General features: G+C 37.9%; 1 protein-coding gene, 1 non-coding gene and 2 pseudogenes across 3 annotated transcripts; 2 read left to right on the plus strand and 2 right to left on the minus strand.

The window, feature by feature from the left end:
- Window positions 1-20494: 20494 nt before the first annotated feature.
- LOC115900170 lies at window positions 20495-20554 on the minus strand. Its single transcript, XR_004059840.1, has one exon. It is a non-coding gene; the product is annotated as a U7 small nuclear RNA (small nuclear RNA).
- Window positions 20555-22285: 1731 nt separating this feature from the next.
- PZP (PZP alpha-2-macroglobulin like) lies at window positions 22286-82723 on the plus strand. 2 transcript variants are annotated; one of them, XM_010376700.1, is made up of 36 exons: window positions 22286-22405; window positions 27066-27249; window positions 28303-28462; window positions 28619-28671; window positions 29631-29651; window positions 29918-30086; window positions 30521-30605; window positions 33831-33942; window positions 34269-34383; window positions 34522-34631; window positions 36918-37079; window positions 38757-38984; window positions 39240-39303; window positions 49256-49398; window positions 50241-50390; window positions 61215-61379; window positions 61831-61936; window positions 65781-65928; window positions 66605-66833; window positions 67715-67841; window positions 68189-68310; window positions 69035-69086; window positions 70562-70645; window positions 70898-71074; window positions 71365-71452; window positions 72800-72956; window positions 73567-73641; window positions 74053-74233; window positions 76738-76961; window positions 78229-78447; window positions 78622-78749; window positions 79271-79361; window positions 79899-79967; window positions 80828-80930; window positions 81966-82007; window positions 82569-82723. In XM_010376700.1, the coding sequence occupies exons 1-36, from the start codon at window positions 22323-22325 to the stop codon at window positions 82589-82591; spliced, it is 4449 nt and encodes a 1482-aa protein (XP_010375002.1). In that variant the 5' UTR covers window positions 22286-22322; the 3' UTR covers window positions 82592-82723. The 2 variants fall into 2 exon arrangements, with proteins under 2 accessions (XP_010375002.1, XP_010375003.1); XM_010376701.2 differs by lacking the exons at window positions 76738-76961; window positions 78622-78749; window positions 79271-79361; ... (2 more) ...; window positions 81966-82007; window positions 82569-82723 and having other exon boundaries at window positions 78229-78378.
- On the plus strand, window positions 75192-75821 carry LOC104672835 (annotated as a pseudogene).
- Window positions 82724-106927: 24204 nt separating the features above from the next.
- Window positions 106928-107745, minus strand: LOC104672865 (annotated as a pseudogene).
- Window positions 107746-118048: the final 10303 nt, after the last annotated feature.

A 118048-nucleotide genomic window follows, 5' to 3' on the forward strand; every position in this document is an offset into this window, starting at 1 on the left:
AATACTGGCAAACCGAATCCAGCAGCACATCAAAAAGCTTATCCACCACAATCAAGTTGGCTTCATTTCTGGAATGCAAGGCTGATTCAACATATGAAAATCAATAAACCTAATCCATCACATAAACAGAACCAAAGACAAAAACCACATGATTATCGCAATAGATGCAGAAAAAACCTTTGACAAAATTCAACTGCCCTTCAGGCTAAGAACTCTCAATAAACTAGATATTGATGGAACGTATCTCAAAATAATAAGAGCTATTTATGACAAACCCACAGCTAGTATCATACTGAATGGGCAAAAACTGGAAGCCTTCCCTTGGAAAACTTGCATAAGACAGGGATGCCCTCTCTCACCACTCCTATTCAACATAGTGTTGGAATTTCTGGCCAGGGCAATCAGGAAAGAGAAAGAAATAAAAAGTATTCAATTAGGACAAAAGGAAGTCAAATTGTCGCTGTTTGCAGATGACATGATCATATATTTAGAAAACCCCACTGTCTCAGCCCAAAATCTCCTTAAGCTGATAAGCAACTTCAGCAAAGTCTCGGGATACAAAATCAATGTGCAAAAATCACAAGCATTCTTATACACCAATAACAGAAAAACAGAGAGCCAAATCATGAGTGAACTCCCATTCACAATTGCTTCAAAGAGAATAAAATACTTGTGAATCCAGCCTCCAAGAGATGTGAAGGATCTCTTCAAGGAGAACTAAAAAACATTGCTTAATGAGATAAAAGAGGACACAAACAGGTGGAAGAACATTCCATGCTCATGGATAGGAAGAATGAATATTGTGAAAATGGTCATACTGCCCAAGGTAATTTATAGATTTAACGCCATCCTCATCAAGCTACCAATGACTTTCTTCATAGAATTGGAAAAAACTACTTTAAAGTTCATATGGAACCAAAAAAGAGCCTGCATTGCCAAGACAATCCTAAGCCAAAAGAACAAAGCTGGAAGCATCACACTACCTGACTTCAAACTATACTACAAGGCTACAGTAACCAAAACATCATGTTACTGGTACCAAAACAGAGATATAGACCAACGGAACAGAACAGAATCCTCAGAAACAACATCACACATCTACAACCATTTGATCTTTGACAAACCTGACAGAAACAAGAAATAGGGAAAGGATTCCCTGCTTAATAAATGGTGCTGGGAAAACTGGCTAGCCATATGTAGAAAGCTGAAACTGGATCCCTTCCTTACACCTTATACAAAAATTAATTCAAGATGGATTAAAGACTTAAATGTTAGACCTAAAACCATAAAAACCCTAAAGAAAACCTAGGCAACACCATTCAGGACAGGCCTGGGCAAGGACTTCACGTCTAAAACACCAAAAGCAATGGCAACAAAAGCCAAAATAGACAAATGGGATCTAATTAAACCAAAGAGCTTCTGCACAGCAAAAGAAACTACCATCAGAGTGAACAGGCAACCTACAGAATGGGAAAAAATTTTTGCAATCTACCCATCTGACAAAGGGCTAATATCCAGAATCTACAAAGAACTTAGACAAATTTAAAAGAAAAAATCAAACAACCCCAGCAAAAAGTGGGCAAAGGATATGAACAGACACTTTTCAAAAGAAGACATTTATGCAGCCAACAGACACATGAAAAAATGCTCATCATCACTGGTCATCAGAGAAATGCAAATCAAAACCACAATGAGATACCATCTCACACCAGTTAGAACAGTGATCCTTAAAAAGTCAGGAAACAACAGGTGCTGGAGAGGATGTGGAGAAATAGGAACACTTTTACACTGTTGGTGGGAGTGTAAACTAGTTCCACCACTGTGGAAGACAGTGTGGCGATTCCTCTAGGATCTAAAACTAGAAATACCATTTGACCCTGTGATCCCATTACTAGGTATATACCCAAAGGATTATAAATCATGCTACTAGAAAGACACATGCAAACATATGTTTATTGTGGCACTATTCGCAATAGCAAAGACTTGGAACAAACCCAAATGTCCATCAATAATAGACTGGATTCAGAAAATGTGGCACATATACACCATGGAATACTGTGCAGCCATAAAAAAGGATGAGTTCGTGTCCTTTGTAGTGACGTGGATGAAGCTGGAAATCATCATTCTGAGCAAACTATAGCAAGGACAGAAAACCAAACACCACATGTTCTCACTCATAGGTGGGAACTCAACAATGAGAACATTTGGACACAGGGCAGGGAACATCACACACTGGGGCCTGTCCTGGGGTCAGGGAATGGGGGAGGGATAGCATTAGGAGATATACCTAATGTAAATGACGAGTTAATGGCTGCAGCACACCAGCACAGCACATGAATACAGATGTGACAAACCTGCATGTTGTGCACATGTACCCTAGAACTTAAAGTATAATAATTTAAAAAAGTCAGGTAGCGTGACGCCTCCAGCTTTGTTCTTTTGACTTAGGATTGTCTTGGCAATGCGGGCTCTTTTTTGGTTCCATATGAACTTTAAAGCAGTTTTTTCCAATTCTGTGAAGAAACTCATTGGTAGCTTGATGGGGATGGCATTGAATCTATAAATAACCTTGGGCAGTATGGCCATTTTCACGATATTGATTCTTCCTATCCATGAGCATGGTATGTTCTTCCATTTGTTTGTGTCCTCTTTGATTTCACTGAGCAGTGGTTTGTAGTTCTCCTTGAAGAGGTCCTTTACATCCCTTGTAAGCTGGATTCCTAGGTATTTTATTCTCTTTGAAGCAATTGTGAATGGAAGTTCATTCCTGATTTGGCTCTCTGCTTGTCTGTTACTGGTGTATAAGAATGCTTGTGATTTTTGCACATTAATTTTGTATCCTGAGACTTTGCTGAAGTTGCTTATCAGCTTAAGGAGATTTTGGGCTGAGACGATGGGGTGGCGTCACGCTACCTGACTTCAAACTATACTACAAGGCTACAGTAACCAAAACAGCATGGTACTGGTACCAAAACAGAGCTATAGACCAATGGAACAGAACAGAGTCCTCAGAAATAATACCGCACATCTACAGCCATCTGATCTTTGACAAACCTGAGAGAAACAAGAAATGGGGAAAGGATTCCCTATTTAATAAATGGTGCTGGGAAAATTGGCTAGCCATAAGTAGAAAGCTGAAACTGGATCCTTTCCTTACCCCTTATACGAAGATTAATTCAAGATGGATTAGAGACTTAAATGTTAGACCTAATACCATAAAAACCCTAGAAGAAAATCTAGGTAGTACCATTCAGGACATAGGCATGGGCAAGGACTTCATGTCTAAAACACCAAAAGCAACGGCAGCAAAAGCAAAAATTGACAAATGGGATCTAATTAAACTAAAGAGCTTTTGCACAGCAAAAGAAACTACCATCAGAGTGAACAGGCAACCTACAGAATGGGAGAAAATTTTTGCAACCTACTCATCTGACAAAGGGCTAATATCCAGAATCTACAAAGAACTCAAACAAATATACGAGAAAAAAACAAACAACCCCATCAAAAAGTGGGGAAAGGATATGAACAGACATTTCTCAAAAGAAGATATTCATACAGCCAACAGACACATGAAAAAATGCTCATCGTCACTTGCCATCAGAGAAATGCAAATCAAAACCACAATGAGATACCATCTCACACCAGTTAGAATGGCAATCATTAAGAAGTCAGGAAACAACAGGTGTTGGAGAGGATGTGGAGAAATAGGAACACTTTTACACTGTTGGTGGGATTGTAAACTAGTTCAACCATTATGGAAAACAGTATGGCAATTCCTCAAGGATCTAGAACTAGATGTACCATATGACCCAGCCATCCCACTACTGGGTATATACCCAAAGGATTATAAATTATTCTACTACAAAGACACATGCACACGTATGTTTATTGCGGCACTATTCACAATAGCAAAGACTTGGAATCAACCCAAATGTCCATCTGTGACAGACTGGATTAAGAAAATGTGACACATATACACCATGGAATACTATGCAGCCATCAAAAAGGATGAGTTTGCGTCCTTTGTAGGGACATGGATGCAGCTGGAAACCATCATTCTTAGCAAACTATCACAAGAACAGAAAACCAAACACCGCATGTTCTCACTCATAGGTGGGAACTGAACAATGAGATCACTTGGACTCGGGAAGGGGAACATCACGCACTGGGGCCTATCATGGGGAGGGGGGAGGGGGGAGGAGGGAGGGATTGCATTGGGGAGTTATACATGATATAAATGATGAATTGATGGGTGCTGACGAGTTGATGGGTGCAGCACACCAACATGGCATAAGTATACATATGTAACAAACCTGCACGTTATGCACATGTACCCTAGAACTTAAAGTATAATTAAAAAAAAAAAATACATACCAGGTAAAATAATAATAATAATAATAATAATAATAATAATTTAAAAAAAAGAAAAAAATGATTTATTTTCCTCTCGTCCATATACTCATACCTTTTTGAAAGCCAAACCTGTATCTTAATTATGTCTGTGCAGCCTGTTCACTCAACACAGTGCTGGGAAGGTTATAGGCACTCATTAAAACAAAGGAGTGATTAAGTGTGTCAGAGCCTGAGTGAGCCTATTCCTGTAGGTAGAGAGTTAGAGGAGAAATGGAGTAACACTAAGGTGTCAGCACACACCAGTAGGAAAAATGAGCTAGAAAAATAATTTTGACTCATACCTGACTTGAGTTGCTTAATGTTTCACAAACACTTTAAGGATGAAGATTTTGATATTTTCCCGAAGTCAAATAAATGAGAAGGAAAAAAAAGTGGTTATTTATTGGGACTTTGAGCAAAACTTGTTTAAAAGTACCTTTTACACATTCAATAAACTCTACATGGGAAATCATGGCCTCTATCTTGCAAAAGGAACTGTTAACAATTATCAGAAAGGTAAATACAAATGACCTTTGTTGTAGTTTGATTTGTGTCCCCAAAAAAGATATGTTGAAGTCCTAACCCCTGGTATCTGTGAATGTGACTTTATTTGGAGATAGGGTCTGTGCAGATGTAATTAAGATGTAAGTGAAGATAAAGTCATACTGGAGTAGTGTAGGTCCTTAATCCAAGACGACTGGTGCCCTATAAGAAGAAATGATACATGTACAGAGGAAAGGTGATGCAGACAGACCACAAGGAAAATTCTGTGTGATGATGGGGGCGGACACAGGAACACCAAGGATTGCTCACAACACCAGAAGCTAAGAGAAAGGCATGGGGCAGATTCTCTCCCAGAGCGTTCTGTGGGATCATGACCTTACCAATACCTTGATTTTGGACTGTGATCCTCCAGAACCAACAAAGAGAAAATGTATGTTGTGTTAAGCCACCCACTTTGCAGTATTTTGTTATGGCAGTCCTAGAAAACTACTATAGTCTCCAATTAAAATAATATCTTTTCATTCATTGGCAAAGTTTACTTAACAAATTTTTAATTGTCTTTTAAGCAGATCCAAATGTTCGGTGGAGGAAGAATACATGTTTTACATATTTCCACAGAGTTTAATTTAACAATGAAAATGTCTTGGCTGGGCGTGGAGGTTTACACCGGTAATCCCAGCACTTTGGGAGGCCGAGGCAGGCAGGTCATGAGGTCAAGAGATCGAGACCATCCTGGACAATGTGGTGAAACCCTGTATCTACTAAAAATACAAAAATTAGCTGGGCAAGGTGGTGCACACCTGTATTCCCAGCTGCTCAGGAGGCTGAGGCAGGAGAATCACTTGAACCCGGGAGGCAGAGGTTGCAGTGAGCCGAGATTGCACCACTGCACTCCAACCCTGCAACAAAGCAAGACTCCATCTCAAAAAAGTAAATTAATTAATAAAGTAAAAATAAATAAATAAATAAATCTCGTATAATTTAAAATAATCAAACAAATATTAAAATCTGGCCCAGTGCAGTGGTCTTACACTTATAGTTCCAGCTACTCAAGAGGCTGAGGGTGGAAGATTGCTCAAGCCCAGGAGTTGGAGACCAACCAGGGCAACATAGTGGGACCTCATCTCTATTAAAAAATAAATAAATAAATAAATAACAAAATCTGAGATATGGGATTCAGTTTTCCATTTCTAGACCTCTGTGATGCTTACAGTTTATCTCAGAAAAGACAAATCCCTTTGTGTTCTTAAAGTTCTCCAGGAAGAATTTTCTTGTTTACTCTTGTGGTAATAAGGAAAAACAAAACATGATTTGTAACAAAAAAGTAAATCTGTGCACAAATGTTTGGGTAAAGGGTTAATTTATTCATTTTAATCTGTATGGCACACCCCCAAGGGGATTTTTATTATTTAATGCAAAGTACAAGTATTGTTAAAAAACCTTTCTTAAGAATTTTTAAAACATGAAGGAGTCACTTAAACAGCAATAATGTGAGAAATATCTTTATGCATTTTACTTAATAGTCTCAGACATCTTGTAAAATTTAGGAATGTGAATTAATGAGATAACAAAGAATATTCAAGGTACTAAAGGTGAGGGTTCTATGTGGATTCAAGTTATTGTCGAGCAAAGTTTTGCCTAAGAAAATCTGTGCCAAGATTTAATGTGTACTTAATCAGACAAGATGAAACTTGTCATTTCCAGTAAATGATCTCTGATTACTCAAGTCTGTTAATATATTAACAAAAGACTTTCATCATCAGTACACTTGAATAACACTTGGCCCAAAAATACTCTTTCCACATCACAGAGCAGCTGAATGAAAAATTAAATTGCTTCTTTGTAGCAGGCATAAAAAAGTAAAATATTGAACATAAAAGAGAATGCCTTTGTTAAACTGTATAAAGAGTACTTTTCTATAAAATATTTTATAATTCATACTGAGGCTTATAGGTAAGTATTATTAACTGTGGTAACTTCCTTTTTTCTTTTTTTTGAGACGTAGTTTTGCCCTTGTTGCCCAGGCTGGAGTGCAATGGCGCCATCTCAGCTCACTGCAACCTCCGCCTCCCGGGTTCAAGAGATTCTCCTGCCTCAGCGCCCGGAATAACTGGAATTACAGGCACACATCATCACCCCCGGCTTGTTTTATATTTTCAGTAGAGACGAGGTTTCACCATGTTGGCCAGGCTGGTCTTGAACTCCTGACCTCAAGCAATCCACCCACCTTGGCCTCCCAAAGTGCTGGGATTACAGGTGTGAGCCATGGCACCTGGCCAACTATGGTAACTGTCTATTTTGACAAATTTTTTGTAAAAACATAATTTTAAAAGGATAAAACCATGATTCTTAGAGAAATATAAAAACAACACACATGTCAAAGAAATAACCAGTAGGATGTTATTACCAATTCAAAGAGCATATAAAAAAAAGTAAGATACTTACATACAATTAAACAAACAAACAAAAAATCTGTGAGGATAAGAATGACATGTTATGTATAAAACTGGTTAATGTTAAAATATGGTAAAAATCTTAGGTTTCTGTCCCATTAGACAGAAATTATTTGTATCAGTGCTTGATAAAAGTAAAAAAGTAACTTTAGCCAGTTTGGAATCTTTGTGATAAAGAATGAGATGAACTAAGGATATTCCCCTAGATAATACTTAAGTGACCCTTACCCCAAAATAGTACTGAAAGAATGTACTACCATCATTTTACCTTATTTTTTAGTTTCTGATAGTTATTTTCAGTCTCCCCTCACCAAAGATTGTTCTTTTTTAACTTGTATTTTAGGTTCAAGGGTACATGTGCAGGTTTGTTACACAGGCAAATTGTGTGTCATAGGGGCCTGGTGTATAATTATTTTATCACCCATGTAAAAAGCATAGTATCCAATAGGTAGTTTTTCAACCCTCACTCTTCCATTCTCCACCCACTAGTAGGCCCTGGTGTCTATTGTTCCCTTCTTTATGTCCACATGTACTCAAGGTTTAGCTACCACTAAAAATGTTTAGCTACCACTACCACTAATGTTTAGCTACCATTCAATGTTTAGCTACCACTCATTACCACCACTAATAAGTGAGAACATACAATATTTGGTTTTCTGTTCCTGCGTTAGTTTGCTTAGGATGATGGTCTCCAGCTCCATCAATTTTACTGCAAAGGACATGATCTCATTATTTCTTATGGCTGTGTAGAATTCCACTGTGTATAGGTGGCATGTTTTCTTTATCCAGTCTAGATTGATGGGCATTTAGATTGATTCCATGTCTTAGCTATCGTGAATAGTGCTGGAATGAACAGTGTGTATATGTCTTTATGGTAGAATGATTTATATTCCTTTGGGTATATACCCAATAACAGAATTTCTGGGTCAGATGGTAATTCCATTTTAAGATCTTTGAGAAATCACCAAATTGCTCTCCACCATAGGTGAACTAAATTACATTATCACCAGCAGTGTATAAGCATTACTTTTTCTCTCCAACATTGCCACCATCACATAGCCATTCTGACTGGTGTGAGATGGTATCTCAACGTGGTTTTGATTTGCATTTCTCCAACGATTAGTGATGTTGAATATTTTTTCATAAGCTTATTGGCCATATGAATGTTTTCTTTTGAGAAGTGTCTGTTCCTGTCCTTTGCCCACATTTTTATGGAGTTCTTTGTTTCTTGCTTGTTAATTTGTTAAGCAAGTTCCTTATAGATGCTGGTTATTAGACCTTTGTCAGATGCATAGTTTGCAAATATTTTCTCCCTTTCTGTAGGTCATCTGTTTCCTCCGTTGATAGTTTCTTTTGCTGTGCAGATGCTCCTTGGTCTAATTAGGTCCCACTTATCAATTTTTTATTTCGTTGCAATTGCTTTTGGCATCTCCATCACAAAATCTTTGCAAGGGCCTACATCCAAAAAGGTATTTTCCAGGGTTTTATAGTTTTAGGTTTTACATTTAGGTCTTTAATCCATCTTGAGTTCACTTTTACATATGGTGCAAGGAGGAGGTCCAGTTTCAATTTTATGCCTATGGCTAGACAGTTATTCCAGCACCATTTATTGAATAGATTCCTTTCCCCATTGCTTGATTTTGTCAACTTTGTCAAAGATTAGATGGTTGTAGGTGTGTGGCATTATTTCTGGGCTCTCCATTTTGTTCCATTGGTCTGTAAGTCTGTTTTTGTACCAGGACCATGCTGTTTTGTTTACTGTAGCCCTGCAGTATAGTTTGAAATTGGGGAATATGATAGGAATGCAACTGATTTTTGTACATTGGTTTTGTAACCTGAAGCTTCACTAAAGTTGTTTGTTAGATCAAGGAGCTTTTGGGCAGAGATGATGGGATTTTCTAGATATAGAATCATATCATTTGCAAACAGGGAGAGTTTAACTTCATCTCTCCCTATTTCACGCCTTTCATTTCTTTATCTTGCCTGAGCGTGCTGGCTAGGAATTCCAGTACTATGTAGAATAGGAGTAGTAAGAGAAGGCATCTTTGTCTCATCCCAGTTTTCAAGAGGAATGCTTCCAGCTTTTGCCCATTCCGTATGATGTTGGCTGTGTGTTTTTTTATACATGGTTTTTATTATTTTGAAGTACGTTCCTTCAATGCCTAGTTTTTTGTGGGTTTTTAAAATGAAATAATTTTGAATTTTATTGAAGGAATTTTCTGCATCTATTGAGGTGATCATGTGGTTTTGTTTTTGGTTTGGAGTTCTGTTTACGTGGTGAATAGCATTTGTTGATTTATGCATGTTGAACCAAGAATAAAGCCCACTTGATAATGGTGGATTAGCTTTTCTTTTTGGCATGGGTTTATTTTTTAAAAATTTTTTTATTTCCATAGGATTTTGGTGAAAAGGTGGTATTTGGTTACATGAATAAGTTCTTTAGTGGTGATTTGTGAGATTTTGGTGCACCCATCATGCACATGTTAACGGTAGAGGGTATTCAAGGTTCTTGGTGTCCTGAACAAAGAATTGGACAAAACACACTAACAAAGCAAGGAAGGAATGAAGGGTTTTATTGAAAATGAAAGTACACTCCACGGTGTAAGAGTGGACCTGAACATAGGGGCTCAAAGGCCCCGTTACAGAATATTTGGGAGTTTAAATACTCTCTACTTGGGGTACACCCTATGTAAATGAAGAGGATGAAGTAAAGTTACAAAGTCGTTTATTTACTTGACCTATGTCCTCATGGAGAAGATATTTCCTGTTATCACTGAAGTGTGAATCGGCCTTATGTTCCCTGCCTCCAGACCCTATTTTCCAGCCTCACAACCAGTATACACTGAACCCAATTTGTAGTCTTTTATCCCTCACGCCTTTCCCACCCTTTCCTCACAAGTCCCCAAAGTCCATTGTATCATTTTTATGCCTTTGCATCCTCATAGCTTAGCTCTCACTTATGAGGGAGAACATATAATGTTTGGTTTTCCATTCCTGAGCTACTTAACTTAGAATAATAGTCTCCAGTCCCAATTATTTCCTTTTTATGGCTGAGTAGCATTCTATCATATATATACCACAGTTTCTTTACCCACTCATTGATTGATGGGCATCTGGCTCCACATTTTTGCAATTGGGAATTGTGCTATTATCAAAATATCATCATAATTCTTCATAGAACTAGAAAAAAAATCCTAAAATTCATATGGAACATAAAAGGATCCTGCATAGCCAAAGAAAGACTAAGCAAAACACACACACACACACACACACACACACACACACACAAATCTGGAGGCATCACATTACTTGATTTCTATACTATACTATAAGGTCGTAGTCACCCAAACAGTATGGTACTGGTATAAAAATAAGCACATAGACTAATGGAACAGAATAGGGAACCCAGAAATAAACCCAAATGTTTACAACCAACTGATCTTTGACAAAGCAAACAAAAACATAAAATCGGGAAAGGACATTTCATTTAACAAATGGTGCTGGGATAATTGGCAAGCCATATGTAGGAAAATGAAACTGGATCCCCATCTTTCACCTTATACAAAAATCAACTCAAGGTGGATCAACGACTTAAGTCTAAGACCTGAAACCATAAAAATTCTAGAAGATAACATCAGAAAAGGCCTTCTAGACATTGGCTTAGGCAAGGATTTCATGACCAAGAACTCAAAAGCAAACGGCAATAAAAACAAAGATAAATAGGTGGGACTTAATTAAACTAAAGGACTTTTACATGGCGAAAGGAACAGCCAGCAGAGTAAACAGACAACCCATAGAGTGGGAGAAAATCTTCACAGTCTATACATCTGACAATGAATTAGTTTTTTGAAGTGCTGCTGAATTCCGTTTGCTTAATATTTTGTTAGGGATTTTTGCATCCATGTACATTGAGTATATTGGCCTAAAATTTTCTTTTTTTTTTGTTCTGTCTCTGTCGGGTTTTGGTATCAAGATAATGCTAGCCTCATAGAATGATTTAGGGAGGAGTCCTTCCTCCTCCATTTTTGGAAGTAATTTCAATAGGAATGGTGCCATCTCTTCTTTATGTATCTGGTAGTATTTGACTGAATCTGTCTGGTCGTGGACTTTTTCTGGTTGGTAGGCATTTTATTACTGATTCAGTATTGGAAATCATTATAGGTCTGTTTAGGGATTCAATCTCTTCTTGATTCAGTCTTGAGAGTTGAATGCTTTCAGGAATTTATCCATTTCTTACAGATTTTCTAGTTCGTTTGCACAGAGGTGTTCTTAGTAGTATCTGAGGTTCTTTTGCAATTCTGTGGAGTTGGTGGTAAATTCTCATTTTCATTTCTGATTGTGGTTATTTGGATCTTCTCTCTTTTTTTTCTTTATTAGTCTATCTAGTGTTCTATCAAACTTATCTATTCTTTCAAAAAACAACTCCTCAATTCATTTATCTTTTGTTTTTTGTTTTTTGTGAGGTTTTTTTGCATCTTAACTTCCTTCAGTTAAACTCTGATTTTGGTTATTTCGTTTCTTCTGCTAGCTTTGTGGTTGGTTTATCCTTATATCTCCTGTTCCTCTAGATATGATGCTAGGTTGTTACTTTGAGATCTTGTAACTTTTTGATATGCATGTTTAGCATTATAAACTTCCCTCTTAACACTGCTTTAGATGTGTCCCAGAAATTCTGGTATTTTCTATCTTTGTTCTCATTCATTTCAAAGAATGTCTTGATTTCTGCTTTAATTTCATTGTTTACCCACAAGCCATTCAGGAGCATGTTATTTAATTCCCATGTAATTGTATGGATTTAAGGGATCTTCATAGTATTGATTTCTATTTTTATTGCACTGTGGTCTGAGACTGTGTTTGGTATGATTTGGGTTTCTCTGAATTTGCTGAGGATTCTTTTATCCAATTATGTGGACAACCATGTGGACAGTTTCAGAGTATTTGCCACGTGGCAATAAGAAGAATATATATTCTGCTGTTTTGGGGTAGGGAGTTCTATAGATGTCTCTTAGGTAAATTTGGTCAAGCGTCGAGTTCAAATCCTGAATATCTCTGTTAGTTTTCTGCTTCAATGATCTAATACTGTCAATGCTCTGTTGAAGTCTACTACTATTATTGTACAGGAATCTATGTCTCCTCATTGGTCTATAAGAACTTGCTTTATGTATTTGGGTGCTCCTGTATTGGGTACATATATATTTAGGATAGCTAGGACTTTCTGAAGTCCTCTCATAATGGGCTTATCATGTCTGATTAAATGAGTATTTTCAAATATTAACATACCAGGTATACTTTAATATAATTGTATCAATGTATCCAATTATATGCAGTTTAAAAGGAAACCAGTTTTTTATTAAATAACATAAATAACTATATGCCATGAAAAGTAAGGAGACTCAGTAAAAGTATTATTTTTTTCTGAATTCTAATGGAGTCCACAAAAATCAGATATCATTTAAAAATGTTTAATTCAATCCACAGAAGTAAAATCTTCTAAATTAAGAGTCAGATATTGTATAAAAAGAAAGAGAAAGGACTTTTTTGGTATTTATTAAAATATAATTAAAATAAAGCCTACCATATTCCAAAAAAGTAATTACAATTTAATTTTTTTCTGAGTTTTATTCAGTCCTATATTTCTTCTTTTGCTTGATCTTATGTCAAGCATTCTTTTTTAAGGAGTATAAGGAAGTATGTTTGCTTCTGAACTAAAAAGAGTCTTGGAAACCCTGCCTCAAGCCACTGGTACAATCTGAAAGTTGACAAAAGAATAACACCTCAGAGGATTGAATTCAAGGGTCCATTCTTTGAAATATCAAAGTTCACAGTGTCCAAAAGTGTTCTTTCCAGATGCCTTCAGCAAGCACAAAGAAGGAGAAATCTGCTTCATAATGAGGTCAATTTATTAATACAACCAATAATGTAAGAATGGAGGAGGGCAAAATTTTCTATTGGAATACCACACATAGCTATTTTGTAAGTGTTGGTGCAATCATTCTCTGAGAGTAAGAACATGTTATGTACAGTGAAGGCACTGACAAATCTCTAGTGCCTTCACATAAAGGCACAATATGAAAGCCTATTTCTTCTGATTTGATCATTCTTCTCAAGTAGCTGTTATAAGGTTAACGAGGTCACATATATGAACATATATTAGCAAATATAGTAAAAGACATCTTGACTTTTAATTTTTTAACACCTTTATTGAGGTATAATGGATATACAAAGAATTGCACATATTTATTATGTATAATTTGATGAGTTTGGACATATGAAAACACTTATGATACTATCACCATAATCAGTGCAACAGACATATCCAACATCTCTCAAAGCTTTCTTGTGTCTGTTTTTGTTTTGGTGAAGAAACAATAACACACATTTTGAAATGCAAAATATTATATTGGTAACTACAAGTACTACATCGCACAGTAGATTTCTAGAATTTATTCAAGTAACATAACTGAAACTTTATAACCATAGGACAACAATTCCTCATCCCCCCAACTTTCTAGGTCCCAAGAGCCACATTGTATTCTCTGTCTCTATGAGTTTGACTATTATAGATATGTCATATAAGTTGAATCTTATTGTATTTGTCCTTCTATGATTGGCTTATTTCACTTAGCATAATGTCCTCCTGGTTCTTGGATGTTGCTCCAAACGGCAGGATTTCCTTATCTTTAAGACTGGATAATATTCTGTTGTATGTATACACCATTTTAAAAATCCATTCACTTGTAGATGGATGCTTGGGTTGTTTATTGGCTAATATGAATAATGTTGCAATCAACATGGATGTGCAGATATCTTCTCAAGATGCTGATTTCAATACTTTTGAATATGTACTCAGTAGTGAGATTGCTGGATTATAAAGTGGTTCTATTTTAAGTTTTTTAGAAACCTCCATACTATTTTTCTTAGCTGCTTTCATGCCACCAACAGTGCACAGGGGTTCTGATTTGTCCATATCTTCACTAACACTTGTTATCTTTGTTTTTTTTAAAATGCATATTATAGCTACCTAACAGGTGTGAGGTGATATATACTTGTAGTTTTGACTTGCATTTCCATGATAATTAACTGTACTGATTATCTTTTAATATACATGTTGGTCATTTGTATGTATTCTTTGGAGAAATGGCATTTTGTGCAGACATAGAAAAAGCAATTCTAAAATGTATACGGAACTATAAAACACTATGACTAGTCAAAGTGATCTTGAGGAAAGAAAACAAAGCTGGAGGCATCACAATTCCTGATTTCAAACTATATTACCAAGCTACCAGAATCAAAACATCATGGTACTGGCATAAAGGCAGACATATAGACAAATGGAATGGAATAAAGGCCCAGAAATAACCCCATGCATATAAGGTCAATTGATCTTTGACAAGAGTCCCAAGAATACACAATGAGAAAAGGATAGTCTCATCAACAAATAGTGTTGAGAAAACTAGATATCTACATGCAAAGAAATAAAATTGGACCCTTACCTTATACCACACACAGATATCAACTCAAAGTGGATGAAAAATTAAACATAGGACCTGCAATTATAAAATTACTAAAAGGAAACATGGGGAAAATTTCTTGATAATGGTTTTGGCAATAATTTCTTTGACATAACGCCAAAAACACAGAAAACAAAAGTAAAAAAAAAGATAAGCAGAATTGCATCAATCTAAAAACCTTTGCACAGCAAAGAAAAAAAACTAACAAAATGAATAGGAAACCTAAGGAATGAGAGGAAAAAAAATTCAAATCACATATCCGAAAATGGGTGACATGGGTTAATTTTCAAAATATACAAGGAACTCCTACAACTCAGCTGGAAAAAGTCAAATAACCTGATTTTTAAAATGACTTAAAAATTTTTTTTAAATTATATTTTTGGAAGGTAAAAGCAAGAGTTGCCACTGGTTACTTCATTAAATAGTGTTATATATCCAAGAAGTAATATTCAGTTATACTTATGTAACCAAATGACAAGGAAATATTTTAAAATTAGCATTAGAAAAGATAACACGACTGTAAAGTCAACACAAAGCAGAGAAAAATATTCTAGTAAGATATCAAATAACTGCTATCTGGATGCATTGCAACAAAAGATAAGTAATAATCTCATAACCTTTGTTAAGCACTTTAAAGCCAATCTATCATTTAACAAAAAGAAAGTCAAATTATTTCTGTATAAATATATTTGGCAATAAATCTTTTATAGACCTTTAAATTAATAAGCCAATTAAAATTGAGCCAAAAGTGACATTAGCACAAAAGGCAGAGTAAGGAACTCTAAAATACCTCCATGCTCATGAATTGGAAAACTTAATTGGATTAAGTTAATGATACTCCCCAAATTGATGTGCAGATTCAATACAATTCCATCAAAATTACAACCATCTTTTAAATGGACAGACTGTTTCTAAAATTCATTTGGATATGATAAAGATTCAGATTAGTCACAACAATTTTGAAGGGAAAAAAGGAACAAAGAGGACTTCTACTTTCCAATTTTGAAACTTACTACAAAAGCTGTTGCAATCTCAAGATAGCACGGTACTAGCACAAGGATAGATATATAGATCAATGGAAGAACATTGACAATCCATAAATGAATCCACACATTTTTGGTTAGTTTATTTTTGAAAAGGGTGCCAAGAACATTTAATGGGGAAAGGATAATATTTTCAACATAAATGATGAAAAAACCAAATACTCATATGCAAAAAAATGATTGGAGTTGGACCCCTAACTCACATTATATCCAAAAAATCAATCCAAATCAATTACAAACCCGAATGTAAGAGCTAAAATAATAAAACTTCTATGAGGAGTCATAGGTATAAGTCCTCGGGACCTTGGATTAGGCAATAATTTATTAAACTTGACATCAGAAGCACAATGAACTAAAAAATGTTTTAAATTGTATTTTATTAAAACTAAAACTTGTATGTGTCTCAGAACACTATCGAATGTGAAGAGACAACTCACAGAACAGGAGTAAATATTTGCAAATTATATATCTGATAAAAAACAAAGATCCAAACTATACAAAGAACTCTTACAATTCAACAATAAAAAGATAAACAATTGAATTAAAAGATGGGCAAAGGAATTGAACAGACATTCCTCTAAAGATGATACATAAATGGTCAGTAAGTACAAGAGAATATGCTCAAAATCATTATTCACTAAGGAACTGCAAATTAGAACCATTATGAGATACCTCTTTATATCCACTATGGTTATCATTCTAAAAATTAAATATAGAAAGAATAGCAAATGTTGCCAAAAATGTGGAGAAAATGGAATGCTCATATATTGCTGGTGGGAATTTAAAATGTTTCAGCCACTGTGAAAAGTAGTCTGGCAGTTCTGCAAAAAGTTGAACACTGAGCTACCGTATGACCCACAGATTCACTCCTGTATATATTCCCAAGAAAATTGAAATCATATGCTCATGCAAACACTTGTCTACAAATATGTATAGCAGAATTTTTCATAATAGCTAATAAATGAGAATAACTCAATTGTCTATCAACTGAGGAATGGATAAACAAAATGTGGTACATCCATACATTGGAATATTGTTCAATATCGTTCACTCATATAAAGGAATGAAGTACTATCTATATGCTACAACATGGATGAACTTCAAAAACAGCATGCTATGTGAAAGAAGCCACACAACATAGGCCACATATATTATGATTCTGTTAATATGAAGTGTACAAAGAGGTAAATTCATAAAAAGATAAAGTAGATTAGCGGTTGCAGAGAATGCACGAATTAGTATTTCCACTTATTGAAAATAGGAAGTGACTGCTAACACGTAAGTGGTTTATATTGGGGGTGATGGAAATGTTCCATAATTTCATAGTGGTAATAATGACATAACACCATGAGCATACTAACAGCCACTGAATTGTACATTGTAATGTAATAAATGTTACATAATGGGAATTTATGTCCATTTAAAAATTGTAAAAAATAGCCAACTATGGGAAAAATTTACCTTATTTTCAGCTTCAATGTTATAAATGAAGGAAATAGTTGCCCTTCCTGCAGACCTTATTGTGCATTCATTCAGATTTTCTCTTTCACTGCCCCATTTCACATTCTGGAAAGATCAGATATTTTAACACAAAATTACTCTCTTTTCCTCATTTGGAAAACATTTGTCCTATTATCTTGCATACACAGTTATGTTTTTTGTCACTACTGTTTCTACCATGGCCTCAACTATACATATTAGTTATAACATTTAATGAAAGAAAATAACTACTTAACATAAAAAAAACTAGAAAAGATCATCTACTACTTTCTTTCCTATACAGTGAATCCTAAAATGGCCCTGAAATCTGGTACCAGCTCCTCTATGCTGCAGTCTAAGAGCAGTCTTGCCCTCACAGGGACCTACTGGGAGAAATGCTCCTAAGTGCCGTGGTAGGCTGACCTTGGTCCCACTGTGGATCTTAAAGCAGCACTGTAAACTGGATCCAGGCCCTCTCATCTGTGATTTGAGAGCAGGCCTGCCCACTCAGGGACCCACTGAGAGACATGTTCATTCATGAACCCAGAGGCGGGCCTGAAGACCTTGGTCTCAGCTTTAGGCCCTGAGGCAGCCCTGTTACTTGGTTCCCTTTTCTCTCAGCTGCAATCTAGACCAGTACTGTCTGCCTAGGAACCTATCCAGTGACCCAACAGGAGCCCTCCTAAGGACCCAGAGGAAGCCACATACATCCACATATCGGTTAACTAGTCCACAGTCTGTGGACTCTGAAGTAGACCCTCATCCCAGTGCCAGACCTACTGACCAAGGTCTGGGAGGCAGTCCAATTTACCCAGGAAACAGACAGAATCTAAGCCAGCATAACCATGTGACCTGTCTCTATCTCCAGTTGACCACAATTCTAGAAGCAATCCTGTCATCCTGGGAACCCAACAGGAGGATCCTGAGGACCTTTACCTGCAAAACCAGTCTATAAAGATGGGGAAAGGTGTTTGCTCCTTCAGATGCATGGAAACCAATGGAAAGTTACACAGATAATGATGAACCAGGCAAACATAATACCACCAAAGGAAACTAATAAAGTTCCAGAAACTAACTTCCACCCCAATGGAGATCTACAAATTGCCCCCCAAAACTCAAAATAATCATCTTAAAGATGCTCAGTGAGATGCAAGAAAACACAGATAGACAACTAAATAAAATTAGAAAAACAATGCATGAACAAAAAGAGAAGTTTAATAAAGAAATAGAAACCATTAAGAAAAAACACAAAAATTATATAAGAATAGAACAGAATATTTTAATGGAGAACTTCAACAGCAGACACAATCATACAAAAGAAAGAATTAGCAACTTGAAGACAAGTCATGTAAATAGTTTATTTAAAGGTGAAAAAGAAGAAAGATTAAAGAAAAGTGAAGAAAGTATAAGGGACCTATGGAATACCATCTAGCATGCAAATACACATATTATGGGAGTCCTAGAAGGAGAAAAGAGGGAAATGAGCAAAAAGCTGGTTTAAAGGAATACTGGAAGAAAAATGTAAAAGCTAGAGTATTGGTGGCAATATGGGGATATGAAAATCCTCATGCACTACTGGTAGAATTGCAGTGTGATGTAACCATTCTGGAGAGTTCTATGTCACAACTTAGTCACTTAAGTACATGCCTCTGATGCAACAATCTCACTCCTGTGTATGCATCTTGCAGGAGGATTTACCTGTTTCAAAGGGTATATGTAAAAAGAAATTTATCAAAGCATTATTTGATCATGGCAGGACAATAGAGACAATCTTGTTTTTATCATTAGGAGAGTGGAAACATTAAACATCGTGGATGATCACCAAAGAGGGCTATACTGTAATAAAATGCAATTAACAAAATACATACATATAAACATGGGAGGATGTTTTAAAACTAGCAATAACTAAAAGTAAGAAACAGGCAAGGTCTTTTTCCAATGCTATTTGTATAAAATAAAAATATACACTCAGGACTTTCCTTTCCAGTAATGGTATACAAGGTAATTGAGACCAAACTTCCCACTTAAAGTACAAATGGTTGGTTTATATATATATATATAAAATATTCATATATAATATTCATTATATATAAATTCATTTTATATATATATATATATTCACTGGAGGTATTGAAAAGCAAAGGCTATGAAGAATTATAAATCCAAAGTTCCGAAGTAACATAGCAACCCAAAGAGGTAATTCTGTGTTAAAGGGCACTTTCCCCTTAGGGTATTTAACAGCTCCAGAATATTTGGCTGAGAGATTTAGAAGCACATTTTAAAGCCTTTAGTAAATAAAATTGCAGCATCTAGAGTCCAAGGTTCACCAAACTGGGGCAAGGAGATGCTCCTGCTAGACCTTTTACATATTGTGTTGAGATATCAAACTGAAGATATAATTCAGATGGCCCATAAACATATGAAAAGATGTGTAAAGTCATTAATAATGAAAATTAGGGCAAGATACTGCTTCACTCATCAGAATGATAAAAAGTAAAATGTCTAGCAGAGTAAAATGATGGTAAAGATACAATAAACTGAAAATATCCTCTGTTGCAGATGGGTATTCAAATCCGTGTAACAATTTGAAGAGCAATTTACCAATATCTGATAGATTTCAAGATGTACATACATCTATAGCCTATAACCCAATCTCTGCAGTATACCCTAGAGAAACTCTTGCAAATATGCTTAAGTAGACACACCATATTTGTAGCAGCATTATTTGTAATGTTGAAAAACTATGAATAATCCAAAATCTAGTACTAGGGAAATAGAGTAACAGGTTTGGTCACATTCATACAATAGAATGTCATATAGATGGTGATTAAAATTAATAAATTATATCCTCATTATCAATGTTAATAAGTCTTAAAACCATAATAGTGACAACAAATTTTACAATATGTGCATATCACTTATATATATAATACAAAACACAAAATTATGCTATATATTATTTACATAAGTATGGATTAAAAACATAAAAACATGTCCTGAAGAATACGTATCAACTTCCTAATCCCACAACATTGGGAAGGAAATGAGATTGGAGAGAATTACAAAGGAAACTCCAACCATATTTGTCCTGCTTTATTTCTTTTTTTGGGTCGGGGGATCTGGTAAAAACTGGAAAACCTGCTAGACAAATTCTAAAAGAGCTCCACCATTGCCATGCTTCATTTCTTAAGAAGAAATGATCATAAATATAACTTGGCAAGTGTTTAATTTTATTAAAGTTGGGTGCATGTGAGGTACGAGTGTTTTTTATCTTGCTCTCTATATTTGTGAGTGTATACAGATATAAAACATTTCATAATTTAAAATAAATTATTTCATTCTGTGATAATGTGACAAAAGAAACCAAGATGTGAAATAAAAACTAATGGGAAGGAATCCACTTTAAGCAGTGTGGCCAGGAATTAGCTCTCCAATGAAGGAATGATTAAGCTGAAATATGGAGGAAGAGAAAGTAAGCTGATAAAAAAAAAAAGTTTCAAGCAATGCAGTATGTAAACAGACACCAATGTCTGCAGTCTAGAGATGGCATTAAATCAGCTGTCGGTTTATCTGTGATCATCATTGTACTGCAAGTTCTATGAGAGATTGGATACCGAATATCCTGTTCAATGTTGTATTTTCATCACCAGAATAGCACTTAGCACACAGTACGGCTCAAAAAAAAAAATCTCAGATAAAGTGAATGACATAGTTTAAGGGACCCACATGTTAGTGTGTTCAGACAGTAGCAAGGACAGATAGGAGCAATTAAGAATCTGATCAGGGATTATAAATCATGCTGCTATAAAGACACATGCACACGTATGTTTATTGCGGCACTATTCACAATAGCAAAGACTTGGAATCAACCCAAATGTCCATCTGTGACAGACTGGATTAAGAAAATGTGGCACATATACACCATGGAATATTATGCAGCCATAAAAAAGGATGAGTTTGCATCCTTTGTAGGGACATGGATGCATGTGGAAACCATCATTCTTAGCAAACTATCACAAGAACAGAAAACCAAACACCGCATGTTCTCACTCATAGGTGGGAACTGAACAATGAGATCACTTGGACTCGGGAAGGGGAACATCACACATCGGGGCCTATCATGGGGAGGGGGGAGGGGGGAGGGATTGCATTGGGAGTTATACCTGATATAAATGACGAATTGATGGGTGCTGACGACTTGATGGGTGCAGCACACCAACATGGCACAAGTATACATATGTAACAAACCTGCACGTTATGCACATGTACCCTAGAACTTAAAGTATAATAAAAAATAAAAAATAAAAAAAAAGAATCTGATCAGATCAATGCTGTGAAATAGGCAAGGGTGATCTTTGATAACTCCTTTCTAAAATCTCTTTTATCTTTTATCTCTTTTATCTTTCATTTATCCTCTACTCTTGAAATCCTTATTTTGCATCACTTTCTTCCAGGACCATGTATTCAATCAACAGCTAAAAAAAAAAAAAAAAAACCCTACAGTCTATAGTTATAACTCACTCAGTCCCAGAAATGAATCTGCAATGCATGAGTTACTGTCATGGTAACGTGTCCCATGATATTCTTTGTCAGCATCCTTTGTCATCTTCTTGTAAGGATTTTGAAGGAGATGGAGAAAGGCAGGTTGAAGGTTCCTTGTCAGGAGGTTTGCTGTCAAAGCTTATTCTAAATGGAATATGAATTTTATCCTCCAGACATGCCTCAGTACCTGTTAGAATTTAGCCTTGAGAAAAATGAGGCAAGCACTGAGAGTAATGACCCTTTTAGGGAATCTGTGCTCAATTCTGAACTCTATTCAGAGGCCTTGGGGTGGGGCTTGTTTGACATAGTGGCCGCATAAAGACTGGTAAACTCTGCTGGTCTCCGGGACGAGGCTGAGGGCAGAGAGTTGAACACAACCCTGAGATTTATCTCTCACAATGGGGAAAGACAGACTTCTTCATTTATGTCTCATGCTACTTCTTATCCTGCTTTCTGCCAATGACTCAAACTCTGCAGAACCGTAAGTCTCACTCAAGACCCTTTCCTCCAGAGTGCATTTCAGGCTCTCCCTTATGTCTTCGCTTTGCCTTCCTTTGTAAATGCGACCTTTCCACCCATTACGATACCTTCCAAACATAAGAAATTATTCCAGTTAATCCCTTCTTTATCTTTCATTTATCCTCTACTCTTGAAATCATTTTTTTCTACATTGGGCCAATCAGAGTCATAAATACAAGTAGTCACTAAGAAGCATGATTAAATAAAACACTAGATCCTACCTTCACAGAACCATTCTTTTGGATGGAAGGCACTGAAAATAAAGATATTCAAAATGTGTAGTGAGGTGCAACTTAACATGTATTGTAGGCTTTATATATATACAGAAAGTATAGCTCCTTTATTTTTCAATCATGTATCAAGTCTTCACCAACAGCCCCAATGGGGAACCAAAGTGGGGGAAATAATTTTAACCCTATCCAGTTGTAAGTTGGTAAAATTCAATAATTGTAAGACTTCTTTTTCACCGCTCCCCAGTTCCTCTCCTCTATAGTGTCTAGAGGATTGTGGTCTCCATTAACTCCTAATAGAGAAAAGTGTTAGAGTCCTTGGTCTCAAAGTTCTCCGTCCTTCTTGGCTACTGTCAGTCTGACTTCTTCTTATCTGCTAGCAAGCACTGTTGAAGTTTAGTCATCTGGTTTCTCTTGTGTGGTCAGGACCCAACAGTCCTCTCTACCTGACTGTCTCACTTCAGCTGTTTCATATCCCATAGAACTCCTACCTTTGCATCCTGCCTCAAATACTATGGCTATTGTTCCAGCCCAGCCTGTGATGCAGGGTCCCTTTGCCCCTTTGCAGACCAGGCCATTTAAGGTCCCTGGCCTTAACCCAGCTGCCTTTACATTTCTTCCAGAGAATGGTGAGAACTCTTGGGTCCAATAATAGCACATAGGCACTGAGGTGTCCTGGAGAGGTTAAATTTCTACCTCTCTCTTGCATACCCATACTGCACTCCTAGATGTCTATCGTGTCTCCTATATTTCAGATTGATACAGGGAAGTCTTCAGAGTCCCAAATGGGGAAAGGAATAAGGGGTCCCTCTGCTCTTTGTGTTACCCTTATTCATCTGACATAATTAGCCCTCTTCAGGCCAAAGCACAGAAAGCAGAAATAAGGACTTCAATCCAGTAAGTCTCCTGCTTTCCTCAGGGATTTTCCTTGCACAGTTTCCTGGCAACCGGTAGGGGTACATTTCTCCCCCTATCTCACTATCCCTCTACCTCATCTACAGCTGTGGGCGCTACTACTTCCGGCTGCACTCCACCCAGAAAGCATTTGGAGTATGTGGAGGCTATTTCGCTTTCTGAGAGGAGACTGAATGGATAAAGCGAGTGGCGTGTATTGGGTCAGAAACATGAAGCAATTTGTGGTTTTGGATGCAGTCCTATACTGCATAGGACCATGCTGCCATTGAAACCATCCTTTTACATTGTGTCCACCATTGAACCAAGAAGAGCAAGCCTCATGCCCTAGTTATCACAAGCAGAAGGGGTGTTTTCTCCCTTTGTAAGGAGAAAACTTAACTTTATCCCTCCAGAATTAACCCTTGATGTGATAAATGAGAGAAAGATTGCCAAAGAGACCCAATAGACATTCTACCTTGCCTTGGGGCAGTAAACTTCAGAGAGATGAAGGCTTCAGGGGAATAAAATGAAAAAGAGAAAATTAAACGTTATCACTTTAATATTTGCTAAATTTAGTCCCTGCTAAAAAAGCAAATATTTAAAATGCAAACATTCATGATTGAGTAATATATTAAAACATTTTAGCAGCTCACTACCAGTGAAATCTTGGGCCAGTTTGTCAACCTGGATTTGTTCCAATTTTAATATCCATTTAAAAATGTTAACTGAACTCATACAAAAATAGCTCTTTAGAATATCAAATATGTGTGCAATTAATTTTTACTCATGATAATTTTTGGCTTATAATTTATAAGAATAAAAATAGTATATTAAATAAATTACAAATATATGTATACACCTTCTTATTAAGATCAAAGAACTAAAGGGAAAATTTTGGGATGGGGAGGTAAAAATGATAAATTTTTATTATCTATTATGTCCTTAAAAGAGTAGTGATCAGGAGATCAGAAGCATCCAGATACCAGAAAAAGATTAGACATAAGGGACAAGCTGAATGACTATCAGCGAGTTACTTAACTGCCCTCAACTTCTCTGCTAGAGAACAAAACCATACCACTCATACAGTAAAATCATCTGAAACCTGGATGATTTAAGAGTGGCCCTAGAGATTCATGGCATATAGTTTTACCCAGGAACACTTTAAAACACATGTAGCAAGACGGTTTTGCTGGAGCAGACTACATGGAGGATGAGGAAACCAAATTTGAGTTCCAGATTCCACAACTCAATTATCCTTGGATCCTCTCCTCCAAGTCTCACACCTATTAATTTTGTAAAGTGATAATATTGGGTTTCTTGTGTCAAATTGCCTGTCCAGAAAACAATTTAAAAGGTAAGAGTTTATGTTGCCAACGGAAAGGTAAGGGTAGTAAAATAATATAAGAAAATAATAGTTTTTACTTGCAAATTTACTCTACAAATGGTTTAACCCTGCAGACATTGAATCGTGAATCGTTGAATCGTTAAAGCTTTGAGGAGTTAGATTTTAGTCATGATTTACTGATTTGGCATGGGGGCAGGGATTTTATTCTTCTGTTATGTATTCAAGTTTTGGGGACTGATGAGGATCTCATGTTTTAGCTTTCATGAACATGGAGAGTATCATGTATGTCCCTTACAGCATTGCTGGGAACATTAAATGGCTTAATACACAGACTGCTTAACAATTCCTGTCGTGTGGCAGATACTCAAAAAAAGCAACAACAGAAGCACATTCTCTTTCAGCCCATAGGAGTTCAGAGTGTGGAGAGATTATACTGAGTTGCAGTTTTCTGGAAAGTGACAGGAAAATATGGCATGGAGGGCATTAGAGACAAAGGATACTCATCAATAAAGCTAAGGCAAGAACGTGAGGTTTACACAAGAAATTGCCTGTGCCTCTGAAAAACTGAAAACATTGAACAATTTAAATAAAAAAGAAAAGACTTTTCAAAATAATATGTACTTTTAGTACTCATATCAACTTTTCTTTTTTTTTTTTTTTTTTTATGCAGAGTCTTACTCTGTCACCCAGGCTGGAAAGCATTGGTGAGATCATACCTCACTGTAGCCTTGACCTCCTGGGCTTAAGTGATCCTTCTTGCCTCAGCCTCCTGAGTAACTGGGACTACAGGCATGCGCCACCACACAACCAAACCTGGCTAAACTTTTTATTTTGATTTTTGTAGAGATGGGCGGGGGGGGGACCTCACAATGTTGCCCCCAGGCTGTTCTCAAACTCCTGGCCTCAAGTGACTCTCCTGCCTCAGCCTCCCAAGATGCTGGGAATCAGGTATAAGCCACTGCTCCCAGCCTGAACCCTTTTTTTTTTTTTTTTTTTTAATAAAAAAGATAACCTATCCACCCACGTGATTCTGAAACAAACATATATTTACAAACATGGGCAGGGCGCGGTGGCTCAGGCCTGTAATCCCAGCACTTTGGGAGGCCGAGACGGGTGGATCACGAGGTCAGGAGATCGAGACCATGCTGGCTAACACGGTGAAACCCCGTCTCTACTAAAAAATACAAAAAACTAGCCGGGCGAGGTGGCGGGCGCCTGTAGTCCCAGCTACTCTGGAGGCTGAGGCAGGAGAATGGCGTAAACCCGGGAGGCGGAGCTTGCAGCCGAGATCCGGCCACTGCACTCCAGCCTGGGCGACAGAGCGAGACTCCGTCTCAAAAAATAAATAAATAAATAAAAATAAACATGGACATACTAATATTAAATTATTAATGTTGTTGCCTCAAGAAATTGAGCATAAAGGGAAATGATAATAAAATACAGGGTACGTTTGTGTAGTGTGTTTGTGGTGGGGAGTTGTGCATGTAAATAATTGACAAAATTTTCAAACTTGTTGATAAAATATTGACTTTGAGCTGTATCTGAGGAGCCTAAGAGAAACAGCAAATACTTTTTTTCAGTGTTGCTGATATTAAGGAAATGATTTCACAATACACACATGTGCTATTTTGTATAGTGATATATGCTTACTGAAGTTCTTTCAGTTGAATTTCTGTAAATCTAGTCATGGTGTTCATTCCAAAGTGATGTTTATCTAGGCAGATTTTAATATAAGTCCTTTTTAAAATGAATAATCACTCCCAATTTATTATATATGTGTGTGTGTTTGTGGGTGTGCACTTTTATGGATATATATTCAAGAATTCAGATACTTTTTGAAGTTCAAAGTTAAAGTTTAAAGAGTTCAGATTGCTCTTTAAAGCCAGGAATGTCTGTGAAATTGTAACATCTTGGAAAGCACTCTCCAGTGTTGTGTGGCTCCAGATTGTGTGGCTGAGGCATGACTGATGAGTAAAAGATAAAATTTTTGTGCTGATCTGTGACAGAACCTCCATTGTGTTGTTCTTAGTCCATTGACTTTTGGAATAAAACTGATTGCACCAATGATTACATATTGTTATGAAAACACATTTATGAATGAAAACGCTTACTATCATCAGTTTTTCTCTAATTTAGACTTCTTCCTTTCCCAGGCAGTATATGGTGCTGGTCCCCTCCCTGCTCCACACTGAGGCCCCTGAGAAGGGCTGTGTCCTTCTGAGCCACCTGAACGAGACAGTGACTGTAAGTGCTTCCCTGGAGTCCGGCCGGGGAAACAGGAGCCTCTTCACTGACCTGGTGGCGGAGAAGGACTTATTCCATTGTGTCTTCTTCACTGTGAGTGCTACGGTGCCAGCTGGCTGTCCATGCTTGATATATTTTATTGAGTTCTATAAGTCACGGTGATGGAGTTCTGGTGTGCAATCCCAAGGAATGACTTTAAGAATGTAGTTAGGACGTCAGGGGCTGGGCGCGGTGCCTCACGCCTGTAATCCCAGCACTTTGGGAAGCAAAGGCGGGCAGATCACGAGGTCAGCAAATCGAGACCCTCCTGGCTAACACGGTGAAACCCCGTCTCTACTAAAAATACAAAAAATTAGCCGGGCGTGGTGGCAGGCGCCTGTAGTCCCAGCTACTCCGGCGGCTGAGGCGGAGGAATGGCGCGAATCCGGGAGGCGGAGCTTGCAGTGAGCCGAGATCGCGCCACTGCACTCCAGCCTGGGTGACAGTGAGAGACTCCGTCTCAAAAAAAAAAAAAAAAAAAAAAAAGTGACTTTTCAACTATTAAGGAACAAAGCATTTTTTTACCAGAGTAAGGGAGAAATACTCTTCTAAATTTCGTTTATAAATAATAATCCTTTTGCCCACAAAAGTTTCATGACTTAGAGGAGTTTTCTAGTTTTGACTGTAACTGTCTCTTTAAGGACGGGGCTGGACATTGCCTAGAGATAGAGCGTATGAAAATTTCATGATAAAAACTTTGCATGCCACATAATTTTTTGCGCATGCAGGGTACTCTAAGCAAACACCTAGTACCTCTTTAAAGTTGCCTAACTTGGGATACTCAGCTCCTATGCTCTCCCACATTTTTTCAGAGATGTTTCTCTCCATTCCTTCTGAATACAGATACTCAGTTAAAAGCCATCTAATTTAATAACTAGAGCTCTAGGTGAATTCCGTGGAGATCTGGGTTCTACTGATGGCCACTCTTACTGATACAGTTCCTCTGTGTCACATTAACATCTTCACTCTTACGTCTGGAGAAACAGTTATATCTTCCTTCTCCTTGGTGAAGCTGAAGGAGAGATAGGAAATAACAATGACAGAAGAATGCAGAGGGAGAAGACTGCACAGTTCCTCAGCAGTAAAAAAAAATCCTTCGCTTTTCAGCTCCCAAGGATCTCAGCCTCTTCAGAGGTGGCATTCCTTAGCATCCGGATAAAGGGGCCTACGCAAGATTTCAGGAAGAGGAACACAGTACTGGTAAAGAACACTCAAAGTCTGGTCTTTGTCCAGACAGACAAACCCGTCTATAAACCAGAACAGACAGGTAAGTAGGGAAATTCCACCGGTTGGGGCAACACTGAGAAGGAAGGGCCACCGGAGCCGCCAAAGTCTCCATTATCCTAGCCCCATAGCCTCCTGTCTTATACCCAAATTACCTGCTTTATCGTGTCTGAATCTTACCAGAGAACTACTTTTCCAGTAAGATTCCGTGTTGTCTCCGTGGATGAAAATTTTCGCCCTCAAAATGAACTGGTAAGCATCCACTATCTGTGGTTTGGGTGAGGGGTAGAGGGGGAATAGGCACCCAGAGTGAGGTAGAAAGGTACAAGAAAAGCGAGAGGATGAAAGACACTTGTTTTTGAACTTGGCTCCAGCCTCAGCACGGATTTGCAGTCTTATACAAGACAAAAATTGAGGGACAAGAGATGAGGAAGTTCTTTCTCTTATAACAGTAGTTAACCATTCTGGTAATAGCTGCATTTGTTGCTCTGAACACACTCCATTAAGAATATTAAAGAAACATAAGAAAAAAGGCACTTTTCATATTCATACTTTCAAGGAATTTATGATTTAAAAAGCAACAAAGAATTATACTTTTATGAATATCTAGGTATATACAATAGACTACATTATAGTTTTATTATATATTCTATATATAGTATAGAAATAGACACAAACACTTTTTTACGCTAATTGAATTTCCCTTTTTTCAACTTACCTTCAATATTAGTGCAAAGGAACAAAGCTGCTTTTAATAGAAAATAGACAATGTTGAAATTAGAAGAGATATTCTTGGTTTACTTTCAACCAAATGATTCTGGGAATTCTCTTTCTGTTAGGTCTAAATCACAATGACATATAACTCTATTAATATCTATTTCCCAATTTATGAAAGTAAGCAGTATAGTCATATTACTCACTAGGAGAAATTTACTTTCCAAATAATATTAATACTTAAAGATTCAATAATATCATTCACCAATAATAATTTTCAGGGAAATGGCAACACATAATAATTATTGAATATATTGTGTGTGCTCATCCTAGAACTATTTAATAATTTCCCTGAGATTTTATCCAGTTCTGTGATGTTTCTTGTTGAATTTAGCTACAGATAGTATTCTTCCTCAGTATGTTGTTGGATCACAAGTCTGAAATTGTAGCCTTTGCTGGAATTCTAATCACATCTCTTCTTTCCTTTTATCATATAGATTCCACTGATATACCTTGAGGTAAGTATCAGAAAAAGTATCTTATAAGGAAATTAGTACTTTTAGAGAGTAGGAGGTTCTGATAATACTTCAGACAGATGAACTACTCTAAAAACTTTCAGATCTGAATTCCTCCTACTCCCAGTTGTCAGGTTGATTGTATTTTCTCTTCCCTCTGTATTTGTCTTTCCAGAGGCAATGCTAATTATCACCTTCAAAATCATTTGAGATGCTCAAGGACTATTGTGACTAAATGATTACTGCCCTTGCTTCTTGTTTCCCTTCAGAACCCAAGAAGAAATCGAATTGCACAATGGCAGAGTCTCAAGCTAGAGGGTGGCCTCAATCAATTGTCCTTTCCCCTTTCATCAGAGCCCATTCAGGGCTCCTACAAGGTGGTGGTACAGACAGAATCAGGTGGAAGGATAGAGCACCCCTTCACCGTGGAGGAATTCGGTATGGATTATGGAAGATGAAAAAGGCACGACATTTTGGTTCCTAGTGTGTGAGCTTACTTAGATCCTTTGAATTTCCCGTAGGTATGTTGAACTTGCAGTACAGTCAGACATACCTGCTTCTAAGACCATTAGGACTGTGTGAACACAGAAGCTCATAAGAGCTTGCTGATCTTCAGTAGCAAATTACGCTTTGCCAAGTATGAAACTTCTTATTTCAGTGAAACCACCATCATTTGTTCGTGTCACTGAGATCTGCTGTGTTCAAGAAGTCAGTTAGATTCTGCAGGAATTGTTAAACCTTACCATCTTAAGGTGGATACATTGGAAACATTCAGGGTATTATTTTGGGAAAAATTATACACATACTGAAATTATTTGTATTTCCAATAAATGTTTACCAACATTCTTTATTCATATTATCTTTATTAACAGTGCTTCCCAAGTTTGAGGTCAAAGTTCAGGTGCCAAAGATAATCAGTATCGTGGATGAAAAAGTGAACATAACAGTATGTGGAAAGTGAGTTATATTGTTTTTATCTAAAATTTTATATTTTGCCTCAATTTTGAGTGATTATGTAGGTACAAAATTATAAATTTATTTCCCGTTAGCACTTTTGTAGTATTACTCCATTGACTTCTCTTTATTTAATGACTTATTATTAAAAATTTCAAATACATCAAAGAATAAAAACACCCTTAATTATGATTTAACAATAAACATCTTTCTGTATTGTTTCATCATATATTTTGCTTTAACATTTTAGGATAAATCGCAAAGATCATGATATTTTTCTGTACATGCAGTAGCATGTACCTCTAAAACACAGAGAAATTTTCCACTTCCATGACACCATGCTCACTTAACAAAATTAAAAGTAATTTTCCAAAACTAATTCCAAGTTTACAGTCAAGTATCTTTAATTGTCCTAAAAACTGTCTCATGAAGCTGGGTGTTCATACATTGGTTTTGATTATTATGACTCCTAAGTACCTTTTGTTTTTTTCCAAACTCTCTACAATGGAAAATTCCAATCACGTGCAAAAGTTAACAGAGTAGTAAAATAAAATTTCATGTACCTATCACCTATTTTTATAAAATTATAAAATTTGCCAGGTTCTTTTTGCCCCATTTCCTCCCCTACAGTGGTTTTTTAGCTCTAATATTTTAAAGCAAGCCATAGGAATCTATAAATATCTTAGAGGTTTAAAAGTCTATAACCTCCTTCTTAATGACATTTCACTGAAGATTCTCAGTTGGCCTCTAGATGTCTTGCTTGCAGGATCTGCCTGTTTGTTTTCTCATGGAACATTGAATTAATTACGCCTAATCTTTCCTCTGGGCAATTTTAAGAGGATGTACTGAATGTTTTACATTGACCTTTTTGATAGAACAATTGTTTAATAACTAGAAATAGTGCAATGGTAGAACAAATTGTTTAATAACCTGAAATAATCTCTCCCCCTGAATTTTCTACTTCAGGCAATTTCACTTTCTCCTTTTCTTCATATATATACCATAAATACTAATCCTGTCATTGAGGAAAGAGGATGAGCTGATACGATGGACTAAATATGTGAAAGAGAAGCCTAAAGGTCACAGGTCGCAATTACTGGGCAAAAGCCAATGATTAGGATTTTATAGAAGTGACTTAAACATGATATAAACGATCCGGTGACTGATGTCATGATTACAAAGGGTACTAGACTCAGAATCGGCAGTGATGAGTGTGCCTCCCCTCCCAGAACTTACTATTTTAACTAGGCATTCTGCTGCTTCTCTGTGCCTCCATCCCTTAAGCAGTAGACAGAGGGCATGAACCTTACCTATGAGGTTCCTTTCCACCGTTGCCCTCTGTGATTACAGATACCTCTTACAGTTCCTTTTAATCTGGAGAAGCAAAACTGATTGCCTACAAACAAACAGTCCCAGAGGGAGCAGGTAGGGTGAAGGAACATGCCAGCCTAAATATTATATACCGGAAACACCAAAATGCCTAGGTCTCTGCCTCATTTCAGCCTCAGAGCAATGGCCAAGGAGTTATGTGTCTAACTTAATAGTGCCGTAGTGCAGATATCTATATCTTGGAGAAGGGTTTCAGAATAAGCTGCTTTGATTCTATCTTTGTATTCGAAGTAATTTCAGAGCCATTTGCAAATAGGAAAGAAAACCAATGTCCAAAACAAAATTTTTGTGTATTATTCTATTACCCATTATCTAATGAGAGAAAGGACTAACAACATGTGCACACACATATAACCCCACAAATTATTTTGTATTTACATGCCTCATGGTGTTCCTAGGCTTCTTTTTCTCCCTCTCTCTTCCTTCTCTTCTCTGTGCATGTGTGTAAGTGCATGTGCGTGTGTGTGTGCCTGTGCATTTTGTGTCAGATTCGCTTAGTTATTATGTACTTATTTTTATTCAATTTGTCATCTACATTTGCTCACTTAGTATACAGAATAAGCTTTGATATTATCAAAACAAAATAAAGAAAGATAGGTAAGAAATAGGTTAAAAGGAAGAAATGTTTTTTAATAGACAGAGTCTGTCACCCAGGCTGGAGTGCAGTGGCGCAAGCTTAGCTCATTGTAGCCTCAAACTCCTAGGCTCATGTGAATCTCCCGCCTAAACCTCCTAAGTAGCTAGGACTACACGTGTATGTCACCATACCTGGCTAATCTTTTTAAAAATTGTGTAGAGACTGGGTCCTGCTATGTTACCCATGCTAGTTGGGGAACTTTTGGCCTCAAGCGATCCTTCTTCTTGGCTTCCCAAAGTGTTGGGGCTGCAGGCATGAGCCACCGCACCTGGCCAAAGGAAAAACATATATATATAGTTTGCATATATATATGACTGCATCATAGCACCACATGGGGAAAAGAGAAAGAGGGAGAGAGGCAAGAGAAGGAAGAGAGGGAAGAGAGGGAGGAAGGGGAGGGAGAGCGAGAGAGGGGAGAGAGAGCGAGGGGGAGAGAGAGAGAGACGAGAGGAGAGAGAAAGAGAGGAAGAGAGAGAGGGAGAGCGGAGAGAAAGGGAGAAAGAGAGAAAGCGGAGAGAAAGAGAGAGGGAGAGAAAGGGGGAGAGAACGAGAGAGGGAGAGAAAGGGAGAGAAAGAGAGAGGGAGAGAAAGGGAGAGAAAGAGAGAGGGAGAGAAAGGGGGAGAGAGGGAGGGAGAAAAGGAGAAGGAGAGAGAAAGGGAGAATAGAAGGGAAGAAAGGAAGAAAGAGGAAAGGAGTAAAAAGAAAGCAAAGGGAAAAAGAGGAAGAAATGAAATAAAGGAAAGAGGGAAAGGGAGAGATAAATATATAAATTTATAAAATTATATATAAACATAAGTTTATATAAGTATATACTTATATAAATATATAAGTTTATATAAATATATACTTATATAAATATATAAATTGTACATAAATATGTAAATCCAAATATGTAAATATATAGATATAAATATATAGATATTTATATAAACATACAGATATCTATACAAATATGTAGATATAAATATATTATATATATTTAATCCCAAAGAGAATGTGGTGCTACAGTGCAGTCCAGTTGCAAAGGTTTTAATGGATAACACTTCCTGAGGGAGACGTTTTCCAGACAGGTTTCTACTCAGTGGGCGGCCAGATGATAAAGATGTGTGGGGAACTCTAAAGAGGAGCAGTTCTGTGGAGGAGTGGTAGTGGAAAATGCAAATAGCCATTCTCAATTCCTGATTTATTTCTCATGTGCCAGATACACCTATGGGAAACCTGTCCCAGGACTTGCAACTGTGAGCCTGTGTAGAAAATTATTTCATGTTCCTAACTGTGATAAGCACGAGGTCTGTGAGGAATTCAGTCAACAGGTTAGTAGGCGGTATTCTCCCTCAGTGCTATCGCTGTTTACAACCAGTGAGACTCCATTTTACTAACTAGAAAGAGGGCATCAGGACAAGCCTGTCCCAAAATATCCCCCGCCAAAAAAGAAATTTCTGTTCTTAGTCAGCAAGATTCTCATTTGGATGACTAACTTTGGAGGTTACAAAGCAGATATGAGTATTAAGTTCTTGAAGGTCAATTAACATGCTTAATGCAAAAAAAAAGTTTTCTTGTCATTAGAGAGAGAAGAATAGATTGAGTGACTATTGATCTTAGTCAGTTTGACATTTATTGCTTTTGGCATTTTTCTCAGCTCAACAGCAATGGCTGCGTCACCCAACAAGTACACACCAAAATGCTCCAGATTAAAAATATGGGCTTTGAAATGAAGCTTAGAGTGGAAGCCAGGATCAGAGAAGAGGGAACAGGTGTGAGTAATGAATGAACATAGGGAATAAAACAATAAACATTAGTTTACTTTCCATAACAAAATAAAGGTCATTTGTAAGAAAGAAATTTTATGACTAAAGTAACTTCTAAAAGTACTAACTCTTTCTATTTTTCAGACCTGGTAGTCACTGCAAACGGGATCAGTGAAATCACAAACATTGCATCCAAACTCATATTTGTGAAAGTGGATTCACACTTTAGACAAGGAATCCCCTTTTTTGGACAGGTAGGATATATCGTAATGCACAGGTAAGCAAAGTGCCCAGTTACACCTAAGCACAGGACACAATGATGTAGCCCACACTTGATTAGTGTTATCAGTTAATTAATATGACTAAAACTATGAAACCAAGTGGAAATATTTTCCTTTCTAAAGATTACTGATGAAACGAACAGGCACATACTAAATGATTATGAGAATCAGAGATACTATTTTAATATGTAGCTAATAAAGATACTTAATGTAATGTGATTTAGTTATTATATCAAATCTCTTCTTTTGGCCGGGCGTGGTGGCTCAAGCCTGTAATCCCAGCACTTTGGGAGGCTGAGACAGGTGGATGACGAGGTCAGGAGATCGAGACCACCCTGGCTAACATGGTGAAACCCCGTCTCTACTAAAAAAATACAAAAAAACTAGCCGGGCGTGGTGGTGGGCGCCTGTAGTCCCAGCTACTCGGGAGGCTGAGGCAGGAGAATGGCATAAACCTGGGAGGCGGAGCTTGCAGTGAACTGAGATCCGGCCACTGCACTCCAGCCTGGGCAACAGAGCAAGACTCCGTCTCAAAAAAAAAAAAAAAAAAAAAAATTCTTCTTTCATCCAGTTTAGAATAAATGATATTTCTGTCATGACCCAGGCAGCATCAGAATTTTCAGAGTTTGTAACATTTATGGCTGTCAGTGTTCTTTTTCTATCTGTTGTTCTCTTTTGACATAAATAAATAAGTCTTTAATTTTAGGCATAGGTATTAAAATAGTGTGCATTTCATGGTTATTATTATTATATTGTTTATATGGTTAACTTATATATTTTAACAACAATAAAACAAATAAAATATTAATTTTATTCATATTAATAATTAATTTTACCAGTTTTATAATTAGTAAATTGAGACATTTGGCCAGGCACAGTGGCTCATGCTTATAATCCCAGCACTTTGGGAGGCCAAGGGGGGAGGATCTCCTGAGGCTGAGAGTTCTAAATCAGTCCTGGCAACATAGTAAGACTCTGCCTCTACAAAAAAATAAAAAATAAAAATTAGCGGTGGGCTGGTGGCATGCACCTGCAGTCCCAGCTACTTGGGAAGCTGAGGTGGGAAGATCCCTTGAGCCCAGAGCTTGGATGTTGTTGTGAGTTATAATGGCACCACTGTACTCCAGCCTGGGCAACAGAGCAAGACCTGTTATGAAAGAAAAGAAAAGAAGGAAAGGGGAAGGAAAAGGTAAAGAAGGAAAAAAGGGAAGGGAAGGGAAGGGAAGGGAAGGGAAGGGAAGGGAAGGGAAGGGAAGGGAAGGGAAGGGGAGGGGAGGGGAGGGGAGGGGAGGGGAGGGGAGGGGAGAGGGGAGGGGAGGCGTAGGGGAATGGAGAGAGGAGGGGAGGGGAAGGGGAGGGGAGGGGAGGGGAAGGGAAGGGGAGGGGAGGGGAGGGGAAGGGAAGGGGAGGGGAGGGGAAGGGAAGGGAAGGGAAGGGAAGAAAACATTCTCATGTGGATTTTCTTAGGTGGTTTGTTGCAGGAGATAATAATAGTGTTATTAACTAACATTTATGGAATAATTATCATACACCAAATATCTTCTGATGTATTTTTATTTTTTTAATTTTTTAAAAAATTGATACATCATAGTATCAATTTTGGAGAGTACATGTGATTATTTAATACATTCAAATAATTTGTGAAGATTCAATCAGCATAATTGAGATATTCATCACCTTAAGTATTTGTCCTTTTTCTGCTAAAAATTCAAGTTATTCTCTTCTGGCTGTTTTTAAATCACAGTGGATTATTGAAAAACTATAACAGCCCTACTCCTCTAATGTATGTTTAGATAATTATTTAATCTTCAACGCTACCATATGAAGGAGGCACGACTATTATCCCCCTTTTAATGAAGGTGGAAAACTGAAGCACAGAGAAGTTAAGTAACTTTTTTAGCTAGTCGAGTTCAGTACACAGCCAATCATTCTAGCCTCCATCTATGTGAAAAGGGAAAAACAGCCAGTTTAAATTCATTTCTGTTATTCTTATTCCAAGTGCATATTAAGTGGCATGTTGTAGTTATTAAAAATCTGCCTGACTTTAATGGAAATACTGCGAACTTTCATAGATAAGCTATGTAGGACATGAGGATCCAAATGGAAGGAAACATTTTGTCATAAATATAAAGGTTTGGTGGGGTTTTTTTTTTAGGGGGAGGTGGTTGTTTTAGTTATAGCAGCAAAAGCATTGTTCACATGAGTTCAGGCCTCTCTGGGTGTTATTCACATCAACTATCAAGTATTTTTCTTTTTTAGGTGCTTCTGGTGGATGGGAAAGGTGTGCCCATCCCCAATAAACTCATCTTCATCTCTGCGAGCGAAGCCAATTATTTCTCCAATGCGACCACCAATGAACAGGGTCTTGCACAGTTTTCAATCAATACTACCCATGTCTTGGCTAATAAACTTTTTGTCCAGGTAAGTACAGAAAGGCAAACCTGTGAGGACAAGAGGAAACGTTAGGAACAGTGATATATTCATAAGAAACATACAGATTGCATTTAAGAGTGAGAAATAAGAAGATATCTAATGTTGAGGTTATAAATTTGAGGATGATAGAATTTCATGAAAAAAATAGACAGGCATTAGAAAAGACACTACAGAAGTGCCTGATAATTTTGCTATCATTATCTGTAACATTTTATATATTATGAAAAACATCTTATTTGATTTGGGTCTTGTACAAGATCAGCTGCTTCACTAATTCATGTAATTGGTTTTATGTTATTTTTCCCACGTCTACTTAGAAATTTTGTAAAGTGATCACACACACACACTTAATATAAATTGTCTAATGATGATGATTAAGAGATTTCTATAGCTAAAAAGTTTTCATGCTTGTCATCTCAAGTGATAAAAGACTAATTTATGGATTTCAGTGTAGATAAATAGCATATAAATTATTTCTGTTTCTCAGTGTTCACATGTTAATTCAGCTCAAAAATATGTAATGATTTTAATGTTTTCTATGTGGTAGACACTTGCTGTCCCTAGGATTTAAAAGGTGACTCAATCATGTCCCTACACTTTAAAAGTTCCTATTTTCATAGAGTTGACAGATCTGTACATTATTAGCATAATGTGTTTAGGCGCAAAAGGTTTTTTTAAGTAGGAACTTTATTAGGAGAGCCAATAGAAGAGTCCATAAAATATGCCTAATAAATTTAGAAAAAAGGCCGGGCGCAGTGGCCCAAGCCTGTAATCCCAGCACTTTGGGAGGCCGAGACGGGCGGATCATGAGGTCAGGAGATCGAGACCATCCTGACTAACCCGGTGAAACCCCGTCTCTACTAAAAAATACAAAAAACTAGCGGGGCAAGGTGGCGGGCGCCTGTAGTTCCAGCTACTCGGGAGGCTGAGGCAGGAGAATGGCGTAAACCCGGGAGGCGGAGCTTGCAGTGAGCTGAGATCCGGCCACTGCACTCCAGCCTGGGCGTCAGAGCGAGACTCTGTCTCAATAAATAAATAAATAAATAAATAAATAAATAAATAAATAAATTTAGAAAAAAATAAGTGCACTCTGAAGAAAAGCTAAGGAGCAGTTACCACAAGGGAAATCAAATTGTGCGCTCAACAATATCTGCCAGGCTTAAAGTTTCAGACATCACATGGGTCTTAAAGGTCGGAAGTCACAATAATGATAAGAGGCATAAATGCTAATTTACTAAGGATTACTCTAATTAATTTTGAAGCTCATAAGATAATAGAATGTTATATTAATACAAAACCTAATTTCAATTAAGTCAATTTGTGAGGCAATTCCAATTCTGAAAAATCCCTTTTCCATTTGTTTGAGTTATTTATCATTCTCATCGGGATGTCATTTTTCCTCTAGTTCTGAGGGGCAGGAGGAAAATGTCAAAGTAGTAACGAGTTAGCAGAATCAGGGCAAAAGAGATAAATTTGTGGATGATTTCCTTTTAATATTTGAATGTTGAGAGGCTGAAAATTCATTTATTTGGCTGTCAACCAGTAGGAGGGAAAGCCATAGTGTATTTTAGAGTGGAAGACACAGTTGTAACTATTCATTTTGGTGAGAAGCTAAGGTGAAGAATTTCAAGACGATATCCTTTCTTTGTTTTTCTGTTTACTCAGGTTTACACTGTGCATCCTAACTTGTGTTTTCACTATTCATGGGTAACAGAAGACCACCAGGGCGCTCAGCACACTGCAAATCATGTTTTCTCCTTAAGTGGGAGTTACATTCACCTGGAGCCTGTGGCTGGTACCCTGCCCTGTGGCCACACACAGCGTATCAGGGCACACTATATACTGAATATTCAGGCTGTGGGAGAGCTATCGGAGCTCAGTTTCCATTACCTGGTAAGAATGAGGCCATGGAATACAATTGCAGCTTATCAGTAGGACAAAAGTGGTCAATAGGTTCAGGACTGTCAGAATAAACTACTTGCACACAACCACTTTGTGTTCTTGTTGTGCGTCCTTCATTCCGTGAGTTTTCTTGAGGTTGATTCTCTCCAGCAGAGATTTGACAACTGAAAGTGGGTCATGTGGGGAACAGAATGCTGAGACTGTGTCCAGCTCAAGAAAAGTTCCTTTACTGTTTTTTCATTTCAGATCATGGCTAAGGGAGGCATCGTCAGATCTGGAACCCACACTCTGCCTGTGGAGTCAGGAGACAGTGAGTATCCTCAGATTCATCTCTCCTTGCTCCGCTAACACATCCTTACCCTTCCCTCAGTGACAGTTCACAAATGGGAAATCACTTCCATCACCCCTTCCCAGTAAGGAGGACATGCAGGAACATACTCGTCTTATGACTCTCTGGCATTTTAAAATTCAACAGTCAACAGATAAATTTGATTGTCTACTCTGTATCAGTCACTCTGCTAAGGCACGCTAGTTTTTCACTTTCGTTTGTTTCTTCTAACAGTAAAATTAAAAAGCTTCCTTCTATTAGTCTCCACCCCCAATAAAGTGTACATTGGTTAAGTTAATATTGCAGAGAAGAAAAGAGTAATTATCATGGGAAATGGGAAGGAAGAAAGGTGATAGATTTTTTTTTTTTCTTGTACCAGGCCATGAGTACTTTATATGTGAAGTTGGATTCACTTCAAGAATAAATTGAGGCCTAGGGAACCAAGATTGTTTACTATTCTAAGTCAAATAATGTAGAGGTTAAACCACTGAAAAGAGAACTTGTGAACATTTTTGTAATTAACCTAAACTAAGGCAAATATTTTACCAGTTTCCACCACATCCGTGAGCTAAACTTAATAACCATTAGGATTTGCTCCATGCCTAATGTTTTCTGTTTTTGTGGTTTCTCTTCCTGCTAAGCTGGAAACATAAAATATCAATTTTTAATATTTATTTTTCAGTTTTGAAAATTGAAACAATTTTGAGAAAGTTAAAATTTACAAATTATTAGTCAGTACTCTAATAATTAATAATTATTTTAATTAAACATTAAAAACTGCTGCCAGTTTTGAATATCAGTTTTTTCCCAATACTAGTGTAGAGATAGATATACAGAGTGGACATTGTATACATTGTTCCTCTTCAATTTTTGTTGAATAATTTTCTTCTAATACTGGTCTATGTATCACATTCGCAGAAATAATTGAAGGTTTTAAAACATTTATTTGATTTTTTCTTTTATAATATTTCAATTTGAATTTTATTCATAACAGGAAGAGTCTATAAAAATCTCTATGTAGTAAAATGAGGAATAGTTATTTAATCATTCACTTTGTGAAGATGCCACAAAATTTTATTGAAAGTAGTTGAGTCAACAATTGGAAACAATTTCTCTATGTAGCTAATTAAATCACAATTGTTTCATCATAAAATGATTTTAACCACATATTTTAATAGTTATTAATTACCGATTTACTCCTCACCAAAGAATTATTGAAAGCCCTTACACCTCTGTGATAGAAGAACAAATTTTATTCACAATTTGTCTAAATTCAACTTTTTAAAACTTTTCAAGTTGTCCAAGTTGAGCTTCCTCATATTGTTCTCTTTTCACACTATTCTTCATACTGTCCAAATTATTATTTCCTAAACTATTTGCCTATTTAATTTTCAGAATTCAGATTTTAAATAATGAAGCCTTCTCAAATTTTATTATTTATTATTTTTATTTTTTAACTTTTATTTTAGGTTTGAAGGGTTCATGTGCAGGTTTGTAATATAGGTAAACTCCTGTCACAGGAGTTTGTTGTACAGATTATTTCATTACCCAGGTTCTAAGCCTACTACCCAATAGTCATTTTTTCTGATCCTCTTTCTCCACCCACCCTCCACCCTCCAATAGACCTCAATGTCTTCTGCTCTCCCTCCTCCTACCCTCCATCCTCAGATAGGCCCCACTGTGTGTTGTCCTCCTCTTTGTATCCATTATGTTCTCATCATTTAGCTCCCACTTATAACCGAGAACATGCAATATTTGGTTTTCTGTTCCTGCATTATTTTGCTAAGAATAATACCCTCTAGCTCCATCTATGCTCCTGCAAAGGACGTGATAGCATTCCTTTTTAGGGCTGCATAGTTCCATGGTGTATATGTACCACATTTTCTTTATCCAGTCTTCCACTGATGGGCATTTAGGTTGATTCCATGTCTTCACTATTGTGAATAGGGTTGCAATGAACATACGTGTGCAAGTGTCTTTATGACAGAACGATTTATATTCCTTTGGATATATACCCAGTACTGGGATTCTTGGGTCAAATGATAGTTCTGTTTTCAGCTCTTTGAGGAATCACCACACTGCTTTCCACAATGGCTGAACTAATTTACATTCCCACCAACAGTGTATAAGCGTTCTGTTTTCTCCACAACCTTGCCAACATCTGTTATTTTTTGACTTTTAATAATAGCCATTCTGACTGATGTGAGATAATAATCTCATTGTGGTTTTGATTTGCATTTCTCTGATATTCAGTGGTATTGAGCTTTTTTTCATTTGTTTGTTGGCCACATGTGTATCTTCTTTTGAAAAGTGTTTATTCGTGTCCTTTGCTCACTTTTTAATGTGGTGGTTTGTTTTCTCCTTGTAAATTTGTTTAAATTCTATATAGATGCTGGATATTAGACCTTTATCGGATGCATAGTTTGCAAAAGTTTTGTCTCATTCTCTAAGCTGTCTGTTTACTCTATTGGTAGTTTCTTTTGCTGTGCAGAAGCTCTTTAGGTTAATTAGATCCCATTTGTCAATGTTTGCATTTGTTGAGATTGTTTTTAGTGTCTTCTTCATGAAACCATTGCAATTCCTGTGTCCAGAATGGTATTGCCTAGGTTGTCTTCCAGAGTTTGTATACTTTTTGGTTTTACATTTAAGTCTTTAACCCATCTTAAGTTGATTTTTGTATATTGTGTAAGGAGGAGATCCAGTTTCAATCTTCTGCCTATGGCTAGCCAGTTATCTCAGCACCATTTATTGAATAGGGAGTTCTCTCCTTGTGTTTGTCAGCTTTGTTGAAGATCAGATGGTTGTGGGTGTGCAGGATTATTTCTGGTCTCTGTATTCTGCCCCATTGATTTGTGTGTGAGTTTTTGTACCAGTACTGTGCTGTTCTGGTAACTGTAGCACTGTAGTATAGTTTCAAGTTGGGTAGTGTGATGCCTCCTCCTTTGTTCTTTTTGCTTAGGATTGCCTTGGCTATTTGGGGCTCTTTTTTTAGTTCCACATAAATTTTAAAATAGTTTTATCTAGGTCTGTGAAGGATGTCATTGGTAATTTTATAGGAAAAGCATTAAATCTATAAATTGCTTTGGGCAATATGACCATTTTCAAGATATTGATTCTTCCTGTCTATGAGCATGGAATATTTTTCCATTTGTTTGTGTCATCTCTGATTTCTTTCAGCAGTGTTTTATAATTCTCATTGCAGAGATCTTTCACCTCCCTGGTTAGCTGTATTTCTCGATATTTTATTCTTTTTGTGACAATTGTGAATGGGATTGCATTCCTGATTTGCCTTTTGGCTTGGCTGTTGTTGGTGTATAGGAATTTTTGTACATTGGTGTAGTTGGTGCTAGTCATTTTTGTACATTGATTTTGTATCCTGAAATTTTGCTAACATCATTTTTCAGCTTAAGGAGCTTTTGGGCCAAGACTATGGGGTTTTCTAGATATTGAATCATGTCGTCTGCAAACAGGAATAGTTTGACTTCCTCTCTTCCTATTTGGATGCCCTTTATTTCTTTGCCTTGCCCAGCTGTTCTGGCTAGGACTTCCAATACTGTGTTGAATAGGAGTGGTGAGAGAGGGCATCCTTGTCTTGTGCCAGTTTTTAAGGAGAATGCTTCCAGCTTTTTCCCAGTCAGTATGATGTTGGCTGTGGGTTTGTCATAGATGGTTCTTATTATTTTGAGGTGTGTTCTTTCAATATCTAGTTTATTGGGAGTTTTTAACACAAAGAGGTGTTGAATTCTACTAAAATCATTTTCCACATCTGATGAGATAATCTTATTTTTGTCATTAGTTCTGCTTATACGATGAATCACATTTATTGATATGTACATGTTGAACCAACCTTGCATCCCAGGGATGAAGTCTACTTGATCACAGTGGCTAAGCTTTTTGATGTGCTGCTGGATTCAGTTTGCCAGTATTTTATTGAGGATTTTCACATCAATGTTCATCAAGAATATTGGTTTGCAAATATTTTATTGAGGATTTTTGCATCAATGTTCACCAAGGACGTTTGATCAGACTATTTTTTATGTGAGTCCCACTTCTCCTCATTGGGGGCAACGCCACAACCTGGGACTGCAGCCACTACCACCTCACCCCGATCAGGGTTTTCAGGCTGGTAGCAACTCTACATTTCCCTGGGACAGAGCTCACAGAGGGAGAGGCTGGCTGCCATTTTTTCTGTCTTGAAGCTTCCATTGCTGTAACTTTCAGGTTCTGAAGGGCGAGTAGTGATTAGGATGTAGCATAGATCCCCTGCACAGCACAGCTGACCCACTAGTTCTTTTAGTTGTGATGTGAGGTTGTCGAGATCTTTCTAACTTTTTGATATGGATGTTTAGTGCTATAAGTTTCCGTCTTAACACTGCCATAGCTCTGTCCCAGAAATTCTGGTATGTTTTATCTTTGTTCTCATTAGCTTCAAAGAACTTCCTGATTTCTGCCTAAATTTCATTATTTGCCCAAAAGTCATGCAGGAGCAGGTTGTTTAATTTCTATGTAATTGTATGGTTTTGAGTGATTTTCTTCTTATCGAACTCTATTTTAATCACATGGTAGTCCGAGAGTGTGGAGTGTAAGATTTTGTTTTTTTAATTTGCTGAGAATTGTTTTATGTCTGAATGTGTGATCGATTTTAGAGTAGTGCCATGTGCGGTTGAGAAGAATGTATGTGTTTTTGTTTTGAGATGGATAGTTTTGTAGATGTCTATCAGATCTATTTTGGTCCAGTGCTGAGTTCAGATCCTAAATGTCTTTGTTAATTTTCTGCCTTGATGATCTGTCTAATACTGTCAGTGGAGTGTTGACTTTTCTCAATATTGCTGTGTGGGAGTCTAAGTCTCTTTGAAGGTCTCTAGGAACTTGTTTTACGAATCTGGGTGCTCCTGTGTTGGGTACATATAGGTTTTGTTTAGTTAGGTCTTCTTGTTGAATTAAACCCTTCACCATTATGTAATTCCCTTCTTTGTCTTTTTTTTTTTTTTTTAACCTTTCTTGGTTTAAAGTCTGTTTTGTCTGAAATTAGTATTGCAACCTCTGCTTTTTTCTTTTTATTATACTTTAAGTTCTGCGGTACATGTGCAGAATGTTCAGGTTTGTTACATAGGTATATGTGCCATGGTGGTTTGCTGCACCCATCAGCCCATCATCTACATTAGGTATTTCTCCTAATGCTATCCCTCCCCTAGTCCCCCACCCTCCAACAGGCCCCAGTGTGTGACGTTCCCCTCCTGTGTCTATGTGTTCTCATTGTTCAGCTCCCACTTGTGAGTGAGATGTGGTGTTTGGTTTTCTGTTCTTGTGTTACTTTGCTGAGAATGATCGTTTCCAGCTTCATCCATGTCCCTGCAAAGGACATGAACTCTTCTTTTTTTATGGCTGTGTAGTATTCCATGGTGTATATGTGCCACATTTTCTTTATACAGTCTATCATTGATGGGCATTTGGCAACCCCTGCTTTTTTGTATTTTCCATTTGCTTGGCAGTTTTTTCTCCTTCCCTTTGTCTTGAGCCTATGGGTGTCATTGCATGTGAGATGGGTCTCTTAAAGACAGCATACCACTAGGTCTTGCTTCTTCATCCAGCTTGCCACTCTGTGCCTCTTAATTGGGGCATTAAGTCTGTTTACATTTGAGGTTAATATTGAGATGTGTGAATTTGAATCTGTCATCATGTTGTTAGCTGTTTGTCAACTTGTTTGTGTAATTGCTTTATAGTGTCACTGGTCTGTGTACTTCAATGTGTTTTTGTACTGGTTGGTAATAGTCTTTCCTTTTTATATTTAGTGCTTTTTTTCTGGAGCTCTTGTAAGATGGGTCTGGTGGTAACAAACTCCCTCAGCATTTCCTTGTCTGAGAAGGATCTTATTTCTCCTTCATTTATGAAGTTTAGTTTGGCCCAACATGAAATTCTTGGTTGGAATTTCTTTTCTTTAAAAATGTTGGCTGGACACGGTAGTTCATGCCTGTAATCCCAGCACTTTGGGAGGCCGAGGCAGGTGGATCATGAGGTCAGGAGATCAAGACCATCCTGGCCAACATGGTGAAATTCCATCTCTACTAAAAATACAAAAATTAGCTGGGTGTGGTGGTGTATGTCTGTAGTCCCAGCTACTTAGGAGGTTGAGGCAGCAGAACTGCTTGAACCTGGGAGGTGGATGTTGCAGTGAGCTGAGATTGCACCACTGCACTCCAGTCTGGTGACAGAGTGAGACTCCATCTAAAAATAAATAAGTAAATAAATAAAAAATATTAATGTTGAATATAGGCCCCCAGTCTCTTATGGCTTGTAGGGTGTCTGCTAAGAGACCCACTGTTAGTCTGATGGGCTTCCCTTTGCAGGTAACTTGTCCTTTCTCTCTAGTTGCCTTAATATTTTTTTCTTTCATTTCAACCTTGGTGAATCTGATGATTATGTGTCTTGGGGACGACCTTCTTGTGAAGTATATTTTGGGGTTCTCTACATTTCCTGAATTTGAATTTGGCCTCTCTAGCTAGGAGGGGAAGTTCACGTGGATGATATCCTAAAATATGTTTTCCAAGTTGCTTTCATTATGCTCATCTCTTTCAGAGACACCAACGAATTGTAGATTCAGTCTTTTTACATACATAATCCCATATTTCTAGGAGGTTTTGTTCATTCTTTTTCATTCTTTTTTCTTTATTCTTATCTGACTATTGTATTTCAGAAAGTTAATCTTGTCGCTCTGAGATTCTTTCCTCAGCTTGGTCTGTTGTGCTGTTAATACTTGTGATTGCATTATGAAATTCTTGTAGACTGTTGTTCAGCTCTATCAGGTTGGTTATGTTCTTTTCTTTACCGGCTATTTTGTTTGTCAGCTCCTGCATCATTTTATTGTGATTCTTAGCTTTCTTAGATTGGATTTCAACATTCTCCTGAATCTCAATGATCTTCATTCCTATCTATATTCTGAATTCTATTTCTGTCATTTCAGCCATTTCAGCCCAGTTAACAACCCTTGCTGGAGAACTGGTGTGATCATTTGGAGGAAAGAAGATGCTCTGGCTTTTCGAGTTATCAGAGTCCTTGTACTGGTTCTTTCTCATCTTTGTGGGCTGATGTTCCTTCAGTCTTAGAAATTGCTGTTGTTTCGATTTTTTTCCTTTTATCCTATTCGATGACCTTGGGAGTTTGATTGTGGTATAAAGTGGGTTCAGTCAACTGACTTTGTTACCAGAAGATTCGGGGGCAGTGGAGGCAGGAAAGGGCAAGGCTTAGCTCAGGACTCCTGGATTGCATGCTGTAACTCTGGGGGACTGGTATCTGACTCCAACTTTGTTCTCTGGCTCCTCGAGGTTGGGAACATGCTGCACTGAAGGGACCAAAGTGCTCCCAAACCATTGGTCACAACACTCCCATGGGTGATGTCAGCCAAAGCACTTTGCAGGATGGTAGCAGTGGGATCCCTCCTCATTCACATGTACCAGCAGCACAGCAGTGGCAGGGTGGTGGGGTACACGCTCATCAGCTATGGCAAGGTGCTAGCAGGTGCCAGGGTCCTGGACTTTGTGCAGGCATTCATAGCAGTGGTCACAGCAGTATGACTCAGGGGATTGGGGGATCCCCACCAGCAACTGTGCATGCATTTGCAGTGACGGTGGTGTTAGCATGGGGGTGGGGCACTAGTGGGTGCAGGACTATATGAACCTTTTGTGTACATTCATGCTGGTGGCAGTGTCTGCACATGGCTAGGGGTGGGTTTGTGTGTTTTGTGCCTAGTTTTGCACTGGCAGCTCCAGTGCGCAGGCAGGGTGCTGGCAGGGCTGAGATTGGTGAGCTTAGTGCCTGCCAATGCTCTGATGTCAGTGGTGGTGTGGTAGGGGTAGGGGGCATGGAGTACACTCACGCTGCCAGCAGTGGCAAGGCAGGGTGCGTGCACACACAGGTGCTGGCAAATTTTATTATTAAAAGCTTTAATTTCCTGCCACTATTCTTTGCCATAAAGTCACTATAATTTTTTTTTCTGTTTTTATGGCATTTCGATCTACCCCACCTTCCTTGTTGAACTCAAGACACAGTGATAGAAGGGCTTCCTTCCTTTTAGAAGGGGAACTTATTTCCTTTCTGAGGTCTGAGCTAAAACTTGATCTGTCCAACTGAAGAGAAATATGAATGGCATGGCACTGCCTTAAGTATATTTTAAACTTCCTTTCTCCCCAAACTTAAGAGCTTTGCAGTATAACACATAGTGATATAAAATAATAAGTACTGTTAAGCTAAAGTAAAATTTGCATAAAGTTGGAAAATTTCCATGTTCTACATAGAGTTAAAACCGTTTTTAATTGAGCACCACCTATCTCAGGGCTTTAATACAATCATTTTTAAAAAGTAAATTTTGGCCAGGCACAGTGGCTGCTGCCTGTAATTGCAGCATTTTGGGAGGATTGCTTGAACCCAGGAGTTTGGGACCAGTCTGGGCTACAGAGCAAGACCCTATCTCTACAAAAATATATAAAAAATTAGCCAAACATGGTGTTGTGCACCTATAGTCCCAGTTACTGGGGAGGCTGAGGCAGTACAATCACTTGAGCCTGGAAATTTGAGGCTGCAGTGAGCTATGATTGCACCACTGCATTCCAGCCTGGGCAACAGAGCAAGATTCTGTCTCAAAAAAAAATTACATTTATTTAAGGTGTACAGCATAATGTTATGGGACACATATAGACAATAAAATGACTACTATAGAGATACAAAGTAACATGGCCATCATCTCACCTACTTACTCATTTGTGTGTGTGTGTGTGTGTGTGTGTGTGTGTGTGTGTGGCAAGAACAGCTAAAATGTACTCATTTGGCAAAAATCTAAAATATAGTGCCATTTTATTAACTATAGTCTTCATGTTGTGTATTAGATAGCTAGCCTTGTTCATCCTGATATTATACTTCATAAAACATTCCTAAGGATATTAGACTTAATTTTTAACACATATGGTTAAGAAAAAAATAAAATCAATTATAGTTCTTCTGCAATTATAATTGTCCTTGTCCTATATTATTTGGAGTTTCAACAATGTCTAGAGACTCTGTTATCCTATGTATTGTCTAATTGCACCAAGAATATGTTACTGGAAAAGAACTTGGAAGCACCGGAATTTAAAGCCATATAGCTGGGAATCTGGAACAGGAGGGATGCAGAGAAAAGGAAGATGTGGAAACAATGCCAGATGGTATCTGTCCTTTCTTTATGTACTGAGGTCTCAGAAACTTTGCTGTCATTAAGTCTCTCATGGTTTTATAATTACTGTTATTCAACTAAATGTGGGCCATCTACTCAAGTCACCAGTGGACCATTCAGAAAATGGAACCTTTGTTGTTGCCCTTTTGTAACTACCTGGTGGCCCTTTACCCTGCTTTAAAATGTAATATATTTTCTGAAGTGTTATCTGGCACCATTTAATACTTCCAGTAGAAATATGCTAATGTACTTATGAGAGTTTAACACTACAATGAAAACTCCAAGCATGAAATACTCTTTTAGGAAATTCAATTAGTAGGAACTTTTTTTTACATACAGAGCTTTTTAAAAGTCATATGTTACAAAATAAAGTCATTATATCTTAAAAATTACAGCTCTATATTTAAATTGAGAATCACCTGTAGTCTGAAATGTAAACAAAATAGTTGTCACATATATATGCAGAAAATCTGGAGCTATTGATATTTAATTGATTTAGGCAACAGTTAAGTGGCATATCAAATAGAAAAGATGTGAGTGAATGGAACTTTGTTACCTTATGCTATAATTAAAGTTCTGAAAGGAGACATTGGCCTACTAATTTCACCAAATAACTAATGGCACGTAGAGAGACTAAGCCATTGAATGAATGGACACAGTTCTAAACTGAATAAGACCAAGCAACAGTGTCCTGACTTAGGACCATTTTGTCTCACTCTCTCCATGTTCCAGTGAAAGGCAGTTTTGCCTTATCCTTCCCTGTGGAATCAGACATTGCCCCCATTGCACGAATGTTCATCTTCACCATTTTACCAGATGGAGAAGTTATTGGAGACTCTGAAAATTTTGAGATTGAAAACTGTCTAGCCAACAAGGTGAGTGATTTAACATAAAATTAAAAGAACACAAATAAATGATACTGTAGGAGCCATCCATTTTACCCCAGAGAAAGCTGAGTCCAGAAAAGTAAAATGAGTTGCCCAACAATTCCCAACAAGTTTATGGCAGACCTGAATTTCTAGGCATCTAGTGCAGCACTTTTTCAATTACACAAAGCTGCTACCAAATAAAATACGATCAGTTTTGTGTTCATGATGCTGTTCTCTGCTGATTCAATTGTGTGAGTATGTAAAATGCTAAGACTCAAAAGTTCCCAAAGCCTGAAGAATAAGTGCAAGCACCTAGGATTACCTTATCATGTGTCAGAGATAAAGATGGCCATCTAAAAATCAAACAAGATATCTATCCTTATTCTGCCTCAGTTGTCTCCTTAGGACAAGACTAAGTTACTGAGAAGCTATATTTTGTTAAGAGTCCCCACCTATGTGCTAGTCATGTTTAAAAGAGTGAATAAATTAATGTGTTGCCAAAGTATTAGATAATTTGGATCCTGTCTAAATAGCATCACTTTTGGTCACTGGAGTAGGTAAGCTTGTTATAAAATTAATACTTACAAACATAAGGGAAGTCATGTACCTTTTAACAGATCTAACTATTTATGTCTCTAGAGTTGTTGGGATCTGTGAATGGGGTAATAAGTGATTTACAAATTATTTTCTATTTTTAAAGTGAAGGGAACATGTAAAAATAGGTTTCTGACTGACATTACCAACATAGTCATATGAATTGTATATAAGGGTGACTTAGGAGATGCAGGTGACTGCAAGATCACAGAAGTAGGGAAAATGCTAGTTGACGTTCCCTTCATTTCCCACAGGTGGATTTGAGCTTCAGCCCAGCACAAAGTCTCCCAGCCTCACATGCCCACCTGCGAGTAGGAGCTGCTCCGCAGTCCCTCTGCGCCCTTCGTGCTGTGGACCAAAGCATGCTGCTCATGAAGCCTGAGGCTGAGCTCTCCGCGTCCTCAGTGAGTTTCCAGCAACCTTGGGGACCAGGAAGGGCCGTTCCAGAGGCTCAGAGCAGGAAGCCTCTGTTGAGAGTAAAATGTAACACTAAAAATACTTCCCACTTGCTAAGTACTTGATAGTTTCTCAAGCCGTCTCATATAGGTTTTCTCACTTAATCTGCCCAACATTCTGGAGAGAAGTAGTCCCTTTTTAAGATGAGAAAACTGGATTCAGAATAGTTGAGAGATTTGTTCAAGATAAGTGGCATAAGCTGAGATGTGATTCTGAAATTCTGAATCTGCCTGCAAGTATAATTCCTTCTACGACACAGCTTCTACTTCTGTGAAGAATCAAGTCTTAACCTCAGTTATTAATGTCTTACAGTGATCTTCATGAAAGCCATATTTTAAGATTCCCCACTTATGTGATAGTCATGTTTAAAAGAGTGTTGCCCAAGTAATAGATAATCTGGATCCTGTCTAAATAGAATCACTTTTGGTCACTGGAGTAGGTAAACTGTTATAAAATTAATACCTGGCCGGGCGCGGTGGCTCAAGCCTGTAATCCCAGCACTTTGGGAGGCCGAGACGGGCGGATCACGAGGTCAGGAGATCGAGACCATCCTGGCTAACATGGTGAAACCCCGTCTCTACTAAAAATACAAAAAAATTGGCCGGGAGAGGTGGCGGCGCCTGTAGTCCCAGCTACTCGGGAGGCTGAGGCAGGAGAATGGCGTAAACCCGGGAGGCGGAGCTTGCAGTGAGCTGAGATCCGGCCACTGCACTCCAGCCTGGGCGGCAGAGTGAGACTCCGTCTCAAAATAAAATAAAATAAAATAAAATTAATACCTGCAAACATAAGGGAAGTCATGTACCTTTTGACAGATCTAACTATTTATGTCTGTAGAGTTGTTGGGATCTGTGAAAGTGGTAATCAGTGATTTACAAATTATTTTCTACTTTTAGAAAATGACCTACTACACCTTTGTTAGCAATGTTGATTCACAGACTAAAATTTTAATTCTCTGCTCTTTACTATAGTTATATTAATTCATGGGGGTAACATTTGGCATGTTGTGATGATTTATTTATTATTATTATTATTATTATTATTATTATTTCAAGCTTACTACATGCTGGATCTGTTGTAGAAGCTGGGAAAACAGAAGGAAACGTATCACAGTCCTTGTCCTTAGAGAGAGGCAATAAAAAAAGGCTATAGGTGGCTCAGCAAAATAAAAGGTGAACATTTGTTAATTATTGCCATTTGGAGAAAATATTGTCTAATATGGGGTTTTTGAAGAACAATTATCAGAAGGAAGGGAAAAGTCCAGAAACTACTTGTCTAACCTATTTAAAACTAGATTACTCATATTTGGAATTTTTAACATAATGCAAGAAAAAATAATATTATGATTTGATCATTGATAAAAAGTTATGAGAAATTTGATAGCTTTAACTGCCTCATGAATCACCATTTAAAAGGGTCAATCAACTTATGTATTTGGGAGGTATTATTACCTTTCAATGTTGCTTGGTAAATTAGTAATATGAAAGTTTCTTTTGTTTGTTCTAGTTTCTACTTCATGTCTATTAAAATGCTAAACTGTGAGATAACTATATCCGAGACCTCTGTCCTACTTTTAGTTATCAAAATTAACATTCTTCAGGTTGGAGCATATCCACTAGTGCCCCCTGATCTGCAGGGGTGTGTCTCAAGACCTCCAGTGGACGTCTGAAACTGTGGGTAGCACTGAACCCAATGGCCATCAGCCGGAACACGTTTCTGTTCCTGTCTTCCACCCACAAATTTAATGCCTTTTCCATCTTAAGGAAGCACCACATACTGTAGCCATAATTTTTGTAGTTTGAGATGTCACAGCAAAACTTCTTCAAGTTTCATGGATAGAAGATTCATTCTTACCGTAGATCTTAGCAACCTCAGCATACATCATTTTTTCTTTCCTTATCAAGTGGAGAACTTTCACCTTTTCACCTAAAGGAAGCACCTTATGGCTTCTCTTTCACCTCCGAATTGCCAGCATCAGTACTCCGGTGCATTGGGGCCATGATAAAGTAAAATAAGGGTGACTTGAACGCAAGCACTGTGATACTGTGACAACCTTGTAACAGGATTCTAGGTGACTAAGGGGCAGGGAGTGGCTACAGTGTGGATCCACTGGAAAAACGGAGGATTCATGTCCCGAGCAGGATGAAGCAGGAAAGTGTGAGATTTCATCATGTTGCTCAGAATGGCAGCAATTTAAAACTTATGAATCGTTTATTTCTGAATTTTCCATTTAATATTTTTGGATCACAGTTGACCACAGATAATGGAAATCTTGGAAACCAAAACCGCAGATCGAGGAGATTGCTGTAATCGAAATTTTTCTTGATCTTGATTTGCATTTGATATATATTTGATATATCTCCTCATAGCATAATAATTATTATACAAGACACAATGACTATATTTCTGTATTTTAGTTAGAGGAAACAGCATCAAGAAGTTAACCTGAAATAAGAAAACTGTCTCTCTGAGTTCTTTCTTTGGAAATATGCCTGTTATTTTTACAGTCTGCATTTATGGCAGTCTATTCTAAGCTATGAATTTCAGCAGGTAGTACAGGAATTTAGTCTACCTCTCAAAAGTTTATGTCTGTCTTATTCTGTTTAGTCATATACATTTAACAGTCACTTCAGTAAGGTTTGGTAAACTCGGAGTGTTGTGGAAGTGAGAAGGAATTATGAACGTAACTGAAGATTTCAGATGATAAATTATAGAAACCTTTAAGCTCAGTTGCTTTGAATAATAATAGAAATCATTAGTTCACCCAATATAAATAATACATGTTCATTTATGTACCTACTTAATTCTACTCAAAAACAAAGGTAAATAGATAAAGAAGTAGAAAGGGTGTTTATGTTAGCTACCTACTGCTGCATAACAATTTTCTTCAAAACCTAGTGGCTTAAAACAATAAACATTTATTATCACATGCGGTTTCTGTGAGTCAGGAATTCAGAGCAGCTTAGCTAGGTGGGTCTAGCTTGTGACCTGTCGTGATTGTGATTAACATGGTGGCCAAAGCTGTAGTCACCTGACAGCTTGACAGAGGTTGGAAGATCTGCTTCCAAGACAGGTTTCTCGAACGCTATCGGCAGGAGGCCTAGGTTCCTCACCACACAGAGGTCCTAGGGCTGCTGGTGTCCCCATAATGTGGCAACAGTTCTCCAGAGCATGTGATCCAAGAGAGCTAATATGTTCCAAAGAGTACTAAAGTCGCAATATCTTTTATGACCTAGGCCTGAAAGTCATGTCCCCTCATTTCCACAATATCCCATTGGCTATAGAGGTCAACCCTATTCATTGTGGGACGAACAATGTTAGGGCATGAATACCAGGAGGCAGAGACTGTTGTGGGCAATTTTGGAAGCTGTCTCCACAGCCTGACCTCTGATCCCCAGAAATACATGAGCTTTCACATGTAAAATATACTCGATCCTCTCTCTGAGGTCCCTAAAATTCTCATCGTAAAATAGGAACAGCTCAAAGGCTAAATATCATTTAAATCAGGTCCAAGTACAGATAATGCCTCTCAGGTATGATTCCTCAGGTACAATACCGCTAGATACAAAGACATTGAACTAAAGCGTACTCAAGTTATTTGGCCCCACACACTCAACATACAATGGTGGAACTGGCATAGAATAATCACTATTGACACTCCTGTTCAAAAAGGGGGAAACGAGGCACTCAGGGGTTACTGGTCCATAATTACTCGAGATTAAGCCAGGCAAATGGAAGTTCTCTGATTAAGACTCAATCTTACATCAGTCCAGGGATAAATATTCAGGCCTCTGGCCCTGCCCTGTGGGTTCTTGATTCTGTTGAGTCATCCATTTTCCATAAAAAGTACCCTGCATAGACATTGGTCTATCCAATATAATGATACAAGTTCATTCATGTGCCTATGTGGTTCTTTTATTTTTATTTTGAACATGGACTGTGTTTTATTTCTTTCTTTCTTCAACTTTTATTTTAACTTCAGAGGTACAAGTGCAGGATGTGAAGGGTGTTTACATAGGTAAACATGTGCCATGGTGATTTGCTGCACAGATCAACCCATCACCTAGATATTAAGCCCAGCATCTATTAGCTATTCTTCTTGATGCTCTCCCTCCCCACACCCTACCCTCTAATAGGTCCCAGTGAGTGTTGTTCTCCCCCATGTGTTCTCATCATTCAGCTCCCACTGATAAGTGAGAACATGTAGTGTTTAGTTTTCTGTTCCTGTGTTAGCTTGCTGAGGATAATGGCTTTCAGGTCTATCCATGTCCCTGCAAAGGACATGAACTCATCCTTTTCATGGCTGCATAGTATTCCATTGTGTATATGTACCACATTTTCTTTGTCCAGTCTATCATGGATGGGCATTTAGATTGCTTCCATGTCTTTGCTATTGTGAATAATGCTGCAGTGAACATATGCATGCGTATGTATCTTTATAACAGAATGATTTATATTCCTTTGGGTATACACCCAGTAATGGGATTGCTGAGTCAAATGGTATTTTTGCCTCTGGGTCTTTGAGGAATCACCACACTTTCTTCCACAATGGTTGAACTAATTTACACTCCCACCAACAGTAAAAAAGCATTCCTTTTTCTCTGCAACCTCACCAGCATCTGTTGTTTTTGACTTGTTAATAGCAGCCATTCTGACTGGTGTGAGATGGTATCTCATTGTGGTTTTGATTTGCATTTCTCTAATGATTAGAGGTGTTGAGCTTTTTTTCATATGTTTGTCGGCTGCATGTATGTTTTCTTTTGAGAATTGTCTGTTCATGTCCTTTGCCCACTTTTTAATGGGTTTTTATTTCCTGTAAGTTTGTTTAAGTTACTTGTAGACTCTGGATATTAGGCCTTTCTCAGGTGGGTAGATTGGGAACATTTTCTCCCATTCTTTAAGTTGTGTGTTCACTCTAATGATAGTTCCTTTTGCTGTGCAGAAGCTCTTTAATTTAATTATATCCCATTTGTCAGTTTTTGCTTTTGTTGCAGTTGCTTTTGGCATTTTCATCGTGAAATCTTTGTCTGTACCTATCTCCTGAATGGTATTGCCTAGATTTTCTTCAAGGGTCTTTATAGTTTTGGGTTTCACATTTAAGTATTTAATTCATCTAGAGTTAATTTTTGTATACAGTGTAAGGAAGGGGTCCAGTTTCCATTTTCTGCATATAACTAACCAGCATTCCCAGCACCATTTATTAAATAGGGAGGACTTTCCCCATTGCTTGTTTTTGTCAAGTTTGTCAAAAATCAGTTGGTTGTAGGTTTGCGGTTTTATTTCGGAGTTCTCTATTCTGTGCCATTGGTCTATGTGTTTGTTCTTATACCATGCTGTTTTGGTTACTGTTTTCTTGTAGTAAAGTTTGAAGTCAGGTAACGTGATGCCTCCAGTTTTGCTCTTCTTGCTTAGAATTGTCTTGGCAATTCAGGCTCTTTTTTGCTTCCATATGAATTTTAAAATAGATTTTTCTAATTCTGTGAAAAATGTCAATGGTAGTTTAATGGGAATAACATTGAATCTATAAGATACTTTGGGCAGTATGGCCATTGTCATTACATTGATTCTTCCTATGCATGAGGATGGAATGTTTCTCCATTTGTTTGTGTCCTCTCTGATATCCCTGAGCAGTGGTTTGTAGTTCTTGAAGAGGTCCTTCACTTCCCTTGTTAACTATATTCCTAGGTATTTTATTCTTTCTGTAGCAATTATGAATGGGAGTTCATTCATGATTTGGATCTCTGCTTGCCTGTTGTTGGTGTATAGAAATGCTTGTGATTTTTGCACATTGATTTTGTATCTTGAGACTTTGCTGAAGTTGCTTATTAGCTTAAGAATCTTTTGGGCTGAGATAATGGGGTTTTCTAGATATAAAATCTTGTCATCTGCAAATAAAGATAACTTGACTTTCTCTCTTCCTATTCAAATACACTTCATTTATTTATCTTGCCTGATTGCCCTGGCCAGAAATTCCAACATTATGTTGAATGGGAGTGGTGAAAAAGGGCATCCCTGTCTTGTGCCAGTTTTCAAGGGGAATGCTCCCAGTTTTTGCCCATTCAGTATGATATTGGGTGTGTGTTTGTCATATATGTCTCTTATGAGGTATGTTCCTTCAATACCTAGTTTATTGAGAGTTTTTAACATAAAGCGATGTTGAATTTTATCAAAGGTTTTTTCTGCATCTATTGAGATAATCATGTGGTTTTTGTCTTCAGTTCTGTTTATGTAATGAATCTCATTTATTGATTTGTGTATGTTGAGCCAAGCTTGCATTCCCTGGGATGAAGCCTACTTGGTTGTGGTGGATAAGCTTTTTGATGTGCTGCTAGATTTGGTTTGCAAGTATTTTGTTGAGGATTTTTGCATCGATGTTCATCAGAGATATTGGCCTGAAGGTTTCTTTTTTTGTTGTAACTCTGCCAGGTTTTGGTATCAAGATGATGGTGGCCTCAAACAATGAGTTAGGGAGGAGTCCTTCGTTTTCAATTTTTGGAATAGTTTTAGTAGAAATGGTACCAGCTCTTCTTTGTACCTGTGGTAGAATTCAGCTGTGAATCCATCTGGTCCTGGGCTTTTTTTGGTTATTAGATTATTTATTACTGCCTCAATTTCAGAACTCGTTATTGGTCTATTCAAATATTTAATTTCTTCCTGGTTCAGTCTTCGGAGTGTGTATGTGTCCAGTAATTTATCCATTTCTTCTAGATTTTCTAGCTTATGTACACAGAGGTGTTTATAGTATTTGCTACTGGTTGTTTGCATTTCTGTGAGGTCAGCGGTGATATCCCCTTGTCATTTCTGATTGTGCCTACTTGATTCTTCTCTTTTTGTCTTCTCTTAGTCTAGTTAGCAGTCTATCTATTTTATTAACTTTTTTTCAAAAAAGCAGCTCCTGGATTCATTGATTTTTTAAGAGGGTTTTTCATGTCTCTCTCTCCTTCAGCTCAGCTCTGATCTTTGCTATTTCTTGTCTTCTGCTAGCTTTGGGGTTTGTATGCTCTTGGTTCTACAGTCCTTTCAGTTGAGATGTTAGGTTGTTGATTCGAGATCTTTCCAGCTTTTGGATGCAGGCATTTAGTGCTGTAAATTTCCCACTTAACACTGTTTTAGCTGCATCCCAGAGATTGCAGTACATTGTCTCTTTGTACTTTGTATTTGTTTCAAATAACTTCTTGATTTCTGCCTTAATTTCATTGTTTACCCAAGAGTCATTCAGGAGCAGTTTATTCAATTTCCATGTAGTTGTGTGGTTTTGAATGAATTTCTCAATCTTGAGTTCTAATTTGATTGCACTGTTGTCTGAAAGACTGTTACGATTTCAGTTCTTGTGCATTTGCTGAGGAGTGTTTTACTTCCAATTGTGTGATCAATTTTAGAGTAAATGCCATGTGGCAATGAGAAGAATGTATATGCTGTTGAACTTTGGTGGAGAGTTCTGTAGATCTCTATCAGGTCCACTTGATCCAGAGCTGAGTTCGGGTCCTAAATATCTTTGTTAATTTTCTGTCTTAATCATCCATCTAATATTGTCAGTGGTGTGTTAAAGTCTCTCGCTATTATTGTGTGGGAGTCTAAGTCTCTTTGTAGGTGTATAAGAACTTTATGAATCTGGGTGCTTCTGTGTTGGGTGCATATATATTTAGGATAGTTAGCTCTTCTTGTTGAATTGAACCCTTTACCATTATATAATACCCTTCTTTGTTTGTTTGTTTGATCTTTGTTGGTTTAAAGTCTGTTTTGTCAGAAACTAGGATTGCTTTTTTCTGTTTTCCATTTGCTTGGTAAATTTTCCTACATCCCTTTATTTTGAGCTTGTGTCTCTCCTTGTATGTGAGATGAGTCTCTTGAAGACAGCATACTGATGATGGGTCTTGGCTCTTTATTCAGCTTGCCATTCTGTGTCTTTTAACTGGGGCATTAGTCCATTTACATTTGAGGTTAGTATTTTTATGTGTGAATTAGATCCTGTCATCATGATGCTTTTTTCCAGACTTGTTTATGTGGTTGCTTCAGTGTTGTGGCCTGTGTACTTCACTGTGTTTTTGTAGTGGCTGGTAATGGTCTTTCTTTTCCAAATGTAGTGCTTTCTTCAGGAGCTCTTGCAAGGCAGGCATTGTGGTGATAAATTTCCTAACCATTCACTTGTTTGAAAAGAATCTTATTTCTCCTTTGCTTATGAAGCTTAGTTTGGCCAGGTATAAAATTCTGGGTTGGAAATTATTTTCTTTTAGAACGTTGAATACTGGCCCCCAATTTCTTCTGGCTTGCATGGTTTTGGCGGAGAGGTCCACTGTTAGTATGATACGTTTCTTTTTGTAGGTGACCTGGTCTTTCTCTCTAGCTGCCCTTAACATGTTTTCTTTCATTTTGACGTTGGAGAATCCGATGATTTTGTCTTTGGGTTGATCTTCTTGTGGAGTATCTTACTGGCCTTCTCTGCGTTTCCTGAATTTGAATGTTGGCCTGTCTTGCTAGGTTGGGGAAATTCTCCTGGATAATATCCTGAAGTATGTTTTCCGACTTGGTTCCATTCTCCCTGTCTCTTTCAAGGATCCCAATTAGTCATAGGTTTGGTCTTTTTACATAATCCCATATTTCTCAGAGGTTTTGTTCACTCCTTTTCACTCTTTCTTCTCTATTCTAGTCTGCCTGTCTTATTTCAGATAGATCATCTTCAGGCTCTGAGATTCTTTCCTCCTCTTGGTCTGTCCTGCTATTGATACTTGCAGTTGCATTGTGAAGTTCTTGTTATATGGTTTTCAGTTCCATCAGTTGGTTATGTTCCTCTCTAAACTAGCTACTCTGGCTACCAGCTCCTGTATTGTTTTATCATGATTCTTAGCTTCTTTTCACTGGGTTACAGCTCAGCAAGTTTATTATTGTCCATTTTCTGAAGCCTACTTCTGTCAATTCAACTATCTTAGCCTCAACCCAGTTCTGTGCCCTTGCTGGTGAGGTGTCACAGTCATTTGGAACAGAAGAGGCACTCTGGCATTTTGAGTTTTCATTGTTTTTGAATTAATCCTTTCTCATCTTTATGAGCTTATCTACCTTTAATCCTTGAGGTTGCTGCCCTTTGAATTACATTTTTGTTGGGTCTTTATGTTGATGCTGTTGTTTTCTGCTTGTTTTTCTTTTAACAGTCAAGCCACTCTATCATGGGGCTGCTGAGGTTTGCTGGGGGTCCACTCCAGACCCCAGTCGCTTTGGTTTCTCCTATACCTGGAGGTATCACCAGTGAAGGCCACAAAAGAGCAGAGATGGCAGCCTGTGCCTTCCTCTAGAAGCTCCATCCTGGGGGGGTACTAACCTGTTGCCAGGTACTAACATGCAACTGTTGGAGGTGGCTGGAGACCCTTATTGGGAGGTCTCGCCCAGTCAGGAGGAATGGGATCAGGGACCTGCTCAAAGAAGCAGACTGGCTGCTTTTTGGTAGAGCAGGTGTGCTGCATTGGGTATTCTCCAAAGCCAGCAGGTTGAAGTGGCAGAGTCAACCAAACCGCAGAGATGGCAGACACCCCTGGCCCCCAGGAGCTCGGTCCCCGGGAGAGATCAAAGCTCTGTCTTTAGAACCCTGCCTGGAGTACCTGAAGCCCCCACAGAAAGGTCCCACTCGGTGAGGAGGAATGGATCAGGGTTCCACTTAAAGAAGCAGTCTGATCACAATCTGGCAAGGTAGCTGTGCTGCATCGTGGGGGACCCTTCCTCATCCAGACCATCTGTATTCCCCAAGCCTGCAGGCTGGAGTGGCTGAGTCCTCAGAACCACAGAGATGGCAGCCACCTCTCCCCCCAGGAACTCAGGTCCATCTCAGGTGGACTCCAACCCACTGCCGTTGGCTGGCTGGGATTCCAAGACAGTGAGTCTTAACCTGTGAGGTACTGTGGAAGTGGGGTCCACAGGACGATGCTCTTTGGCTCTCTGAATTCAGCCCCCTTCCTAGGGATATGTACAAACAGATTTCCTGCCTTTCCAGGGATCCCAGGGTTGGAGTACTTAAAATTCCTGGGTCTCTGTGTGCCTGAGTGGCTGCTCTGCCACGACTCCACATAGCTTTGTGTATCAGACCCAAGGCCCTGATGGCATGGGTTCACTAGGGTATCTCCTGATCCACGGGTTGCAAAGATCCATGGGAGAAGTGTGATTTCCCAGGCGAGGATGCACAATCACTCCTTCCGTTGCCCTCCCCCACTTTCACCCCTGCTGCTTTTCATTGTTCTCTGTGGCTCAAGTTGCTTGCCTAGTCAGTCTCGATGTGAGAACCTGGATATTTCAGTTGAAGGTGCTGAATTTAATATCCCTTTTTCATTCCACTCCGTAAGTGCTGCAGACCGCAGCTGCTTCTAATTGGCCATCTATACGATTTTCTATCTGAGAATAAGCCTGAGTAGACGTAAATGTTTAACAGGTGGCAAAAATAATTTGCAGCTAAATTCCTCCAGGGCATTAAGTATTAATTAAACACAGATGCAAGTTAAGTCTTCTTCCTATAGTCTATTTTTACCTCTAGACTCTACAATGAAGTTTTAATTAATCCTTCATAACTTAAGGTTTTATTAATCTTTGGAAGCATTTTCCCAAGTACGTTTTATTTCTTTATAACAAAACAACACTGTTAAATATAAGGAAAATCTTCAACTTATCTCTAAGGTACCAACTACCTGAACGTACTCAAGAAAAGATTGATGATAATTATTTTATTTCTCTCAGTTCATTCTATTTCAGAAGAAAAGTAAGTAACAGTTCTGCCTTTGATCTCCCCAATGCTACAGGTATATAATCTGCTAACTGTGAAGGATCTCACCAATTTTCCTGACAATGTGGACCAGCAGGAGGAAGAACAAGGACACTGTCCCCATCCTTTCTTCATTCGTAATGGAGCCTTCTATGTTCCCTTATCAAGTAATGATGAAGCAGATACTTATAGCTTCCTCAAGGTAAAATTCTCACTACTTATTAACATGCTGGCTTGTGATTTTTTGAATGTTAATAAAACTCTGTATCTATTCATAATCTTAGTGATTATGTAGACTTGCCTCTCCATTTTTCAGCAGAGAGCAATGAAGCCAATAAAAAGGTTGAAGTCTCTGTCAGGATAACATAGAAGTTCAGTTTGTGAGTCAAGACTAGATCTAACCTCTGCCTATTCATCCAGATACTTTTTAGTTATATTTAGGGTTTTCTTGCAAACTAAAAAATAATAAATAAAGAATAAAACCTTAATAACCCATAAGTTTTGTAATTTAACTACTCTATATTTACTGTCAAGTGTTTTGCCATAGAATTAATATAAGGTTACTGGAATTACGTAGTGCAGTCTCTAAGGATAGTATGTTTTATATATTCTAATCAAGCTTACAAGTTGATTGAATTATTATTTTTTTCCAGGGGATGGGATTGAAGGTGTTCACTAACTCGAAAATCCGAAAACCAAAGTCGTGTTCAGTCATCCCCCCCATGTCTGCAGGAGTAATAGGTCAAGGATACTATAGAGGTAAAATTTGCTTTTAATTTTATTTCATGTCCAACAATATTACTATGCCAAAAATGCTAAAATGAAATAATGTAGCCCTATTTCCATTTTATACACACAAGGAAACCAAGATTCAAATTAATTGTTTCTTGCTGAGGTGACTTAGCTGGTGATAGCCAGAACTGATCAAGGATTATTTTTTAGATACATCAGATACTTCAGGGCACAAAATCAGATAAAATACAAGATTCTGATGTACCATAAGAGAGGGAAAATGCTGACAATGGAAGGAGAGAATAATTCTGATTATGGAAACAGGAAAGACATTAATAGGGATGCTGTATTTTGAAAAACATAAAGAAGGACAAAGGGCTTCCCTGGTGACAAGAAACAATGTGAACATCACCGAAATATCTCCTAATCCATGGCCAAACCCACTACTCAAATACAGCAGCCTTTTTCAAGACCCTTCAACTTATTAAACATCTGTCTCGTCACCAGATCTACTTACACTTGAACACTATCCAGCCATTTCTCATCCCTCTCTCATGAATCCAACTCCCCTTTTCTCCAAAATATTCCTGACGTTCATCTGCTAACAAATATTTATATGCTCGGATTGGAAATTAGAAGTCCTATATGTGAAGTGGGTGTGTCACATCTCCTCTCTAAGCCTCAAATCCTTCGTTAATAAATTGAAGGAATTTGACTAATGGTTCTTCAAGACCTTGCAAAATGCCCAATAAGATAACTAAATATAATGTACCAACACAAATTAAGAACTTTGATTGTTTAGCATTTTCCATGTTCCTTGGCATTTAAGATTAATATCCATGTTTAAATGAGCTTTATTATCAAGAAAATGGCACCTTTTCAAGGGCCATGGACTGTTTATCTCTAAGTATACCTTCAATGATAGCACAAATTTCAAACAATTTCTCAAAAATGGTAAATATGATTTTGTCATGTAACTAAGACGTTATATAAACAATGAGAATACAGAATAAGGGAAAGGAAATTAGCCATGATATTTACATAGAACAAACTTCAAGTTTAAACCATGAAGGTTTAAGGGGAAGGAAATGTTCTTGAATTTATTAAAACTGAAATTGGGGGTATATAATAACACTCAGGAAAAAAAAGAGCTTCTAAAATGTGTGGTGAATACACAACAGGGATTGAAATTAGTAGCTATAAATGAGCCAGGTATATGAGGAAATAAAAGAACTAAGAAAACTGAAATACCTTGTGAAATTTCTGGACAATAAGTTCAACAACATGAAGCCATTTCCATGACTATTTGGGAAGTCATCATGCACCCTGAAAGTGTTTAATGCTATAGAACAGTACATATGAAGAAGATCAATTCAATAGCGTTGGTAGGACCTAAAAGAGAGGACAAGTGAAAGATAATAATTAAACTAAACAAGGAACTAAAATTATACTAGACAATGAAAGACATGGCTAGTACCTGAAACTACAAAAATTAAGAAGTTACAAATTTTAATTCGTGTGTTCAATATTTACTGACATAGTTTCTGGTTATATAACAAACATTAATAACAAAACTATTCAACTATATGAAGGTTATGTTCTAATAGGCACAGAGAGAATATAAACAAAATAAGCAAGTAAATTATATGGCTCACTATAAGTTCATAAATGCTATATGGAAAAATTCAAGTAGGGAAGGGATGTTGAGACTGAATGAAGTTGAAGATTAAACAGGGGGGGTGGTCAGTAAAGATCTTACCAAGAAAGTGAAATTTGAGCAAAAACTTGAAGGAAGACAACAAGCCATGTGACTGGAAGATGAGTGTCATAGTCCTAGGAAACAATATCAATAATAGAAAATACTTATGCAGTGCTTTCTATGCTCCAGGAGATAGATCATAGGGAGATAGGTGATTGATAGATTGGTAGATTTGATAGATCAGTGGATAGTTAATAGATAGATGAGTTTAGATAGATTTCCTTAATTCTTGCAGTAGCCTTATAAGGTAGGTATTTTTAACACCATTTTTCATACGGAAAAACTGAGGCCCAGAAAGGTTAAATAACTCAGCCACTAAGATCTCATAGCCAATAAGATGTAGCATGCGGTAGATTCAAGTCAGGGAGTTTGATTCCAGATCTCATGTTCATAACCTCCTCACTAGTCTATCTCTCAAAGGCTTTGAGGTGAGAGTATGCCTGAAATGCTCTAAGCAGAGAAGGGAAACCAGTGTGGTTGGAACAGAATGAATAAAGTGTGAGCAGTTGGAGAGAGAGATCAGAGCAATACTCGAGGCCACATTGTGTGGGGCTCGTAGGTCATAGTAAGGACTTGACTTTTATACTATGAGTGAAATAAGAAGGTTTTCAGAAGAGGGGTGACATGATCTAATATATGTCTCAATCACACTAGATTCTAAATTAAAAGAAAATATTCAGGGTTTTTTTGTTTTTGTTGTTGTTTGCTTGAAGGTATTAAAAGTCAAAAAGTATTACAAAGGGTTGAGCAGCCCTTTTTAAGCCATGAACAGAAAATTTCATTGAAAGTATTTTGAGATCAGCAACGAAACAGAGTATGAGTGGCTTAGTCCAGAGTTCAACAAAGTTTCATAAAGTCAAATGGGGAAAAGAAGCAAGAAAAAAAACCAAGATTTTTGTCATGGGAAACTGATTCAAAGGCATTTACTGTAGAGATTATTAGTTGTGGCATGCAGAAGAATAAAACTTTGATACAGAGACTAAGACAGGATACATGGAAAGTCAAGTTGACAGTAAGAGTAGGAAGGATATAGCCATCGTCCTCTGAATGGAGTTGAAATAACACATAATGCCATGGTTTGTTAACTGCAATAACTGGAGAGGTTGGAGGGCCCTTGACATATCCAACAGAAAATGGAAAATAGTTCATTTAGGTGTATCATCCTTTTAGATATTTCAATATTTAAGATAAGAGTGAAGACAGAGAGGACAGAACATCAGTGAGAAATCGGTCAGAAATCGTTACCTCTTGGAAGGACATGGGGTAAGAAGGTGTATGATATTCACTAAAGAAATCACTACTGATGCTTTTTTCAGTGGAGTAAACTATTAGGGTGAAATTGCTAGAAATATATTTTTCCTTATAAATATTCTTTCACAAGGTATTTCTGAAATATCAGATGGGATACATGGGAGGGAGATCTTAACTCAAATTCAATTAGTAAGCATGATTTCAGGCACAACATGGACAAAATTGTCTACATGTCTAGCTCTCTGCCCTCTCACATTGGTAAATGATTTCTTTGTCTCAACTACACAGGCATTTCAAATGGAAATATCTGTTTTTGACATCTGAATAGTTTATTTCAGATATCAAAAAATAAGTGGAATAAAATCTAATGCTCTAATCTTATTCCCCAAAGAACAACAGTTTTGCAAACTTCCATATAGTACACAGAATTTAAATCATTAAATTCTGTTCACTCCACTGGTAATTCCACTTTCAGTATAGCAACCACTGACAATGCCCAAAGAGCATTTTACAATTCTTGCTGAGATTCTCTAAGAATGAAGCAATACTGTCTCAACTTCAAAACTGGTCCTTCCCCACAAAACCCATAGAACTGTCTCCAAGTGATCTTGTTTTTCCAACTTCCACTCACATCAAATTATGCTATGTCTAGGATACATAGAATTTCCACCTTTGACAAAGACTCCTCTCTTTTCAGAGAGTGAGAGATCACAAAGTATTTCCCAAGTTCTACAACTTCTACAAGACTTTTAGGACAGTCTGAGCAGGAAAACTGAAAATTTTTTCTCTGACGTCTCACGTGTGCACCATGAAATTAATGAACGCTTTTCCCTAACTAGATAATTTTCTCTACTTTATTAGGTCCAGGAGCAGCAGGGAGACCATATCCTCCTCAAATGAGCGCCTATAATATAATGCCTTTAAATAATGAACAAAGTTCAGGGCCAGTCCCTGAAACGGTACGAAGCTATTTTCCTGAGACTTGGATCTGGAAGTTGGTGGCAGTGGAGTAAGTAACTTTACTTTCCTCCATTTGCTGAGGGGAGGGAATGTGGTTCCTCCAACATTTTCAATTCTAAGATAATCCTTCTGAAAAGTTCTGAATAATTATCTTAATCTCTTTTTAGGATAGACCTAAGTAAAATGCTGCAATTGTATAAGCTTATTAATGTAATTGTCTCAGTGCTGAGCAATTCTAAAATAAGTATTCCTGATACCGTCAAATAGTAGACATGAGAACTATAATATTCAGTTCTATATGTACTGCTTAATGTCATTCAGAGAGCCTTCTGTAAATATCAGGGCTGGAGCAGGGACATAAACAAATCAGGCTACATTAATCCAGTGGTCTCATTGGTCATGATTCTTAAAAATGCTTATTTATGGGATTACACATTAGCAAGGGAAGCCAAGGACCAAAATGAATCGCAATTCAAATATTTTTATTCCAAGTACAGACACGTGGGATATGATCATTTGTTGATAAGAGGGAGAGGTACCATTTAGTGGCTTTCGTTTTCCCAACTCAGATCCCATGACATAATCTAGTGTTCACACGCATGCACACACCCATATACCCTTAAGTGGATTCAGTTCTTGACATTAGCTTTATGCATCTTGATTCTCACTTGAGGAAAGGTGGCTCACATTCATTATTTGTATTCTTCACTTGTCCTCCACCCCAGCTCATCAGGTGTGGCTGAGGTAGGAGTAACAGTCCCTGACACCATCACCGAGTGGAAGGCAGGGGCCTTCTGCCTGTCTGAAGACGCTGGACTTGGTATCTCTTCCACTGCCTCTCTCCGAGCCTTCCAGCCCTTCTTTGTGGAGCTCACAATGCCCTACTCTGTGATCCGTGGAGAGGCCTTCACACTCAAGGCCACGGTCCTAAATTACCTTCCCAAATGCATCCGGGTAAGGAAAATGAGGGTGAACAGGAAAGGTGGGTAGAACAAAAGATTCCTTTGATCAGTCAGCTCCTGATTCTGTTCCTGAAACTAAGGATAATTCAAGGAATTGTGTGTGAGCACTGTGAATAATTAGTGCTATGCAAAGCGGGACATGATCAGAGAGATAATACAATGATATGTGTGCTATGGGTGCTTAAACCATGGCTCTCTAAGCCACACCCTGCTTTTTTATTTCTTAGCACATGCAGAATTCTTTGCTACAAGTTAGGTTTTATGTCAGGAACATTCTTGAAGCTGACACACAACTCAGCTTTCTCAGTTCCACGAGTGTCATTCTCCAACCCCTCATCTCGAAATCTCCACAATATATAATTTTAATTTATCTTATAGCACGTATCTCTTTGTAAATTATGTAATAGTGGTTGTATATAGATCATCTTTCTTGTAACACAATATCCTCAAGATCGGGAGCCTCTCATATACCATTCCCCATGTTTTATGTCTTGTATGGAGTAGACATGTGATATATGTTGTAAGAAATAGGAGAAGAGAGGGAGAAAGAAACAGTCAGAAAATCTACATAGCAGCAGATAATACTCCCTAGGGCAATATACAATCACTGCTTTTCCCTTTCATCTGCTACTGCCAAGTCTGCATGTCTGCAATCTACCCTAATGCAAATGCCAGATCCTCCTAATACATAACCAGCCTTGATTTGCATCATTGCCATTTCCATGCTTCTTAAAGCATGGATGAATCTATATGACATACATTTTTCTTACAAATCCCAATTTACTGCAGCATCTCACCCTTGGCCCCAATTCTACATGTTCATGTCTTTCCATATTCTCATCATTTCTGTCTCTGCCTCACATGGGCTGATAGGTCAGTGTGCAGCTGAAAGCCTCTCCAGCCTTCCTAGCTTCCCAAAATACAAAGGGAGAAGAATCCTATTGTATCTGTGGAAATGAGCGGCAAACCTTGTCTTGGACAGTGACTCCTAAAACTCTGGGTGAGTGACAGTACCCAAAAGGGCCTATCAATCAACAAGGATGGTGGCTGTCTGAGCACTTTTTTCATCATATTCTCTGTTTTATTTGCCATAGATATAATTCTATAAAGTTAACATTTTTTCCTATTTCTATCCACAATGACCTCCTCCCACTGTTCTCACCCAAGCTAGTCCCCATAATCACTACTCTTGAACATTGGCTACTCAGTATACATTAACCTTGTGGGTTTTTTTTTTTTTTTTAACCCTTATTTTCTATTCTGGCCAATTGTAAGTTTAGGTGTAGTCCTTAAAGGTGATTGGACTATCAGAATGGATACTCACGTTTTCAATATTCCTTGTTTTAGGGAATGTGAACTTCTCAGTGAGTGCAGAGGCAATGCAGTCCCTAGAACTCTGTGGAAATGAGGTTGCTGAGGTCCCTGAGATTAAAAGAAAAGACACAGTCATCAAAACCCTGTTGGTGGAGGTAACATATTTTTGGGAGTCCCTAACAACTGTAAGAATGCAACACCGGGTGGTCACTCTTGAGACAACAAAGAACCATTAATATCATGCTCACATAATACATCCTGTAAAACTAATGGAATTTCCTATCCTAAAAGCATTGCAGCAGACATTGCCAGCTATTGTAAATCTTTTTTCACAAACTATTTGAGTGCAATTTCTTGATCTCCACCTCTTTCCTAAGATTCACATATCTCTCATGCCCATTACCTTTGATTCACTGCCCTTATTATCTCTTCCCATTTTCTCTCTACCACCCTCCTTTGTTCTTCAATGTTTTATGGATTTGTAATAATTTAATAACAAGTAGGATGTTATGTTCTCACTTATAAGTGGGAGCTGAATGATGCAAACACATGGAGGGGAGCAACACATACAGGGCCTGTCTGAGGGTGGGAGTGAGAGGAGGGAGAGCATCAGGAAGAATAGCTAGTGGATGCTGGGTTTAATACCTAGGTGAGGAGATGATCTGTGCAACAAACCACCGTGGCACACGTTTACTTATGTAACAAACCTGCACATCCTGAACATGTCCCCTTGAACTTAAAATAAAAGTTGGGGAAAAAAAGAGTAGAATGGTAAACATCATTCACGTAAACCCTACCCATCAAAGAAAGGAATCTATGGTGGTTCTCTTGTCACCAGGATGTTTCTATCTTTTCTCCTTTTCTTTCTTTTCATCCAAGGCTGAAGGTATTGAGCAAGAAAAGACTTTCAATTCCATGACCTGTGCCTCAGGTAAGAGTCCATCCTCATAATCACAGTGGGATCAAAGCCACAGAGGGGTATAAACCTCAATGCATATTCATACGTATTATCTCCCAGTTTTCAGCGTGTTCCATTAAAGGCAGCATAATACTAAATATTTCTTTATGTACGTTTTACAGATGAAGACATTGAGCCCAGGAGAGCAAGTTAATGTGACTCAGGTGGTACAGACAGGACTAATACCTGGGCTTTCTTGGTTTACACGTAGTTATTTTACCTGGATAGCCCAGTGGCTGCTCACTGACAAGCCCAGCTGCAGAAGCCTAGAGTGTCCCAGGACGAGGTAGAAAGAGAGCAGGATTGGCCGGGCGTGGTGGCTCACATCTGTAATCCCAGCACTTTGGGAGGCTGAAGCGGGAGGATCACTTGAGGTCAAGGGTTTGAGACCAGCCTGGCCAACATGGTGAAACCCTGTCTCTACTAAAAGTACAAAAATTAGCCAGGCCTGGTGCCAGGCGCCTGTAGTCCCAGCTACGTGGGGGGCTAAGGCACGAGAATAGCTTGAACCCGGGAGGCAGAGGTTGTAGTGAGCCGAGATCGCACCACTGCACTCCAACCTGGGCCACAGAGTGAGACTCTGTCTCAAACAAACAAACAAACAAACAACAACAACTAAACAGAGCAGGGTCATGAAAAGTTTGAATCCCAAGAGATAGTCTCTAAAACAGCTGCTGACAAAACGTATAGCATTTTCTACCCATCTCACTACAAATGTGTGTTTTCCGTGTGAGAAAATAATTTACATTTAACTTCATCATATCATTGAGAACTAGTTCTAGCTTTTATACAGCACTGCCACATTATTAGTTCTATGTCCAGAGTGTATACAACACTGTATTTGTCATTTGAGAAGGGCTAATTTAAGATATATTCATGTTATCTATTTGTAAACATGGGAATCCACTCAAATATTACATAGAGTAAGGGAGGCAGTAAAATAACTCGTATTATTGTGAGTATAAGTCTTAATAGTGCTACGAAAGAGAGCGATAGTTCCCCCACAAAGTCTCAGACATCTTTTAGAAAGCTACTGAGCACAGCGATGCAAAACATAGTTAAGTGAGGAGAGGAAGGACCCTGGAAGTCACACAGTGCCAAAAGCAATTAGACTGTTAAAGGTAAACCTCATCATTAAATCAAATTCTTATTCCTAGAACCCAGAGTTCCTCAAGGAGATATCATAACATTACTGCTCACTCTAATAATAAAATAACCACAATAATAATAATTGCTCACGTTCATTGAAATTCAGTATGTTGCAGATCCTGTTCTGAATGTTTTACATGTTTTTTTCCCTCAAATCATCACAATTTACCCAAGGTCACAAAGCGGGGCCAGTACCATATCCAGGCAGCGTGGCTCTGAAGCTCTCACTACATTATAATCGCTAAATTGTATTATAATCATAGAGGTCCTCCTTTAACATGGGCTGTCTGTTTCTAAAGGTGCTGATGTGTCTGAGCGGCTGTCCTTGAAGCTCCCATCAAATGTGGTCAAAGAATCTGCCAGAGCTTCTTTCTCAGTTCTGGGTGAGTCACCTTCCATTTAGTAAACCTAGGCCAAAAGAGTTGCCACTGTACATCTTATCTATGTATTTGTATTTGAATTATCAAGTTCTTGATAGCTGCTATTCTAGTTAGGATCCTGGAAATCACACTCTGTGTGTGTAACTTATCTCTTACCTAAATGATAGACTCTGAACTTAAAAGCCATTTTTGTGAATAATGTTGGCTGCTGATGAACTGAAATTATTCTGACATCTAATCTTTCACATTCCCCAGGTGACATACTAGGTTCTGCTATGCAAAATATACAAAATCTCCTCCAGATGCCCTATGGCTGTGGAGAACAGAACATGGTTCTGTTTGCTCCTAACATCTATGTCTTGAACTATCTGAATGAAACCCAGCAGCTGACGCAGGAGATCAAGACCAAGGCCATTGGCTATCTCATCAGTGGTACGTGAGACAGAGAAAAATGTATTTTGTTACTCTAATGAAACTTTTCCCAATGAGGCTTCAGTTATATCATCAAATATTAACCCACGAAGACAATTTTTATGAAAACAGCAATCTTCCCACACTCTTAACAGGATGTTGTGTTTTGATATATCCATAACATTCACAAAACTATGGCAGATTACAGGACGTCATAAAACGTCCATGGCTCCTGGATGCATCAGCCTGCACATATGGATGGCCTGCCTTTCTTTAATGCTTCATGAACCATCTGTAGCCTTCCCTTTCAGGTTACCAGAGACAGCTGAACTACAAACACCAAGACGGCTCCTACAGCACCTTTGGGGAAAAATATGGCAGGAACCAGGGCAACACTTGGTAAGAAAGAAAATATATTCTGAGTTTCAACTATGAGTTCAAAACATGCACATAGATTCCCTGTCTTAGTCCATTTTCTGTTGCTTACAGCAGAAAACCTGAAATTAGGAAATTTATGTTGAAAAATAAATTTATTTCTTACAGCTGTGAAGGCTGATAAGTCTGAAGTCTAAGGTCTGCATCTAGTTGAGAGTCTTCTTGCTGGTGTGGACTCTGAAGAGTCCCATGGTGATGCAGGGCATCATATGATGAGAGGATTGGATGTGCTCAGTCAGGTCTCTCCTTCTCTTCTTTTACTTTCTTTGTTTTACTTTGTAGAGACTGAGCTAGCATCTTCTCCTCTTCTTATGAAGCCACCAGTCCAACTCTCATGATAGCCCTTTAATCTAGGAATGGATTCATTCCATTCATGACAGCAGAACCCCCATGATCCAATCACCTTTTAAAGGCTCCACCTCTCAATACTACCACATTGGGGATTAAGTTTTAACATAAGTTTTGGTGGAGAAACCATTTCTAAACCATAATGTTACCCTATTTAATTATTATAGCTACCCTGCAAAGTGAGAGTTATTAGCTTCATTTTACAGAGGAGAAAACTAATATTCAGTGTGGATAAACAAATGTGTCAGGAGCAAACATCTAATAAGTGGCAAAATTGAAAACAGTTTTAGGTTGACTTTTTTAATCCAAAATACCGAGATCCTCTTCCTTCTCATGTTGCTAAGAGAACATTATAAGTTTGTAACTTGCCCCCTTAACTTGTTGCTCAGCACTAAGAGGTGTTAGAAAAATTCTAGAAAAAAACCACAACATGATAGTAAGGTATGACAGAGCATACCTTACTACCTTCTACTAGGTGATATCCTTTCTCTCTCTCTCTCTGTAGTTTTGCCACACAGGCAAACACAGGAAAAGAAAGTGGAGGGGCAGGATAATGGAGGGAAATAGTTACTGAGGCAGAACATTAGAAGTTAGCTGATTAGAGTTAAAACTACAGAAAGTAAGCTAAGAAATCTATGAAAGGAAATAAATGCATAAAGCCCACAGTGTAAAAGCAAATGCCTTAGTTAACCAACCAAGAAAACTAGAAGGAGCCTGAATCTCTAAAGTGGCATAGAAATGCTTTAGGAAGCAAGGACAAGTTGGTAATGGATTGAACAACATGTGGCAACAAAAAAAGAAAAAAAGAAATTTCCAAGTTAAAAGAAACAGTCTCCAAACTCTCAGTAATAGCTGATTGACTTTCTTGGGGGCGCACTGTGATAGGTGAGCCTATGTGTACAAAACAGAGCAGTGAAGTGCTCAATGAAAACAGTCTCAGCACTGCATTTTTCCTCCCGCTAGGCTCACGGCTTTTGTACTGAAGACTTTTGCCCAGGCTCGATCCTACATCTTCATTGATGAAGCACACATTACCCAGGCTCTCACGTGGCTCTCCCAGATGCAGAAGGACAATGGCTGTTTCAGGAGCTCTGGGTCACTGCTCAACAATGCCATAAAGGTGATCTGTTCCATGAACTTCTGACCCTATGACACATCAATATAACATCCCCCAGGGGTGAGGGGAGGAAGGAGGTACGAGGAAATTGCAAAGATGAAGTCCTGGATGATGTGGGAAGGCATCAGGGAAAGAGTATTAAACCTTCTACAGAGAAGGAAGAAACTGGGCCAGATGCAGTGGATCACACCTAGAATCACAGCACTTTGGGAGGCCAAGGCAGGTGGATCACTTGAGCCCAGGAGTTCAAGACTAGCCTGGGCAACACAGCAATATCCAGTCTCTACAAAAACACATTTTACAAAATTAGCCAGGCATGGTGGCCTGTGCCTGTAGTTGCAGCTACTTGAGAAGCTAAGGAAGGAGAATTGCTTGAGCCTAAGAGCTTGAGGCTGCCACGAGGTGTGATAGTGCCACTGCACTCCAGCCTGAGCTACAGAGCAACACCCTGTCGAGAGAGAGAGAGAGAGACAGAGAGATAAAAATGGTATACTTTGAATGGGGGCGTTACTTTACCTGATAGAAGCAGAGACTGAGGAGTGTTTCCATCCAACAGAAGAGAATATACTAACACTTGGCATTGGAATTAATCGAATCAACGTTGTATTCACAGGGAGGTGTAGAAGATGAAGTGACCCTCTCCGCCTATGTTACTATCGCCCTTCTGGAAATTCCTCTCCCAGTCACTGTAGGTACCAGCTTAATCTGATTCCCTGCCATGAAAACTGTAAACCTGCTGTCTGGAATGCCACCCTGCTAAGGGCTGAGTCTCAAGTCTCTTTTGGTTCAATGATGAGGCATTTCTCAGATGGATAAGCTCTTTGGTTGATGCATTAAGAGGGATCTACACTTGTCCAGTAATGCCCTTAGTCTATGTATCAAAGCCAATCCTAAAAACAGTTTCTCCAGTCTTATTCCTTAGAATTGAACTATAAAGTGAAGAGATTGAAATATTTCTCTATTTAAATTTTATGAATATCTAGCTGTCTGCCCATCTGTCTGAAATCCATTAATAACATGTGACTGTCAACATCCAGCTCTCGGCTTGCAGACCCTCTATTCACCCTAGTTTGACACAACCACCTTTTTGCCTTTACAGCACTCTATTGTTCGCAATGCCCTGTTCTGCCTGGAGTCAGCCTGGAATGTAGCAAAGGAGGGGACCCATGGGAGCCATGTCTACACCAAGGCATTGCTGGCCTATGCTTTTTCCCTAGTGGGAAACCAAGATCTGAGTAGAGAAATACTGAACTCACTTGATAAGGAAGCTGTGAAAGAAGGTGAGAGCTCTTATAAGTGGGAGCTGAACAATGAGAACACATAGATACAGGGAGGGGAACAACACACACTGGGGCCTGTCTGGGAGGTGCAGAGAGGGAGAGCACAGAGGATAAATAACTAATGCATGCAGGACCTAATAACTAGGTGATGGTTGAGAGGTGCAGCAAATCACCATGGCACACCTATGTAACAAACATGCACATCCTGCACATGTACCACAGAACTTAAAATTAAATTAAATTTAAAAATAAATAAATAAATAATAAAAGTTTTTTTAAGTGTGTAAAAAAAGGTGAGAGCAAACAGCCAATGGTACCAAATTTCCATTTCCATTTACACTGATTCTACAAAAAGAGGAGAAATATATTCCTGCTGAAATCCACAAGTTTCATCTGTAATTCTTTAGCCAAGTCATACATTGTGAGATCAGAGCACCTCTTATAAAACTATCTTCTCTAGCTAATACGGTGAAACCCCGTCTCTACTAAAAAATACAAAAAACTAGCCGGGTGAGGTGGCAAGCGCCTGTAGTCCCAGCTACTTGGGAGGCTGAGGCAGGAGAATGGCATAAACCCGGGAGGCGGAGCTTGCAGTGAGCTGCTGAGATCTGGCCACTGCACTCCAGCCTGGGCAACAGAGCGAGACTCCGTCTCAAAAAAAAAAAAAAACTGTCTTCTCTGGGATTGCGTATGTTATACAGAACGGAACATAATAGATGTAATGCTGCTGATAAATTGTGGAATTTTATTTCTACTTGCTAACACCAATATAATAGACAAATATATTCATTTTCTCATGATTTCTGCCTACTTACTTGAATGAAAAGAAGTACAACAGCTCTTCCACACCCCCTAAACCCCCACCCCATGCCGTCCTGGCTGCACCGTGCTCGCTTCATGCTCCGGGCTCCTGCTAAGCTAGTGCTGCTGTAGTCTCCTTTCAGCTACCATCATAATTATGTACCAGGATCTCATCAGCCATGCTGAGATGTTCTCTGACATTTACAAGATCCAGAGATGGAGGAAGGACTGTGCCTGGAGGTGGAGGGGAAGATGGTCAGTAGGACAGAGGGTGACACTGATGACTCGCTTATTGGTGGAAATGCCTTCACTGAGGTTTCCCAAGGCAAAGGTACTGGAAGCAGAGTAATCACCGGTGTTGATATTGTCAAGAACAATCACATGCAGGAACCAACTTCACCAAAGAAGCCTACAAGAAGAACATCAAAGCTGACATAAAATCAAAGAAAAACTTGAAGAACAGAGACCAGAAGGAGTAAAACCTTTTATGACAGGAGCTGCAGAACAAATCAAGCACACTCTTGCTAATCTAAAAACTACCAATTCTTCACTTGATCTTAGCCAAAAGGTCAAGAAGCAATAAAATCTACCGGTTCTTTATTAGTGAAAACAGTAACTCCTATAGCATGGTGCCTCTGCCGGACTACCGGGAGGGTGGTGTGACTCCACAGAAGATTTTCCATGGTTTAGAAATGGAAAAATGTTAACAAATTTGGCAGTTACTTTGGATGTATCACCTGTCATCATAACTGGCTTCTGCTTGTCATCCACACAACACCAGGACTTAGACAAGTGGAACTGATGCCATCTTGAGATCTTCGTTTGTTTTGACCATGATTTATTTGGAGCAGAGGCATTGTTTTTAAGGAAAAAAGTCAGAAAGGTTGTCTAAAAATAAAATGCATTCAAACTCGTTTGAAAGAGTGTTATATAGTTTAGTACATATTTAAACTCAATCTATCTTGTAGTGTTCTTGGAGAAACTAGAGTCTGGTTGTAGACCACTATTAGAAAGAATACGACTGCCATGAGATAACTTCTACAGTGGAAACTATATCTGAGGCTGAAGTACAAAAAAAACAAGAATCAAAAGTTTTAATTCTGAGTTGAATTAACGGGAAAGAACATGCTTATAGAAGTGTCAACATTTGAAGTGGGGCCTTATACATTTCATCACCTACAATGGAAGTAGTTAATTCTGGAAGAGGTTACCAAAGAACAAAAAGGGACCGATGCAATTGAGGAGAAAAAAAAAAGAAAGAAAGAAAAGAGATACAACAAAAAGAAAGAAAACTCAATCACATTTTCAAAGTATTTTTATCTCTATTTGCCAGAGAGAGCATCACAAAAGTCATTTTAGGTTTTATATTCTACTCTATACTGCAATTCTCAGGAAATATCACAAACAATGAAAGAACTCTGTCTACCACTTTTCCCTTCCATCAGTCCAACTAAAATAACATTTGAGAGATTGGTGAGTATGCTCTATGCTTCTTCCTCCATCAGCCTACCCTACCTTCATCCCACAGGACGAAGTTCAGCATGAAAGTGTGAGTTAGTGAGTTTTAGGAGTTTATGACAGAGAAGAACTTGCTTCTCCTGTATTATTTTCAGCTCCATGTATTATGAATGTGCATTCCCTTATTTACCAGTTATAATTACTTATTTGTGAGTTGCAATTATCTCCTGTTTCTTACCATTAAGACAACCTCGTCCATTGGGAGAGACCTCAGAAACCCAAGGCACCAGTGGGGCATTTTTACCAACCCCAGGCTCCCTCTGCTGAAGTGGAGATGACATCCTATGTGCTCCTCGCTTATCTCACAGCCCAGCCAGCCCCCACCTCTGGGGACCTGACCTCTGCAACTAACATTGTGAAGTGGATCATGAAGCAGCAGAACTCTCAGGGCGGTTTCTCCTCCACCCAGGTCAGTGGCTCCCAAAGAGTCTTCTGCTCCAAGTTCACTTGGCAATTGGGAGGCTTAAAAGTAGAACAGTTAATAGAAAAGAGAAGGCAATTATTAAATCATAGAATAAGTATCTAGGAATATTTGAGGACCATGGGAATTTAAAGGAAAGACTTAAGACATCCTCCACAACAATTTTCACTAAGCCCAATGTTAATGTGTTAGCAACATGGAGACTTACAAGGAGCATCTTTACCCTCTAAAGCCGTGCTATGGTCATTGGACACATTCTATACCAGAGTTTTTCAGCATCAACACTATTGACATTCAGAGCCACATCATCGTTGTAAAAGGAGCTATCCTCAGCCTTATAAAATGTTAAATAGCATCCCTGGCCTCTCCCCATTAGATGCCAGTAGCACCCCACTTCCAGCTGAAACAAGAAAAAATTTCCTCCAGTTGGGAATCAACGTTCCAGGCATCTTCAGAATCTAACAAGAAATCCTCTAAGATGTATCCCCCCAAAAATGTGTAATTAAAAGCACAGTGACTAAGTAGAATCCATTTTGATCTTTTCAGAACGAGAAGTTCCATTTCAACTACTCCAAGGAACTCAGTCTCTTCACTCCTTTCTACTTTCCCTGAGAGTGCTCTTCTTACTTTCTCTTTAAGTTGATCTTTTTTAAGCTGAAGCTCTTGAAAATTTATTTTTCTAGCATAATTCTAAAAATATTTTATCGAAAGTATAAATGATTATATTAAACATCCAGAGTGTCTGACTTTTCCCTCCTACCTGTCTTCTTTCAACATTTAGGATCTACATAGTGAAACTTCTGTTTTTCAGAGAGATTAGGTAGGGGAAATAAAAACAAGCTAGATGAAGGTAAAAAGAAACTCAAGAAAGTGCAACTTGTCTGGTACCATTTTTATGTACAGTATCCCTCTTCCATCTAACTGGTCATCAATCATCTACTTAAAAATGGTCACTATTTTTGTCTTAACTTCTTAGTTTTAGACCTATTCTTTGAAGGACATATCCAAAAGGACTATCGATGAAAATAAATTGTGAAATTAATAAACATTATTAGCCTTTTATTTCATTTGGAGAAACTGCAGCATGATTTTGATAATGCCTAAAAGGCAGAGAAAAAGGAAAGGCAGTTAGTGAAGACCTACTTTAGGGGTAAAAAGTCAGCTTCCCTCATGGCAGGTTAACACAGACTTTGGAGGAAAATCCCAGACACCAAAAATTTACTCTTTGGGGCGGTTGTCCACTCATCTCTTCCAGGACACAGTGGTGGCTCTCCATGCCCTGTCCAGGTATGGAGCAGCCACTTTCACCAGAACTGAGAAAACTGCACGAGTCACCATTCAGGATTCACGGACCTTTTCCACAAATTTCCAAGTAGACAACAACAACCTCCTGTTACTGCAGCAGATCTCATTGCCAGAGCTCCCTGGAGAATATGTTATAACAGTAACTGGAGAAAGATGTGTGTATCTTCAGGTGAGGCTCCAAGGTTATATGGGTGAGAGTCAACTTTAAACTTGCCAATTGAAATGGAAACTCTGTTCCTTCCTTCCTGAGAAAGTAAAGGGCACCTCCGGAGACATTAAATAATGAGGAAGTGAGGGGTCCCAGAAAAAGAGAGAAACTGATAGTGTCTTTGCTGTTTCACAGACATCCATGAAATATAATATTCTTCCAGAAAAAGAGGACTCCCCATTTGCTTTAAAAGTGCAGACTGTGCCCCAAACTTGTGATGGACACGAAGGCCACACCAGCTTCCAGATCTCACTGACCGTCAGGTAAGACATTCTGACCTCACCACCTGATCTTTGGCCCCAAAGCAACTTGGAATTACCAGAAATTAATAGTCCATTTGGAAGCTATGTTATTAGATTAATATAATTTAGAATTGATATATCTATAAATGAATTTAACCTTTTATCATTATGATGTGATCCTTTCTCTCCTAAAAATATAAAAGTAATATATACTAAATCACGAATGAACCATATACATGAGGTGTGCAAAAACCACAGATATGTTAAAAATGCCAATTAGCAAGATTCACTACCAAAGATTTTGATTTGATAGTTTTGGGGTGATGCTTAAACATCTGTAATTTTAGCAAGTGGCAGGCAGATCTGATGTATATTCATGTGTCCAATGTCAATGTTGCACATGTCCAGGGAACACTGACCTTTGTAGAATATTGCTGAGACAACTTATTGAAAACAGACAGGCTTAAGGTGACTCTTGAAAGCAGAAATTTGGCTTTCTTTTACGTATAAAACCCTAACTTCTTTTTTCCTTGACACTACAGTTACACAGGAAACCGTCCTGCTTCCAATATGGTGATTGTTGATGTAAAGATGGTATCTGGTTTTATTCCCCTGAAACCAACAGTAAAAATGGTAGGTGTATTTTAATCCTAATAGACCTCACACAAAAGTATGTTCTGTATCTCCAAACTGAGACCATACCAATATCAAAACCATGTCAACATCATCCTGCCTCGAAAAAAAATATTTTCCCCAAACCCAGGAAGTAAATGAACTATTTATTTGGCCCTAAGCTAAGGGACATATATGATACCAGAGAAAAGCACAAGGAGTCCCCACCCTTAGGCCACTCATAGGTTAGTTAGGAATCTAAAGCACAAAACAATAAAACCACCCCGGAAAGATAGAATATGGTTTAAATCCCAAACTGACTGACATGCACTAAAAGTTTGGGAAGGGAAAAAATCAACATGAACTAAACTTATCAAAGATGCCAGAGGATCTAATGTGTTACTTGGATATTGAAGAATAGTGGAACTCTTGACCTGAAAACAATTAGCTTTCTTCTCTTCAGAGAACGACCATTTGTCCCTTATTACAATCTGCTCTAGATCTCACAGTATTCTCACATCTGTTCTCTAACTTTCTGAGTTTTCCAATTCTCTCCAGCTTGAAAGATCTAGCTCCGTGAGCCGGACAGAAGTGAGCAACAACCATGTCCTCATTTACGTGGAACAGGTGAGGGCTCTGACATCCTGGCTGAGACTACATATAGGTCGTCTTTCTAAGGGAGTCTCTCTCCTAGAATAGTAAATAGTCAGTAATATAAGGAAAACAATCATTAGCAATGTCCTTCCAGAAAGTTTCTCTATTCCAAGAAGAATAAGAGGGGAAATCTCCTTTGAACTCCATGTAGTGTTCTGTTCTATTTTTAATTATGTTAAAGTTGGAATATGAGTATTTCCATGAAATTTAAAGTATAAAATCAATAGAACAAAAGGCGTACCATGTATTCCTTTTGTTTTAAAGACCTCACTCCCCAACAATATGAATAAATATTAAATTTGAAGTGATAAATCAATAGGACTAAAGGTTTATCATGCATTCCTGTTATTTTAAAGACCACCTCCACGAAATGAATAAATATGATCCCAGTGGTTGACTAGTGATAATATTAACATTCTAAAATGTCACCATAAAATAAAATGTGGATTTTATGAATATTTTCAAATAAGACCATAAAACAAAGAAAATGTTTTATGTATCCAAACAGAAAGAATACTTTGTGGTTTTAATTACAAGTTGCATGAAACCATGTTTCTCCAGCTTAGAACACATTCACACGGGCCCAAAGATTTAATCTCATACCAAGGGACTACAAAATAATAGGGTTGTCTCAATTGAAGAAAATCTGTGAAAATTTGTTGACTGTAAATAGAGTTCCCCAGGATGCATTCTAAAACCCGTCTTGACATCCACAAATGTCTGCTCACCTAAAGACACTGGTAAAAAAGAGTCAAAGAACATTAAGAATATGTTTTGTTCATGAGAGAAAGGAGGCTTTCTAGGTTATTGATTACTCCCACTTTTCCTTTTAGGTGACGAATCAGACACTAAGTTTTTCCTTCATGGTTCTGCAAGACATCCCAGTAAGAGACTTGAAGCCAGCAATTGTTAAAGTCTATGATTACTATGAGACAGGTGAGTGAGAGAAAAATGAAACAATTAATCTTAACCAGAGCCAAGAAATGGATCCTGTTGTGACAGTTGATCCTGTTCTTCACCCAGTTAGTCAACATTAATCTTTTGTTTCTTTCCTCCAAGATGTATACTATGAAAATGACTTACTACAGTCTGGCCAACATAGTGAAACCCCATCTCTACTAAAAATACAAAAAAATTAGTCTGGTGTGGTGGTGTGCACCTGTAATCCCAGCTACTTTGGAGACTGAGGCAGGGAATTGTGTAAGCTCAGGAGACAGAGGTTGCAGTGAGCCGAGATCGCGCCATTGCACTCCAGCCCAGGTGACGGTGCGAGACTCTGTCTCAAAAAAAAAAAAGAAAAAACAAAACAAAAAACATTTACTGAACAAATTTATCAATTAGTGTTTTTTGAGTCAGAAACTGAAGAATTTAAAAAGAATGATAATATATAGTCATTGCCTTCAAGTAGTTTAGAGACATAGGTAACATAATACAGATGAAAAGATTATATAACAAGGAAAGACTATTCATGACAAATGAGTGTTAGTGAGCTCAGCAATACGTTTGAGAGGCAAAAACAGCACAGAAGGCTGGTGCTCAGTAAGAACAAACAGGAAGAAAGATCTGATTTGGATCCTAGAGGATGAAGGCAATTTTGGGGGTCTGTAAAAGTAGGAGGAGTGTTTCAAGCTGGAACAATAATCTTAGAAAAGGAATTAAGGGAGCAAGCTGAACAAAGTGAATAGAAGCAGAGAGGTCATGGAAGAGAGAACTACAGATTAATGCAATTATGATCATCTTCCCAAGAATTTAAAATTTGAACATATGCCATCTGAACAGGCTTCAATCTGCATCTCTGGTCTCAGGGAAAGAAAATATAAATATGCTAATGATCCTGTTTAATTCTGGTCTATTTACATGAAGTTTTGACAATTCTGATAGGGCATGCAGTAGTAAGGTGACTAGACAGATTTACCACGGTCCCTAGTTCATAGATCTTTTGTTTCTTCCTTCACCCAATGTATCTTTCAGATGAGTCCGTGGTTGCTGAGTATATCGCCCCCTGCAGCACAGGTAAGAGGTCACAGCTTATGACCAGTACTAGAATGGCATTAACCCACTCTCCAAGAGCCCCTACATTTTAAATTCTCTACGGTGCTTTTCCTACATCTGAGACAATCCACATGGCTTGTCCTCACACCGAGATGAAACTGCGGCGTAGCAAGCCTATTCTGTAGCGGACTCTCCAATTTCAGATATTCACTCCCAGAAAAGTCAATAAGCTTTGTTTATTTGTAGGACAACTATCTCTAAAAGCAACATTTCACTTCACAGCTAATTGGGCTTCCTTCAACACAATGGTCAACTAATCACACCCCTCAAACCAAATCTAGCCTTACACTTAATTTTGTAAATGAAGCTTTATTGGCACATAGCCACACTTATTATTGTCTGTGGCTGCCTTTGTGTGCTGATTAGTCATGACAGACCACATGACATATAAACCTAAAATAATTACCATCTGGCCTTTCACAAAGTTTGCTGACCCTGCGTAAACTCATTCTGTTGCCCACACTCAACTGAATGCTCCTCAGGAAAACCTACAACCTACTTACGTTTTTCTTTTCTCCATAGATACAGAGCTTGGAAATGTTTGAGGACCATACAGGCTGTATATTTTGCTGGATTCTCTGTCCTATACATTTACTTACAAGGAACGGCACTATTTGTCTCTATAAAATAGACACTAAAAAGGTTTGCTGAATAAATATGTATTTCTGGTCAAACTATCATTTGGTGCATCATTCATTCTTCAGACATTAATAGCATGTTCACATGATGAGTTATATTATTTCAAATACTATTAAGATTACAGTTGTGTAACATATTTGCTTGTATTCCAAATGTGGATATAAAGTCAAATCAAGGATAACTTTAAATAAAGTTCTAAGAGACATTAGAAAAAAAATGTTCTTTGGTCTAGGAAGCTTTTACTTAGAAGCTAAAGGCAAAAGTATGTAGCACTGATTAATAATTAGGAAGGCATAAATATTTCTTGAGAAAGAATATCCTAAGCAAAAGCATCAAAAATTGATTTGACCGGAGGCAAAAATGATTGGAGTAAATGGAGAATATGTTGGAAAGAGGCAGTATTGTACAGTGGTTAAATTTTAGACACTAGAGCCAAACTGCCTAGGTTTGAATCTTGATTCCATCCCCGCCTCACCAACTAAGTCACTAGGGCAGTTATTTATTTATTTATTTTCTACTATCCCTTCCCCCGGTGAGGGTTTCTTTCTTTTTTTTTTCTTCAACTTTTATTTTAAATTCCGAGGTACATGTGCAGAATGTGCAAGTTTGTTACATAGGTAAACATGTGCCATAATGGTTTGCTGCACAGGTCAACCCAGCACCTAGGTATTAAGCCTGACATCCATTTGCTATTCTTCCTGATGCTCTCCCTCCCCAAACTCTCCCTTACAGGCAGCAATGTGTGTTGCTCCCCATCATGTGTCCCTGTGTTCTCATTGTTCAGCTCCCACTTATAAGTGACAGCATGCAACTTTTGGTTTTCTGTTCCTGCATTAGTCTGCTGAGGATAATGGCTTCCAATTCCATCCATGTCCCTGCAGAGGACATGATTTCATTCCTTTTTATTGTGCATAATATCCCATGGTGTATATGTACCATGTTTTCCTTATACAGTCTATTATTGATGGGCATTTGGGTTGATTCCATGTCTTTGCTATTGTGAAGAGTGCTGCAATGAATATACATGTGCATGTATGTTTATATCTTTATAGTAGAATGATTTATATCCTTTTGTGTATATACCCAGTAATGGGATTGCTGGGTCAAATGGTATTTCCGACTCTAGATCTTTGAGAAACTGCCACACATTGTATTCCACAGTAGTTGAACTAATTTACACTCCCACCAACAGAGTACAAGCAATCCTTTTTCTCTGCAACTTCACCAGCATGTGTTGTTTCTCAACTTTTTAATAATCACCATTTTGACTGGCATGAGATGGTATCTCATTGTCATTTTGATTTGCATTTCTCTAATGATTAGTGATATTGAACTTTTTTTCTTATGTTTGTTGGCCACATGAATGTCTTCTTTTGAGTTCATGTCCTTTGTAGGGCAGTTGTTTAACTTCACTGCCTCAGCTTTCTCATTGAGAAATGAAAATAACAACAGATTCTATTACTGAAATACCAGGGGTCCGGTCTAGGTCCTGCTGCTTGCTGCACAGAAAGCCAATCACTGAGACAAGTATTGCCAAGGAACAAGGCTTTAATTGGGTCCTGCAGCTGAGGAGATGGGAGTTCAGTTCCAAATCCATCTTCCTGACCAACTAAAACCAGGATTTTATATAGCAGGGAACAAATGTAACAACTTGTAAGAAAATGGGAACTAGGGAGGGACAAGGAAGCAATTATGATGAATGAGGGATCCAATGTCTCATTGTCTGGATGTGGTGATCTGGTGAGTTTCAGTTCTTTCATACTTTCTTTTGAGAGGCCTAAAGTTCCTTTCCTGAGGAAGGAAGTCAGATAAAACGAACGTAAGTTTCAAGTTTTAAGACCAGAAAGGTTAATTTCTATGTTTATCCAAAATAAAAGTCTATGGGATTATTGAGTCAGTTTCAACTCTAGCTCAAAGTATTATTTATGAGAATGTGCCATCCTCCTGGAAAAAGGAAAAGAGAAATAACCGAATCAAGCAATGACTCAATGCTTCTGCTCAAATGAGTTGTATGTCAATTTCACTTACATTCTATTGGCTAAAGCAAGTCACATGACCAAGCCAGGCTTTAATGCTCTAATAATAAGATTGATGGTGGAGTGCTGTGACTTTTCTCACAGACAGGCACACAAGCCACATGACAATGTGAAGAAATACATAATTGTCTTACAGGGACAACAGTAGATAATTAAGAAAAAGCATGAAATTCCACACAGGAGTGAAACATAAATACAACTTAATCTCACAAGCTTTTATTAAATAGTTCACCCATAGCACACTAATTTGAAAGGATGCCTTTATCCTATACTAAATTCCCACACATTTTGTGGGGTATTTAATGAATTTCTAGTCTGTTTCTTTGCTCTCTCTGTGTATTCATATATCACATTATTTTAATTGTCATAACTGTATATTTTAATATAGGGATAGTTCTTCATCATTGCTCTTATTTTTCTCAACTACACCTTTATTTTCTCATATGAAATTTAGAATCAACTTTGTTATTTTTTTTAAAAAAAGTTGGAATCTCATCAAATGTGTGCATTCACATAGGGAACATGGTCAGCTTTTTGAGGTTGAGTTCTCTTATCCAAGAACAGGTTGTATTTATTTATTTATTTATAATTGTCATTTTTCAAGTCTCCTTATGTGTGTTTCAGTATTTTAAAGTTTTTTCTGTATAGGATACATATACATATATAGGATATATATATATATTTAGTTTATTTCTAGGTCTCATATTCTTATTAAAAATGTATATATATTTTATTATATAAACTAGTTACATATAAAAAGATTTGCTATGGAATTCTCTTTTATTAAGATATAATTTATATACCATAAAATGCACAAATGTTAATGGCAAAGCTTGATCAATTTTTATTTATGGTCAAATCCTATAGAACATTTTCAGAATCAATCAATCCATTCCACTTGGTTACCTTGCAACCTCAGATCACTGATGAGTACAAGAAAGGTTATAGTTTTGAAATATTATCCCATTTTATTTCTTCTTGTTACAAGGAAAGCAACATTTTATTGCAGCTTTTTATATCCCACATAGAAGCTGAACTCCAAGATCATCATTTTGCAGCTCATAATGAAATAATGGATCTAAGGCTTGCACACCAACAGTTTCTAACATTACAAAAAGTGAAACAGATACTCAGGGGATCTTGATAAACGAATAAAATACTACCTGTGAGGTTACAAAAATGCCAAAAAACAAAAATCAAAGCTAATTCTGCTTAAGCCTAGATATATCTATTAATTTTCAGAAAACACAGAGTTCAAAGGAGCATGTTAAATTATATAATGGGTATGTAATCTGCAAAATTTGTACATGAAGGAAAACATTGCAAATTCTCCCATAAATACATTATCTCAAAAAGAGAAAGAACTTATAAGTTAAAAAGAGATTTAAAAGACATATTAATCAATCACAAAGTATGAACCTAAATTAGATCTTGATTCAAACAACATAAAAAAATATGACATTTAATCAGCAATTAGAAATTTGTGGCAGTTAAATATTTGAATACTTAGGATATGAAATATTTTTACTAAATGTTTATATACAACAATAATGTTGTGCTTTTGTTTGAAAAAAATTCTTATCTTCTAGAACCAAATACTTAAGGATATTGCTTCCAAATGATAGTAGGAGAGGTATAGTGGTAGAATGTAGATGGCAATATGGATGGAATGTGGGAGGGGTAAAATTGTACATGGGTTAATAGATATTGGGGATGTGCATTGTGGATATATTTTAGTATTATAGTATTGTATGTCTGGATTCATAATACTGTCTTGTCTAATTTTGTTGTGTTTGAAACTCTTTGTCATATAAACTTTAAAATTAAAAGTGAATAATAATGAAAGTCATAAAACTATTTAGACTGAAAAATAATTAAAACATTAAATGTCAAAATACCTGGATTGGGTCAGAGGTGGTGGCTCATGCCTATAATCCCAGCTATGCAGAAAGCTGAGGCAGGAAGATAGCTTGAGCCCAGGAGTTTGAGGTTATAGTGAGCTACAATTACACCACTGCCCTTTAGCCTGGGTGACAGAGCAAGACCCTGTCTCTAAAAAGGAAAAAAAAAAAGAAAGAAAGAAAGAAAAAACTGAAGTTGTTTAAAGTAAAACTTAAAATTCAGGGAAGTGCTTGCCATGGGTCTCTCACACAGTTGCAGTCAGATGTTGACTAGGGCTGCAGTCCTTTGCAGATTCGACTTGACTAGTGTCCAAGACAGCTCCTCATACAGCATGCAGTCAATGCTAGCCAACACCTGGGGATGTCAACAAAGGTGCCTACAAGTGGCCTCTCCTTGTGATTCAGATTCTCACAAAATGGTGACAGGATTCCAAGAGGGTGTGTCTGAAATACAAGCATTGGAGGGGACCAAGGAATAAATTAAAAGACCTCTTAGCCTAACTTTAAAAGTCATACATTATCACTTCCATCATATACCTTTTATCTAGTGCAATTCACAGGGCAAGCCCAAATTTAAGGGGAGGAGACTACACAAGGGCATGAATACTAGGAGGCATGGTTCAGTGGGGGAGCAATTTTCAGCAACTAGATACCCTAATCTTCCTCTGGGGCCCCAGTGACTTGCAGCTCTCCTGTGTGCAAAATACACTCATGCATAATCCCTTCCAATATCTGATGTCTCATTACAATACTGCACCATTCTCAAGCTTGAAATCTAGGATCTTATCATCTGAATTATGTCCAAGTACATTTGAGGTCCCTAGAGTTCATCTTCCTTGAGCGCAGTTTCTAACGCACAGTTTCTCTCAATCTGAAGACCTGTAGAATAAAAACACAAGTCATCTGCCACCACACAGCTGGGAGGAGTCACAGGATAACTGTAACAGACATTACTGCTTAAAAGGGTAGAGAACAGGAGGCACATATGAGTTACTGGTCCATAGCCATTCTGAAACATAACCAGGAACATGTCACCAGTTCTCTCACCAGGGCTCAGTTCTGCTTCCTCAGAGTAGTTCTCTGCTGGTCTGGGTTTATTGTACATGCTAATCAATCCTTTCTTTTTCACAAGAATGGACATGTGTTAGTTGAGAAGGGTTCTCGGCCTTTTGCCTATCTATAAAGTTTGAGGGCTCTAAAATCTCTTTTCATTTTGAATTGTCTCTATCATTTGAAGTCGAATCTGGCAATGTTTCTACTAATACAATTCTCTTAAAAGTTCATGAGTTTCCTATGAACCTCAGTGAGATTTATTCCCTAAGACAAAAGCAACACCTACAAATCTCTCCAACAAAGACCATTCTCTAGCTTAGGCCATGTGTGAGGCTGTTGTGAATAGGATTATTAGGATTTCTGTTGCCTAGCAAATATGGTCTAAAAGACACACCCTTAAATTTCTTAGAAGTCATTTTTTTTTTAACCTGAGAAAACCTGCTAAACATACCTTACATAGTTCTGAATCTTAATGCAGGATGTTGCAATCAAAATTTTGACTTTATCTTATCCTGAGGTCACATTTGTTGTCCTGCCAAAAACATTTGTAAATAAATATGATAATTTTGCATATGATAAAATTAACATCCCAAAACAATTAGTAGGGTATGGACCTTCAAAAAAAGCAAAAAGAAAAGAATATGTTGGTACAGATAAGTATTCATCTATATAACAATAAAGTGTGATACATTCTTCATGCCCTACAGGAAGATTCAAAATTCACTAAATACTTAAGTGTCAGAAAGGAAGCTATAAAAGTAGAAAACATGAGATTTATAAATTTGGAGTGGAAAAGACCTTTTGAACCAAAATTCAAAATCCAGAAGGCATCAAATAAAAGACTGATATATTCAATATATTTAAAGCAAAATCTTTAGTGGAGTAAAAAAAACAACAACAAACAAACAATCAAAAAAACCCACCATACACAATTTCAAAAACGAACAACAAACTTGGAAACAAAATACGTGCATTTACAAATCACATCACTGGAATGCCTATAAAAGAGAGCGAGAATCTAGAAATTTAGTAAAAGATGTGAACAAGCAGCTCATAAACAGTCAAAGAAGGGAACATATAAATGGCCCTTAAGTTATGAAGCCATGGTCACCTTTATTTGTCAAAAGAGATACACTAATTAAGGTCAAATTGTAACGTTATTTTTCACATATTTGATTGTCAGAAATCCAAAAATCTGGTGACACCTTGAAGGCAATGCTATTGGTAAGCTCAGCATTCATACATTGGTAGTTCTGATGAAGGTAAATGTGTACTGCTTCTATGGAGAGTAATATGTCAATGTCAATCAAAATTCAAAAAAATGCACATACTCATTAATTCAGAAATTCCACTTATGCAAAATTTTTCCATAGACATTCTTGCATACAAATGAAATGCCTTATGAACAAAATTGTTCATTTTAGGATTGTTTGTTATAGTTGGTCAAGGACTAGCTAAATTATGGTTTGTCAAAGCAATAAAATAATATGCAACTGCAAAAAAGATAACAGAAATAGAATGAGAAAACTACGAGCTAAAAATTCTTCCATATATAGTTAACTAAAAATAAATGGTGTCTAATAATGTATATTGTATGCTGGCCTTTGTATTGAAAAATAAAAATAAATATATATATACACATATACATACATACTGTATTAATTTATATCTAGAAAGAAACTCTTAAAGTATGCAAGAAGTTACTGATGGTTTGGAGTAGAGGGAAGGAGTGAAAATTGGGTCAGTGTAGGAAGGCACAGATATCATATACTTTTCTATATTTTTTTAATATATTAACATTTTTCTATTTTAAAATTAAACTTAAAAATATCATATAATTATTCTATTTGTGGTAACAGCCACAATGAAACTTATTTGATTTAAATTTTATTTTTTAATTATACAAAGCTGAATGAAAATTTTTGTTTTATATACAAACATTCTGAATGATTTATTTCAAGCTTATAGATTAGAATACTCAGATTAAAGCATTATCATAGTTCCACAGATTTATCAAGTCTTTATATATTTTATTATTCTTTATTCCATTAGATACCAGAACATCTTTTAGAATTATTCAATTAATTTCTAGTTATTTTACCAAGAAAACAAAGAATGAGAGACAGTGGGTATAGACAATACGTTTGTAGAGATTTGCTCTAAAAGGGAACAAAAAGTTGGGATTGTAGCTCAGGGGAGATATGGATCAAGGCAAGAATGCTAGAAACTGTTAACTATCCTCCAGTATATATTCTGCCCCATTTTTCTTTTCAGTATCAGAACCTTTTGAGTTTTAGTGCATGACCACTAAGCCACTGAAGCAGCATCGTTGTCTGGGGTAAACACCCGGGTTCGTCCTATCTCACCAAAAGGATTAAGGACACAAACACATGTGGGTGTGTTAAAAAGGGGAAAGTTCAATAGGCAGAAGAACAGAGGCCTGTCTCTCTTGCAAGAGACAGGTGTCCAAAAAAGGAAGAGTGGTAGACAGCAGCAGATTTTATAGTCAGGCTTGAGGAGGCAGTGTCTGATTTACACAGAGCCCAAAGATTGGTTGGACCAGATGTGATGCTTACATAGTGTGTGGGGAAGGCTGGATGCTCCACCTTAATCTTATTATGCACATAGACTTTCTACTTGGCCAGTGCCATTTTGTCTCCTCCTTACTGTACACGTAGCTGGCAAACAGAATGGAAGACAAAGCCACCATTTTGATCATGCCTAGTCACAGGTAGCCTATTGGCATAACTGCTGGCATTCACCTGTCCAAACTTCCAGCTTGCTTGTCTATGTCTGTAGCTCAATTTTACAGGCCGCTCTTTGTTAGAAAAGGAAATGACTTGGGGACTGCTTTTCATTAAATGGAAAACCTTACTGAGAACCCCCGTAACCTCACTATCCGCATAAGTAATTTCTTCTCAACTCCTATATCACCACAAACATCATTTCCTCGCTTTCCTTACAATTAGTTTTGACCAACAGAGTAGAGTAACACCAAGATGTTAGCAGAGGAGATGTGCTCAACTTTCAGATCCTCTCTTTTTTTTTTTTTTTTTTTTTTTTTTTTTGAGAAGGAGTCTCGCTCTGTCACCCAGGCTGGAGTGCAGTGGCCAGATCTCAGCTCACTGCAAACTTCGCCTCCCGGGTTTACGCCATTCTCCTGCCTCAGCCTCCCGAGTAGCTGGGACTACAGGCGCCCGCCACCTCGCCCGGCTAGTTTTTTGTATTTTTTTAGTAGAGACGGGGTTTCACCGTGTTAGCCAGGATGGTCTCGATCTCCTGACCTCGTGATCTGCCCGCCTCGGCCTCCCAAAGTGCTGGGATTACAGGCTTGAGCCACCGCGCCCGGCCCAGATCCTCTCTTTAAAGATAAAGCCTCTTGCCCAGAACTGCATACCCACTTCTCCCACTTCTCTTGCTACCCATCCTATCCTTGCTTCTGTCTTGAAAACAGAGCAGCCACTTTGGACCCAGAACCAGAAGTCATGGATTGAGGATGGTAAGTGGGCACATTGTTTCCTCAGATTACCTCATTTTCAGAGCTGCCCCACCACCTCTAGACTATTTTGTGTAAGTGGAATTAACTTATATCTTATTTAAGCTATAAGAAAGATTGCGAAATAATATAATCCATTATACAATGTTCATGTGTGGCTGAAAATGATCCAGTACATCCCTTCCTTACACCTTATACAAAAATTAATTCAAGATGGATTAGAGACTTAAATGTTAGACCTAAAACCATAAAAACCCTAGAAGAAAACCTAGGCAATACCATTCAGGACATAGGCATGGGCAAAGGACTTCATGTCTAAAACACCAAAAGCAATGGCAACAAAAGCCGAAATTGACAAATGGGATCTAATTAAACTAAAGAGCTTCTGCACAGCAAAAGAAACTGCCATCAGGGTGAACAGGCAACCTATAGAACGGGAGAATATTTTTGCAATCTCCTCATCTGACAAAGGGCTAATATCCAGAACCTACAAAGAACTCAAACAAATTTACAAGAAAAAAACAAACAACCCCATTAAAAAGTGGGCAAAGGATATGAACACACACTTCTCAAAAGAAGACATTTATGCAGCCAACAGATACATGAAAGAATGCTCATCATCACTGGTCATCAGAGAAATAAATGCAAATCAAAACCACAATGAGATACCATCTCACACCAGTTAGAATGGCGATCATTAAAAAGTCAGGAAACAACAGGTGCTGGAGAGGATGTGGAGAAATAGGAACACTTTTACACTGTTGGTGGGACTGTAAACTACTTCAACCATTGTGGAAGACAGTGTGGTGATTTCTCAAGGATCTAGAACTAGAAATATCATTTGATCCAGCCATCCCATTACTGGGTATATAGCCAAAAGATTATAAATCATGCTGCTATAAAGACACACACACGTACGTTTATTGAGGCACTATCCACAATAGCAAAGACTTGGAACCAACCCAAATGTTCATCAATGACAGACTGGATTAAGAAAATGTGGCACATATACACCATGGAATACTATGCAGCCATAAACAAGGATGAGTTCATGTCCTTTGTAGAGACATGGATGCAGCTGGAAACCATCGTTCTCAGCAAACTGTCGCAAGAACAGAAAACCAAACACTGCATGTTCTCACTCATAGGTGGGAATTGAACAATGAGATCACTTGGACACAGGAAGGGGAACATCGCACACTGGGGCCTGTTGTGGGCTAGGAGGAGAGGGGAGGGATAGCATTAGGAGATATACCTAATGTAAATGACAAGTTAATGGGTGCAGCACACCAACATGGCACATGTATACATATGTAACAAACCTGCATGTTGTGCACATGTACCCTAGAACTTAAAGTATAATAAAAAAGAAAAGAAAAGAAAAGAAAATGATCCAATACAGAGAAATAAATTGATGATAAGACATTGATGGGAGAGAGGAATAGAGTTCATGACTAAAGAAATGGGACAGGCCCAGTGCTCCCACGGAGAGGGGTTGCCTTAAATAGGAGGTGAAGGAGCTTATCCATGAATCCATCGTAACACAATGGAGGGCTTAATACATGGGTAGTGTAGACCCTGGAAATTTAGTTGCAAAGCTTGCATGGGAAGTTAAACTTTTTAAAATTTATCTTCTATTTCAATTGTATTTATATCCTCCAGTAGTTACTGCTCTGTTTATTCCTTGTGTGTTTGGTCTTTGTTTGTTTACTTGTTTGCCTTAGTTGTAATGTTTGTTGTTTTTCACATTTGTGAGGTAAAGTTTCATTAATAATTCCCAAGAAAATTTGGCATTAGGGTTGGAATATCCTTCCTATTTGCACTCAGACTGACATTAGAAATGGAAGGTTGTCACTTAAGATCTTTCAGCCAAACATACAGAGCTTGCAGACACTATCCCATTCAGGAAAAAGCAGACCTATACGCATCTGTCTCATGGCATTTGCATGCTTTAGACCTTTACTTCCTTGAGGTCTTTTTAAAACTGAATTTAACAAGAGACTTCTGGCCACATCACCTACACACATATTATATATAAACACCCACACCAAAACCCTTACTCCCTAATCACCTTACCCAGTTTTATTTTTCTCTGTACCATCAAGTAATGTACAGATGTGAGACAGAGAGAGAGAGAGAGAGAGAAAGATATTATAGAGAGGCAGATGGATACAGTTATTTGTTTATTTACGATTTTTCTCTCTCCACAAGACAAAATTTCCATGATCATTATGCAGGACGCTTTGGGAAAATCATTAAATCACAAAAGTAGTAGCAAGAGAGGAATAAGGGCACAAAAGAACTACAAAACATATAGGAAAAAATTAACAAAATGGCAATAGTAAGTCCTTAGCAATTAATAAATACTTTAATTGTAAATGCTTAAACTTGTGAATCAAAAGCTATGATGTGGCTGAATGAATTAAAAAATGATATTAGCCGGGCACAGTGGCTCACGCCTATAATCCCAGCCCTCTGGGAGGCCGAGGTAGGTGGATCACGAGGTCAGGAGTTCAAGATCAGCCTGGCCAAGATGGTGAAACCCTGTCTCTACTAAAAATACAAAAAAAAAAAAAAAAAATTAGCCGGGCATAGTAGAGGGCGCCTGTAGTCCCAGCTACACAGGAGGCTGAGGCAGGAGAATGGCGTGAACTGGGGGGCGGAGCTTGCAGTGAGCCAGAGATCGCACCATTGCACTGCAGCCTGGGTGACAGAGTAAGACTCTGTCTCAAAAAAAAAAAAAAATCTTCAAAGAATAAAATGGGAGTAACCTGCAACCTACAGATTATTTTAATGGAAAGAGACATGGTGGCTACAGTTAACAATATTGTATTCTTGAAAAATGCAAAGGAATAGAGTTTAACCATATGACAACTATATGAGGTAATGTATATGTTAATTAGCTTGATTTAACCATTCTACAATGAATATATATTTCAAAACATTGTCGTACATGGTAAATATATACAATTTTATCTGTTTAAAATAATTTCTAAAGTAATTTTTAAACATCATTTAAAAATAAACAAGGGTATAGCAGATGGCAAAATTAGATGGCATGAAAGTAGTTAATGCCTTTTATAGAGGAAAAAAAAAAACAAGTATTGAGAAGAGGTATGGGAGAAAAAAAAAACCAACTGGTCACCTCTTAATGGAGATACAAAACAAGTCAAGGTCTCAGTAGGAAGCCATGCTTCAAATTCAAACGTAAAGGCATCATTTGGAGAAGGCTATAAGATATTTTGCTAATAATAGGTTCTGAGTTCCAGAAGACTTACCTTGAAGTGTTTAAGGAGTCATGGGAGAATGGTAGGGTGGCTATATTAGAGTGGAGCCATAAGACAGTAAGAAACTGGCTGATGAAAGATACATGAGTGGAGAAGTGATGTCAGCAAGATGACAGAGTAGGAAACCCTGGTCTTACCCCAGGCTTCTCCTTGTCCCACCCATGAATACCAATTTAGTAACAATCATGGACAGATTCCCTTTGTGAGAAATTCAAAGGCTAATTGAAAGATTCCTGCATCTTAAACAAATGTAAAAGCGACTCACCGAAGCCAGTAAGATTCAGGACATGCTATGGCTCATGAGAGGCTAAAAAATAGAAAAAAGAAGATTCAGAACACTCCCAGCATAGCACAATACAATCAGAAAGAGGCCCCCTAGCTCCCAGTTTCTCTTAGGGGAGACAAGGGCTTACTTCACACATCTTAACTTTTCTGAGGGGTCTCCCCCAGAGAATTAGCTTCTGTCTTGCCAGTAATAGAGCTCTGACAAGCACAGTCTAGCTGCTTGAAGGAGAATGAAGATGGCAAGTTGGACTAGTAGGCACTATAGATCCTTCTCCCTGGTCAGCACAGAGTGTGTGGACAAAAAATTTCCAGCTCTCAGCTTTCCCTTAGGGAGAGAAAGAGTTGATCCATGTGTCTAATACCCTAACTTTTCTATAGATATCCAGACAACTGGAATCTGCCTTGCCAGTCAGAGAAATCAGACGAGTCTGCACAGTTTAGCCCCACCTTGGGAGGAAGGAGGTGGCAGCTTGGAATGCTAAACGCCATTAATCCTTCCCATTGCTAGCAGACAGTGAATGAATTTTTTAAATCCCAGCTCTCAACTTCCCCCTGGGAAAAGAAAGAGTTGATCCATGCATCCAGTACTCCAACTTCTCTGTGACTGACCAAGGAATTGGTACCTATCTTGCCAGTCAGGGAGCTCTGATGGGTCCAGCACAGACTGGCTGCCTGGGGGAGAAAGAAGGCATTGATTTGAAGTGGTGAACACTATAACTCCCCTAGCTCACTACAAAACAAGCAGACAAGAACCACAGCTTCCTGCTTCTCCCTGAGAAGAGAGAGGATTGTTAGAATCTACCACAACCTCCAACAAGGCTGATTGGTAGGAGTCTTCTCCTATACAAGACTAGTCCATGACGAATGGAAGAGGTGCCTTCCTTTGTCTAATGCAGAAGCAACAACACAGAGAGTCAAAGAAAATGAAGAATTAGGCAGATATTCCTTTAAAGAGGAACAAAATACATTCTAGAAATTAACCCTAATGAAATGGAATTATATGATTTACTTTATGGATAATTCAAAATAATTATCATAAAGATGCTTACTGAAATCAAAAGAACAATGTATAAGCAGTGAGAATTTCAACAAAACCATAGAAAATATCAAAAAGTACCAAGCAGAAATCATTGAGCTGAAAAACACAATAACTTAAAAATTCACTATAAGAGTTCAACAGCAAACTAGATAAAGCAGAAGAAAGGATCAATTAATTTGAATACCAGTCATTGGAAGTAGTTCAGTCTGAAAAGCAAAAAAGACAAAGAAATAGAAAGTGTAGAAAGTCTGAGGAACTTACGTAGCACCATCAAATTGACCATTATACAAATTATGAGAGTCACAAAAGGAGACTAGAAAGAATGAAACAACTTATTCATAGAAATAATGACTAAAATCTTCTCAATCTGAAAAAGGAAACGGAATCCAGTTTCAAAAATAACCAAGTAAGATGAACCCAATGAAATCCACATAAAAATACATAATAATTAAATTATCAAAAGTAAAAGAGAATTTTGAAAGCAATAAGAGAACAGTGACTTCTAAGACAGACAAATGCCTGAAAAGATTATCAGCTGGTTTTTCAGCAGAAATTTGCAGTCCAGAAGGCAGTGAAATTATTCATAGTGGTAAAACAATCCAAACCTGCTAATCAAGAACACTATACCTGGGAAACCTGTCCATCAAAAATGAAGGAGCAATAAAGACTTTCTCGGACAAACAAAAGCTGAGGGAGCTCATCACCTTTAGATTTGTCTTACCAGAAATGCTAAAGAGAGTTTTTCAACTGAAAGAAAAGGACACTAAACAGCAAGACAATATCAAGAGAAAGTATGAAACGAATCGGCAGGCCGGGCGCGGTGGCTCAAGCCTGTAATCCCAGCGCTTTGGGAGGCCGAGATGGGTGGATCATGAGGTCAGGAGATCGAGACCATCCTGGCTAACATGGTGAAACCCCGTCTCTACTAAAAAATACAAAACACTAGCCGGGCGAGGTGGCGGGCGCCTGTAGTCCCAGCTACTCAGGAGGCTGAGGCAGGAGAATGGCGTAAACCCGGGAGGCGGAGCTTGCAGTCAGCTGAGATCCGGCCACTGCACTCCAGCCTGGGCGACAGAGCGAGACTCTGTCTCAAAAAAAAAAAAAAGAAAAACACATGATACTGTATTACTATAATGCTAGTGAGTAAGTCACTTTTAATTCTAGTTAAAAGTTAAAAGACAAAAGTATTAAAAATAACAAGCTAAAATATGTTTTAAAACATAAAATAGATATCAATTTTCACAAAAATAACATAAAGTGTGTAGGGACAGATGACAAATGGTAAAGTTTTTGTATGTGATTAAACTGAAGTTCTTATCAGCTTAAAACAGACTGCTATAACTACAAGATATTTTGTGTGGACTCCAAGGTAACCCCAGAAAGTTACACAAAAGACAGAAATTTAAAATTCAAAGTATATTGATATGCAAAAAACAATAAAACACAAAGGAGGACAGCAAGAGAGGAAAAGACAGACAAAATTATTACAAGGCTAACATAAAACAACTAACATGGCAATAATAAATCTTTCCCTGTCAACAATTACTTTAAATGCAAATCGAGTAAACCTCCCAGTGAAAACACATAGAGTGGCTGAAAGGATAAAAAAAAGACCCAAATATGTTCTATGTACAAGGTACTTACTTTAGATTTAAGAACACACATAGGCTGAAAGTGAAGGGATGAAAAAGGTATCCCATGCAAATGGTAATCACAAGAGAGTAGTTGACAGGGTAGGAGTATAATCATCTTGGACAAGCACTGGCATTTTAAAGTTCCCCTTAATCAAAAACTGCCCCAAAGGGCATCAGCCTAATGGCTAATGTCAGCAAGACCATAAATCACAAATAACATCTCCGACCAGAAACATTCCAACATGAAAATAAACCCTCCCTGACCAGAGACATGCCTGCCCTGAGATAACCTCCCCTACAGCCAGAGAGATGTCAGCCCCAAGATAACCTTACCTCTGACCAGAGACATTCCAACCCCACAATAAACTTCTCCTCCATACAGAAACATTCCAAGTCTGTGATAAGCTCTCTCACCCTAAAACTGTTAAATCCTCTTAGTCTGTAAGAGAGAGTGGTCCTGACCGAAATTGACCAGAAGCCCCTCTCAGGTTGATTCTCCAAAATAAACCTGTCTTTGACTGTTAAGCCACTAATCATGTTTCTTTCCTCTTTAACTCTTACATTTGGTGCCAAAACCCAGGACGGGTGTTGTGGGTAGAGGCTCTCTTGCAACCCAGGAAGCAGTGGGCAGTGGCAGCTCATCCTACTGGATCCTGAGAGTCTCTGGCCAACCACCCCGTCTTGCCTCTTACTTCACTTTTCAAGTGATTTACATGAGCAGGACAACTAACCTGAAGGGAACTGTGAGGCTTGAGCTGGGGCTACTCTCCAGTGGGCTCTCAAAACTCTCAGGTCTCAGGAATCCACTTCTGACCATCCACAATGGGTATTTTTGCTCTCTAGCCCTTGTCCCCTCCTCCTCCTTCCTCCTCCCTCCTCCTCCCTTTCCTCTCCCTCTCTCTTCCTCTCTCTTCCTCTCTCTCTGTCTCTCTCTCTCTTTCTCTCTCTCTCTCTCTCTCTCTCTTCCTCATGTGGCTCCAGTTCAAGAGGCTCTTTGCCAATTCCAACTGGAACATCCCATATTGGACACTAATCCAGCCAACTGGTAAGATCTGCCTTCCCCTGGCTTTCTCACGGTACCCAGGAAAGTCAGGAATGCCATCCCCATCCTCAGAGGACCAGTGGGACTAGGCTAGAAGAAATCTTGGGGACACTCAGTTTCTTCTCAGCTTAACTGTCCTCTTTAGAAAGAGGATTCTGGGTCTGTCTTTTGTCTGGGGACACCTAGAACAAAAACAGACACCCTAGGCTTCTTCTTACCGGTCTACATGAGTGCCCAACAATCCAACATTCCTATGTCCTCTCCACTGGGCTGTCTCCTTCACAGCCTTGCCAAACTTGGTTTATGGGAAGCATAAAGCCAAAGTGTTTGGCTTTTTATTGCAATGTGGCCAGGCCCCAATACAAATTAGACAATGACAGCTAATGGCCAGAAAATGGCACCTTTGATTTTCAAATTCTCAGGGACCTTGACAACTTTATAACCAGGAATGGCAAATGGCAAGAGGTTCTTGCCTGAATATTCAGGCTTTCTTCTACCTTAGATCCTGACCCTCTCTGTGTCAAGCTTGCACCCCTCATGAAATCCTTCTTAATAAAAACCTTCCCCAGGTTTCTCCTTTCTCTGAAATTCCTTCCTTCTAAACCCCTTCCTCTGAAACCCCTTTTGACCCTACAGATGGATGCCCTCTCTATCCTCATTCCTCTGCATCCTCTTCTTGCCTGTCTGAACCCTCAGCCCCAAACTCCACTCCTCCTCTTTCTCCACCTGTTACTCATTCAAAACCTACTCCAACCAGTCAAACCACCTCTGCCTTTCTCCCACTCTGGGAAGTGGCTGGGGTTGAAGGTATTGCTTGTGTTCATGTCCCTTTCTCCATGTCTGATTTGTCATAGATTAAACAGCACCTTGGATCTTTCTCTGAAAATTCTCTCATTATCACAGGGAATTCCTGCACATAACCCAATCCTTTAATTTAACTTGGCATATTATCTATATAATTCTAACCTTGTCCCCCACCCCTGATGAAAAAGAGCACTCAGCTTAATTAAAATGGATGTCCAAGCTATGAGTATATTCAAAGGCCTTTATGTTTTTCTCTTCATAAATCTTGTTTTCCTGGAAAACATTTCTTCCCAGTCAAGTGAATTACTTTTCTCCATTCTTTCTTGCCACTCTTGGTGCAGCTATGAAAGGCCCTAAAGTGACTTCTGGTGGCCTGGGATTCCTTGGGAAAACAAAAGTTGCCCAAATCCCATTTTGGGAAAAACCTTTGTTTTCCTTATGGAATCCCTGGAATTAGAGGTAAATAAGTACTTCTCAAAATTTGTCTTTGTCTCCCAGCTATACTTATTTATTAGGCCCTAGAGATTATTTTCCTAGCCCTGTTCTTAAAGTGCCTCACCCAAAGACCAATAATCCAACTGGAAAATTGGAAAAAAAAAATTATAACTACTGGATTTTCTTCTGATTGTCTGTGTGGCTATATATGTGTTAGGTGTGCAATGTCTATTTGAAAAGCTCTAATTAACTGCCCTAAGAAAAATAACTGCTTAAATCAAATATTTTCAAGGGAAAAGTAAAAGCTGTAGGACCTTTCAGTCCACATGACTTTAATCTTTAAAACATACTGGTACAGTAAAATTCGAAATGTTTTAAGAGTTGCCCGCATACATTTTTGTTTGCATTTATTAATCAAGCAATTTCAAACTTATCTCTGCCAAATACTATAAGGTGGCAATATTTTGCATAGAGTCTACAGAACTATAACTCAGCCCAATCAGAATAATCTTTGCTTGTGTAACTTTTTAATAAATGAAACATTAATATTGGTTTAATAAAGATAGCTTCATCTTGAACTATTTAGTGAAATGCCCTAACTTCTAATCTTGTGGCCTTAGGCAGCCTAGTCCACAGACATGAAGGAAGTTTGTTTTGAGAAAGGACTGTTATCATCCTTGATATTAAAGAAAAGAGAATTTATATTAAAAGGAATCATATATGGTAAATTCTTGTCCTAAAGTAAATTAACTGGTTGTTTAAAGAGAGATGTTTACATCAAAGTTGAGGCACGTCAGAGATTTTCCATGTAAGTCATAAAAAATTTATAAAAGGGAATTTATGCAAGAAATGTTGTACAATTTAAAAGTGATTAGGCCTCCTGAATGCTTTATAAAATGCTATATAACTCTTAGCTGTACAACTTGCCTGCTTTGCAGCTAGGTAAGACCTAGGACACATGGAGTTAAATGCTGGAATAAGTCAGACCTTATCTGAACTTCTGTCTGGGTCCTAAGCTCTCCACCTAGTACATAATTAAAATCCCAAACTTACCAACAAAAGTAAAGGTTGCTAAAAGTTAACAGTGTAACATGTATTTAAAACTATTGAAAAAACAGTTTACATATACTTTTGGTAAAAAGATTATAAGGAGGCATGAGAATGTGGATTTTTACCTAGATTAAAAGGTTAAAGAATTGTTTTAAGTTGAATAAAATAAAAATGAAGGTTTAAGCAAGTTTTGAAGGTTAATTGTAAAGGAAATTCTGTGTGTAAATATACTGGCTAAAGTTGAAGGGGTATCGTCTACTTGTTCTGTAAACTGATATTAAAATAAAAGCACAATGGGTTTCTCTTAAAGCACTAACCTGCTCTTTAACAAAAATTATAAAGGGTTAAAAAGGGTCTATAGAAATCTTACTTTATGGTCAAACATTAAAATTGGGTAAATGTGTCTACAAGGTTCTATTAAAAATTGAGTTTAACATTAATAGCACACTAATATAAAGGTAAAATTTGGCTTATTTGGTATAAAATCATACAGGAAGCATTGTCAAATATAAAATGGTGTTTGACTTTCTTTGGGCTATATTTGTATAAATATGTTATTGGTATGTGTTCCAAAGTTATAAGAGACTCCTATATTTCTGATATATCTTAGGGTATGTTATCAGTATTAATTCTAATTGTTATATTAAAATTATTGCATGCCACAAAGGTAACAGATATTCTTGTCAACTGTGACTTTAACTGTGGCTACCATAAAACTTTTTGTCATCCATAAACAATTGTTGTCTTGTTTTTGGTCTCTAGAGACTAAAGTAATCTTTTTGACTTTTTGAGGATTTTTAAGTTATGGTAATATAGTTATTTGCATAAGTGCAATAAGAATCTGTTTTATTTTGTAACAGAACACAATTTGAAAAACTGGTTATTTTACCAAGGCTTTGACTGGAATGGTGTGCTCTCCTTTAAGGAATCAAACTTGACTTACAGGGCCAATAAAGCTCTTGGGAAACTGGCCTCATATTTTATGTGCACAGTCCCTGTACAGGGTTTCTGACCTGTGGTAAGTAAAGAATGTCACTTTCTGATAGGCCAGGACCACCAAATTATCTTGGAATCTCAAGAGGAGAGGAATTCACCCAACTCATAGGTATTTAATAACACAATTCCATGACTGGGCCCAGTTTTAAAAGGCCTTATCTCAGATTCCTTCTATGGAACAAAATTCCATCAATGCCAGTTTAAAAGGCCTATGTAACAAATAATTATTCTTGCTGCACTGTATGCAAATAATTAAACCAAGTATAATAAAGCAAACCATTCCTACCATGATTTATTTTTTAATAATGGTTACCAGCAGAAAATAACACATGGACCTTTCCAGACATGTGCCTCTGCCTCTTATTAGGTAAGGAATGTTGCTTCTATCTCAACCAATTGGGCCTAGTTAGAAACGCTGCTAAATAACTTAAAGAAAGGGCCAAAAAAGCTAAGGGAATTCCAAAACAACCAAATGGATTCCTGGTTTGGAAACAAAACCATAGCATGGGTCATCCCATTCCTGGGCCCTCCCCTACTACTATGCCTAGGACTAATGTTCTTACCCTGCCTAATTGATCTTTTTGAAAGATTTTTAACTGACAGGATCATGGCCATTTCACTTACAACTACCCAAAAAGTGCCCCAAAGGGCATCGGCCTAATGGCTAATGTCAGCATGACCATAAACCACAAATGACATCTCTGACCAGAAACATTCCAACACGAAGATAAACTCCTCCCCAACTAGAGACATGCCTATCCCAAGATAACCTCCTCTCCAGCCAGAGAGATGTCAGCCCCAAGATAACCTCCCCTCTAACCAGAGACATTCCAACCCTGCAATAAACTTCTCCTTCACACAGAAACATTCCAAGCCTGTGATAAACTCTCTTGCCCTAAAACCCTTAAATACTCTTAGTCTGTAAGAGGAAGTGGGCCTGACCAAAATCAGCCAGAATCCTCTCTCAGGTTTATTCTCCAAAATAAACCTGTCTTTGATGGTTGAGCCACTTTTCATGTTTCTTTCCTCTTTCTTTAACTCTTACAGTAGGAGTGGCTACGCTTATATCAGACAAAATAGACTTTGAGTTAAAAACTGTTACAAGAGACAAAAAGGGAAATAATGATAAAAGGGTCAATTCAACAGGAATATATAACAATTACAATTATATATGCATCCAACAGTAGAGCACCTAAACATGCAAAGCAAACATTGGAAAAACAGAGAAGAGAAATAGGCAGCAATAAAATAATAATAGGAGACTTCAATACTATTTTCAACAATGGATACATCATTCTGACAGAAATCCATATCCAAAAGAAAACAGCAGACTTGAGTAATGTGATAGACCAAATGGACCAGACATATGCAGAATATTCCACCAAACAGCAGCCGAATACATACTCTTCTCATGTGCACTCAGATCTTTCTCCAGGATAGGTCACATATTAAGTCACAAAATAAGTTATAGAAAATTTAGGAAGACTGAAATCATACCAAGTGTCTTTTCTGGCCACAATGAAATTAAACTATAAATCAAAAACAGAAGGAAGACTGGAAAAATCAAAAATACATAGATATTAAACAACAGACTCTTGAAAAGTCATTGAGTGAAAGAAGGAATCAAAAAGGAATTTAAAGTGCCTCAATACAAATGAAAACAAAAATAAAAAACACTAAAATTATGGTCTTCAGCAAAAGCACTATTAAGAAGGAAGTTTACTGTGATAAATACATACATTAACAAAGAACAAAGATCTCAAATAATCAACCCAAATTTATACTTCATAAAAGAACAAACTAAGCTCAAAATTAGCAGAGAGAAAGAAATAACAAAAATTAGAGAATAAATAAATAAAACAAGAAAAGAAAAAAAGTCAAAGAGGCTGAGTGGATTTTTTGAAAAAAATAATTGACAAATTCTTATCTAGACTAAAAAAAAAAGAAATGAAGAGACATTATAATTCCTCTTTTAGAAATAAAAATGATCATAAGTGAACAAACATGTCAACTGATTTAATAACCTAGAAGAAATGTGTAAATTCCTAAACATGTAAAATATACCAAAAGTAACAATAAAGACAGTCTGAAAAGATCTATTATTAGCTTGGAGATTTAATGAATAATAAAAGTCCTTCTAACAAATAAAAACCCAGGAACAGATAGCTTCACAGGTAGATTCTACTACATTTTTTTTTAAAAAGTGCCAATCTGTCTCAAATGCTTCCAAAAAGTGAGGGAACCCTTCCAAACTCATTTTATAAGGCCAGTAGTACTCTACTACCAAAGCCAGACAAGGACACTACAAGAAAAAAAATGACAGGCCAATATCTCTGATTAATATAGATGCAAAAATTCTTCAAAAAATGTTAGGAAATAGAATCCAACAGCACATTAAAGGGATCATACATCATGACCAAGTGGTATTTATTTTCAGGATGCAAGGATGGTTCAATATGTATAAATTTGTACCATGTTAACAGAATAAAGGGAAAAACATCACATGATTATATAAATGCATGCAGAAAAAGCATTTGACAAAATTCAACATTCTTTCATGTTAAAAACTCTCAAGAAACTAGAAATAGAAGGAGAGTACCTCAACATAATACAGGCTATATATGAAAGGCCCGTAGAAAATGTCAGACTTAACGGTGAAAAGTTGAAAGCTTTTCCTTTAAGAACAGGAGCAAGGCAATCATGCCCACTCTTGCTGCTTTTATTCAATATAGTACCAAAGCCCTAGCCAGAACAGTTAGGTAAGAAAAATAAATTAAAGGCTATCAAATCAGAAAGGAAGAGATAAACTTTTTCCTGTTTGCTGATGCCATTGTACTATGTATTAAAAATCCCAAAGTCTCCATTTTAAAAAACTGTTAAAACTAATACACAAATTCAGTAAGATTGCAAGCTACAAAATCAACATACAAAAATCAGCTGCATTTCTATACATCAGCAATAAACTCTGAAAAGGAAATTAAGACAACAATCCCATTTACAATAGCACAAAAAAGAATTAAACACTTAAGGAAAAACTTTTCCAAGGAAGTGAAAGACTTGTATCTGGAAACAAAACATTGATGAAAGAAATTAAGACACAATCAAATAAAAATATATACCATGTTCACTGATTGGAAGACTTACTATTGTTAAAATAACCATAATATCAAAAGCAATCTACAGATTCAATGCAACCCCTATCAAAATCACATTGGTATTGTTTACAAAAATAGAAAAGGAAATCCTAAAATTTATAGGGAATGACAAAACACCACAAATAACAAAATCAATCTTGAGAAAGAAGAAAGCTGGAGGACTCACACTTCCTAATTTCAAAATTTAGTACAAAACCACAGTAATCAAAACAGTATGGTGTTGGCATAAAGATAGACAAACATCAATGACAGAATAGAGATCTCAGGAATAAACGCACACATAAAAAGGTCAACTGGTCTTTGACAAGGGTACCAAGAATACACTAGGGGGAAAGGATAGTCTCTTTGTTGAAGAGACTTTGTAGAGACTATCCTGGTGTTGAGAAAGCAGTATATCCATAAGCAAAACAATAAAATTGGACATTTATCTTACACCATACACAAGAATTAACTCAAAGTGGATTAAAGACATAAAAGTAAGGCTGTTAAACTGAAAAAAGAAAAAATAAAATAAATGCTTTATGACCTTGGTCTTGGCAATGATTTCTTGGATATGACAAGAAAATCACAGACAACAAAAAACAAAAATAAGTAAGTTGAACTGTATCACTGGAAAGCTCTTGCAAGGCAAAGCAATAATAATCAACAGAGTGAAAAGACAACATACAGAATGGTAGAAAATATTTGCAAACCATGTATCTGACAAGGGGTTGCTATCCAAAACATATAAGCAACTCCTACAACTCAACAGCAAAAAGAAACTAATAACATGACTTTAAAATGGGCAAGGATCTGAGTAGACATCTTTCAAAAGAAAACATACAAATGGCCAATAGGTATATGAAAAAATGCTCAATGCCAATAATCAGGGAAATGCAAATCAAAACCACAATGAGATATCACTTCACACATGTCAGGATGCCTATTATCAAATAAAAGACAACAAACGTTGGCAAAGATGTGGAGAAACTGGAATCTTTGCATACTGTTGGTGTTAATGCAAAATGGTGTAACTGCTGTGGAAACATGGTATATATATTCATGTATATATGTATATATGTATATGCATGTTATATACACATGCATATACATATGCACATATATATGCACACACACATGCACAATGGAATATTGCCTTTTTTAAATGCCAAGACACAATTTATTAGAGAAGAAAAATTTCTCATTGAAAATATAGAAATCTGTACAACTTTGCCACAATCAATATACATGAACTCCACAAATTTATACCTATTCATAATTTACCAAATAAACCATGATTAACAAAGTTCACAAAATAGATGAAAATACTTTTACCCAGGAAAGTTACAAACCAGACCTCCACTTTCTAAAATAGAAGTCTACGCTGTCTTAGAAAACTACAAGCTAGCAAATGCACATAGAGCTGGCTGGTGCCAACACCACAGTTGAGACAGTCTTTTTAAGGGTCTTTTTTAAAAACCCGTTGCCATGGCAGATTCTGGTCACTTGCTACTTTCAAGGTCAAAAACACAATACAAAGTCTGACCATTTTCCCAGGTCATGTTTGCTAGCTTGTCTTTATGTATATTTAGAAATATTTGCTAGGTAAAAGTCTTGTCGTAAAATTTCCAGTACTACCATGTTTAAAACGTTGAGCTATTGAGGTGCCAAAAAGGTTAACAATAATTTTCAAGCATGATAGTGCAAATTCCTCTGCAAGATCTACTGCAGAGAAAGGTTTTTTAACATACAGATTTTCTCTAAAGAAATTGATGTAAAAATTTGAGTATGTCTGGGAGAAGCTGAAACCACTCTAGGACTTCACTCCCTAGCAAATAAAGTGATCATTTACTTGGACTCACAGGCTATTAAATTATTGAAAGGTACTGTACAAAATATGGCACTGTCAACTTTTAAAAAAATGTTTACCGCTCTATCTTGCGCCAGATCTTCACAGCTATGACATGGTTTAAATTCCATAATCCATCCCCAATAGGAGCCCATCCAAAGCAAAAATCAAATTTATCCATGCACTATAAGATGATCCATCTTAACCTGATACAGTCATCATACTGTAGTTTTTGGAAGGGCTTGTTCTGCCCAAGAGAAATTGGTCCTTACAGTTTATTCAGCTGTCTACATTTGCATGTCGGTGTTGTTTTGAGTGCTACCTCCTCCTGCTGGTGGGGCTTTCATACAGCACACAGATGGAGCCATCCTCTCCGATTCTGTAGGACAGCCACCTCATAGTTGCAGGTGAGCGTGAGTCCAACCCAGAGTGTGAGTTCACTTAGGAGAAGCTTGAACGGCTCCTGACTGCTCGGTCCAATCCGCTGTGCTGCCTGTCCAGAGGATCCATTTTACAGTTGATGCGAATAAAAGATAACCTGATCTTTTGCATGGCTCTTCTGGGAATCAGTGATGTTTATAATGTTCTGTCAGCAGTTCCTGCAGGCTGTGGCTGAAGGTCTGCAGCTGTTGCTCGTTCGTGAGCCCTTTGCTGTGGAGAAACTTGGAGACGAAGGACATGGCGGCGGCCATCTCGCCTACCCTGGTGGTGGCTCTAGGGTAAAGGGATGCAAGGAGGCAGAGGTGGGGCGGCCCGGGAATGCCAGGGCTCGGCTGCGCTGCCCCAGCTGCTGAGCAGCCCCCAGGGCTTCCTCACAGAGCAGAGGGCAGAGACGAAGACAGGGCGTACGGGGCAGACCGCTACTTTTTTCTTTCTTTAGAGTAAAAAAGTTATTTTCTGTACAGGAAGAGGCCGACGAAAGGAAGAGAGGAGCGATGGCGGTGTGGTTACATGACTAGGACCTCCCCAGCTGCCTCCGCCCCTAGCTGCGCAGCCTCTGAAGATCCCAACAGTTGCATTTTCAGCACTAAAGGGTGAACTTCTTTAAAAAGAAGAGAATTCTGCTGTATACGACAAAATTAACGAATCTTGAGGACATTATGCTCCATGAAATAAGTTACAGAAAGACAAATACTGCATGTTTCCACTTACATGATTTACCTAAAACAGCCAAATTCATAGAACCAAAGAGTAAAATACTGGTTGTCAGGGGCTAAATGGAAGAGGGAATGGGGAGTTTGTAATCAACGGACATAAAATTTCAGTGAAGCAAGGTAAATAAGCTCTGGATATCTGCTCTACAACGTTGTACTTATAGTCAACAATAATGTATTGTACACTTAAAATTTGTTAAAAGGGAGATCTCATGTTAAAAAGTACCACAATAAAATAAAATTTTTGAAAGAAAGAAAAACACCTGGGGGTCTTTTTCTTGTAGCAACTGAAGTAAATAAAGATGTATGCGTGTGTGGGCATTAGTTTATTTTCTCTTACGAAGAGGTCTGGATTATAGCCTCCATCTTGACACTGGAGGCAAGCATTTGAGGTGGGGACTGATGTAGAGATTGGAAATGGCATTCTTCTCCAAAACACCATGGATTTTGTAGTCCCTTGTGCAATTCTGCTATGATAGTTATGGAGACCAAGACAGGCAAAGTCTAATCAGGGAAGGAAGCGTTCCATAGACTTCCTTCCAGTTCTACCAAGGTTGATATTGAGAGCAGGGTTCTTGGCAGCAGCATTCAACCCAACAATGTATACTTTCTAGAACAATCTCTACCTTTGAGTTCTGCAAAATAACACTTTTATTTTTCTTCTGAGACTCCTCCTTCACAGACTCGTTTCTGGATATCTTCTTCTTTATCAGACCTCTAAATGTTGAGATTCCTCTAGATTTAGATCTATGCTCCTTGTTCTTTGCACTCTACATTTTCTTCATTCATTTCTACAACTTTTAATAGCGTGTATAGGTAGCCCCCAGATTGCTATTTTCATCGTGATTCTCTTGCCTCATACTATTCCCCTCTTTGGTGATGATGTGTCAGCACTTTGGCCCTCTCTCTAATCTTGAATACTTTATTTCTGTCTGGGGAGTTTAGCACATGCTTCCCTCTGCCTATAATGTTGTATAACTTGCCCTCTCCCTTTTTGCAAGGATAATTCCCAGCTTAAATGCCATATCATAAGAGAGGTCTTCCCTGAATGCACAATCTATGTTGGATCTCCCTAGATAATCAGGGAAGAAAAGAAACATTTTTTTCTTTCACAGCATTTATCACCATATGGAATTACCTTATTTAATCTATTTGTTTTTATACTTTGACCTGTATTCTTCCACAGGAATGTAAAATCCCTAATGACGGGAACATGTGGTTTTTCTTCACCACAGAAGAGTATCTGGTGCATAATAGGCATTAAAATTCTTGTGAACTGACTAAATAATATCCATCTTCTCTACTTGATTGCTTTACTTGCCACACATCCCCAGTCCCTAATTCAAGAGCCTGGTTCATTGTCAGCCCTTAAATATTGACTGAACCCAATTAATCAATTTTTCTTCAACTTCTGAACTCTGTGCCCAGCTCCCTACTGAATAGCTTCACTGGATATCTCAAAAGAACCTCAAATTCAATATGTCTACTTTCCCTATCTGTTATTAGCAACACAACCCAGCACTTGCCCTAGTAGGAAATCTACAATCGTCCTTTACTTATCTCTAAAACGAAAAAAAAAAATCCACACCTTTTTCATAAAGTTTTGAGTGCACTAAGTGAAATAAGCAAAGTGCCGATCACAATGCCTGGCATACAGTATCTATAAATAGTAGTTTAGCTATACCAGTTTTCATTGATTCAAAGAGGCACGTCTTTTCATATCTCTGAAATCAAGATATGTTTTGTGATCAGTAGTGTTTCGTAATTGGATACACATCCAGTGATTAATCAGGTGGAAATTTTTTCTTTAAATACTTTGTTAGAAAATTGTGTCCTTTATCTCAATGGTGCTTCAGATGTGATAATTTGCAGTAACACAACTTCTCTCTCCAATGTGCCCATACATATTAAAGTAGTAATTAGGTCACATCACGTACATTTTAAATCCATATTTTTCTCACTCTTCCCACTGTTGTAATCTTACATTGGACCCTCATTTTCTTTCAACTGAACATTGAGTTAGCCCCATAAATTGTCTCCCTGCCGACTATATTGCCCTTCTCCAATGTGTGTGTCATATTCATGCCAGAGTAATCATATTTCTCTCGTGCCTAACTCATTTCATTATCTACACAACTGCCTGCAGAATGGAATCCAGATTCTTTCATATGACACACAGGGCTCTGACTCTCTCTCTCTCTTTAGCCTAATCCCTAAGCAAGCCACAGTCAAGCTGACCTCCTTTCTGTACTTGCAGATTACTTAACACCCTATGTTGTTTCACAACCCATGTCCTTTATCACACTGCCTTATCTTGAAAATATTTTGTATCAGCTGGAATCCCTCTGGCAATAAATAACAGAAAAGCAACTAGCAGTTGCTTAAACAAATAGGAAAGTCCATAGGTTGATATTCCAAGGTTGATAGAATTGCCCAATAATGCTGATGAGGACCAAGGCCCATTTTATCTTTCAGACTTCCTTAACAAGCAGACCTTCATCCCCTTGCTTGTTACTTTGCTGTCTCAAGATGGTCATTGAAATATTAAATATCGCATCTATTTTCCATTAAGTAAGAACAAAGAAGGACATTCAGGAGTATGCCCACTACAACTCTTCTTTTTAAGAAAGAAAATGCTTCCCATAAGCCCTACCCAGCAGTTTTCTACTTACATTTCATTGCCCAAACAGCACCTTAGTCACTCTGGTTTGAAGATGCCTAGAGAGAGGGATGTTGTGTGTAGTTTAGCCAATAAGCAGTGTCTGCCACAGTCTGCTTGGAAAATATCTTCTCATTTTTTGTGAGATTCAACTCAAGAGTTATATCTTAGAAATTTAGAAATGTATATATGTATATAAATTATATTGTATATAAATTATATATGTATATAAATTATATTGATATTTATATAAGCATACATAAAAGACAAATATATAAATATATATAGTATGTACTCTTTCATCATTAACTGAATATTTATCAAACACCTGTACACAGGGCATAGTATGTACTATTCTAGGCACTGGGAATATAGCAATGAACAACTTCCTTTCGTTTGTGGAATTTACATCCTAGTGTTTACCCTTTGATCTAACTTTTTCACCTCTAGTAACTTACCTTACAGACTACACCTCAAAAACAAGGATGCTCACTGAGGTGATAACTAGAATAACAAAAATCTGATTGAATATCACTATGGGATTGATTCTAATATACATAAAATTATAAAATGTAATTATTCAAAAGAGTATATTTCTCTTAATAGAGACATACTAACATGGAAAGCTGTCTCCAATATATATTTTAATTTTAAAAATTGAAGAGCAAAATGTATAGTAAACTCTCACTTTTAAAAGGAAAATCCATCCCCAAATTCATATGGAATCTCAAGGAATCTGAAATAGCCAAAAGAACTTTGGAAGAAGAACAAAAGTATTAGACTCACACTTCCTGACTTGAAAGCATAATACAAAGATACATTAATCAAAACAGTGTGGCACTGGCATAAAGACAGACGAATAAACCATTGGAATAGAATGAATAGCCTAGAAATAAGCCTGTTTGTATATGGTCAATGATCTTCAACAGGGGTGCCAAGACCACTCATTGGGAAAATGATAGTCTCTTCGACAAATGGTGTTGGGAACACTAGAAACGAAAGTTAAACCTTTATTTTTACACTATTTACAAAATGTAACTTATAATATATTAAAGACATAAGCATAAGACCTAAAACTATAAAATTTCTAGAAGAAAACAGACCAGATGATCTCATGACATTGGATTTGTCAATGACTTCTTAGATGTGACACCAAAAGCACAGGTAACAAAAGAAAAAATAGATAAATGGGACTGAATCAAAATTGAAAACATTTGTGCATCAAAGGACACAATCAAAAGAGTGAAGGGCAACATACAAAAGGGGAAAAATATTTACAAAGAATATATTTAGAAGTTACTATCCACAATATATAAAGAACTCCCACAACTCAACAATGAAAAAATCAAATAACTAGATTCTAAAGTGTGCAAAATGTTTGAATAGATATTTCTCTAAAGAATATATACAAATGGCTAATAAACATTGAAAAAGTGCTCAACATTACTAATCACCAGAGAAATGCAAATCAAAATCACAATGACATATTACTTCACACCTGTGAGGATGGCTACTATCAAAAAAAAAAAAACAGAAAGTAATAAGTGTTGGCAAGGATGGGGAGAAATTGAAACCCTTGTGCATAGTTGGTGGGATTGTAAAATGGTTTAACTGCTATGGAAAACACTGTGAAGTTTCCTCAAAAAATTAAAATAGAACTACTATATGATCCAGGAATTTTACTTCTCGGCATATATCCAAAATAACTGAAAATATGGTCTTGAAGAGATATTTACATACCACAGTCATAGCACTATTCCCAATAACCAAGAAGTAAAAGCGAGTCAAATGTCCATCAATGGAAGAATGAATACATACAATCAAACATTATTCAGCCTTAAAAAGAAATGAAATTCTGATACATGCTGCAACATGGATGAACTTTGAAGAAATTTTGCTAAGTAAAATAAATTAGTCACAAAATGACAAATACTATATTATTTCACTTATATGAAGTATCCAAGCCAAATTCATAAAAGCAGAAAGAAGAATGCTGGTTACCAGGGACAGAGAAGAGGAGAAAGGGGAGGTATTTAATATGTTGTTTAGTAGGTATAAAGTTTCACATTTGCAAGATATAAAAACTCTGGAGATCAGATCAACAATGTGAATATACCTAACACTACTAAACTGTACATTTAAAAATGGTTGGCTGGGCGCAGTGGCTCACACCTGTAATCCCAGCACTTTGAGAGGCCGAGATGGGTGGATCACGAGGTCAGGAGATCGAGACCATCCTGGCTAACACGGTGAAACCTGTCTCTATTAAAAATACAAAAAATTAACTGGCGCCATGGTGGACACCTGTAGTCCCAGCTATTCGGGAGGCTAAAGCAGGAGAATGGCATGAACCCAGGAGGCAGAGCTTTCAGTGAGCGGAGATCTTGCCACTGCACTCTAGCCTGGGTGACAGAGCAAAATTCTGTCTCAGAAAAAAAAAAATGGTTAAGATGGGAAAAAGGAAACCCATTCCTGCATCTTCATATATATTATTATATATAATACTTTCAGTTTATGAATTTGGTGCGTAGCTCACACATTACTTTATATTTTCTTCATAGTTATATATTTTATAAGTATACATTACTTTTTATAGTCAGAGAAATATTTGAAAAAATTTTAAAATTACAAGGTACTTTCTTCTCTATCTCTCCTCTCAAATAGTAATGACCATTTATTTGTACTTACGTAGTCACCAACAGAATGTATATTTATTGAATGAAATAATAAATGTATCATCAACTAGTGATAATGAATAATGCCTTTAATAAAAAGTTATACTTAGCACCAAATTAAGAAATTCGTTTAATACAGTTCTTCATTTAATGAATATCGATTGTTATTAAGTGCCTAGGATGTGCCCGATGTGCCTGTGTAGGTTTTGAGTAAAAACATGGTTATTTCTTCAAACGATCTTTTTTTTTTTTTTTTTTTTTTTTTTTTGAAACGGAGTCTTGCTCTGTCGCCCGGGCTGGAGTGCAGTGGCCAGATCTCAGCTCACTGCAAGCTCCGCCTCCCGGGTTTACGCCATTCTCCTGCCTCAGCCTCCCGAGTAGCTGGGACTACAGGCGCCCGCCACCTCGCCAAGCTAGTTTTTTGTATTTTTAGTAGAGACGGGGTTTCACCGTGTTAGCCAGGATGGTCTCGATCTCCTGACCTCGTGATCTGCCCGTCTCGGCCTCCCAAAGTGCTGGGATTACAGGCTTGAGCCACCGCGCCCGGCTTTTGATGAAGAAAGAGCAAAAGAGAAACAGAGAAAGAAAGAGGTTGTGGCTAGCTGGTAACATTCAAAAGCAAGCCACCTCATGAAACTCCGTTACAAGTCAAGATAGCATCGTCCAGATGTGTAGTACTCTGGTGGTCTGGTTTTATCATAGTTAGAGCCTAAATACATAGCAAAGAGAACAGATTTCACATACTTCGAAAACGTGTAACTGCGAGTATGAAATACCTGCAGACCCAGTCACCCCACTCCAGCTTCTGCCAGAGAAAGCTGGTGTAAGAACAACTGCTTTGGAAATTAATTGCATTCTTCCCCCCACCCCCTTGGGCCATAAAATTTTATTGGCAGGTAAGGGGAAGAGCCAGCTGTAAGGGTCCCTGGCTTCCCATTCCCTACCCAGGATCCTCCCTCCGAAGGAGAGCAGAAGCCCAGGAGCCTGCCACTCAGCGGACCTTGCAGGTGGGCAGGTTGCTGTAGGGATCTTTCTGGAGCTCGAGCAGGACGTGGTCGGCAGTGATCTCCTGCTCAGGCCTCCTCTGGTGGTCAGCACACACATCGCCCAGCTGGACTTCGACACCACTGCTCAGAGCCTGGATCCGCACCAGCTGGGCCTCAACGCAGGCCTCCGTTCCTGCAGTGCGACCTTCCAATGCGGCTTTCATGCTGAGCTGCCACTGCAGCTCAATCTCAAGACCCCGGAGAGTACGCCCCCGGTCTGTGACTCAGACTTGCTCATCTGGAGCTGCTCCGTGTGGCCAGCGACCTCCCAGCTCAGCTCCTCAGTCTGGCTGGTGACCAGGCTTCAGTATCTTCCGTGTCTGCTCAACCATGACCGCATACTGGCTTCACGTGTTGCCCAGGATCTTGGCAAGACCAACGCCTGGAGCAGAATCCACCTCCACACTGACCTGGGCACCCACAGCACTGATTTCCTCACTGTGGTTCTTCTCCAGTGATCCAACTCCTCCTGCAGGCCTTAGATGTACGTCTCCAGGTCAGCCCTGGCCGGGGTCAGCTCATCAGGCGCCCTGTGCAGGCCTTGATGTCTGCCTCCAAGCTCCTTCACAGAGCCTGCTTCATCTCAGACTTGGTTCGGAAGTGATCTGCAGGCAGGCAGGCGGGCGTTATCAATCTGCAAGACAATTCTGGAGTTCTCAATGGTGACTCCAAGAATCTTGTCCCGCAGGTCTTCCATGGTCTTGAAGTAGTGGCTGTAATTGCCGGGGGGCCCGGGCCGCTGCTTGTGGTCCCGGTCGCGGATCTTCACCTTCAGCTCACCACTGGCCTCCTCTAGAGCCCACACCTTGTCCAGGTAGGAACCAGGTGGTCGTGGATGTTCTGCGTGGTGATCCTGGTGCCCATCAGCAGCCTGTCGGACCTGCCCAGGACGCTGGCATCGCCGCTGCCATAGCCCCGGAGGAAGATGAGGGCACAAAGTGGGTGGAGGGCACAGACAGGCTATGGCCTCGGATGCTGGGCGCTAGGAAGGCGCCCCCGACCCCAAAGCGCACGGAGCTGCTGCCCAGCCCCCAAAGGACTAAGTGGCCAATGACTGGCGAGGGCTGCAGGAAGTTAGGGTGAGGCGGAGGAGAACGGTCCAAGGAGCTGCAATCGGCAGAAGGAATAGGACATTTTAATTGCATTTTTACCAGTTATAAGAATTTTTGTGCTATGAGTGGACTCAAAAAAAGGACCGGGAAAACACCAAAACCACTCTTGAGGAGAACTTAAGAGGGAACCAGGCTTCAAGCTCCCAAACTCACCATGGACTGCCAAAGAATTTAAAGCACAGTCCTCATTCCCCAGAAAGCTAACCAAGCCCACCACAGGGTGTCCTACCAAAGGTGGTTCCCTGGCATTATTCTAGATAGAACAACCCAGACAGGAAAAATGTACTCCTGAGGAAAGATGAATCAATTCCTAGGAGGACTGGACAGACATTCTCAAAAGTTGGTTGGAAAGATAGCAGAGAAGAGAAGAATGAAGTGCTTTTATAAAGGGATAGGAAGAAGGTGAGAACAAGGAACTGAGATTAGAAGCTGAGTGTGTCCATGACAGACCGCCTAGAAAGAATGTAACATCTAGAGCTTTTACTCATAGACTGCGGGACAAGGTATATTTACCATGTAGCTCTGTATTTTCCCTCTTGTGTTATAATGTTTTCTGTAATTAATTACTCTAATCCTTTTAGCAAAGTCTAATACACTTCAGCATTGTCTAGTGATGATATACAGACTAAATGGACAGGCGAGTAAAAGAAAAAATTAAGGCCTTTCTGTTTAGAAATAAAATATAAAAGAACAGCTTTTATATTTTATTTTCACATTGAAAATCAGTCAGATTTGCTTCAGCCTCAAGGAATGTGTTTACTAAAATTAAATGAATGCTGGCAGGGAGCTCTGCACTTTTTTTTCTAAACAGGAAATGGGTTAAGGGCGGCAGCTGAGTGCTTTTGACATAACCCTAGTAGTCTTTGGCAGCATCCTTTCTGTTTGGTAGGATAAGATATTCTAGGCTCACCTTGCATTTTCTGAAAAAAAAAAAAAGCCACTGAATTAGGCATAGAGGAAATTACTATAAAATTTAAGGGATAATGTAAAAGATCTAGGAAAATAATTGCTTCACAAACAAGGAAGAAACTGAAACTAGAAATGTAGTCAATTAGTATTGCTGATGTGCTTTACGCAAGAAAGATCGTATATTAGTTCTCTCTTACCTGCAGCTTCACTTTCTGTTGTTTCAGTTACCCTTGGTCATCCAGGGTTCAAAAATATTAAGTGGAAAATTCCAGAAATAAACTATTCATACATTTTCAATTGTGTGCCATTCGGAGTGGTGTGATGAAATCTTGACACCCGGGACACGAATCATTCCTTTCTCCATCGTATCCATGCTGTATATGCTGCTCTTATCCCCCCAGCCCCCAGCCCAGTCACTTAGTAGCTATCTCAATACTGCAGTGCTTACGTTCAAGTCATCCTTATTTTACTTAATAATGGCCCCAAAGCTCAAGAGTAGTGATGTTGGCATATTGTTATAATTGTTCTTTTATTATCAGTTCTGTTCATCTCTTACTAAGCTTAATGTATAAATTAAACTTCATCCTAAGTATGTATGTATAGGAAAAAACATAGTATATATAGGGTTGGGTACTATCTGTGGTTTCAGGCGTCCACTGGGGAACTTGGAACATATGCCCCTCGGATAAGGGGAACTACTATATACAAGATTAAATAAAGTCACTTAAAATTCATTTATAAAATTATGTCCTAAAGTTTTTGTACCAATAACAAGATATATTCAAATTATTTTACCAAATAAAAACATGTTTTACTTTCTAATAAAAGTTAAAATATGTTAGTAGTCTATACCATTTTCTTTAAATACATGGAAAAAGTTACATTATGATGTCTAATTAATAAATAGTTATTTATAATTACTGCCAAAAGTCAAAAACGAGTTTGATGCATACGTTTTAAATACCATGCCTTTTTATACCCTTTTCTTTATACATAACTTGTAATTTTATCTTCAAATTATACTGCATTACTTTAAAGTAAATAATGAGAGTACATATGTATAACTTGCTTTGAAAATATATGAATCATGAAAGCTACACTATTTAAAACTTAAGAGCTTTCAATAATATCTTATACAATATATTCGTAATTAATTTTTTATAAATTTTTATGATATTACTGTAAATTGTGGGTTTAGGGACCCACAGTTCAACTAATGGTAAAATAATCTTTTAGCATAACAAAAATTAGAACACCTAAATCTCTTAGAACTTGTCTTAGCCCATTTATGTAGTAAGTGCTACATAATTGCTAGCTGTCATTACTTGTTACTGTTGTAGCTATTGTTGTTAGCATCATTATCATCAGCATCATCTGAGTAATTAAGTAAAGTTGGCAAACAACTTTATGTTTCCTACTTTTAAAATTTAACCCCAATATTTGCTCCCAAGCTAAATAGAACTCTCTAAAATGAAAGTTCTGACACTGGAAATTTCCATAGTGAACATGAGAGCCACAGTGAACAAAGGGGACTCCTATGGTTAAGAGTCATGAATCAACCCTGTGCACACAAACACATAAACATGCACACATTTATTTTCTGTTCATCAAAGGAAAAGTAATCCTGTAATTCCCCCACCTTGCTTCGTATTCCAAAATAAACTGCAGATAAAGATGAAAATCTAAACACAAATACTTAATGTAGGAAAAAATGTAGGATAATATTTTTACAATTTCAGTATGCATATGCAGAAGGACTTCTTAATT

This window comes from Rhinopithecus roxellana, chromosome 10 (genome assembly GCF_007565055.1).
Source record: "Rhinopithecus roxellana isolate Shanxi Qingling chromosome 10, ASM756505v1, whole genome shotgun sequence".
NCBI classification, from domain to species: Eukaryota; Metazoa; Chordata; class Mammalia; order Primates; family Cercopithecidae; genus Rhinopithecus; species Rhinopithecus roxellana.

Bases quoted from the DNA above. Each gene is read 5' to 3' on its own strand.
- PZP (XM_010376700.1), top strand. From the start codon at position 22,323: ATGGGGAAAGACAGACTTCTTCATTTATGTCTCATGCTACTTCTTATC. The intron at 22,406-27,065 runs GTAAGTCTCACT...TTCCTTTCCCAG, and splicing joins GACTCAAACTCTGCAGAACC to GCAGTATATGGTGCTGGTCC. The intron at 37,080-38,756 runs GTAAGTACAGAA...CTGTTTACTCAG, and splicing joins CTAATAAACTTTTTGTCCAG to GTTTACACTGTGCATCCTAA.